Consider the following 133,994-nt stretch of genomic DNA (forward strand, 5'->3'; position numbering starts at 1 on the left):
CTGTCCCTGGGCACGCTGGCTCAGGGACACACGCTGGGCAAAGTCATGAGGCCATCCAGCCCCATCCAGCAAGGCAGCTCTGTTCCCTGACCGAGCTTTATCCCCACATCTGCATGAGGTCACAGTGGTTCATCACTCTGCCAGGAAATCTGTACCCCAGCCCATTAGGGACACCCCTGCAGTGCCCAGACCCTCTGGAGAGGTCCAGGGATGGACACAATTTTCAGGGAGCCTGTGGATACGAGGCATAGGTTTGGCACACCTGATTTGCCCCAGGAATTTACCTTGGAATTAGGCAAATATGTTCCCTCTTTCATTGCTTCCATCTTGTGTTACTTCCCAGACTCTCCTCCAAAGCCAAGGAGGTAAGGCCTTTTCCTAGTGAGCCCAAGACAGGAATCTTCCCCTGCAGCTTTGTGTGATGCTGTGCAAGTGATATTTGTCCTATCTGAATGCAAATCCATTTCCGAATCCTGCCGACTTTCACACATATTCAAGGTGCAAAGGCATTACAGTGAAATACATCAATCTGCTTCTAATAGTTTGGGTGTTTGCCTTGCTTTCATGTAGTGATCAGATTCCAAATATCCTCCAGGCTTCCATGTGGGCACCACTCCACAGTTGCTTAAAGGAAATTATTGCCCTGTGATCAAGTCTACTCATCCATGCACTGTCCAGCTCTGGGGGTTTTTTTCCCCTGTATTGTTTCTTTTAAATGCAACAGAAATCTCTGTTTGGAATGTGCAGAGTACAGTTCCAGGTCCAAAACAAAGGAAAAAGAAATGCTATCTGAGGTGACCATTAGTTTTGCCTTCCCAGCTTCCTGATATCCCTAATACAGTGGGAATAAAAAAGTAGAAGCATAGTACTGATGTGTGTATGGTAAATTGTGTAAAATTCAAATTACTACTATTATTAACATTCTCAGACCCTGGACTGGCTCTCCAAGTAGGAGGCAAAGCAAATCTGCTTTTCTGAAGTTGCTTGTTTGTTTACATCTTCCTCCTGTTGCCACATCTCAACAGCAAAGAGCCTTACCAGGATCCAGGGCTTCAAGGCCATAGTGCACCCCCCTGCAAACATTGGATTAACTAAAATATTGTGCAACTATTGTGAGTTTGTGTCCTGCTTTCAAATTTCAGAGTTAATTTTCCTCCCTTGGAGCTGATTTAGAGCTGTATTTTTGATTTAGGATTAGGAAGATGTTGATAACACCCTGATAATTTAGTTCTTACTGAGCAGTTCTTATGCTAAGTCAAGGACTTTTCAGATTCTCATGCTGCCCTGCCAGCCAGGAAGATGGGGGTGCACAGGTACTTGGAAGGAGACAAAGGCAGGACAACTGATCCCAAGTGGCTCAAGGGATTTTCCTTATTCCTTATTATACGGTGTCATGCTAAACATTTAACAAAACTGGGGAGAACTGGCTGCTGGTTTCCAGCTCACTGCTCTGGCACTCATAGGCAACGGTCAGCAGAGGAGGAGCAACTGTATTGTTCATCACTTGATTTATATAATCTCTTACCATTATTTTCCCTTTTCTGCCCTGTTAAACTGCCTTTATCCAAATCTACAAGCTTTACTTTTTTTTACAATTATCTCCCCCATTCCCCTGGGGAGGAAGGAAGGGAACACCTGTGTGGTGTTTACCTGTCTGCTGGGTTAAACCAAAACAGTTTGGAAGAGAAGTACAATCTTAAAGCTCTGTACCTGTGAGCCAAATAACCCAAGTAAAAGCTTTCCCAAAAGCAATTCCTGAAAGAATCACAAGCTTGTTCAAAAAGTGGGAGAAAGGAAATCACCACAGGCTGCCTACACAAGCCCAATCTTGGTTTTGTGTTTAACAGCTGAAAGAGAAGAGAGCTTTGAGCTCTGGTTCCTGTCCTCCCCATTCCCCAGATGATTTCCCACAGAGTGAGTAAAGTGCAATGACAAACTTTCTCATGTTGGAAGTGAACATTTTCAACAGGAACTTGGGCACCATCCTCGGAGCTTGTCACAATACCTTTTAGTCTCCTCCAGGCTGCAAGCTAAGCTGGGCTCAGCATGGCTGAGGAGGGCCTAGCCATGTATTTCTCACAGGTGAAATGACAGAAAGTCCCAGCCCTACAGTTTCGTCTCAAAATCTGCTCTGCATATGGAGGCAAAAAAGAAAGCAGTGTGGCTTAAGACTGAGCTTTTTCCCTATTGGAGCCCTGGGGAAGCCATCCCAGGAAGAGACAGGAGATGGTGCTCTAACATCGGAATAACAGAGGAATAACAATTGCCCACCATACTTAAAACGGGCCGTTCACCATCAAAGTAAAAATAAAAAACACCCGACCGACCAACCAACCAACCTCAGGAAAAAACTAAACAGCCACTCAGCCACGGGGTAAATGTCTTCATCAAAGTTTCCCATTCATACTAATGTTTTAAACTTTGGAGTGTAAAGGCTACACATGCCAGGCAATACTAGCCAGCTGTACGCTGTCAGTTCACAATGCAGCCAGCTACCATAGCCAATGTTTCTCTGGGAATCAAAAAACAATTTTGCACTCAATTCCGTGTGAAAATGGCATCTGGGTGTGCCCACTCTCCAACTCACTGTGGACAGCTAGCTACTACTAGTGAGGCAACCACTCAAAAGAGGCTCATGGGTTGACAGCAGGATCAGGGCTCATGAAAACAAGGATGAATTCTCCAGCTCAGAAGGGATCTCTTGGTCCTGCAGCAGCTGAACTCTGACCTCTTATATGAGGCCTGCGAAAATAAATGAGCAGATCATGCTTGGAATTTGTCATCCATGTTTTAAGGGATAATTCAGCTCTCTACACAGAAGTATTTTCACATTGAGTACTGGAGCAAGTATAGTAGCTTCCTCAAAATATTACATTTGATATCAGTTTGGAATAACGACAGCTTCACCAGGGAGAAGATTGACAAAACTCACGACACTATTAATGCTACCCTTTAGAATTTACTCCCTTTTCAGATAAGAATGTCAGGCTGATAAATCAGCCAGGTTCAAGAAGAACCAGAGTGACAGAAAGATAATTTCTCTGATTCACATAGAAATAGATCAGAGATTCCTATATGTAAGAAACAAAATTTAAATTACTTTTCCCTTATACACACTTTTTCCCAAATCTGAGAAGTCTTGTTACAGCTTCAACATTAAACAAATTCAGATACCACAAAGGTCATGATAAGCCAGATAAACTCAATGCCAAAATTGAAAGAGCTTAATAAACTATCTATCTACTTCCTAAAGCTCTTCAAAGAGGAGAAGCTTTCTCCTTTTTCTTCTTGCCAGTGAATGTGATGATAGAGCATAAAGTGACATACCTGCATGATAAAGTCCTGTTGTTTCCCAGGAAGTTATCTTCTAGCTGCAGTAGAGCACAAACATCGTGTTATCTCTGCAGCAGCAGGACTCAGGACCCCATTGTGTCAGGTCCCCTTTGAAGAAAGGAAGAAAAAAGCAACCCCAGCCCCACATCTCAATGAAATTACCTTGGGTGGAATAAAGGATGTCTGAACCAAGGCTCCCTCCAGGGAAGAGAGCAGCATTTTCCCCTTGGCTTCTCTGTGCTGAGTGGTTAAAGGGGGCAGAGGAAGAACAAAGCCCAAATCATTTCACCCCCACATCTCTTTTGTAAGAGCTCTTCTGCCTGTCTGTAGAGATATGCATCCCTTTCACCTGGGGACAACACTGCAGCAAAAGGAGAGCTGCTGGGGGTGCCCACCTCGATGGGACAATCAAAGTCCTTCCATGGATTTGCCATCTTATCAGTGCTCACTGTTTGTTCCAGTACATACCTAACTGCTCTCACACAAGGAACCTTTGCCTCTGCACCCATACCCTTCCCCTGCATGGGACAGGAACCGTGGGGGCTTCTTTTTATTCTTTGTACAGCAATTACCCCACGAGCCTCTGTCCTCCATCCACACTATAAGAAGGGAAATGGAAACCAAGCAAGATTTGAACATTTTCGTATGTGATCCAGACTGCTTTTACGAAGTGCAAACTCCTGGACAGTGTTTGAAATGCTGATGTAAAGTCTCTTACCCTTATGAGGTAAACTGTTCCAAAATCTATGTTAACCCTCTGTCAGGTTACCCAGGATGCTGCTAACTCATCCACAGAGGTGCTTTCCCACCACCCTCCCAACACAGTGCCCAGAGGGCCTATTTTCAGCCAGGCACAACTGAAAATAGAGCAGATGCAACAAGCCTTGTATTGTGCTTGACCCCCTAATTGTTCCCCAGTGCTGGCAGACCGTTGTGAAGATACTGAGTAATTGTGGAGGGATCCAGCTTGGCCAGAGCCAGCTGAAGCCACAGGCAGCACAGTGGTACAGGGGCCAGACTGTCTCTGCACCCCACCCTGCCTCCTACTGTGTCATTCCAGCCTTCTGCTACTCTGGATGCTGGAATTCATAAAAATTTTCTCTGTAGCATCAGGCCAGAGGAACCCTTTCTCTTGTGGAAAAGACATCTTTCCCAGAAACCTCTACTCAAAATTTCAGTGGAGATATCCATTTATGTGACGCAGCTGTACAACACACCACCAGAAATTTGATGATGAAGGAATAAATGCAGCAGATGCATCATCAGGCAGGAATACAGGAAATGAAGCACTGATGTACGTAAGAAAAATCAGGGGTTTAATGATAAATTAGCAGGTAAGAAAGATAATAAAGAACCAGTAAGTGTTTAAATATTCAGTGTCTGTTTGACATAATCAGAATCTTTCCCACATCAGATTCATAGTCTTCAATTAGAAGGAAGCTATCATGGGAGAAAAGTGTCTTTTAGACACTCTTGTGTCTAAAAAGTGTCTTTTTTAGAACTTAGGCATCCATCAGTAGCATTAACTCTGAAAGCAAAATTTGGATCTTATTCTTAGCACCACTTGTTAGCAAGTTTTTCTGATCAGCTGTGAGGGACTGATAAATGTTAAGACTAAAATGTCTCAACCTTGTTTGAACTTTATTTTGAACTGTTGCTTAGAAATCTGTTTTAATGTTAACCACCTTAGTTGCCATCTCCAATTTTGGCTCAAGAACGGATCTACATTTCCACTTCAGCCTTGATCTTCAGCACTGACTCCACTTCCAGTCCACTCCCAGGATAGTTCAGACAGGTGGATCATGGCTAGTTTGTCACTCCATGTCCTGAAGTTGCTTACAAATTTAGAACTCCGCTTTTAAAAAAAGCAAGCTGCTTTGTCACTTTGGCTGTGAAGGATAAATCCAGTTTACAGCTTTCTTTCACTTTAGAACTCCAACCACTCTGTCATATAAATACAGTTTGATGGAGAAATCTCACCACCTTCGTGACAATCATCAAAAACCTGCAAAAGAAAGCTCTGTGTCAGCAGAGTAATTACTTCCAGCTGGATGTAACATGTGTGTAACATACACTCCCATGTTTTCTGCTTCTTTCCAAGTAGATCAGCATTAGTCTAACAGAGGCCAAAACCTAGGAAGTCTTGTGGCAGCTCTGAGGGAGAATAGAAAACAGATCCCACCACAAAGGGACAATCTGGCAGGTTTTACCTACAAACCAGTTCACAGTCCAGGGGGAAGACCAAAAGCCAGACAGAAATAATTTATCTTGGTAAAAACACAGGCAGCTTTTAAGCACAGTTGGCTTAACCCCGAGGCTGACTCGTGGGCAGAACTTGCCATGAGCCATGTGGCCATTGCAAACCTGTGCTCAAGAGCTGCATGCACCACTAATGATACACAGAATTAGTTACTCACAGGGCACAGTCCACAGGGTGTCCTGACCAATCCAGTGGGCTGGATGAGAGGACTAACAGCTCTGTACAGCCTCATCTGCCCATCCACACTGCCCACTGTCCCCTCCTTGGCAGCAATAATGGTCATCTCCACTTTGCCATCGTAGATCAGAGTATTCAAAATGGTCTCAATGTCTTCCATTGACAACTCTACCTAAGAAAGAGTTTGTGAAATGGATGTTAGAAAAGATGCGTGCCAGTGAGTCCTGCAAGGAGGAAATGAGCAAACACCATGAGTAACAAATCCACAGAGTTCTAACCTAGAAAAATATACCAGTCTCACTGGCAATTTTATGGAGTTGTGCAGATGCAAAAAGAAAAGCAAACAAATACTAATACCTCCTACTTCCTGAGCACTTTTGATTTGCACTAGCCTTGATCTTACCAAAAAGAACTTCCCTATGCACCTGATATGCCTCCATCATGCTAGCACAATACAGTTCCAGTTTTGCAGGAAAATAATTGTGAAAGAAGAAAAAGCTGCTAAAGATATACTTGTTGATGGTGACCAGTAATGGTGGGGTATTTTTCCCCTTCTTTTTTTCCCTCCCCTAAAATTCCTTGAAGTGCATATGCAAATTTAAGAGAAATTATGGAATCTAAACCAGCTGAGACAGTTAACAAGGTTGTGAATACTAATTCTTTTACACATTTTTGAAAACCCACATCCACAAGCTATCCTGGAATGCCAGGCAGTATCAGTGACCCTCCCCAAAAGCAAAAAAGCCACAAAGCTCACTTCCACCACACAAGCTGTAGGGTACTAAGACACTTATGAGACCTTCAGCAAGTTTGCAGTACTCAGCTCCTACAGCTAATCATGCACTGACAATTTGAACAGTAGTGAGATGAATCTGTTCTGACCTTACTGATGCCCAGTTCACAGATGTATTTCCACACCTCGTGGGATGAGGCAAACGAGCTGTTCCTCTGTATCATGGGGTTCTGTTTGCTGTCTCGAGCTGCCTCTGCCTGAGAAAAAGCAAATGTTAGTTACAGTAAGCACTGACTGCCAAGAGCCTCCTTTGTGGCTCAGTTTCAGGCAGGCTCAGAAACAAAACCTGTTTTCCATTTCTGGGACATATTTAGCATTTAAAACCACGTTCTTAAAACTGGTGTATGTGAGACAATCCAATGCACAATCAAATATAATTTTATAATAAATGACATTAAATTTACACTATAAGTCAGATTAATATGAAGAAATTTGCATTTGGCATTTTGTTGACAAAAATAAAGTTTCTGTTGTACCTAGAGCCAGTTAAAAATATATTGTAATGGAATAGACAAATGCTACAACCTGCAGACATATTTAATGAGCCAGGGATAATTTAGACTAGGGGCAATTGTCTTCTAGTCAGAGCTACCTGACTGACTGCTGCCTTACACCCTCTCAGAAATGAGGTGCTCTGCAGAATCCACAGTGACTTTTCCTAGATTTTTTGGTCTTGTGCTCTTTGCTGCCTGGTTTGTGTCTTAGTTTCTGAGACAATTATACAGGTGGAGACTCCAAAATTATTTACCTCTGCTTGAATTTAAACCAATCTCCTTTCACCAATAGAGACAAAATGGGAGAAGATAGAAGGGAGAAAATATCAAATAAAAGGTAACAGCCTCTACAGTTCCAGAACTTCCACAAACAATCAGAGGGGGACAGGGTCAAAACAAAACCTGGACAAACAATTTTTAGCCAAAAGGCTCCAATGCTGCCAAACAAGCTGGAAAAAACTTCCTGGCAAGTTGCAGGTCCACCCCCTCCTCAACAAATTGTGGAGAGGGGGTCTGACTCCTCCTGGGCTGTCCCGAGCAGTAGCAGGAAACAGTATTGCAAAATTCCCTCTGGAGCAGCTCTGGACTGCAAAATGCAGCTTCTCCATTGGAGACCCACCCCAGGCAAACCCCTCGGGCACCCAGGGAGAACAAAAACACTCCCCTCGTGTCTGCTTCCCGTTTTTGAAGAGATCCTGCACCCACCCCCCTTCCAGGATAAAACACACAAGTTCCTCTTTCCCAGGTTGCTGGGTCCTAGGGACAGTAATACTCTGGGGCAGGCTGGCATACAGAAGATAAGGAGTACACAATTTTGTGTCATCTAGGACAGTTTGTCATTGGACTTCAGAGGTAAAAGGCTACCCTCCTTGTCCAGGGTGTAAAAATATCCATCATTTCAATACAACACCATCACACTTACTGTGACAAAAGTAATAGCCCAGTACAGATTTGCCAATCTACTTGCAATAAGGGCCAACACCTATGGAAACCTAAGCCTTGTCTGGCACCTGTTTACAAAACAAACAGCAGGTGATTTTGGCACTCACCTTACTCTGCAGAAACTTAAAACACTGTTGATTTAACACCTCCACAAACTCAGACTCAAAGTCCTGGTCACTGTACCAGGCCCCTCCAGTGACGGAGCGGTCGGGCTGCAGGTTGTACAGCATATAGACCTTCTTCTTGGATGCCTGTTGGAGGGAAATGTACAGCTCTCAACACCTCAGAGCCTTCCTAAGGAAGGAACATTTAAGCAGATAATCTGCAGAAGAGGTTTATTACTCCTACACCTAAGGACTTGAGCTATCCTCAACCTGTCTGACCCTCAGGTACCACAGAGATAAAGAGAAGATCAACCCATTTCGATTCCTAATCATTTTATAACAATAGTGTTGTAAGACTAGATGAAGCTAGCATCTTTCACATGAACATAAAAAAAGCTACTGCTTTTCTATGTCCAACTTCTCTGGCTCCACTTGCTTTACCAGACCCAGTGTGAACCAGATAACTGAAGACAGACAGCAGAGAAGCTGACCCAATCTCTGCTGCACCTCAAACCTGCACACTAAAGGCAGAGAGTCAAACACTGGTGCACAGTCAAAGAGAAAGCTTGAGGCAAAATGAGATTTCTCTGCCCCCAGGCCCCTGCTAAAAGCATACAGAGCATGCAGCAGATGCTTGAAATTGCTTAAAAATAAAGTCACAAAATACTCACTGCCACAGATTTAACTGCTTTAATTAGTTTCTTGCTTTCCAAGTTTTTCAGTATCTTGTTGATCTCTGTTAAAGGCAGATTACTTTTGTACCTAATGTCCCTGCTCCAAATGCCTGTCAAAAAACAGAGAAGTGAACAGAAATAAATAGAAGAAAACATTTGTTTCTGTAGATACCAACCAAAAGTCACATCAGAACACTGCTTGGGTTGCTTGCCTGCCACTCCCAGCAAAAGGGAAGGAATGGACAGAAGGGATTGGAGAAAAACAAGAAGGTATGGGGGTATTAGACTTTATATTTGTGTTGTCTGGGCAAGCATTTATGACTTTGGACAGGAATGGTCCCACGAGTTAACACAGTTAGTACCACTCACAATTATAATTTAAAGTACCTTTGTTGCCTGCATCCTCTATGATCTGGTAAACCAGCTTCTCTTGATTGTCAGAGCCTTTCATTTTACTGTAAAACAAGACAGACATCAGGATTTTTTGAAAGGTCCAAAATTTGAAAGAAGTTGGATTTGTTTTAAACTACAAACAAGAATTGTGTTCCAAATATATTTGCCCAGCAAACACAGGCTTACCTCGCATTTTGGGAATCTTTGATTCTGTACAGGAGACCTGCACTGCTCCTCAGAAGGTCCAGCTGCCCCTAGGAGAGATGGGCACAATGCATTTACTTTCCTTCAAACAGCTTGTTCCAGAAGGTGTTTTAGAAGACTATTCTGAAATTCTAAAATGAAAACCTTATTTAACGTCAACTAAATAAAGAAAAATGAAAACTAACGTTTCTAACCACTGGAAACAGTAACAGCCTTTTCCCCTGACAAGTTTCCACTTATCATCAGCTATCAGAAACAACAAACAGTTCCTGACCCTTCCCACAATATCTACACAATTCCTGTTGTTTCTCCTGACTTCCACATGCTACAAGGGACATCAAGTTCTTGTATACTTTGCTCTGTTTCCATCAAAGCACTCATTTGCACAGCAACCCAGAAACCACAGTAGAGCTCTGGAACAATTCCAAGTTCCAGTAGCAAAGTTCTACATTTTATTTAGTGGCCATCACTGGAAAGCTGCCAACTTTGATGGGCAGTGACTCTTAGATGTGAATTACTGGCATTTCTCACACACACAAAAAAATTGTTCTGCTCTGCATGCTCGTGGCCAGGGAAAGTCCTTACTTCTCATTTCAAAGAGGAAAGAAATTAGACAAGCCTAAGAGTGTGTGTATGCCAGCATTAATTAATGTTCACTCTTTCACTGCCAGCTGACCCTTTCCTACAGTTACAGCCTTGGTTCTTATCAAGAATTGGCAGATTTCACCTGTGTGCCATCAGAGCCATCCACAAGCTTGGGATTTTGTGAAGGGTTCAGAGAACACCTTCACATATGAGAGCATAGCCTAACGTCCATTCTTTTCTCTACAGCTAATTAATTCCCCATCACTAATGGGCCTCATGGTTATGTATGTGCTGAGGAAGGTGAGGAAGGCAGGCTGTCCCTACCATGGAGAGCAGCCTGTTGATGGCCACAGCTCTCTGCTGGGCTTCCATGTGAGGCATGTCATTCTGGATCACCTGGTCTGTGATGCCATGGGGGAACTGGTGGCATAGCTCGAGGATCCTGCAGGAGGAGAGAAGCAACTTTAAAAGTCATGTTCTGCTGCATCCAAAATCAAGTCCAAACAGTACTGAAGTCAGGACGGAAGAGAGCAACAAGAGCAACTCAGGGGAAAAGTATCCATCAATTGCTTCTTGAGGGAGCCCGGCACCAAATCCCTGTGCGCCATTTCTCTTTCCAAGACCAGAAATACTCCGGAACAGCCGAAAGTGACCTGAGCCAACCCCCACTGCCCCCTAAACACCTCCCAGCACGAAACTCTCGGTGCCCCCAACAACCCTCTCCTTCAGCACCTATTTCCTGATTAACACTCGGGCGTCGAAACACCCCCCTCAGGCCTTGAACGACACGGCCCCGCCACGCCCCCCGCCCCAAAACACGTCCTTCGTGTCCTCCACACACGCACCCCCCGCCCGGCAGCCTCCATGCCTGCCTGCAGGCACCGCCAGCACCTGCTCTCGATGTCCATGGGATCGGGCGCCTCCGGCTTCACCTTCACCTCCGCCATAGCACGGCGGGCTCCGGCGCGGCTAGATGACGTCAGAGACGCGCGACGGAGGGGGCGGGCGGCGCCGGTTGCTGCGCAACGGCCAATGGGCGGCGGGAGCGGCGGGCGCGAGGCGTCCCTGGAAACGGGAGCGGGAGGGGCGGGATCCGGCGGGATCCAGCGGGATCCAGCGGTGAGCGGGGCCGGGCTCCAGGGATGGAGCGGGGCGAGGTGTGGGGGCCGCGCCGGGGAGGGGCGGGCAGCGGGGCCGCGTGCGTCCCGCCAGGGATGCGATCCCAAAGGGCTGGAGCGGAGCCCCGCTTGCCTTTGGTGCAGCTGTGCCAGGAGCAGGTGGGAGCGTGAGGGAAGGGCCGTCAGCGCCCTCAGGGCAGGTAAAGGTCTGATCCGCCCGTGGTTGGTGGGTGTGTGTCAGAGGATGGATCAGGCTGTGCTCGGTGGTGCCCAAAAATGGGACAAGGGGCAACAGAGAGAATCTGGGACACGGGAGGTTCCACCTGAACGTGAGGAAGAGCAACTTCCCTGCGAGGGTGACTGAGCAATGGGACAGATTGCCCAGAGAGGGTGGGGAGTGTCCCTCACTGCCTGCATTGAAGAGCAGCATAAGAGCTGTTTCTGGAGCACTGGAGGGCTGGTTACAAAACCAAATCCTTGTAGCACAGACGTGTTTCCTGGCCCTGAGCATCAGTTCCCACGATCTGGAGTACATTTCTCTGTTTTGTAAAATGTCATCGTATCCAAATGCAACTTTTCATTCTTGAATTCCGTGACATGATAATGACTATGTACATCAGGATAAGTCAAGTTTGGCACCTGTTTTATGGATATATTCTTGATTCACATGGTAACTGGCATAAACTGAAGAAATAGTTGGGTTTTTTTAGTCCTTTTCAGGGCATCCTGTACTTATTCAGGTGTCAAGTTTCCAGGTGGCAGCATGTCAGGTTTCACATCTGACATGATTATGGTGGAGATTCCTGTCCCTTACTCCTTCCATGTATCACTGACATATGGTGCTAACGCTGTTCTAGCTCAAACACACAGAATCACAGTCACAGGATGGTTTAAAGAGTCCATTGTTCTCTAAGAGAAAAAAATGAAGACAAGGAGTCATGCTAAAAGACTGTATTTCTCAGTGCATTCTTCTTTTTAGGAAAATGATTGTCTGCCTTTTTGCTTTTCTGTTTTAAAGATCACTGCTGGGAAAAAATGACAGCTGGCTCTGTCTCAGTTCCTCAGATCATCCCACTTCGAATCCCACCTCCAGGGAAAACTCAACGGGAAATAGACACAAATACCCTTGTAGAAATAAAATCAGGTATGAACATGAGCTTTAACTCCATCTCAAACCTTTACTTATGTGGCCATTTGAAGTATTTGTCCTTCATACTTTTTTCATATTTAATTATGATTTTTGGAGTGTGCATTTCACTAAGAAACTTATCAAATTAACCAACAGGTTTGATGCACCAGATATACTTGCATGTAATTTTATACATCCAAGCACTATTACTGACATAAAAGTTTTGTGTGTCAGCAGTCTTAATTGCTTCCAAGGCCAAACTTTTAAGCTTTTGCATTTTGATTTGATTGCAAGAGCCGTGCTCAAAAGAATCATGTGCTAGGCTCACTCCCAACATTTACAATTTTTGAGTTGTCACCTTTTGCTATGGCAGAAAATACCCTTTCTGTCATTGGAATGGACAAGCTGCTGCAATGTTTACATGCAAAATCATCTCAGAGATACTTTGCTGTCAGAAATGTTGCTTACAATGAAATTGCTTTTGTTGAATAATTGATGCTTCATGGGAGAAACAGTTTTGATCCCAAACTTTCTGTCACTTATGGAACTGCTTTATTTTCTTTCTGTGAGAAAAATCAAGCATAGTAATGAGTACTTTGTTTTTCCAAGGTTGTCTACAGTCTGAGGAATTACTTTTTCTGTTTCTTTCAGATACACCTGGAGCCTCTATTTATTACACTTTAGATGGAAGTAAACCAGAACTCATTAGGAAACCTGGCTATGGGTCCTGTAACACTTTGGAGTATAAGGGTCCTATCATATTACCAGTGGGGAAAATAATGGTCAAGGCCCTGGCAGTTACAAAGTGAGTATCCTGTTTTGTTTTGTTTTATTTTAGTCCAGCTTTGGCAAGGAGCAGACATCCCTGTCATAGCTTGTGTAGTTTAAAGCACTGCATACCCTGCAGATGAGAGATGAGCCTTTCCCCAGGTAGTTTGCAATCTAAATGATCCTCATGAACAGCACTGACTTGGCTTTCTCAGGATAATTTTTATCCATCAAGTGTTTGTGTGGTTGGGTTCCCTCTTGGATGTTATCTCCTGAACTGTGGGTGTCCAATGATCCTGGGGGCTGTGGGTGGGAAGCTGAGGTACTGTCCTGAGAGCTCATCCTTTGGAGTGTGATCATCAGAAACACCAGAGAAACCAGGGTGGTGTTTCTGGGGATATCCAGTGATTCAGTGGATTTAAAGAAGCTGGTCTTCCCAGGAGTTTGCTTAGTTTTTCCCAAAGGATTACAGAATGCTGAACCTCACAGCTTAAGTGTAGCGTTGGGTGAAGCAGAAATACAATACATTGAAAGAGAACTGGATTTTGCTGCACAGCCACTGACTTTGTCTAAACTAACTTCATGCTTAGAGACAGAGAGAGGACACATAAATTCTCTGTCTGTACTGTGTTGCATTATCTTTTATTTCCAAGGGAGCAGAAACTTCCACTAGGAGATTCGTGTTTGCTGTTCCCAGCCTGCAGCCAGCCTGTGCTTGTGTCTGCACTGGAATATAACAACATTATATAACACACAAAACCTAGGCCTATGTTGATTTTCTTGCTATCACTGTCTAGATTAACACTTGTTTCCAACAAATGAAAACAGTATGTTTTTATTAAGAGATTCACTATAGAGACAATAAATCATGAAAGACTGGTTTGGACATTTACAGCAGTTTCAGTCCACTGTTGCAATTTAATAGGTCTCAGAGAATGACAGTTGTTTTATCAAATAGATACTGCTCAGGATTCTACTGCAATAATGACTGGCAAGCTTGGAAGGGATATTCCACCTAATAAGCCACATCCATCAGTGATTTTCTTCTTGCAGCACCCAGGTCTGTGGCAGGTTCTTAGCTTTGTAAATTTTGATTTTCAGGGACTACAGGGAGAGTTCAGTTGTGACAAAGGTGTTTGTGGTAGAGTACCAGCAACCAAGCATCCTTTTGCCTGTTGAAGATGATGACAAGAATTTCATAAAAGATATGGCCACACAGGTAAGTTCTAGAAATTGCAACCCCTTGTGTAAGTATAAAATGTTGTATATATGATATTATTTAGAGATTAAGCTTTGACTTCCAGTTTTATTCACAAATCCTATTTTCTCTGTTTACCCATCTTGGCTGCTTTGGTCCTTTTTGTAATACTAAAATTACAAGGGGACACTTCCCCCCTGCCCAGTAGTGTTTTATGACTAATTGAGGTCAAATATTTTAAAAATACATTTATAAGTTAAGCTTTTCAAATGCTTGCATTGAAAATAAATACCTTAAGCATGTACTTTTAAAATTTAAACAAATAACTATAGCAAAAGAAGATTAGAGAAAAAGCAAAAAATTGATCTGGAATTCAAATGGAATTACATTTTAGAATAAGGAAGGTGGAACATTTACTACAAAACCGAAGAAGAATAGGCTGAATGTGGTAATCAAGCCTGCCTGGGATGAAACATCCCAAGACTTTCAAGGTACAGTATCACTTCATAAAACTGAGGTAGTCTTCTGTTCTAGCAGAAAATAGTGTAGAGTTTTCCACTTGTAAAATGTGGTTAATTTTAAAACCCTCTCAGAAGACAGAACATCCTCTGGAAATTCCAGTTTTGATTGCTCAACACTGCAAACAGAGAACAAAATTTACCTTCCATACATTTCACACGACTTCTTAAAAACATATTAAAACATCAGTCATTTCTCAGTAACACAACAAGGCCCTGCCTGTATTTCTCTTTGTGCCAAAAAATGCTGTTAAATTGATGGCATTGCAAATCCTTTACAGAGTTTCTTTACTGATGTTTGCTTGCAGTAAGATTCCAAAATAAATACACTAAACAGAAAAGAAAGCTTCACCCAGATTTTCTCTATAGATAAAGCCTTTTATTCCATGGCAACAGTGATGGGACTGTTTTAGAGCAGGGAGTTGTATTAATATTTACTCATTAAGTTACTCTTAGGAGCTGGGGTTTTTTGAGTACGCAAGAAGGAAGAAAACTGTAAATAAATTAAAACAAAGAAGTAAGCTCTGTCAGAGAGGGGTGGGGTTTCTTCTAGTTTAATTCCCTGTAATTCCATGTAGCTTATTTGAACCCAAAATACGGATGCCAAATATGTTTTTAATTATGCCTGGCGAGAATATGTAACATTTATGTTCAGGTATATATTAACTGCATGAAGTGGGTGACAGTGGAATAACAGGACTGTAATTTTAATCTTGGAAACAGGCAGAAAGCCCTCTCACAGGTCGTCTCAAGGACCTCAGCTCCTTGCCAGTCGTTTGGGAGCCACAGAGTACAGAGAGGAACCCACCTCAGCACAACCAATGGAGTCATTGCAGGTGGGCAAAGGGGTAGGCTGAAGAAAACTGTACAAGGCTGTCATCAGGACAGAGGTTTAAAAAAAGGAGGAGGTGAAGATTTGTGATCTCTCTCAGCTATTAATGCCTTTGCCTGCATTCTACTAGTCACGATTTAAATGTAATGGTAATGATGCACTAGAATAGGAATGCCCAAAGCAGGACACAGTTGTCAGTATGGACAAAACCAGGCAAAGGAAATCAACACTGAGTGCATTCCTACTAATTCTCTTCTAATACATTCTTGAATCTGCAGTTAGCAAATACTTACTGCTGTTTGTTGGCAAGTTAATATTTAAAACTCAATATTCAGTAATGCTGTGGTAGAAGTATATAGCAAGGCATTGATTTATTTTTATTGGAAGAACCTGTGAGTCCTTAATGCAGCTAATGGGGGAATCAAGGATAGTAAATACTCCTCAAAGCAGTGCATTTCAGTGCAGTTTACTTCAAATTACATCTGCAGTGGTTTTTTCTATCTTTATATCCATTTTGCAAATATTTCCTTATTAAAGGTTAAATAATTACCTCTATTTCAGTTTACAAGTTCTTCTGCAGTGACTAGCCAGAAAAGCTTAGCAAGCACACAGGTGTCAAGGATCCAGAGCGAAACAAATTTCCTTAAGTAAGTGACTTCTCCTTTTAACATATTTGTCCTTTGGAAAGTATCTGAGCCTTTTGCAACCAAGCTGATAATACAGTGGGCCTCTATAAAAATTAGGAAGGCAAAAACAGACACTGGCTCATAACTGAAGAGTATAATCTAGGTAGGACTTTGAAAATTCTGTTTCTTAAATTTAGTTTTCAACTGTCAATTATCAGTTGTCTTATTATCCCTTAAAAAAACTACTAATGCCCATAGGATCAGGGGATAAACTGTCTTTTCAAAATTTTGTATACCCTCAGTGCTGTAGGTGAACACTGCTCACTGGAGTAGTCTCACAAAACATTAGTGCTTACCAGTATTGAAAAGGTTCTGTGATCCACATCAGTGGCTCCCCGTGGTGCAGCACTGAGGCCTGACACAGACTGCCTGCCAGGAGACCTGTTAACCTCCCATGACGAGGAGGAAAGTATGAAACTCCATAGATGCCAGAGAGCTTTCTACCTTGCAAAGCTGTTTAGAGAGTTCAGAATTCTGTATCATGGATGTTGGGGCATGGTCTGGTGTCCCACCACAGCTTGGGAACCACAACTGAGAAATCAATGGCCTAAGTCCTGTCGCAACAAGTTCCAGATTATTCATTATTATGCAGCAGTGTAATACTAGACCAAGCTCAGCCAGTTTGCTCTTATTTTCAGATGTGCACATTGTTCTGCCCCTCGCCTGTCTGAGCCCTTGGCTCACTTCTGCCAGAAATGTGGATCTCCTATGCCCCCTGTGCCAGTCCGGCGCTTCCCATTCCCTGAAGGATCACAGGTCAGCAAAACATCATAGCAATCCACACATCACCCTTGGAGTGAATAACAGCCTCTGCAAGTTACACAGTCAGTGCTGACAAACCTTTTACCTACTCCCACTTTCATTTGAAAGTTCTGCTCTTATTGTTAGCACTGGACCCAAAGAAATTCTCCAACAATGGGTAAAACTCACCACAGATTTCTTCAAGTGCAATGTATTCTAGTAAGGAAAACAATGAAAAAGTAAATTATTTGCCTATGTCAGGAAACAGTACCAGTCCTTAAACTTTAAATGGTGGCATGTGTGGGTATATGAACCAGGTTTTTGCAGGGGTGTGTTTAACTGTCTTCCCTAAGTTCTTCCCAAGAGATAATAACCTGATCTAGCAAGTCAGTGGTGTGTTTCCCTTCCTGTATCGTCAGAAATTTGTCTGGTCTGGTCAATGCTGTAGTTTTAAGTAATGACTGAGATTCACCACCTCTTTAGACTAGGCTCACAATTAGGAGAGTTTCAATTTCCTGTATGAAGTGGGTGACAATGGAATAACAGGATTGTAATTTTAGTCTTGGAAACAGAAAGAAAGCCTTCTCACAGGTCCCCTCAAGGACCACAGCACCTTGCCAGTCCTACTATATTTTATAGTAGCATTTTAATTTTATTGAAAATTACCTTAATACCTTTCTGGCATTCTCTTTCCAGATGTTTTCATATTTTTTCCATAAAATCCTTTGATCTTTAAGGATCAATACCAGCATCAGTTGCTATCACTTGCTATGTTTCCAGTGACCTTGCTGCTGATGTAGACTCCAGCTAGGAAAATACTGAAATCTCATGATAACTTTAATGATCTCATTGTGGTCCTTAACTTAACTGTGATGTGGCTTTTCCTTCAGATGGCACCGTGCCTTGAATGCAGACATCTTGTGCCAATGAATACACCCACTTGCATTATCTGTGAGTCACCAATAGCTCCACAGCTGCAGCCCCAAAACAGCAACTGCATAAAGGTAACAGAAAAAGTAAACCAAAACAGTGATTTAACTCCTGGCATGCATTTTTCTAACAGATTACTTCATTGCAAATATTTTGATCCAACCTGGCTTTGTATAATTATATTAGGGACAGCTTTAAGAGTTAGTGGGATTAAAAACACCTTGAATGGAAAAAAGGGACTAAAGGTTCTCCAGTACAAGAAAGACATGGACATGCTTCCCTTGAGAAGGAAGGAGCAGCAGAGGCAATGTGTGATGAGCTGACCTTAACCCCCATTTCCCTGTGCTGCTGAGGAGGGCAGGAGACAGAGAATCAGGAGGAAAGTTAAGTCCAGGAAGGAGGGAGGGGTGAGGGGAAGGTGTTTTTTGAGATTTGGTTTGATTCCTCGTTTTCCTACTCTGATTTGATTTGCTATAAGTTCAGTGACTTTGCCCAGGATGAGTCTATTTTTCCCCTGACAGTAGTCAGTGAGTGATCTCTCCCTGCCCTTAAACTCATGAGCCTTTCATTATATTTTGTCTGCTCTGTCTAGCTGAGGAGACGAGTAATAGAACAGCTTTGGTGGACACCTGGTCTTCAGCCAGGGTCAACTCGCACCTCATAGTATTATGGTATTATTATTAATAACTGTCTATGCAGATACTGGGTTTTGTGGCTATAGTGGCTAAGCAAACTGAAACCAGAGTATACAAAGACCTGGAGATATTGATACTGAATCTCCAGAGGAAACTATACCATAGTTTTAAAAGAAATAGTCCCTATGTGATGAGCAGGCAACATGGCCTAACTAAAGCGTGGAACAGCCCAGACTTGAAGGATATCCTCCATCTGCAGTGCTGAATAACCACAGCACTTTATAAGATAAAGTCTTCTCCTTTGTTTTTTTGTTGACAGTTTTCAAACACTATGTGAAATGTATTTTCTCTCTGATTAAAAGGGCAAAGTCATTTGTCAGGTGTGTGGCACAGGAAATCCTCTTCACCACAAACACTGTGCGACTTGTGAAAGCAAGCTGCCTGAAGTACAGATGGTAAGACTTCAATCACACTGGCTGAATCAAACTACAGCAGAACATCCTTTATCTTTGGAAAACTGAAGTCATGTCCCCATGTCCCTGTGTTACCAAAGCAGAGATTCTCTCCCCAGTGTCATATTTAAGCCCAGTCCTCCCACAGAAGCTCCACCACAAATGTCCAGCTAAACAGAAGTGTCTCATATACCTTCAAGTTTCTGACTTGGAAGTCAGGATTGAGAATGTCATTAAGAAAGCTCAGAAGGCTCTTAGAAAATGGGTAGTCTTGACTCCAAGGGAGTCTTGTTTGTGTCCAGATATCTTTCAATTGCAGTAGAAAAGTTGAGTGTATACATCAGGAACACCTTTCACGCTGATTTCAGTTATTTTCTGAAAAGAGAATACGTCTTTATATTATTTTACTACCTCCACTTTTACATTATCTTTCTTATCTCCACTTGCTGCTTCTCCTATATGCATACAGCTAGCATGCTTGTATTTGGCTGTGACTCTGCACAGAGGTGAGAAAAGCACTGAAATATTACCCCTAAAATTGCTGTTTGCACTCCCTGTTTAGCTTGGTTCCTTAGAAGAAGTTTATTTTCAGTTCTAAAAAGTCTTGTATGAAGAATGTCTGGTACATTTCACTTCTCGGGGTTTGGTAGATACAAAAATGATAGAAAATAGTGGTTTGCAAGTTAAAATCTTCTGATTATAGTGATTAACATAAACAGTCTGTAGCTAGAGGCAAAAGTCTCTTGTATAGCCACATAAGTGTCATTTCAAAGTGAATTTCAGTAAGATTCTGTACTTACATAAAATAAATGTATGTTTGGCTGCTTCACTGAATGCAGATATGTGTGTAGATAATATGTAGCTGTACATGTAGTTAGGCATGTGACTTGAATGTGAGACCTGTGTTAGCTGAGAAAGTTAAATGCTTACTAAGAATTATTAATAGTAATCAGAAAATGTACTAATAATAGTGATTAATTAGTGATAACAACAGTATTTTAATAATAGTAATAAGGCTGATATTATTAATGGCTATTAAATAATTTATATTTAGAACATATTTAGAGTTGTGCTTTTATAAATTTTATTTTCCAACTGAACCCCCAAATCACATTGTTCAAATTGCAGTGCAGGCCACAGATTAAAACAGGGCTATTTTATGTCTGCTTACTTGCTGTTATGGTGTAATCAAAATAATTTTTCTTGGGTTTTGTCCCTTATCCATATTCCTGACTTGTAGAGAAAATAAACTGCATAAGCCTTAAGGCAAAACCTGACAAAACACTTTTAAGTCCTATTTTTCCTAACTTTGGACCTATGCTTAAGCTCTAGAAGTTTCAGATGAAAAACCTGTTTTCTTTTGCTTACTCATATAAGCTAATTGTAGAAAAGTTGGGTAATATATAATTTGCACAAGGCAAAAGAGTGCAAAAAAATATTTATGCAGCAGATTCCAAACTGTGAGGAAACTCCTTGCCTGAACACATTCTCCCTGCCATATTCCTAAAAAGAAAGGTACAAAGAAAATTGTGTGTTGGATTTGAAAATGCAAGTTTGTCAGCAGAGAAGCCATCATCTTAATTTCATCTGTACTTATATGTAGGACCCTATTAATAAATACTCAGTTTAAAAGCACAGCATTGATAAGGTTTTTATTTTTTGTTGCTAGTTCTGCTAAAAATATTTTCAAATTTATTAAAGCTACATTTTACCATGGTTTTGTAATGAAAAACAAAATTATAGGTTAGAATCCAAGTCACTCTGTTGCTCATTCTAAACTGCAATAATTCTTTTAGAATAAATATTACTTTATGTTGTCAGAGCAGCTTGCTTTCCTCTTTCCTCTTATTAGGCTTGTAGACTCTCCTTCATGAGGGGCATTTTCTCCCTAATGCTTGATTTGTTTTATCAGCCTGTGTTTGGAGGAGACTCCTGCCCACCTCTCCAGGGCCAGCAAAGGAAGATGGCTCAGTGCTCAAAATGCAACGGTGTGAACCAGAGCGACGCCCGCTTCTGTGCCTGGTGTGGGGCCAAGGCAGGTGCTTCTGCTGTCTGTGGGGACAATCCTGCTGCTGCTTCTCTGCAGCAATGCCACACTTCTCTGTGCAAAACTCCTGCCAGCCAGTAAACACTGTCATTATCAAGATACTTACTTAGAGCATAGAGGATTGTGTATGGAAAAATGAGCAGCTTAGAAGACATCCTGACCCCACATCAGTCAGTGACCCAAGGGTTTGGAGTTGCAAACAAATTATCACAGGTCAACAAGCACCAGATCATTGCATCAGCTGAGATGCAACAGCCCTGTCCTCGGGCAAAGTAATTTAACCATCAAAGGTTTAAGTATAGGCTGACCCAATGCAAGTTTTCCTATATCAACTCCATAATCACCTGTACAGGCAATTACCAGATATGAGATGGTGCATGCAATTGTTTTGACTGAAGGCCTCCTTAACTTCAGTAAGGACAAGTACTTGAGTTCTGCTCAGGAGAGTGGCAATCAATGTAAACAATTTCCCCTTGTACAGTGCTTCTACCTAAGATCACACTCAAGGAGAATTTATTCTCTGTGAGCTGACTGCACGTAAAATTTGAAACACTCGCCTACATGCATAAATAACCATTAGTCCTGTACTGTACTAGGGCACTTAGGGTGGTACTTTACTTCCTTTCAATTCATTCCTCGGCTCTTATCATTCCTGAGTCATTCATCCTTTGCTTCTCTAGTGACAAATGTTGTGTTGAACTTTCCAGCCTGGACCTCCTCCATCCTACTTTACTTGTTCCAAGTGCGGTACCAGCAACCAGCCCTATGCTCGCTTCTGCGTGTCCTGTGGTGTCTACATAGAGCCCCCATCCAGGCAGAGCTCTCCTGGCAGTCCCATGAATAGTGAGGACTCGCTGGGATCGTCTCAGGTAGGACACAGTGTCACAAAGCCAGGTTTGAACTCAGCTGAGAGGCTGTTCCACTGGGGATATGGATCAGCACAGCTTCATTCATTTCCCTGGGACAATGCTGTGGGCTGGGAGCACAAGGAGAGCAAAAATGTTTGTTTTGCTTTCTGCTGAAAAGCAGCCTCACCCCAAGGCCTTGATCCTGTTGCTAAATGGCAAAGTGAGAAACAATCAGCCTTTCAAAAGTCTTAGCTCATTAAGTACTTATATCTTATTGGATGTGAAATATTTGCAGTCTGCTGATACAAGGTATTCTTTCACACAAATGTAGTAGTTTTTTTAAATGGCTTCAAGAAAGAGCCAAATACTGAGCAAGGCCAGTTCTTGCCCTACAAAAGCACACACGTCCCCTTCACACATTGTGAAGAATTTGGATTTTGCTTGAATATTTGTGATAAGTTGCATTGTTGTTACAGACTGGTAATTAAAATAAAAAATTGTTAATTATTCTTCCTGCTAGCTTTTCCATTCCCTTACAATTTGGTATGCTGTTCTGGTTAGTTATACTGGTAAGCCATTGAATTATATCTATATTACTTACATTTTCCCTTCTCCTCCACCCCCCACAGGCAAAACGATTACAGGCTCAAGTTGCCTGGCAACCTTGTCCTGTTTCTTTGCCCAAATCAAGGGCTGAACTAACAGAAAGAGAAGATAAAGGAACCCAAACTATTGGACTTTTTTACCCATCCAGCAAACTACTGGAAAAGAAGGAGCTTGAACTGATTTCACAAAAAGAAAAGGTGGAAAAGATGAGTGATCATAAGCCTCTCCTGACAGCCATTAGTCCTGGAAAAGGTTAGAAGTTCTGATCTTATGATTTCTAAAAAAATTATGACCTTGCTTTTTTTCTTGAAAATATTATAGTTTATGGAATATGGCATCAGGAGGACACTGATGTACATCTTTACAAGTCTGTGTTTCCACTAGTCACTTGCAAATGCACTGCCTTAGAATTCAGCCACTGATCTCCACCCACAGCTAAAATATCAAAATTGTGGCTACTCACCTCTGTGCAGCCTTACTAATTTGGTAGCAGTTTGATTTCCTCACATCCCACAAGACTGGAGGCAGGTGTCCTGTATTTGAATTGGAAACCACCAAACAGCTCCCAGTTCCCAGTACCCTCCCCAGCCCTTGCAATGTGAACTTGAGGTAGAGCTGTGGTGGCACCTGCAGGGATATTGATAAACAAAACTCTGAGACACAGGGGATCAGAGCTTTTGAAAATATGATGAAGCTTGTCTACACAAGGAACTTATTTGGGGTGCTGTTGTGGAATAAATTATAGAAGCTTCAGAAGCAAAGAAAACTAAGCTAGAAGAAGGGATTCTTAATAAGATTATGAAAACATCACTCATTGAAGAGTTCTCATAAACTCCTCTCACAGACTACAGTAGGAGCAGTATCAGTACTGCAGACAGCTTAGTTTCACAGTGAGTTTTGTGGTCACTTTGTGGAATCACTTGACAATTTGCTGTCATTAAATGCTTGCCATTTCTAGAGGTTTTAGTTTTACGATCCTGAGAAATCTTCCATTTTCTGGATCTCAAACCCTCAAAGACTGTCCATCAGTATTAATTAGGGATCTAATAAATGCCTCAATGGGCAAAATTGTCTTTAATCTCACAGGGCAGTCGAGCTGGGCAATCCATAGAAGGAGTTAATTTTAAATCATTACAGCACCAAACCATGGTTTGGAGGAGCAGTTACTCTTTTAGATCCACTTTTCCATCTAGCTCTCTTCAGCAATCAGATGGTCAAACCCTCAGACTGTTTTCAGAATTAATTTCCTATTGGGTAGTAAAAGTTGCTAATGAATGTTAGAAATTCCTCTTTTGACTCTGTGTATCTGTATTCAGATGGACTCTGATTTTTAAAATAATCACTGGGGAAATCTGTTTTCCTCCTCCCTTCCTCTGAACTGTGATATGTTCTCTTAGGCATCACAGTAGGAAATACAACACTTGATTCAACATGTCAGGGAGCTTAATTTAGTCAGAGATAAGGAAGGGTTGGCCTCTAATAGTGCCAAGAAAAAAGCAAAGTAACACTGAATATTTGTATACCTCTGTCAGAAGTACAGCTCTTGACTTGTGAGAACTGCTGTCACTGGGAAAGGTTGGGAAGAAATTCTGAACTGTTTTTGAATTCTTTTCATTTTTATCCACTTAGCAGTGGTAACTTTGTTGAAGTTGCACTGTGTAATGTATTCTCCTTTATATCCTGCCAAGGACTGAGGAACTTACTTCATTCCATAAATCAATAAATGTCTCTTACAGTCAGTTCAGGCTGAGTTGTATACATGTCTTGAAACTATCTGTGTCAACAAGACCATGCACTATCACCCAGGAAAATCTTGTTTATACATGCCAAATATGACTATTAGTTCTTCAATCAAAATAGGATCCGACATTTGATATTAAAGTTTTTAAATACAAGTGATTAAATAAAATGGGGGAGGTTATTATTTCTTGATCATATCAACTATTAACTAACTTTCTTTTAATTTGTGAAGATTAAAAAAAAGAAATACTAAACAGTTAGGGGCAAACAACAGCAGTACCAAAACACTAATCCTCTGGTGTGTACTGTATTTCTTTGTTTTTGCTGTTCTTTCATTCTGTTTTGAACAGGAGCCAAGATATTTACTAGGTAAACTTTACAAAGAAAAACATCCCTTTTCTACTGTAACAAAGGTTAAATAAGTGTAATATAGGTGTAATCTGCTATTGGCAGAATGAATTAAAGTATTCTATCAATGCTGCCAAAAATCCTGTGAGATCTAATAAAACATCAACCATGCAAGAGTATGTTCCTGACCATCTGGATTTTTTCAAATAAAATCTGGGGATCTGGGTACTTATGAACCACTTTATTCCAAATAATACTGACTTCTATGGAGAGATCACTCACCAAGTAGTCTATTTTAGATGTTTTAAATACTACTTTCAACTTGTATTAGTTTTTGCATATGAGACCACAGCAGGGAACAATTTATGTTGTTCTGTGGATCCTTCTTTTTTCTATTCATTTAAAGCTGCTTAACGAGTAAGATTTGTTGGTTTAGTTTGTCATACCAGTTCAACCTTGAGTCTTCCAAGCACAAAACTCCTTGTGCCCTTGCTTTGTCTTGTAAAAGCCAGAGCAGCACTTTCCTTCTGGCTTGGTCTCTTTTCACTGTTTTAAGCTTCACTTGACATGAAGGAAAGGATAAGGTCAGAGCAGCTGCATTGTGTCAGTTAAATGAGGTTACCAAGCCCACAGTTTATTTACAACAAAATGAATCATGCCTTGTACTTACCATGAGGATGCTAAAAAAAGAAAATAAGCCAGATCCTGAAAACAATCAGTTAAAAATGAGAACAAGTCCTTTTGTTTTATTCTCAGATTAAAACAAAATGTAGCTCTGGAATTTCCTGGACAAGATGTGCAAAAGCTCTAAATAGCTTAAGATGAGTGTTTAATCCAGGCACATTCAGCCCCTCATGTTTTGTGCCCTCTATCAGCATAAAGGAATGCTGACTCTCTCCCAGAGATCCTGACAGGCAAAAGAGCAGGAATGCTTAAGCTTTTAATATGCTCTCACATAAATAATTGAAAGGAATTTATTTGGAGGATAGTTTACACAGACCAAAATGTTGTGTAGCCTGAGTTTCTGTGTTTGCAGTTTTCAGATTTGGCTTATTGTTCCCTGTCAGTTATCCCAAAGCAAGTAAAAATCAGTTCAATAACACAATTGCTTGATTGTAATATTTTACTTTTTTCTTTTCTTATGATGTGGAATAGCGTGAGATTTTCCCTTCACAAAGGACCAGTTTTGACTCCCAAGGATCATTCCAAGACATGGCTTTGTTGTGAATAGATGACACTGAGGATTAATTTTAACATTTAACATAAAACAGTGTTTCACCTGGCTTTTTAGAGTATAACTTCCTTCTCATTTTCTTGATTAGATGAATTTTCTACAGATTTTTTTTTTATCTCAATGAAGCTATCTTTTAAATCTTCCATCACTTGACTAGAAGGAATGTTAATCACATTTTAAGGATTTTTCTCTTGCTTAACTCCCTGTGAACAGGTTACTGGAGAAAACAGATGGATCATGTTTGTGCTCATGTTAGAAGCTATGCCCAGAACAACCTTGAATTCAGAACACTGATTGGAGAGCCTCAAATGGGAAAGGTAGGAAGGAGCTTGTGAATAATGTCTCCCTATGGAGGGTCATGAAAAGATTATTGTGGCTGCAACATAAACACTGGTAAAATAAATGTCTCCCTTTTCTTTAGATGCTGACCTGTTTGTGTGTGTGTGTCATTTGTCTCATTTGGTTGTTCCATTTTTTTGTCAGCCTTTTCCTGAAGACTTTTTTTTTCTTTTTTTTTCCCAATGGTAATTCTTATTCTCTCACCTTTCTTACTCCTGTAAGGGGAGTGAGAAAGCCTTTACTCAGCTGCTTTCGTATAGTAAGAAGGTGGAAACCTTCTAGAACTCCTTCCTAAGGAGTAGATATCCCATTAGATACTTTGCACCTGATTTCTATATTCACTGAAACCTGTTGTCCACCAGATCTTCAGAAGCTGCAGTGCAATTATAAGAGAATATCTGCTTAAAAGAGTTGCGGTACAGTCCATTACAACTTGTTTCCTCTGCTGGAGGATTCAAAAAGATAGGCCTGAAGAATATAAAATTGCCTAGGGAAGGCTGTTCCTGCTGCTTCTTGGCCTTTTGTCAGTTTATTGTCTTAAAAGCAGTGCCCATAAAAGTAACAGAAATGGTTCAAAGCAGATGCCAACTATCTGGGTTTAATGCTGCTTTTTCAGTTTTTCATGTGGATTAGAAATATAATCAACCTTACCTCAAAATTCTCAACCAGCTGCAATATAATCTTCATTCCACTTCTTTATAATCCCCTGTGCACTCATTTTTGTATGGCTTCCATAGACTTGTTGCCAGCAGTACTGTCTCAAGGAATTGATACACAGAGGTACCAAAGTTTTAACACAGACTGTGCTTCCCCCAGGCTGGTGTCACTAAAGGAGCCACCAGCTCTTCTGGATCTGGGATTCCCAAGAACAACACAGCCTTTTTTGCAGCTACAAAATCTCAGTGGAGAATGACTGAACTTCCATGAAATGCAGCCTCATTAGAGTTTAGGATTCATTTGGCATTTCAGTTGTTGTGAAATTTCCAGCTACTCAAAAAGCACCTGCCCCTTTCTCATTGACATGGGAAGTCTTGGTGCAATATCACAAGTAGGCAAAGGCCACATGTGTGATTTTGTACAGTGGCTGCACAAGAAATACCATCAGCAAGACTTACTCCTAAAAGTACTTGAGGGTTTTTTTTTTGTAAGACATACTAACAGCTGCTCTTTCCCTCTAGATTAATTATGCCACCATCTCTGAAGATGACTATGAAGTCACTATAACATTGAAATTTGCTGCTATTAACAAGGTCAGTTCATGGGATGGGGCCTGTTGAGAGGCAGCTAGTCTAAAGCTGTCAATAGAGCAGTGTAATGCTGATATATTTTAAATTCAGATCTAAACAAGAAATGCATTTGTTCAGAGGGTGTTAACTTACCACTTCAGAGAAAAGAATCTTTTTTCTGTCTCTGTTGGAGCTGGATGAACAGGTATCTTTATCTGATTAAGCCAGACTTCATGGTTATGTTGCTATCATCTCACATTTTGTTATTTTGCTATTAGTATTAACTTTCTTCTTTCATGGTGTTTGATGGTGTTTGATGATTCTAGCACCCCCATAGCTTTTGATCTCAGATTCTGCTTTTCTTCAGCCTGCGAAGTGTGCTCCTAAAAACTAAGCTTAATGATTTTCAATAGTTTGGAGATAACTTCTGTCAGAGCTCCTGTTAACTCTATTCAAAATTTGGAATCTCTATCTCAAGAATTACCATGTTCCAAAAACCACAACATACACAGTTCCAGCTTTTCAAAGATAAAAATCTACCATTTCAAAAATCAGACTGTCTCTCGTGTGGAATCTTGGAAAGCTTACCTTGCCATGTGAGGCCTGAAAAGCTGTATCACGTCATTTCAGAAGTGAAATTTCTCAAGTGGTAGAAACACTTCCATTTGGATGAGAATCTTCATTTCATTAAGTGGGGTTATATCACTTTTTTTTCCTAATCAAAATACCTAACATAAGCTTCAGAAAAAATTGCTACATAATTTTGCCTCAAAACAGAGGTTCAATTACATATGATAATGTCTTGTGGTAATTTGACCCTGATATTCAAAGCCTACGTATTTTCTCATATGCAACAGTGTTGTGCCGCTAAGATTATAGCAACGTTACACGATAATCTTAATAACTGCCTGCATTTGATGATTCTACAGGATTTTCATCCTAACAGAGCAGTGAAGTTCAGCAATGATTACCTGAGTGCTGGAACAGAACTCACAGATGGACAGGACTGCAGTCAGACTAATTTTGGTGAGATTTTCTCCCCCGTCTTTACAGTGGACCATTAATACAGAAGTCAAGAATACAGAAGTAGTGCTTGGAAGCTTAGACACCAAGGCAGGCAAACATTCTGTGCCTATTTAAGTTGATCTTTTAAGTCTCAAAATGTGTCCAAGTTGAGCTTTAAGCAATGTGCAGACTCTCTCAAAAAGTCCTGGGAATACTTCATCCCTGGAGAGCTGAGGAGACCAGTGAACTGCAGCCACAGGTCACAGCAATGTTTTTATTATAGCACTAAAACTTCAGATGTTTCACATATTCTTTTACAGTAGGAACTATAAATATCAATATTATCTCTACTTCTGAGCTCTGCCAGGGATTGCCAGCTCTGGCATATTTGGCAAAGATGAGAAATTATGAAATACATTCATGCAGAGATGTTGTTTAACTGCAGTCTCCCATTGGTGTCAATAACAGCTCAGCATTCTGAGCATCTCATACTGGACTTAGGTTTTCATTAAATCAAACAGTTGTAAAGCCAGCATTACAATTCAGAAATTCCTATAGCATGATTTGACATACTTAATTCACTTGTAAGTTTCATCCACTTTGTGCTCCCAGTCTGAGGCTTGGCAAGAGGCAGTCACTGCACTGGGAGCTGTGCAAACCTTTTGTTAAAACCAGTACGAACCGCAACAAGTATTTCATCACTTTCTCATGTGGAAAATTGATAAATACTGCTTTGATTGTGGATAAATTATTTCCAGATCCCTCCTCCAAGTTCTAGTTAGGATACTGACTTTGGTTTGAATTAACACTTGTTTTCCTTTCTGGTAGGCAGAGATGATCACAATCTTTTCTATTCAAGCGGCAAAATAAAGAGAACCAAGTCAAGAACACTCATGGGACAGGAATACAAGCTTTCTGTAAGTATCTTCTGCAAATACAGGAAAAAAGACTTGGAGAGCAGCACTAACATGAAAGAGGGCATCCAGGCATTAAAATAGAAAGGTTTTAACCCTGACTGGGGGCAGGGGATAAAAGTCCAACTTAATATAAAACCAGAACACTGGTAACTGACATTTAGTTCAGACCTGAAAATAACTAATTGGTTTTTCTAAGAGTTGACTTAGATTTTTTTCTCTCATTTTGAACAGATTAAATTTTGACACTGCATTAGGCCTAAGGACTGTTGCAGTGATTCTCTTACAGATTTTTTACAGAAGCAAGATCATATGGTGGTATTCTCATCTTCTCTTGACTTTACAACATGTGACTCCATAGAGGCCTAGTTTAATTCAAGAAGCAAGGATTTACATCCACTGGAGACCAAATTTCCTGAAAGAACTGTCTACTAAAGGGATTGTCAGTAATGGCATGGAAAATTTCAAAAGGGAAATGTATAGTAATCTAAATTTGGATCAGTCAGACAACTCAAGAGGTGGGAGAAGATACAGAGTTCTGTGATATGAGTCCAGAGATAAAAATGCTTGGTCAAGTGACTGAGCTTACAAAATGAGAAAAAGTTGAAAGGTGTGAAGAAATAAAAGGAAAAGGTTTTAGGTTTTGTTGTTTGTTAAGGTTTAGTAAACTAATTTCACTGAGGCAAAACATAGACATTTTTAAAACAAAATACTTCCACAAGTTCTGGGAGCTCCAAACTTTACTCCTAAACATGTACCCCTGTTTAATTGTGCTGAGCAGATCCTTGTACAGCCCTGGAGAGCTGCATTGACATAAAGTGAATCATTTGCAGACACACATTCTGAATTAAGACCTCAGTAATGAGGGATTAGCCAGGGTTACCCAACACTTGCTCGGGTTCAGAAAGACATTCCCAAAAAAGTCAGAGATTAGTAACAATGAGGCTCAGATACATTGAATTCATGCCATAGTGTGCATTTTGCACTTTCGTTCCAAGGCAGAATCTGGCCCACCTACTTGTATATTCACTGTGTGAAATGTTCCTGGCTGTTGTGTGTCTCCACAGCCAGAGTCCCAACTGCTGCTGGATGAACTGGGTCAAACTGGGAAAGGAAGAATCACCTTCATAGAACAATTGCTCAGAGATGTAAGTTACACTTGCTGGTTTCCTTTTCCAACTCTTTGGCTGTTTACTGCATGAATATTAGCCTGGAATGCTTGGTGATTAGGAGGCAACAGCCTTGCAATACCAGTCTTCAGATTGAAAGAGCATTTTGGAGAAGATAGGGTCTGTTTTACATTTATAAATGTTCTCCCCAAATTTCTATTTGGTCAGTGCATAAGGGAGTCTTCTCTGGGTTTGTCATAGCCAAACGAAAAAGAAAATTTTAGTTTTATAATTTAGGATCAAGTCCTCTGTATAGCAGAAGCAAACATAATCTGTATTTCTGCTCTGGGATCTCATTTGGCTACTGCTACACACATTTTCTCTGGCTTTGAGCTAGATGAAAAACATTTTCAGAAGAAAGCAAAACAACACACTGAACCTCTGTCCTGAGCATGAAGCCTATTTGCCAACTTGAATTGGCACAACACAAAAGCAAGGTGGAAGCTGAAGAATCTGTGTGGTTTTACCAGCCCGCTTTGCCTCTGCTGTGTTCCAGGGAGCTGACCCCAATTCCCTGAGCGAGGAGGAGCGCCCTGCCCTCACAGTTGCTGTGCTGAACAAGCACACAGGAGCCATCTCCCCTCTGGTGCAGAAAGGGGCTGACATCGACCAGCAGTCAGGGCCGTAAGTGAGCTCTGATCCTCTGCCTTAGCTTTTTCCACGTTTCACCAAGAAAAATCACACTTGCACTGGTTTTGGAGAACTAAACCCATCTCTCCTCCACAAATCTTCTCCTTTCCATGGCAATATCCATACTCCTTCCAGTTGCTAGCTTTGAAGATTTCTCATAACTTCTTTTATAAAAGCTGCTGTTCTATTTAGTTCCTTCTTCCATCCACTTCAACTTAATATGATAAACGCCACTGAAGCCTACCACACTTCTAGGGTGTTCTGTATCCTCCTGTTCATTTTCCTAAGTTTTATTTGCTAAGTTTCTTTAAGTAAAAAAGGGCATTGCTCATTCCTCCTGTGCAGGCACAACAACACAGCTCTCCACGAGGCAGTTCTGCTGGGACTGGAGGGAGAGGAGTGCATCCGAGCCCTGTTATGGTAGGTACTGTGGCTGGGCCTCCACATCAGCTCCCCCCAGCCTGCCAGCACAGACCTGCTTGGCACCACTGGAGAGCCAAAGCCTGCCCCATGTCCCTGTGGGAAGGAGCATCCAGGAATTCCAAAGTTATTCCACATCAACACATTCACCTACAAGCCATTCCATCACTAAGTGCACTCACTTGGCAATTAATTTAAGCAGTTAAAACCAATCTGTTTTGTATTTACAGCTGCAATGCAAGCGTGCAAAAGAAGAATGCAGCAGGGCACTCAGCGCTGGATTTGGCTGTTGCAGCTGGAGATAATAAGGTTATTTCACTGTTCCAAGTAAGTTTGGATAGAGAACACTGAACAAACTTGTGAGACACAGGAACACTGTTCTCAGTGTGTTATTACAACAAACTTTTTCCCCAAATAAAGCTGAAGTTTCTTTGACTTTGGGAGCACCTCATCATGTGTGCCCAGTTCTGTCTGCAGAATTCACAATCCTGTGTTATGAGCTTGGGCCCTGTAAGAGACAAGTTTTTTCTCCAAGATTGCCCCATTCCTTTCTGGCAGTTGAGAGCACAATTCCTCTCTGACTGCACTCTCTTTTGCAAATTTTCTTTTCCTTTCCAAACAAAGGGACAAACCGAACCTTCCCAGGCACAAATTAATTTCAATGTCTCCAAAATGTCTATAATCCCTAATGAACTCTGCTCATGAGTTTGACACTTGAGCAACAGCACTGCAAGCAGTAACTGATGAGCTTATTTTCCTTTTTGATGTTAAAAATGCATTTAGTACAGCCCATTGCAGTAAAGGTCAGATTCTTGTCCTCCAGGAAATCAAGTAAAACTTTGTTGTTCTGCCTTCAACTTTTATTTATAAATGCATCAACATGAGGCAGCAGCCAACTACAAACAGAAGTTTACAAGAATACCAGGCACACTAAGGTGTGGTACAACTCATTGTTACTAGCCACAATCCTAAATCCCTGAAGTATTTTTAAAACTCCTTCCTCTTTCTATGTTCCAAAGTATCTAAAAGGATTGGTATATTCTGTACAAAAATGGAAATGCATGTCAACTCCTACCAGAGATACAAGTTTTAGCACCAGAGCTACCACTATCTCTATGAGACTGCAATATCTCTAAACAGCTGGATTTACAAAATATAAAAAAAAAAAAAAAAAAAAAAAAGTAAACCCACAAATAATAATCCTTTAAAAAACAGCAGGAACATTACGAGAACCCTATAGAAAAAGATTATGTATACAATGCATCAAACTCCAGGTACTTCCCAGACAGACTCAGAGGAGTGAAGCAGAATTCCCTCTGCTTCTCAGGAACAGGAACAGCCAGTCTGGAAGCAGCCTCAGGAAACACCATTCAGTCACAGGGGCAGTGCCACAGCATGTGGACAAGACAGACGTCACTGGCAACTCTGAAGCTGCAGCAGTCTAGGCCAGATTCTTTATACTACATCGCTGGATCTTGGCTTTATCTTCAACCTTGGTCATCTTCTGAGAAACCTCTTTTTTCTGCAAAGAGTAAAAATAATATATTACTCTCTACCACTAAGTGGAGTATCGTTCAGCTTCGAGGGGAAAGCTGAACACATCCCGCATAAAGCATGGCTGAGAACCAGGAAAGGGCACAGCCCGAGCCTGGATGCAACAAAGCACTCTGCACAAAGCCTTGTGCAGCCCAACAATCCAAGGACTAGAAGCCCGTGTACGTACAAGTGCCTTTCTCATTCGCAGTTTGTCCAGCTTCAGGAACTCCTGCACCGTCAGGTTATCAGGCTCTTTCCGAAGAGAAAGAAAACCACAGTCCGCAGAGTGCTTTTTGTGTTCCTCCCTGAATTGAGGCGAAAAGAAAGAGGAAATAAAAGAGAAGGCAGCAGCTCCCAAGGAGCCGCACGCAACCGCTCTCCCCTGCCGAGCCCCTCGGTTGCCACCAGCGGTTCCCCCGGGCCGGGGCGCCACCGATCGGGGCGGAGGCCGAGGGATCCCCCCGGTACTCACAGGGGATCGTCCTCGGGCTCCCAGCCCTCCAGCTCCTTGAGGCAGAAGAAGCACTGCGCTACGTCGGGGCTGTTCTCGCTGGGGCAGTGCACGAAGCCCGCCGCCGCCATCTGCGGGCACAGGGGAGGCCGTCAGCGCCCGCCCGGACCCGCTCCCACCGTCCCGGCCCCGCCGCCCCGGCCCCGCGCTCACCCGCTCGGGCGTGCAGGCGCAGCCCTCGGTGAAGGGCCAGTTGCGGAAGGTGGCGGCGCGGACAGAGGCGAAGTAGAGCCGCCACACCTCGGGCAGCACCGCCAGCTCCTCCATGGCCCCGTTCAAACGGCGGCGCGCGCGCAGGGCAGGGCGGGAGCGGGGCGGGGCCGCCGCCCTCACGGCGCCCGCCGAGCCCGAGCCCCCGCGCCAGAGGACGCCTTTTTCTCGGCGCCAACGAGTCAGAGCTCAGGGAAACACCTGGGCTTTGCTGCCCTATCAGGAAAGGGTGAGGTTCCACGTTTATTCTCCGGGAAAGCTTTGCTTCGTTAAGCTGTGTTTGGCTCCTCCTCTCAGCGCTGCGGTCGCTGCCCAGCTCCGCGAAGGTGGCGGAGCCGTGCCGCGGAGCGGGGCGGTGCTGGCTCCTCCAGCACAGCTCGGGTGACCCGGCAGCCGGGCTCCCGAGGCACCAGAGGGAAGCAGAGGGCTGAGAGCACCGTTTGTCTGCTTGCTTCACTACGTGCCTTAGAAGAACCTCACCCCTTGCAAAGCCATGGCTCCCGCCCCGAGGATCACTTCACGGCCTTTGAGGAGCCGCGGTTAAATGAAGGACCGGGATAAAACAAGCTGTCTGCAGCACAGCAGGTGCCACAGGGCTGTTACAACACCGTCGTCACTTGGCAGTCCCTGAGGGACAAGGACACAGAGCAAGATGGTTCTCAAAATCTTTATGGTCACCTTGAGAACACAATGCAGAACTGGTCGTCTTCTTCAGGCTACTTTTCTAACTCCTAATTCTGTCTGGAAAGGAAGAGCCTGCTAAGGCCTGCATGTGTGTGCCTGCTGTGGGGGTGTCTGTAGGGAAATGAGGAACTTCTGGCCTTGGTCAGCTGCCCACACACATCCTCTGAGGCGCCATACCGGAGTTTGCTAGATTCCAATGAAATAAGATGATGGAGAGACACGTTAACAAACAGTATGACTACAGACAGGCTTTTCCAAGGGAACGGCTTTAATTCCATTCATAAAGACATATATTTCCTTTCTTTTGAAGTCCAGCTACCCCATAACATTAAGAACAGTGAAAATTTTCACATAGTCATGAAACAGGCAGAAATGTGCACAGACATTCGGGCACACAACCCTTGACTGGGCTGGTTTTCCTTAACAGTACCACTGGTTTTGTGTTGGTGGTGATGAACATTGGCTAACACAAGAACGTATTTTGTGTCCCTTTCTCTTCTGTTACCAAAATTAAGACTCCACTGTGGCAACTACTGCTATAATCAGGTAGCCAACAGGTACACATAGTAGATGAAGGACAAAGAAGTCATATTTGGTGTGTAGCTCTCTGTGGGCTTGATGTGAAAAGGACCATCCCAGTGGATGTGATCCATAGTTAAAATGCACAGCCTGACCTTTGGTGAGTGCAGCTGTCTGTTCATCTGCACTGAAAGTCAGGGAGGGAGAGAAGCCTGCTACACTGTGGAGAAGGACATGAGCCCCTACCAGAGAAACTGTTTGGGTTGTGGTTTTAAATTCTTGGGTATTTCTGTTTATTCTTTGCTATCCTCTCTACTTAGAGCCTAGCTGCTTCCAAGAACTGGATCTGGGCCATCTCTGCTCCCTCCTCCCTCCAAACTGTGAAGCAAAATGCTTCTACAAATCAGAGCCTGCATTTCAAATATCCCCACTACTTCTGTTCTGGGTGTCTTCCAGCCAGAGCGCCTATAGCAGGAGGAGGTGGGTGCTGGAGTCTGTGAGGCTGCTCTGTGGTTAGAGGTGTGCCCAAAGGGCTGATCTGCAGACCAACAACCAGCAGAGAGGTGGAAAGATTCCAAAGAGCTGAATTTGGCAGCTGTGGTGCCCCACCTTGCCTAGACACAAACCCACCTGACATTGTTCCTGAACACAAAACACTGCGCACTACGAGAACTTCACACTGAGCAAGGAGGGGAAGGGAAGGCAGCAGGGAAGGAGCAAAACAAAGGTGTCTCCTCTGAGCCTTGTGCTTGGGATCCACAAGCTCTTCAGTATTCCTGAAATATGGTTCCACGACTACTCATCTGGCGTGTGTAGAACTTTCCTAAAGTTAACATCCAGCTACAGGTACCAATACCTTATTTCCCTTCACAGACTCAAGACAGTTCCTAACAAAGCAATCAAACCACAGAAACACTGAATGGTTTAAGTTCAGGTGTTCATTTTTGCTTAAAAACAATAACAGAGACAAAAAACCTGCAACATTTTTTTTTACAGGTTTCAAAACTTGAAATCCATGGGGCCCCTCTGAAGTGAGAAACTTTTTAGTTTGGTATTTTTGTTTGTTTGCTAATGAGGCTCTCCAAAGTAACAGTGGTAGGAAAATTCCCCATAAGGAATTTCAATTTTCCAGTGGTTTCAGTGTATCCTAGTTGGCATTTCCAGGTCTCTCCCTTTGGAGCACAGGAACCAATCCTTTTGGATTGTGTTTTCCACGTACAGCATCTCACTGTTGACATCCAAAGTCCTAGGGATAAACACACCAGCATGTTCCAGCTTTCCTGTGGCAGCCAACATCCTCCACTGAAAGCTGGGGGAGTTTTTTGGATGGAATGGGCTTTTCCCAGCTCCCCAGACCCCTCCAGCAGCTCAGCGCCGCAGCCTGAGGAAGAAGGCGTGCTTGCACTCCTTGCTGTCCAAGGGGTAATACTTGTCATAAAAATCCAAAATGTACTCCTCGGTCTTAAATCCAAACTTCTGGTAGAGCAGCATAGCAGGGTTGCTTGCAGAGACGTGAAGGGTGACGTCCTTGCCCATGCAGGTCTGCCAAGGGAGGGGGAGAGGGAAAAAAAGGGAGATATCACTGCAAGAGAACGAGACAGCCTCTGGGGGAATGCGGAGGTGAGGAGATTCAGCTCAGGGATCCAAGGTACTGAGGAAATGTGAGAAAAGTCACAGGCCCCGGCACAGGAGTTACCACACATAGCAACAGCAAAGGGAGCGCTGCTGCTGCTGCTCCTCCAAGCCTTTGTTCCTGAGAAATGTGGATTCTCTGACAATGAAAGCAGGTTTGGGATTATAATTTGTCATCTTTCCATTGTTGATTACTAAAGTAATTGTTAATTAAAAATAACCTTGGTGTACAGCCCTGATCTCAAATACAATGGCCTGAAGAAAAGACAAAACATGCCAGAGGATCAGGCTCTGCACTCCTCCCTGTCAGCAAACAGAGCTGAGCTCTCTGGGACTGCCTGAGCACCTCTGTGCTGTCACGCTGGAATTCCTGCCTATCCCACCCAGCTCCTCTCCCATCCTTCAGGGCACAGCACTCGCCTCCTAAGAAGGCAGGAAATTCAGTTCAGACAGCAAATAATAGTATAGCTGAAGTTACCTTGAAGATCCTAAATTATTCTAGCCAGCAACACTCAGATTAAGATGCTGAAATAATTTATTTACTGCTTTCGTCAAGTGTTTTAATAGCATTCCATGTATATTGAGTGTATTGTAACTCCTAAGTGGGAACAGTAATACCCTCTAGGAAATCTTCAAGATAAAACATTCAAGGGGAAAACTCTCAGGAATTTAAGAAGGGAAAGAAAAAAAAGAAATAATATGAAGCTGTTTTGGGGAAAAGAAAATTTGCATGAGATCATTAAGAAAATGCAGTTTAGTCCTCTGGGACAGATGCATGAGAGGATAAGTTTTGACAGCAAACCAGCCACTGCTATTTGCATCAAAACACTTTCCTGTTAAGTTATGGCTGTTCCCAGGAATTCAGCCCCAAACTCAGCACACTGATCCCAAAGTCAGCCACCTACTCTTGATCCAAACAGAGCATCAAAGTGTCTCAAGCTACAGAGAACAGACCCCCAGTCCAAGCAGGCTGCAAAGCAGCACCTGCAACCTGGAGACTGAGGAACAGGTCACAACCACCATTTATTTTACAGGACTAAACCCCTTCTACCACTGTCAGAAAGACAGCAGCAGCAAAATAAACCTAATGTGAGCCAAGCATACAGTGCTGATCTCTCACTGCTAGTGTGCCTAATCAGACTCAGATCTCTCAGATCTGCTTGGCTTTCCTCAACAGGGAATTTCATGAAAGCAGGATTAGGTTAATTGATCTGATGCATCCTACAAAAAGGTGTGAGGATTTTCTGTGGCTGACTTGCCAACTCCAGCATCCCAGCTCTGCTGGAGAGGGAAGTCTCTGAGAGTCCACCTGCTGGAACTGTGCAAACCTTGGCGCCTGTTCCCACTGGTGTTGACATCTCACATCAGCAGACTGAGCTGAGGGCAATTTCCTTCAACACTTCACACAGAGCTGCCTGGGAAATGCAAGGGGTGAGTTTAAAGAATATTGATTACAGGCCTGTGTCAGCACTGCAGAGAGCTGTGCAGGTAGCAGAGTTACCCTCAGGCGGCCCAGGAGCGGAAAGTGCTTTTCCAAAGCAAGGATCACTTTACCCAGGGCTCTGCCAGCACTCCCTACCTTGCTTCAGCCAAATAAGAAAGAGGATAAAACAGTTTCAATTGTGAGTTTTTGTTAGTGAAGCTCACCTTGACTACAACAAACTAAGAAATATTTCCCATCGCAGCTCTGCCAAGAGAGTTCAGGGAGTGGTAGAACTATGGAGTTAGGCTCTGTAAAGGACATGCATCTGCATCCTTACTCACAATTAAGCTGCCTTTCCTGCAATTTAATTCAAGAAAGTAAATGGAATTAAGGCTACTTGAATAACAAGTATTCATTCAGAGAATTAATGAGGTTTAACTCTTTTAATATCACCCTTTCAGTTAGCTGACATTAATTTTCCCAAGTATTCCTGTGGAACAAGGCCCAGGACAAGCCAGTTTAAACAAACAATGAGACTGCAAACACTTTATCATTAACTCAGCTGTATTTGAACCAAAGTATAAAAATGAAAGTGAGTGATTGAGATCAGTAAGTGGAATGCATGGAATAAACCTCCAGGTGCAATCAAGAGAGCTGCAATAATTCTGACTGACCCTGCCTAAAAAAGAGTTTACCTCATATTCTCCTTTAAACCTCCCATTTACAGTATCCCTTTTACACAAACTACTGACCACTGAAGAACACAGTTAATCCCAAAGCAGCTGAAGTGTGCAGCATTCCTCTAATTCCAAGGACATGACCAGGATGGTTGTTTTCCTGGGCACATTTTAACTTCCAAAGCAGGAGCTACTTCCTCCCATAAACATTCACAAAAAGGGTTTTTACTCTCTAATATCTGCACGTGTGCACACAAGGAAGAAGTGAGAGCTGGTGCTTTGGCAGATTCACGGGATGATTTCATTCCATTACCTGGATAAGATGGTAAATCATGAAGGTTGCAATCCCAGCTCTTCTCCACTCAGGGTGCACCAAGAGAAAAGAGATGTAAGCTTCGTTGTACTTCACATCTGGCACCATAAAGCCAAAGGCAATGATAACTTTCTTGTAAAGGACAACAACACTGAAGTCTGGATACTGCAGGCACTCTGACAAATCAATTCCTAGGGAGAAAGAAACAGCAATTGGAAGCACTGCAAACCAAAAGAAAAGTGTAGTTGAAATCCAGGGGTTTAAGGCTTTTTAGAAACACCTTCTCTTTATTTCAAATTTATGACAGCAGGAGATCACAGCATCATAGAATAGTCCAAGGCCCCTGCTAGAGCAGTCCTCTGTTACTACAAATTATGCAGCCAAATGTCCCACATTTTGGGAAATCCCAGGGGTCAGGACACCTAGAGTGCAGGGGGTGAACCCTGCCTTGGGAAAACCAGCTGCCTGATCCTGGTGTCTCCCCTGCCAGGTAAGTATCCAAGGGAAAAGGTGATACAACAAAACAAGACGTGCTTAGCAGGGAAGCTTGAGTGGAAAAAACAAAGCTGATTTCCTTTCAAATGACTCAAGGATGAAACTGAGACTTAACTCTCTTCAGAAGCAGCACACATGAAACTGGTTTCAGCTTTGGTAGCATTGCCTGCTATGGTTCCTGTCTTTTTCCTCCACCTTGCCTGGAGCTCTTAGTGCTGTCTCCTGTGCACACTCGGCTGGTTGTGGAACTACACTGTGAGCCTAACCACAGCTTCCAGTGCTATCAAAACACTTGCTTTTACCATGCAAATTCTCTAATCTCAGGGACAGAGTAGCCTCTTAGGCAGTGTGTGCTTCTGTGAGTCAGAGGCTGGACACAGAAAGAGGCTGGGAGTTTGTTACCTTGCCTAACCACCCTGCTGCTGCAATCCTAGAGCATCCACACAGCCTATCAGCATCAAACAGTTCAGCTCGAAGCACTGAAGACTGACTGCTTGGTAATTTGCATGGACAGACCCTAAATGAGATGCAAGCCACAGAGGAGATGTGCAAGAAACGTTTGCTTCAGCCTCAAGTTGGCAATTGCAATGTATTCAGAACACGGGGTAACAAAATAGTAGAGTATGTTTTCCAGAAATCACTCCTGATGAGAGGCAAGACTTCATAAGGCACCAGGCCCCAAGAAGTGGGCGAGTTATTTTCTTGCTCGAGAGTAAATTGGGTGGAGCAAGACGTGGGAGGGATCGATTGGCAATCGGGGGTTGTGTTAATTAAGCCAAAGCTGCCGCTGCCTATGGAGTGCTTTGCAGCATGTCTGGACAGGAACACTCATTGCCCCGGGCGCTGGCGGCTCCGCAGTGGTGCAGTTTTTCCTGTAGGAAGATGCTTAGCTTACGATGGTTCACCCCTGGAGACGCTTCCCGCTAGGGAGAGGTTTCCCGTTAGGGCACCAAGGCACTGTGAGAAACAACACCCGGGAATCTCTCCTCCACCAGCTCGTTTGCAGTCAATACCTCGAAACCTAGTTCTGCCTTGGGAGAAGCAGGAACAGCTCTGAAAGGAAGGATTTGGAGGGATAGAAGAACTAAGCGCTGGTACAATGATGCTCACACCCAGGTGCTTATCCCTGCCTCCTAACCCCAAGCTGTGCCAGCTAAACCCTTTGCATCCAGGCTTTACCTCCCAAGCATCACTAAAAACAGAATCAGGATGCAATGATCATATCCCAGCCTCAGAACTGTTTTGCCATGGCAAAGATTGGGATTCTTGTTTGGAGATTGATGGGAGTGTCAGCTTTCTGATTTAATGATGAACAGTTCACAGCTGGGTGGAACACACCCATGCTCCTTATGTTAAATAAAAGAGGGTGAGTCCTGAAGAACTTAATGAATGTGCAACCCAACTTGGCCAGAACTTCAAATACATTATCAGGAGAGGAGAGACAGTGACAAAGCGGTTCAGCCTCTGCTGGGATTGCAAGTGTCTCTCGCAAGCTCTGAAACAGCTTGGTTCAGCCTCTGCTGGGATTGCAAGTGTCTCTCACAAGCTCTGAAACAGCTTGTGAAAGGAAAGGTGTGCCAGGTAATTTTCCCCACACTGTACAATTTGCATATAATGAGCAGCAAAAAGAGCTCCTGTCCTGACTGCGGCATATGGGCACTGCTGAGCTACAGCCCTGCTGAATCACTATCTGCAAATCAAAACACAAAGCAAACAGTCACCTGCAATAAAGGTGTGTACTGTTTGTCCTGGGCTTTTCTAAAATAGTCTGCTGCGTTGTTTGCTGATCAGCAGCTGATGCATGCAGCAGATGAACATCCCTATTATTATTTCAGAAGAACTAAAGACTGCAGCCTCGTAACCGCCCCCAGAAAGGGCAGCCACTGTCCCCAAAGAACCTGCAGTTCCAGAAATTACTCAGAAAAACACAAACCTAATCTTGTCCATACCTTGTAAATACTGAGGCTTGAAGAAATAAAGGACATCACGGCAGAGCAATTAATTGAATCACAGAATATGCTGAGTTGGAAGGGACCCTCAAGGATCATCAAATCCAACTCCTGGCCCTGCACAGGACAACCGCAAGAATCACACCCTGTGCCTGAGAGCATTGTCCAAACTCCTCTTGGGCAGGCTTGGTGCTGTGACCACTGCCCTGGGGAGCCTGTTCCAGTGCTCAACCACCCTCTGGGTGGAAAACCCATTCCTATAATCCAACCTAAACCTCCCCTAATACAGCTTCAGAGCAGTTCTATTGGGTCCTGTCATCACAGAGAAGAGATCAGTGCCTGCCCCTCTGCTTCCCCTCCTGAGGAAGCTGCAGACCATGATGAGGTCTCTTAGTCTCCTCCTCTCCAGGCTGAACAGACCAAGGGACCTCAGGCAGTCCTCATACAGCTTCCCAACTTTGACATATCCAACTTACTGCTAGGAAGAAACCTTCTTGCAAAGGTAATGAACAGTAATCTCTGGTATACAACTGTTAATTTCAACCCCCGATTCTGCAAAACATTTCACTGGATGCTTAAATTCAGTTAACTACTAAACTACCCGACTACTCCTATTAGCACCTATTTTTGTTAGTGCTGTGCTAATTAGGGCCTAATTGCCAGTTCTACACCATCTCCAGAGACAAAGACACCAAACCCATGCCTCCACCTCAAATGCATTCCTGTGACATCAGATAATGGGTTTCTAAGAATCAGCCAGACATCAACTGAAGAAAAATTTGGTCCAAGAACATTTTTTTTCTGAACAATACTACTCCTTTCTTGGAAACACAAGCACTGGAGGAATCTCACCAGGCCAGAAGAATTCGTGGCACATGGAGTTTATAGTAGGGATGTGATTAGGGCGAACGTAGCAGTAATCAATGGGTGCTTCTGGCTCAGCCTTCCAGTTGAGATCATTCCTGTGTGGATTTGCCCGGATTTCTGCCAGCAGCCTGAGTTTTGGGGGCTTTGTCTCATAATCACGTCTGCCAGGAACATGAAAAGGAAACACAAAAAGCAAGTGAGTAACAGGAACTGCCACTGCAGCTAAATGAGTACTGTCCATGAAATATCTTCTGACATGCTCAACTTAGGAAATAAAAGAACAGTCTTCCATTCACACAGGAAAACAGCCCCCAGCTCAGCAAAAGTACCCTTGTGCCAGACACCAGGACACTTTCCAGACCTGCAGCATGTCCAGATGGTCTTTCCTTACAGCATGAGCAAGGAAATCACAGTTCTGACCCAAAAGCAGGTGCAACTTGCATTGAATTGCTACAGCAATGCCTTCTCTGCCCTCGCCCCCTCTTGGAGATTCCCCTTCCCAATGCAATCCGTTTCACTACTCAGCTAAATCAAACACTATCCCTTCAGGGTTACCATGGTGCACTGGGTTGTACTTTGAGGAGGAGTGAGGAGCACTGCCCAAGAAAGGTGTCCTCTCCGTGGGCTGGCGGTGCACAAGCCAAGAGCAAGCTCAGACCCTCTGTACCTGATGTAAGGTTTAAGGACACGGGAGGTGTAAGGGCTGACAATACTGTGGTCTGTCAGCAGGTCTTCTGAGCCTACCAGGCGGTACAGAAACTTGGTTGTCTGCTGGCGATATCCCTTTGTGGCAGGCAGCATTGTCTGGATGCACAAAAAAATGCACAACAATTGCAGGAAGGTCAGTCAGAGATTCAACAAGGGGATCATATGGAGGGAGAGTAAGGGCCTTTCAAGTGAGACAGGGTGGACTGGACCACAGTGGTCCCACCTCTGGACTCTGCTGGGCGCTTCCAAATTTGATGCCCAAATCTAAAAGTGCTGCAAGTCATCTCCCTCATACACACCCGCCTGTTTGGGTACTCCCAGGCCTCCACCACCAGCATTTGGGCAGGGCTGGAGTACAAATACATCGACATTTGTGGTGCTGACAGTGACAGACAGCAGTGCTGAACCAGCATGTCCCAAGAAGAAAGGGACTTAGGAGAGCATTGGTGGGGACACAGCCCCAGGCCAAAATGAGTCTTGTTCACATAATCCTTTTTACTTTAGGAGTCAGATAACCTCAGTGTGACACTGCTGGCGGCAGCAAAAGTGCCAAAAGCTAACTTAGATTTGGGAACACCCACCTGGTATCTGTCCAAGATTCTGAAGTCCTGGCTAGTAGTTCTGTATGTTGCTTGCCCTACTGGGGACCTGGAGACACCGCCTTCTTTGGCTCCATAAATCCCATCAACCAGGAGCAGCGCAGCATTCACAACCTGGTCCAAGTCAAAGAGTGGGAGTCCTCTTTCCCTCTTGGCCTGCCTGACCAGCAGCTTGCGCCTCAGCCTCCGGGCCTCTGGGGTCATGCTCAGAGCATTGGGACAGGCTTCCAGTCTCTTCAGCAGCAGCTTTTCCTCATAGATGCTAACTGAGGTGTGCTTGGGAATTCTGGGTTTAGCATCCTTCTCCAGCTGTAACTTTCCCTTGTCTCGTCCTCTCACCTGCAAGGGTGTGTTTGATTCTTCAGGATCTTCACTGTCACCTTCCATCCGTTCTGTTTTTTCTTCTTCACTCTCCACCTCTTGCTTGATTTGCTCAGCTGTCTTCACTTTTTTTCTGCTTGCTATCATGGTGCCAGCACCAGCTACCCCACTGGGAGGGGGCACATACTCTATTCCTGGGTCTATGACTCCATCTCCTTCCATCTCCTCATCATCTGTGGCACAGATCAAAATAATCCAGAGGGAAAGAAAAAATAGTTTAAACATCAAAGTTACATTTCAAAAATGCTTGTCACAGCATTTTTCTGCTAAGGAACCACTAATGTGGGTTTACCCAACACACTTCATTTTCTATGTACTCCCAGATTTCCTGATTTTGCATGGGAGATGCTGAAAAGAGTCCAATTTCAGGACACAGAATCAATCCTGCTCCTAAAGTGCCTTGTAGTTTGGCATCGGGAAACAGTGCCCCTCCTGAGCTGCAAGCACATGTTCTTTGAGGAACATTAAGCTGCTGAAAATTCCCAAAGACTGGGGATCAAAAGGTCAGATCAAGCTGGTGAGCTGTATCTTCAGCTAGAATACCCTGGAGAGGTTCTGTCCTCTACAGAACCTCACTATTCTTCCTGTCACCCAGAAGACTGGCTCCTTAAGGAGCTAAGAGAATTCAGCCTGCAACGCTGCTTTGCAATCTCACTGAAATTTAGCATCCATTAATCAGCACAATCATACTTATAAAATACTGGGACATTACCATGGGAATAAAATTTCTCCCACAAAAAACATCTGACAAAAACTAGACCTGCCATGTAACAATGTCATCTGTGTCATAAATGCTTATGCTGAGTGGTCCAGCAGTTGCTGTGTGAAGTCTACCCACTGTTTATTCAGGATCTCTCAGAAAACAATAATGGGGGTTTCTTCTGGCCTCAGAAGATGATGATAAAACTATGGAAAACCAGTCAATTCTCACACTCAACTAAGACAACAGAATACTGCCAGTTACTTTCCATCTTATCCTGAAAGGATCCTGCAGCTCATAGGGAGCTTCTTTTTTAAGAAATATTCTCAGAAAACTGCACACGGTTCATCACTAAACAAAACCCATGGTGGCTCTTACCATGGAACAGTGCCTGTGGTGGCATGACATCTGGGATGAGATCTGCTTCCGAGAGCAGGCTGGGAGTGGCCGAGTGCGAGGCGGGAGTGCCGGGAGCAGAGAAGTCCAGGGACGGGGACGGAGAGGGGCTGGTCAGAGGCGTGCGGTCGGATGAGCTCAGGGAGGAGAAGTCGATGACCTCTCCTTTCTCCAGGACGATGTCAGGCCGGCGGCAGCGGCTGCTGAACTTGACAGGAGTGGAGGAAGTGCTGCGGTCCAGGAACCCGGCTGCCTCCTTCTGGGCTCTCCGAATGTCCTTGGCTTCCTGAGTGCGGGACCTCTTCTCCTTCAGCTCCATGGCTGACTCGACTGGGTTGCGGCTCACCCGCTTCCGAAGGCCTTCCACAGTAATGATGGGATCCAGCGGGGGCTTGGAAGCTGCTGAAGAAGGAGTTTGCTTATTCTGAGCTCCTCCAGTCACTGGATTCACACTATGCAGTCAAAAAACACACTGACTACAAAGCTCAAAAGATAGGGCTTTCATTGTGTATGAGAAATTCACTCTGGGACATGTAGCATTAAGCCAGTGTACGACTAAAGCCTCATTAAAGCCCAAATTTTGTTCCTCCACACAGAGGAAAATTTGAATCTAATGACAAAAGATAAAAGACATTCCCCAGGGTAAAGAGAAGTGGGAAGATTGTGGATTTCAGCTAAAAAAAACAAACAACCAAAACCACTCTGCACAGGCCTCAAAACTCTATAAATCAGCACAATGGAAAAAGATAATAAAATATAACAGGCTTCTCACACTACAGTATATGCATCATAGTTCTCTTCAGCCAACCATTATACAGTGGATCAAAACTAAGGGACTGTACATGCACACAAACTGGCTTTAGCTGAACTTTTCTCATGCTTTTCTCCCAGCTCTGGGCCAGTGCAGTTACCTTTTGCCTTCAGTGCAGATGATGACAGTTTCTCTCCTTCAGGTTTCATTGTTGGGGGTTTGTTATGAACCAGCTTCCACCATCCCGGTTCTCCAAATTCCTGTGCCCCTGAGCGGAAAAACAAGGGGCTCCCCACAGAGAGACAGCCAGCAACTGTGCTCCACCATGTTGAGGTCTTTTTCCTGTGGTGGGAGAAAGAAAAACAAGAGTTAGGTCTCCACTCACCAGCTGTGCTTCCATCCTGAACAGATGTTCAGGATGTTTCTGCCAGTGGCACTGGCACACACACACTGAACTACTCCTGAAGCACTTTTCTGGCCCCTTGGAGGTAGGGAGCTGCATTTAAGCCTTTCCCTCTGCTGGGCAGTGCACTCTTACTGGGCATCTGAGCATTTTTTGTTCCTTTAGCAACTGGTCACAGGGCTAACTAAGATGTCACTTAGGAAAGAGGTGAGAAGAAATACTGAAGAATTGTCCTTGTAGCCAATAACTGAGGTACTCCCTCAGACTCTGGGACAGTCAGGTTCATGGTGCAGAGTCTAACCTCAGTTGCTCAGAATCTCAGGATTTCTTCTTGTCTTTGCACACCCCCACGGGCAGGAACATCTGTACTTGCTAAGGCTTGGCTGAGTTGGTGCTCACTGCTGCCCTTACACACCTTGGGGTACTGAATCTCAAAGGTGGGGGACCAAACCCAGCTGCCGCAGCTCAAAGTCTGGAGTATTAAGAGTAAATCTGGATAAGCTGCACTTCAATATGACAAGGAAGAAGATCATTGCACGGCTTGTACTGCTACACACATGATTCAGCTGTCTCTGTTCCATCAGTGGCTTGTCCAGGCAAGTGGGAAGGCTGTGTCTGAGGCCAGGAATCACTCTCTGAATTTCAGTCAGAGCAAGGAGTTCCCAGGGCAAGTCTCAAAAGGCAGCAGCAAACCCTGGGAGGCATCGGCTCCCTGAATGAGGGACAATGGGCCACCAGCTGCCCTCCTGTCAGGGTCCCTGTGGCTTCCAGAGATGACAAATGCTAACATTTCTGAGAACAGAGCAAGGAGGCACAGACAAGCACTGAAAGCAAAGCCAAAGACCAAATCTGGTTAGAAAGAAAGGCCAGATCTTACAACAGAGAAATCCCTGGGGAGGAATAGAAGCTGTGAAGTCAATCAAATCTACAACTTCCAAGGATTGCTCAGTTCCTTTCCTGCCTCCACAGCACACGCATTAACACTGAGGATTTGGTTTGACAGCTTCAGCATGCCCAAAAAGAAGTGCTGTTCACCTGGAAAATGAAGGCTGCCCTTAATGAGAGGGGCTCCTACTGTAACAGTGTCTTTACACATACTGAAAAATGTTTCAATTGTTTAAACACCTACTATGTAAAAAACATTCCATTAATACACAGAACAATCGAAAAGGTGAGGCTCAGCTCTTCTTGAAGAACTTGGTCCTTGCAAGCTTAATAGCCAAAGAACTTTGCTGGATCACATTTTTGTCCCTAAAGTTTGGCAATACCAGGATTAGCCCATCCATTGTGACTGTTTACAAAAACTCAGTCTTTGCAGGTTCACATGTTGCCTAAAGGAAGATAAGAAATAATCCAAAATACATGCATTTGTATTGCTTTTGTGTGACTCTCCTGGGGTTGTTTTTCCCCAGTAAGAAATTCTGATTCTTTCTCAAGTGTACCCCTCATGCCTGCATTCTGATTCTCAGTATTAAATCTTCCTTTTTTATCACTTATAAGGCTCAACAGAGGTGTCACCAAATTAACCAGGATTCTTGTCCATTTGTATAACAAGTTTTAATTCCTTTGGCTCACCAACCAGACCCTCAGGGAAATATCTTTTCTTTACCTGTTCCCTAATAAGAAAGTCCAGTGTTTCTCAATAAAAGCACAAATGTCCTCTTTCCATCTGAAGTACCCCTGACGGCCCGTTCCTTCCAGAGACAAGTTGTACATTGCCAACATGACAACCTGGAAAAGAAAGTGTTGGACACAAGTGAATCCCTTGTGCTTTTTCTGCTGAACAGACCCCCACAGCTGCTGCACACACACACACAAATCTTTGCTCCCTCATAAATATCTTATTTTTGCAACATCTCATAGGCAACTTCTGCAATCCATCTTCTTCCTGGTTTTGTGCTGCCCATTCTTGTCTTTCTATTGTTAGATGCACATTCTTCCAGAGATTTCTCCATCCCAGGAGAATAACAAGCTGCCTAGTTATGCAGGTTTGTGCTGAGACACAAGAATTGTGCAGCTGTTGTATAAATGAATGACAGTACAGCTGGGGTCTGAATGTAATGTGGAGGTACAGAAACAGTCTTTCAAATATAAAAAAGGTCACAAGTAATCCCGCTATCCAATACATCAGAAACATTGTGACAACGATCTTTCACACACTTCATAACCAAATTCTGTACTGTAACATACCCAAACTAAAGGGCAGGTTTGAAAAATCTCTCCCCTCCTTCAAGTAAATCCTAGTTGACCAACTGTTAATTACATTTACTTAATTAATTTTAATTAATTTATTAGAACAAAACTAAAGTCAGCTAGGCTGGGATCACCTTTCAACAATCACACAGCTCTACTTCCAGTAACAACTTTCATTTCACCCTCAAAGAAGTCTGAAATCTGCTTTTCTTGGGGAGATGGATCTCCTCACAGTGGATCTTGGCTTTCTGAGATGCATTGTCACTGATATCAAAATGAGGAAATATGGACAGCTTTAATGTCCCCATCCCCCTATTTCTACCTCACAACCCCTCTCAGTTTGATAACTAGGATTTTGTGGGTTTTAGTCATGTGGGACAGTGTCTAAGGATGTCAAAAATAATTCTCTCTCCAACTGGCTAAAGATACAGATGTGTTGAGGCCACATACTCTGAAAAAAATCCAGAAATCACTGTCCCCATTCTTCCTGCTCCAGGTTAGTTTGACCACTTCTATCAATTCCACTTACCAAGAAGCAGAAGCAGCTCTGGCTGCTGGAAGCCCAGGAAGGTGGTCACAGTTTTCTTCTTCACCCATTTTCTTTTTGTCTGCCCATTCCCCATGGCACTCTGAAGAGACCTTTGCTTTCCCCATCTGGAACTTGGTGAAACTCTGCCAGTCTGTCAGCATAGACCCCTACCTGCACTGGCCACCAGTAGAAAGCAGTGCAGGATTTACAACTGGTGTTTCAAATTATCTTACATGACAATAAGGCTGAGTGCCTATGGGCAAGAATCAAGGAAAAGCCAGTAAGGCTGATATTTTCAACAATCTGACAGCTTGTCCTCAGGACAAGTGGCCTCCTCAGCTGGTAGATGGGGAAAGGGAGCACAACAGCCCAGTTATTCAGGAGGAAGCAGCTGGTGACCTGATGAGCCTCTCAGATGCTCACAAGTCTACGGGACCAAATGGGATCCATCCTTGGGTACCGAGGGAGCTGGCAGAAGAGCTCACCAAGCTGCTGTCCATCATTTACCATCAGTCCTGGCTCACCAGGGAGGTACCTGATGGCTGAAGGTTGGCCAGTGTGACACTCGTCTGTAAGAAGGGCTGGAAGGAGGATCCAGGGAGCTCCAGGCCTGTCAGCCTGACCTCAGTGCCTGGCAAGGTTATGGAACAGATCATCTTGAGTGTCATCACCTGGCACCTACTGCATGGATTTAGGGGGAGCAGGTCCTGCCTGACCAGCCTGATCTCCTTTTATGACCAGGTGACCTGCCTGGGGATCCAGGGAAGGCCGTGGATTTTGTCAGCCTGGACTTCAGCAAAGCCTTTGACACCACCTAGAGGTGCCTGGACAGGCTGGAACCATGGGCCAAACCCAACAACAGGATGTTTACCAAGACCAGGTGCTGAGTCTTGGTAAACATCCTCTTTGGCCACAACAACCCCCTGCAGCACTACAGGCTGGGGGCAGAGCAGCTGGGAGGAGACCATGCAGAAAGGGACCTGGGGGTACTGACTGATGGCAGACTGAACATGAGCCAGCAGTATGCCCAGGTGGCCAAGAAGGCCAACAGCATCCTGCCTTGGATCAGGAATAGTGGACAGCAGAAGCAGGGCAGTGCTTCTTCCCTTGTACTTGGCACTGGTGAGGCTGCACCACAAGCCTTGTGTCCAGTTCTGGGCCCTTCAATTTAGGAAGGATGTTGAGGTGCTGGGGCACATCCAGAGAAAGGCAACAAGGAGAACAGATCGTATGAGGAGCGGCTGAGGGAGCTGGGGGTGTTTAGGCTGGAGAGGAGGAGGCTCAGAGGAGACCATATCACTCTCTACAGCTCCCTGACAGGAGGGTGCAGACAGGTGTGGGTTCAGCCTTTTCTTCCAGGGAACAAGTGACAGCAGAAGAGGACACATTTTTAGTTGCACCAGGGTAGGTTTAGGCAGGGCATTAGGAAGAATTTCTTCACAGAAGGAGCAACTGGGCATTGAAATGGGCTGTCCAGGGAGATGGTGGAGTCACCATCCCTGGAGGTGTTTAAGGAAAGCCTGGATGTGGCACTCAGTACCATGGTCTGTTTGACCATGTGGTGTTAGGTCATGGGTTGGACTTGATGATCTCAAAGGTCTTTTCCATCCTAGCTGATCCTGTGATTCTGTAATATTCTATGAGCCCAAAGGATACAAACAGATGTCATTTTGATTGCTCAGGTGTGCAAATGACTGGAACAGTGAATACCAGCAAGGACTGATGCCAGTGCATAAGCAGCCAGGTTGGAGCTTTGTACCCAGGGAGCTGGAAAGCTTTCTGTTTTTATGTTGCCACCTCACCAGTTTTACATTTTCTTAGATACAAAAAAATGTTCATGCCTAGAAGCCAAATTCCGTTTATTTTGCTTTTCCAAACCTGCTTGAAGCCATGAATTCATGAGCAACATAAGGGGAAGGAAAAAAAAAGAAAAGGGATGTGGTTTGTATTATTATCTTTCAATTTCCATGCCAAATGTTGAAGTTCTCATGTGCAGACAATCCTCAGCTAATTAATTTCTGAAGTTCATAAAAATACTTCTTTGTTACCAATACCTGATCTTCCTTTTCCAGGTAGCATACACACAACAACCAACAATTTCTGAAAGTCCCACAGTTGTTCTGCTGGCACCAACATCTCACTTACTTGTTGCCATGTTAATCTCAGACGTTCAAATTGCTCCTTCCCATCTTCTGAGCAATCAGAGCAAGTAAATCTGAAGAAGTTATCTCCTTTGAGGTAGCTGAGCTGTTCTCTCAGTTGACCTAAAATGAAAAGGTAAAAATCGATCTTTTTGTCCTTCTATAGGAAAAAGTGCTGCAAATAAAATTTGGATTTCTTCCAAGATCAAGTTTATCTGAACAAAAATGACAGAACCACCTGGAAACCCCCATGCACCCAAAGTTACAGGCTCTAATTCTGTGTTTCTACAGCAGAGGAAAAAAGATCATATGAATCAGGGCTTCTAAACTCACCAGGAGTTAATCTACACAAACATGAACAAGTGAAAAATTACACTGGAGGACAGGGAAACTGTTAAGACTAGAGTGTTTCTGGAAAGTCACACTCAAAAGGTATTTTGCTACTAGGATGTCATCTCTTTTACTGTATAACGACACCAGATCAAGCATTTTTAACATAGGGATACCCTGCTTCCATACTGAATTGCAGAATTCAAGTTGCAACTGTGTCTGATGAAGGGAAAGAAACCCCACCATTTGTAGATCAAGAGGATTTCTAAATGCCAATTCAAGTAAAAAAGTAATTTGCCTGAGCACGGTGGCCATTTTCACAAGTGACAACGGAACTCCCTAGAAGTGAATGATTAGGAAAAAGTAAAGTATCTCCCTTTGACAGCTCGTTTACTCTGCACATTTGTATGTGGCTACTGTTGCTTTGCAACTGGCCCTTTCCACTCTTTGCATTGTTCCAGCAACGGTGGAGAGGAACATATTTGTAAAATAAAACAAGTTGAGTGTAAAACCAAGTGCTCCAGCATGAGATAGCTCATGCTACCTTTAATTCTGCTTCATTTTTTTATTAATTTATTTCAAGTTAATATTTCCCTTTACTCTGTAGTAATTTAATAGTCTGGAGCTGGTTTCATTATATTAACAACTAAACATTCACTAACACGCCTCGAGAGGAGATTTTTATACTGTAAATTTAGGCAAATTCTAAGAAGGCAAAAAGGGCAGCTCTGACATATCTGCAAGGCAGGTGCTACCTAAACAGTTCATAATTTCTAACCACAAACAAACAAACAAAAAAACATAAAACCCCCAAATCAAACCAAGCAAAAAACCCACCACCAAAACCAAAGCCAACCGGTGTTTAGCAATATCTGGCTTTTGAATATAGAAACAGATCAGATAATCCAGAATTTAGAAAGTTGTCTATTACACTCCTAACAGCTTATATCTTATGGAGAGGCATCAAATTCTGCAGCTTGCTCCAAACATGCCCCAGAGGTGGCTGCTGAAGGCCGGGCACGTTTCTAAGCCAACTTAAATTCACATTATTCGGAAAACATAAAGGTTGAGATTTAGCCATATGCTCCACAGATGTGACAAATCAACAGGGAGGGGAAAAAAATAACACACAAAGTCCTTTTCCTCCCCAAAGCTTTACAGCAAGTGTCATTATCTGAGTGAGCAGAGAGGTCAGGGCGCTTGGCCCAAGCCCTTAAACAGCTGCAAGAATTGTGAGGGTGGGCACGTTTCTGAACTTTACTTTTCTCTACCAATTGAAGGAGACAGTTGGATTTTATTAGAGAGAGCACCAGCTCTGGACACACGGAGCTCCTGGGCTGAAGTGTCTAACACAGCCCCTGCCAGCAGGCATCACCCACCAAGACAGGACAGGGTACAGCCTAACAAGCTGTGAAACAGGAACACAGGACAGCACAAACACCTTGCAAACACCCACCACGGCCAGGCACAACACAACTGGCAGTCTTACTTGCTGGGATCCACTTCTGACACTTCTCACAGTAATAGGACATCTCCTCCATCCAGGACGCTTCACCCTCATCGCTGTTCAGGGAGTCCCCGCTCTGGTCGTGCGATAAATCCACGGAAGCCTGGTCCTCAGACTCCACAATCAGGAGAGTCTCCCCTTCCACCTCACCCTCCTCCAGGCCCTCAGAGGTGGAGGTCCTGGTGGCTTCATCGTCGTGGCGGCTGAGCAGCCCACTCATGTGAACGTTGTTGGCCATCTTAGAGGGATCCTGCACAACAGTGAGCTGTTACCTCCCCACCTTCAGTCCATCCACACGGGGTGTGCCGCAGCCAAGTCTCCACAGTCCAAGTACCAATCACAGAGGAAATGGGTTTTGGTCTGCCCTAAAGCTTTAGAGGCTGGATTAAATTTATACAAAATAACCAGTCTTTCACAGATTACCTCTGTTTATTAAAACACCTGCAAGAAGTGAGATGCAAATGACCTTCAAACGTCTTTAATCAAACCTCTAAGGAGCCAGGCCAGTGCCTAGGACTGCTGCGAACGTTTTTCCATTAGCGCCTTGTCTCTCTCTTCCATGAGCTGCTTTGTCAGAGCAATCTGCTCTTCTAACAGGCGAATGTTCTCCTTTTTCTGATTCTGACGCTCAAGATCTCTGACAACGCCACTCCGCAGCCTCTGAAAACACAAGGGACAGGGTTTATCACAGCCCGGGGGATGCTGATAGGGATCAACCCCGCCCAGGCTCCACCGCTCCTACAAGGCTGTTCCCTCTGCTGCTGTTGCAGGGTCTTTGCCACAGCAACTTAACGTAGCTGGAATCTTGAGGAGCCAATATCCAGTATCACTACACCAAAAAGTGTTTTATTTGCACTCACTTCAGATGGTTTGGTTTACTAAGTGACAAAGCTATTGAGCAAATAAATGCAGGGAGCCTGTAATTCCCATGCCATGCAGCACAGATGTGATCTAAAAAATCCAGTTATCTCTGACCTAAATCTTTACCAAATCAGAATAAGCTCCTCAAAACTTCTCTGCTTGAAGGCAATTGTGTGACAAATTGGAAACTGTTTTAAAACTGGCATGTGTCTTCATTTGCTTCTTTATGCTCATGTCTCAATCTTAAAAAAATACCCACAGCCTGCTTATGCCAAACTCTTGAAAAAGCAAGGCACTTGCTTCAAAAACATCCCCTTTGCCTAAAAGGTTCGTTAAAAATCATGTAAATATATAACATATATATATAAATCAATACATAATGTGCAACACAACACCAGCAGCTTTTGCAACCCCTCAATGGGTGTAAAAAGCACAAAGAAAATCCCAGCTGCTCTTTGCTTCCTCCATATGCTTCTCTGTTTTATCTAGACATTTTTACTCATATTGGTACTTTGACAATTAGGTGAAAGATGAATAATTTATTTGACCCTCTTGAATGATGCCAAAATGCACCTGCAAATAATTTATTTGAAAGCTGACCCTGAAGTCACTTGAGAGGATGTTTGCGACTATTATTCAATAACCCAGTTATCACAGGGTTATTCCTCACCTAGCATGCCAACAACTGCACACTTCAAATGTAATCAATTCTCCTGTCACGATCGAAACAGAAAGGTTTTAAGAAATAATTTTATCTTGTTAAGAAAATGCACAGACACATATGTCAGCCAATAATCAAAACTCTCTACAGAAATTAATCCAATAAAACCCGTTCCAATAAATCCCACCAGCTCCCATCAACTGAACTCAGGCTACAAATCGGTAATTTGAAACTGAACACAAAGCTCATAAACTTACTATTATGTTGCTATTAGTTAATAACAATAAAGATGTGGGGAGATACAAGGATCAATTGCACCAAGAATCTAATCCTTTTTCCTTCACAGAACACTGCAATCTTTCAGATGGTGGATGTATTTACTTTGAAAATGCACACTTTGCACAAGACACCTTTATAATTTGAGTGTCACAAGTGACAAAAACCTATGAAAAAGTGAATCTTCTCATCTTCCTCTCTTCTTGGAAGTTAGCCCTACTAGTCTTCTGCAGGAATGAAAAGCATGTGCAAGCTCAAATCACTCTGGGCCTGGCACATCAATTTATAAAAGTCAAAAGTTTATTAATCTGCATAAACTTGAAATACTCTCTACACCAGGACTGTAAAATATGCATGTTACTTATTTCCATTATGTTATCTAAATAACTGGATCTGTTGAACATGAAGCCACTACTGCTTAACTTGACCACAAAGAATTATGGAAAGAAAATCTCGGATTTAATTTATAAAACATAAGCTTTGAGCCTTGGCCCTTCTGAATAGGTATTAGCCAAGGCTTTTGGTCAAAAAGATCCACAAAGTTTAGGTGTCTCACTGTAACACCCAAGGGTGATGTTTATTCTGCAGCACACGTTCAAAGTTCAACTGCCATTAACTGCAGCTGAGGTTTAGTTCAGGAGCATTTAGCAGATATTCCTGCCAGATCCTCAGTGCTCAAGGTAGGCACACTGAATTAGAGAGCAGCCAGCTACAAAAACATGGTATGATCTACCTAGAATGTGTTAGGTGATCTACACAGTACATCCATCAGCTCTGGCAAGTGCAGAGCCATTGCTGGTTGCCACTCCAGGATCCCAGCTTTCCTCTCCTTGCAACTGCCAGTGCCATTCAGTGTTCTCCAACTCCTGCTCACAGAAACCTGCCTCTTATCTTAACCTTACCCAGACCCATCTCATCCTCCAAATTCCATCACTCTCAAGCACTGACAATCTCTTGAGGGGGAAAAAAATATAATCTTCTAATTACAGAATGTATCATAAAGCCCAAGCAACAGCTAGCTGAGCTGGGCTATGGATTGGGAATTTGAACTCTGTTGTTCTGTAATTTCTGACTGCTTCAGTGTCATTTAACACAGGCTTTTTCTGTGTGCATTTCCTAGATTTTTTTGTATGTAAGTGGAGAAGGATCAGATGTGTGCCCTCATATAACCCTTGCCTCATCAGCAGGATGCAAACCAGCACACTACCCACACACAGCACACCTTTACACAACCACACAGCTTTTATAGTCCCAGGCAGGATTGCTCTGTGGTAGGACTCACCATGGTCAGACCTGACACCTTTTGGCTGTGGGCTCTCTGGCGCACAGGCTGCCTGCCACGAATTCCTTGATTTTTGTACATGCAGCACAGAGAACTGGGGTGTTTCTGCCAGCTTGCACTATGCCTGCCCTGGCAGAACAAGAAGGGAGCAGGGGCATAGCACAGTAGAGTACAGCCCAGCACAGCGCTGTCTTTCAGCGGGGTGCATTTGTGGGGCTGAAGAAAAACAGGGCACACCAGTGGGACAGCACAGCCAGACAGGGGAGAGCCCTGGGAACACTGCCAGGGAGGTGGCCTTGGCCTAGAGGCTGCAGGATCACATGCTCCCCGCAAGCTGGCTGCCGGCAAGGGAGGGAAGCACCTCCATCGAGCCTCACCTGGAGATCCTCACTGCTATTTGCCCCTGAAGGGAAACGCATAGACAGCATTAGGGAGCTGGTGCAGCTAAAAGAGCACGGAAAGCAGAGGTGCCAAGGCAGGAAAACGCGGGGAAGGGGTAGCTTGTGGAGAGAGCAACATCGGGAGTAGTGCAACCGAGGCAGGACCAGTGGGGCAGCGCTGGGCAGGGGCAGCGCTGGCCTCTGGGAGCCGGGCTGGGCACACGGAGCACCCGCAGCCCCGGTGCTGGCGCACCGGCTTAGGTGCGGGCAGGGACGGACAGACGGACATGTGGGCTCAGGCGCGGGTCCGCAGCGCACTCGGGGCGGGGCTCGGCGGTGGGCGGGGCTCCGCGCTGAGCCGGCAGGTGGGGGCGGGGCCAGTCAGGCCGCCAGGTGAGGGGGCGGGGCCTGCCCGGCCGGTGGGCGTGGCCGCAGTGAGGGCCGGGGCAGGGCCCAGCTCGCCGCCTCCCCCCCGCGGCCCGCAGCGCGCACTCACCTCCAGCTCCCGGCGCTGCTGGACGTGCACGGCCGCCACGATGGCGGCGGAGAGCAGCGCGGAGACGGCCAGCGCCAGGCGGGAGCCCCGCGACATGGCCGGCGGGGCGGCGCGGGGCCGCGGCGGGGGAAGCGCCGGGCCGGCGGGGGTGAGGGAGAGCGTGAGGCGGCGCACCCCGCCTCCGGCCGAGCGCCGAGCGCAGCGAGCCAGGCCCGAGCAGCCGAGCGCCGATGCGGGGCGGGGCGCAGCGCCGGGAGGCGGGGCCGGGAAGCCGCTCCCTGGAGCAGCCGCGGGCGCTCGCACCCTCCTGGCCACAAACTCTGACATGGGATGCTGAAAACGCGCCTTTGTTCCATCAGCGCCACCGGGGATTGGGTGCCCAGCTGTGCCGGGGTCTCCCGGGGCTGTTCGCCGGAGCTTCCTGCCGGCGAACACAAACAAAAGGAGGTTTCTCCTGCGTGTGAGAAACATTTCTGGTTTTGTCGAGTGAAGACCACCAGTTCTGCGCTCTCCTCGCCCAGAAGTCCCGAATTGCATGGGAGAAGCAGCTGGAGAAAGCTGCTCTTCAATTGTTTGGTTTCTTCTCATTGTTCAGTGTGTGGCCTTAAGGCCTCGTGTTTGCCAGTTTTTCGTGCTCTGAAGACAGAATTATTCCATCCCCATCCCTTGTGCAGTGGAAGAGGGAAACCAAACACGTCAGGCTGATCCTTCCTCATTATAATCTTTTTCATCTCTCTGCTGAATGAACGTGATTAAAATGAAAGGTGAAATTAGTGGGAATGATAATATTTCAATTGAGCCTAATGGCTGTGCTCACCTTGGTGTGTTTACTGTTATTAGGGTTTGTGCATAAGTGCCTGTAACGTGTCCAAGGCCACTGGAGTGCCAAGAATGGGGTCGAGCCAGAAGCCTGGTGAATGGGAGCCAACACTACACCCTTGGCATCGGGGAAAGGTGCAGCTTCCCCCCGAGTGCCTCTACCCGACCTTGTCATTAAACACTGGAGGGGCTAAAATCCCCAAGCAGGGAGCATTCAGGCTGTGCTTTCACAGTCTCAGTTCCTGCCATGCTGGTTCAGGTGTTCCTGTGCTCCTCCCTTTCTCCCAAGGGCTGGGCCTCACCGAAGGGCTCAGCTCCCCTGCCGTGACCCTGCTCTTCTGCTTTGTCCCCTTTCCATGCTCTGGGGTGAGAGGGGACCTTTTCCAAGCCCAGATTAGCAGCTGGTCTGGTTTAAAACCTTGCAGCAGCCACGATGTGGAAAAGCCCATTTTCCTCTCTGTGAGCAGGGGCAGGGAAGTGGTGTGATGGAGGTGGGAGGGTAGGAGTGCCCAGAAGGGATGCTGCTGGGGAAAACCTTTCCAGCTGGTGGTGGGCAGAAGGACACGAGAGAAGATTTCAGCCCAAGGAACACAAGCCTGGTGGCTGTGTCCATGAGACTCCCAAACAGAGAGGTAGAGGATGGGTTTAAGCTGAGGGAGAGATGGATCGGGGGGCTTCTCTGCTGGTGAAACCTGTGCTATGCCACAGCTTTGGTGCCCTCTTTCCTGTGCCTAGTTCCTCCTTTTCTGGCCTGGAATAGCGGCGCAGCCGCCCATGGAGGTGGGGCAAGCGCAGGTGGGAGGGGGGGGGGGGGGGGGAGGGGGGGGGGGGGGGGGGGGGGGGGGGGGGGGGGGGGGGGGGGGGGGGGGGGGGGGGGGGGGGGGGGGGGGGGGGGGGGGGGGGGGGGGGGGGGGGGGGGGGGGGGGGGGGGGGGGGGGGGGGGGGGGGGGGGGGGGGGGGGGGGGGGGGGGGGGGGGGGGGGGGGGGGGGGGGGGGGGGGGGGGGGGGGGGGGGGGGGGGGGGGGTCGGGGAGGGGGAAGGATTGGGTCACGCCTGAAGGAGACTGGAGAGTTTAAGGCTATTTTTTCCCCTGGGCAAACAGCTCAGACCTGGATAATGCTCTTGGATAACATCTGCAGTCCATCCTTAGAGGGTATTTTTATCCTGGATTTCAAAGAAAATTCAGCTTGTGCAACCCCTGTGCCTCTTCCACCCTCCACGCTCTTTTACAGGCATTTGGCACCCTCTTTGATAAGGGTGCATTGCAGGCCCTGTCTCAGTAAGACTTCTGTGTTTCTTTCCCTGTTCCAACAGTTCTGATGGATGAGGAGGAGTTCTGGCTGGGTTTTGTGTCATGGTGGTTACTCTGGGTAGCATCCTGTGAAGAGAAGGGGGTGGCAGTGTCAGCTCAATCCTGTATTTGCCACCAGAGAATCCAGAAAACAAGCTGCTCAGTTGTGGCTTGCCTTAGTGGCAAAAGAAAAAGCACTGAAGCCTCAGGAAACCCCTGCAAGATATGGAAGGAGAGGGTGAAAAGTTTGAACATATCCCATTTCCAGGTTCACATCCTGAACCACAGCCCCCTCCTGCTCCGTTTGTCCTGTGTAATGTGAGGAACCAACCTCCCTTATCAAACTGCAAGCTAACAAATAATAATTTTAAAAATCATCCTAAATCATCCTAAAGCTTTATTGGTTTCCCCTCAGGGTTCTGGTGAGCTGCTAGCTGTCCTTCCCTCTTTGCAGAGGCAGCTCTCTCTCCCTTCCTCCCTCCCTCCCTCCCTCCCTCCCAGCACATACGTGTGTGTGTGCTGACACGGGGGACTTTGCACACACCCAGAGCTCTCCACTGGGACACAGGGGCTCAGCCACCTCAGTGGCAAAGACAAAAACCCAAAACCTGAATTCAGCCCAACCCAGGCTTCCATTTGCCGTGTGAAGCTGAATGTGGGTGTGAGTGCCTGCATGGCTTTGCCAAGGTCTCGGTGTAGAGGCAGAGCTGAGGAGGGGAGCAGGCTGTGCCTGCTGCTGTTAGCATTGATTTTCTCCTTATGGCAGTGCTAATTATAGCAGCAAAAATAACTAATTGCTATGTTGTAGGTACTTTTAGCTCACTGTGATACCTTTTTCCCTTTGAGAATGGAATTACTCCTATCCCTCTGCAACAGGGACAGACCTGGCTGTGGTGGTGTAGGCATTGATGATCCAGGTGCAGCCACCCTGGCCTTGCAGGAAATGTTTCTGTAGGATTTGCTAGCAGGATCATGTTGCTGGTATTCAAAAGGGCGTTATGCAGAGGAAAAAATTGTAATGTGTAACTTTGTGTGTCCCTCCTATGTAATTCAGAGGGATGACTGAGGGCTTCTCTGTGCACAGACACGCCAAAAAGTTTTAATTAATGAAATGTATGTATTAATAATGCTTTATTTTGACCAGGTCAGCCTCCTTTCCAGCCAGGTGGAGGTGTGCTTGGCCTGGGTGAGTTTCATTTTTTGATGGGCATGAATTAAGTGAAAGCCCTTGGAACTCATCCCCCCCATCACTTGCACAGAAAGAAGCTCCGTGAACTTGTTCTCAGCAGCAATTTGGATGAATTTTGTTGCTCCTCCCATTCAGACAAGCCCCAGGGCCCTCTGATAGTTCTTCCCAGGGAGCTGGAGGGAAGCAAATCTGATTGTCCTGAGATTTGAATGATGGAGTAAAGATAAACTTGGGAAGGGGGAAGATGACCAGAATTCTTTACAAGCAAGGGGCACTGAAACTTTCCTTCCATTTGAAGGGCAGCCTGTGAAACAGTTTCTTTGGGTTTTAAATTCCCTGTGCACTTCCTCCTTCCAGCAGTGAGGGTAAGAGCTCTGGGCAGCCGCTGCTGGAGCCTTGCTGATTTTATAGCCGGGCTTGTGTGATTACAGCAGCCCTGGGGACGTCGGCAGGTCACCTCCAGCTAAATCAACTAAGGTGTGGAGCTGCCACCAGGCGCCAACACCTCCTATTGCCCTGGCCAGAGGGCGAAAAGGGCCCCCCGTGACCTCAGACACACCACGATCGATCCTTCCCTGACATCACCAGCATCAGGGAGTGAGGAGGGTCTGGATGCCATCTCCCCACCATATCTATCCCCACTTTCCCCATGGCATGGTTGGTCCCTGGCTCTCGTTTTGGGGTGCTGCAGAGGGTACCTGACCCAGGGAGTGCAGCCTGGCTCCCTCCTGCAAGCGCTTCCCTTGAGAGGGGGATGAAATGCAGGCAGAGGCCAAAGTCTACCTGCTCTGTGGCAGGGAGAGGATGTAATCCCAGCATGCAATAATTATATTGGTGGCAATTGTACAGACCCTTGCCCGTGGCCATCGGGAGGCAGGAACTGCGGCAGCGCTGCTGAGAACTGGGGGCTGGGGTGCTTACTGGCTTAGGGTTGGGTTTTTTCTCTCCTGGAATTCATTGTGAAAGGCACTGGGAGTTCAAAACCATTGTGCATGGAACCCCAAAGTGTTGGCAGGGTAATTGTGCAGTCACCCTGCAGCTCGCAGGGCTGCCTCAAGACAGGAAGGTGTGGGGGGTCCTGGGCCCCAAAGCAGGGTGAGCTGCACCCCCCAGCCCACAACCTCCCAGGGCTCTCCCATGAGGAGGAGGGATCCTTGGGCTGCAGCCATGAAGGCAGCAGGGAGAGGAGAGCTCATCTGTGTGTGTGTGGAGGGGCCAGAGGCACCCATGGGTGCTGCAGCCAGCACTGAGTCCCCTCAGCAGTCAAACCAGAGCTGTAAGGAAAGGGGCCCTGCTGGAAGCAGCAGCACTGAGCTCCCTAGGCAATTCCACAGGCAGCGGGTGTGTATCCCGGTGTTTCGCTCATCCTGGGCGTGTTGGAGCACATGCTCTGCTGTAGCACAGGCGGGACAGGCAGGGACTCTCCAGCAGCAGCACTGGATCCCCATTGGGAAGCAGCCCTCCCCCTACACGTGCGGCACCAGGAAGAGGAGCAGGAAAAGTGCATCTCTAACACGGCAGTGTCTGAGCAGGAGTTGGGACATCCTGTCCCGTCCCCTGGCCCTCCTGGAGCCGTTTTGTGCTCGGGCTGGCATCACCACTGCCAGTGGCCAAGGCTGTCCTGGTGGTCTTCCTTGTCGGGGAGGAGCTGAGAGGAGTGAAGCAGAACCATCTTCTCTTTCTCCTGCTGCCAAACATCCCAGGAAGCTGCACTGCCAGAGTGTTTGGCCAGTGGTGGTAGCAATGGGACTGTCCCGGAGCACCCAGCTGGGAACAGTTATTCCTTCCTCCACCTGACCCCCTCTGCCCTTATCACTCCTTTCTCACTCTAATAATTCTGCAAAAGGAGAGGGATGGCAGGGACAGCACCTAGCCCCTCCTGGAGATTTTTGAAATGGTAAAGAAATGCTTGAACTCCATATGCATACAATGGGATTTATAGCAGCCGTCATCCAGCAGGAATGAGGAAGCCTTGGGGGGCCCCAGAGGTGCCATGAGGAGAGGACAGCGGATTTTCTACCACCGAGGTCTGAGCTCGGAGGGGGATGGCTGAGATGGCAGGGCTTGTGGGAGGGGGGAAGCACAGCTTATCATGCCTTGCCAGCTGTGGGAAGCACGGGTTTCAAAGGCATGCTCATTATTTTTAGGAACCTGGAAAGAGACTGAGTCAGCCCCGAGTTGTGGCTCATCCAGCTTTTTTTCCACCAGCTTTTCATGAAGAGCTTTCCCCTTGTTTCCCCAAACCCCTGACAAATACTTGTCATCCCAGTCAGCTAATGGGCCTCGCATTCCTTTCTTGAGCTCTCATCCCGACCATGAGCAGTGCAGTGCAGTGCCTCCCAGAAACAGTGCATCCCGATGTGCTGTGTGTCCCAGTGTCAGGGAGAACTTGTCTTTTCCAGGGCAATACCTCCCAGCTGCATGGGAAGCAGACTCCGGCTGGGCAGAAAACTGGGAACAGCGAGATGTGGTGATGACGAGTTGAGCATAATGCAAGGAGAGAAAATGCCTTTCACAAGGATAAAACCAGGGAGTGGGGTGTCAGCACACCACCTGTGGCATCCTTTCCACTGCCTTCCAGCAGCCCCCTCCAGAGACTGGGTTTGGAAGCTGCTCATGTGGCCAAGCCCATCTGGCTGAAGCTTCCTGTCACCTGCCAGAGAATTCAAAACCGAAACTAGTGGGCAAGAAGTGTTGAGGGGCTGCTGCCCCATCTCTTCACTGTTCACACAGCTGTTGGATTTGAGATGTCTCTTGTGAAAACACCAGAGGAACGCAGGGCAGTGAGGGGAACCACCAGCAGTGAGTGGTTACTGGAAGAGGCTGGAGGGGCTCTGACTTGCATGGAAGTTTTTGGAAGTTAGAGCCCATGTGGATTTGCTGGTGTCTAATAAAGGTGATGTATTTTGAAGCACAGCAGAAACATTCAGAGGGAGTAGCTTTCTGTCTACTATTTAGCTACTGACCTGCAGGATACTCCTGGGATTTCACTACCTTTGGAACCTTTGCTGCTGAATCAGGCTGATAGGAACACACTGAAATTCCCAGTGAGGAAACACTGGGCAGTAGGATTACAGGAAACCAAGCAACAAAAACCCCCCAAGCTTGACAGTGCAGTCAAAGCTGGCAAGGGGCTTCAGAGATCTCCAGAGACAGATGCTCATCACCTTTCCACATCAGTCTGAGAGCTCAGGGCTCTGCTGACCACCTTGTGAGAGTGGACATCTCTCCAAGAGGGTCACTGTCCTCCCGGAGTGGTGCTGGACTATGTGTAGGGGATGTGGGGCACAGAAGATCCTCCAGCAGCCTCTTCCCCCAAGCACAGGGTCATGGATACCACTGGGGAGAATGCTCAGGGGATGCTGCTGGGGTCAACACCTGCCACAGACCTCACAGGGGGCCATTTCCACAGGGAGTGGGACCTGTAGGCTCGATGGGAACCTGTGGTGATGACAAGCGCCCTGAGGAAGCAGAGCCAGTGAATGGGCGGCCAGAGAGACACTGCTGAGCCGGCTGGGGAGAGTGGGAAGGAAGTGGAGCTATAGGTCGAGAAAGACAGGGAGACGCCGGGAGTGGCAGGGGCCGTGGGAGGCAGGGAGACAGGAGCCCGGTGAGTCAGCTCGGTGGGTTGCTTTGAAACGCGGCAGGGAAGCACAGGCAGGGCAGGTTCTGCCGCAGCCTGGGGAGCCATCTCCCCTCAGCTGGCACCTTCTCCATCCCTCCCTGCTCAGTCAAGGGAAGCAGATCGCCCTCCAAACTGGGGCAGCCTGCAGAGCCACTGCTCCCTCCTTCCAAGATAATGCTGGCACGGAGCCACTCTGGCTCCTGCCGCTGCGGTGAAGTGTTTCCTCATCTAAGCAGGAGAGCTGCCAAAACCTGGCTTGGAAGCAGGGCTTTCCAGTGGCCAGGCTTGGCCCCAGAGCTGGCAGCAGAGGGTGACCAGGGCAGCTCTTTGCTCTGCCAGCCCGTGCCCCCCCAGCAGCGCTCACATCTCCCTGACCTCCGCAGCACCGCGGGCCAGCATTCCCGCAAACGCCGTGCTTTGGGGGGGAAGCTGCCCGCAGAGACAAGAGCAGCCCCCCGGGCAAGGCACGGTGTGTGCGTGCAGGCGGCTGCCGCCGAAACCCGGCTGAGTCACCCCCGCTGCCGCGGGCGTGCGGTGGAGCGCGGGCAGGACCGGAGCATCTCCGGGAGCACCTCGGCTGCTCGCAGACATGCTGAGCTGCAGCACAGAGACAGCCAGGGGGAAGGAAAGCCGGGGCTGGGAGCAGCATGTGCCCAAGGAGAGGGTTTCTTCCAGATCAGGGGAACATTGTGATTTTCTGTGGGATTTTAAGATGCAGTCCCCACAATCCTGAAAGATCCTATAGCATGTTTGACCTGCACTGGGTAATCCAAGGAGGTTGGAAAAGGCTGCACAGGAGATACTCCCCCTTGCTCTAATCTTGCCTGAGGTTGCAATCAGAGCATCTTCCTTCTGTGGACCTCCCTCTGTGAGGTGGCTGGCATGTGACCCCAGGGCTTCTGGTGGCCTGGCAGTGCCCGCTCCTGGGCTTTGTGCTCACCATCCCACCTCGGATAGGGCACATTGAGAGTTTCAGGGAAGGGATGTCACACCAGGGTGTGTCTTGCAGAGTAAGCAGTGTTTTGACACTCAGACTCCTCCCCACCTCTCCCGAAATGCCTCTTGAGAGAAGCGTGGAGGCCCACAGCCAAGGGGGTGTCAGCTAGGTTTTTGGGTGACCTGCAGCAACCCAGGTGTCCTAGCCATGGTGTGTCAAGAACACTATAGACCCTGAAGGTGAAGGTTCATCTTCTCAAGGGTATGAAGCTGTGGCCTCTCCTGTGTGGTCAGTAAACTTGTATAAATCCCCCCACCTAAGTTCTGCTGGGAGTTGGAAACGAAAGGTTGCATGGCCAAGCTACTGTACCAGCCAGGTTCTCATCTCTGTCTGGCCTGGTTGGGCTCAAAATCATGAGAAGTGGCCAGAAAAGGGGTCCTGGGTGACTGCTCTCAGCCTTGTGGGCAGAGCACCCCCAGGCCTTGCAGGTAGACCTGCTGGACCCCCTCCATTCCCATGCCAGAGGAGTGATGGCTGGGGAGAAGATGCCACTGGGAGTTGAGCAGGAAGGTGCCTTTGCTAGAGGCATTGCCCTGGCACTGCTGAGGAACTGTGCCTTTCAATATCATTCAGTTCTGACAGGCTGTGCAATCAAACCCTCATCCCTGCCCTGGCCATCCTGCTGATTGTGGTGAAAAGTAGCCCAGGCAAAAAAAACAGACAGGGCAGCCTGGGATCACAGCTGAAATATTCCCTGTGCACAGATCAAACTGAGTTATTGTTCCCTGAGCAGTGCCTTCCTTACACCTCCTTTCCTGAGTATCTCTCCCCCTGCTCTCCTCAAGCCCAGCTCCTTCCCTTGCTCCCTAAACCTGGTCCTTTCCCCTAAGCACACTGTCCCCACTCCCTCCTGGCTGCCACAACAAGGGGGTGATGCTGGCATGGGGTCCTCTAGAATGAGTGGGATGAGTCCACCTGCCCCTCTTCCATGGCAATCCAAACCCACACAGGGTTCATTTGGGAAGGGACGGAGTGTGATTGAGACAGCAATGCATGGCTGGTTCTTTCTTTGATCCCATCTCTTCTCCTTGCTCCCAAATTATCTGAGTGAAATGAAACACATTTTAGTAGTCAAATCCGTAAGGGTGGGGTCCCACTATGCTTTGACCCTACGGGGAATTTTGTACATTTGATTTGATTTACACCCAAAATATTAATTTAACATACTAGATTTTCTCCCACACCCAAGCAATGCTGAAAATTAAACAAGATCCTGCAGAAATGTTTGTGCCATTACTTCGTTAGCATCATTATTTATCGAGTTTAATTACAGTGCTGAAGCTGTGCATGAAACATTGCTCCAGTGGGAGTATGGAGAAGGATATGGCCATCCAGTGTCTGTGGGCTGCCTTGCTGAAGACGAAGATCCCCAAAGATCCCACTTCATGGTGCTGCATGTGCCTGCCTGCAGTGGTGTTGGTGGGGTCATGCCATGAGCATGCTCCACAGGCTCCTCCAGGTTAGAAAACACCAAGGAATGGTATTTGCAGGAAAGGCAGTATGGTTTTCCTATGGGCTCCAGCCAAACAACACTGACAGTCAACAGTCTGCATTTCCACCTTGCAGCTCAGCAGGTAGGCAGCCCACTACCACTGGAATGCTCTCCTTCATGGGGCTGCTGCCTGCCTATCCAGCTCCTCCTGCCCTGCCAGAGGCTCCAGGACTTTCCACTCTGTGTCTCCAGTGGTGCTGGGCACACCTCAGCCCTGACCACTCATGTCAAGGCTCCGGAACTGATGATATTATTATTATTATTATTATTATTATTATTGTTATTGTTATTATTCCTGATTCAGCCATGCTTGTAACTGCACGTCTGACTTGGAGCACCCGATGGAAGTGAAGTGTGTGCTCCAGGACTTCATTAAATTAGGACCTCAAAGCAGGATTTGAGAAAGCCCAGATGACAGTGAAGTCGTCTCAGCAAGCTTTTGGCTTGGGAGCGCTACGATTAATGTCATTTGCTACCTCTTTCGCTTAAAAGACAAGGAGTCGTTAAAATAAAAGAAACCTCAAGTTGAAAGCACTGAAAAAAAAAAAAAATCAATTAAGCCCCACATAGCTGTATTTTGTCCTGGAGCAAAATCTCAGACATAACAGAGAAATTACATAGCCTGAAAGAGAAAGAGAGAAAGGGAAGGTTTTTATGTGCGGTCTTGCTGAGGTATTGCCCGAAGCCATGCTGAGGTGGCTTCTCACCTGGTACCTGTGGAAACTGTAAGCTCCCCACAGGAGTATGGGGAGCAAGTAGGTGCTGGGATACCCTGACGGAAATACAGATTGCTGGAGGAGCTCTCTGACAGTGCATCACCTGATGTGGGGCTGGAGCTTTACCCCTGGGGCTCCAGGCTGTCCCACACCCCCAGGCTCAGACCCTCTTGAGATCTCACGCCCAGGAGGATAAAGGGGACATGCATCCAGCAGAGCTCTTTCATTTGGCCATATTTGAAGGTGTGTTCCTTTCAGAGGCTGCAGATCCAGCCCCTGAAGTTAAGTCTTGGTCTTAATGAAACCGACAGTGAAACTCCCATCAATTCCCCCTGTCCTGTGGGAGGAAAGCGGCACCTCAGAAAGGAGTGACTCCATTTGAAAGGCCTATTCCTTCATGTGGGAAAACAGTTCCTGGTGCTCATTCCCGCAACTGCTCCAGCCCAGTGCCGTCTCTGCTGCAGGGATGAGCTTGGGGAGGGAGGCACCAAGTGCGTTTCCACTGCTTTTAATAAGAAAGCAGATTGAAGAGGAGGCGGGAATCCCTGAATGTTGTTAAAACACCCAAGGCCACGTTAGGCGCAGGCTCTGCTCTGCTCGCAGACTTCTTGTGGGTTTTCTTCTGTTTCTTTTGCTTCCTTCCCCAATACCCTAACCTCTTGTCTTTGTTTCATTTCCACTTTGGGAAGAGGGGAAAGACAACAAGGGACAAATATAATTAAAAAAAAAAAAAAAAAAAAAAGTAGCGGGGGAGCAAAAAATCTGTGACACGTTTTTAATTCTAAATCAATGACTGAAAAAGAATAAAAATATTTTTTTCTCTTTTTTTCTGAACAGAAGAAAAGCGAGTCATTAAGAAAAAATAATAACAACTTTCTCTTCCTGCTGCTGCCCCGAGGACAGCTCGGCCTCTTTCCCGGCACCTCGGCAAGTCTTCCCCTCGACGGGCTGTCGAGACTGTCTCTGCTCAGCCCCCCGTGGGCGGCGGGACCCGCAGTGGCGAGCGGGGAGCACTCCCGGCCCCCGTTCCCGGCAGGGTATCCCGGTGCGGCGGCGGAGAGAGGGGCAGCGGGTCCGACCCGGCGGGGGCTCCACCGGCGGGGCGCGGGCAGGCGGCAGCGGCAGGGCTCCCTCCTCCTTTGGGTTTTTGGATTGGTTTTGGGTGGGGGTTTTTTTTTGTTGTTTTTTGGGGTTTTTTTTCTTAATTTTCAGACGTTAAATTCTTTCGCAAACATTCATGCCTTAGGAAGGGCTGGAACAAAGCTCAGCTGCTCCAACCGGTCGGACAGGTAAGCAGACTTGTTGACACCGTTATGTTTGCAGCACGCATGCTCCTTCCCAAGTTTCCTGGTGCATTTTTCTATTCCACCTTATGAAACTTTCCTTCCCTCCCCCCCCCCCCCACCTTCTCCCCTCTCCTCCCCTCCCCTTCCCCTCCCCGCGCCTCAGCGGCTCTGCCCGGTGCGTGCGGTCCCGCTCCCCCGGACGGCAGCGCAGCGCCCGCGCCCCGTCGGGCTGCGGCCGGCCGGCGGGGCTGAAGCGGCCGCTCCGCTCCGTGCCCAGCCGTGCCCCCTGCCCTCGCCATGCCCAGAGCCTTCCTGGTGAAGCGCCGGAGCCCGCAGCCGGCGGTGCGCAGCTGGGATGGGCTGCCCGACGAGGAGAGAGCCGACACCTACATCCCAGGTACGGCGCCGGCGGCCGCCGCCCCGCGGGACGGGGGGAGCGGGGTCCCCGCGGTCGGCGGAGGGGGCGACTTGGGGAGGGAGCTTTGCCGGGCCGGGGTAGCCCCGAGGGGGCGGGCGGCGACTTCGAGAGAGCTGTGCGAAACGCGGCGGAGGGGACACGGACAACACTCGGAGGAAAAGTCCCCGGGCAGCGGCAGAGGTGCCGGCCCCGCCGGGCCGCGCTGCCCCCATGCCGGGCAGCGTCTCCCATCCCGGGGAGCCCCCGGGGATGGCGGGGTGCGGAGCTGAGGGGGGGCGGGGGGGTAATGTATGTGTGCGCGTGTGTCCAGGAAGGTGGGAAACCTCGTTTGCATGAGAAAGGTGGCTGGGGGAGGAGAAGGAAAGACCCAGGGCGGGGGTGCGGGGGGAGGGTGATGTACTCCTGGCCTCCCCCTCTCCTCCTCCTCCCGCTCCTTCTGCCCTTGCCCGGGGTATAACGGGAAGGCGGCGGAGTGGCTTGTTTGAACTTTGGGACCGTTCGTGTTTGAGTTTCCGATTGCAGCGGGAGCCGGGGATCCTCCCCCGCCGCCAGCGGCCCGCCCGCAGGTTAAACACCGGGGCCCGCCGGCTCCCGCCCGCCGGCTCCCGCCCGCCGCCTCCCCGCCCTGCCCGCGGCTCCGGGGTCCCCCCGCTTTATCGCATCCCCACCCCGTTGCAGGCGGGATCGGCTGCGTGCTGCTGGGCTATGAAGACAGCTGCAGCCTGGAGAGCAGCGGCAGCAGCGGGACCCGGGACGCCGAGCCCAGCGACCCCCCGACGCCCCAACCCACCCCCGGCGAGCTGGGCACGGGCGGGGGGATGCTGCTGGACCTGGCCATCAAGCGCCCCATGGTCAGGTCAAAAATCAAGGTAACCGCTCGCATCCCAACCATCTCTTCTCTGGCAGTGGGGTGACCCCAGTTCAAGGTCATGGCCTGGCCGCTGACCGGGGACACCAGGTGACAACAGTCCCTCGGGCTCTCTTTGTTAGTGGTGACAGCACCTGTCCTGTGCACCGAGGTGGAGGCCTGCGACAGCAGCCGGCCGTAGGATGGCAGCAGCAGGGAAAGCTTCGTAAGCGATGTGCCATAATCTTCCAGTGCCCTTTGCCTTCTCTTATCCTTGCCTGGGACGTGCTGCCCCTGACCTGCTTGGCTCGGGTCCCGCAGGAGCTCTGAACCCAGCCAGGAAGGACCAGCCCTGGCAGCTAGAAGTCATGCCCCATGGTGCGTGGGTGGATCTTGTTCCTTAGCGTGGGGCCTCCTTAAAAGCTGCCTTCTAGGTTGTACTCAAGCCTTCACCGAGAAGGCTGGGGTGTCTCTTCACGCTTTCCCCCTCCCACCTTGGGCTATCAAGAAGCACCTAAAGGTTCCCCTCCATAGCTGTGAAAGACCATTGCCACCTTGAGGCAGACCCTGGGTGAAATGAAGCAGTCATCTGTCCGCTGACTTTGCTGAAGAGCGTCCCTGCCGCATGGTCAGGAGCTCTGGCTGTCTGGGCGTTTCCTGGGCACAACCTGCAGAGCAGCGCAGTGATTTCCCTCCCAAGGCTGAGAAGGCAAATTGATCACGGTGCCTCAGGTCGTCGTGGTACCTGAGAACTCAACACCGAGCTTGCAAACAGCGCAGAGTCTCTCTCTGAGCATCCAGGATCCCCTCAGCAGAGGTGGAGCCAGGCCACCCCAATGCTAGGCAGAAGGAGATGTGTTTACCACTGGTAGTTAACACCTCGTTAAACCCTGGCTGCTGCTTTGCTGGATGGAGCTGTAAAAATTACCATTGTCTGTGCCGGGCTGACAGCTTTTCAGTCACCGTGTTCTTAAGTCTCATGATTAGATTTCACCTCGGCTATATGCAGATGATTGAGGTGGAGTCATAGCCCTGTTGCCCAACAGATTCTTCCCAGATGGCTCCCCCTCCAGTTTCACACCTCGTGGTTTCACAGCTGCCGTTTTATTTAATCTTTCTTTACAATTTCGAGTAGCGTTGCTTCAGTAGTAAGCAGAGGAGGAGGAGCGGTAAAAATAACTGGCTCTTCAGGAAAAAGAACGGACGTATGCCTGTCTTTCTAAAAGCCCGCCCTGCTGCTGTTTGACTTTAACCTACTTTGTATAATTTAACCTGGGTTATTCCTGACTGTCACAGTAAAACTTCGTTCCAGCAGAGGTGGTTTTTTTTCAGCCGATGGATGTGTGCACATGGTCCTGTCTGCTCTGCTGGTTTTCCCTCATCCCGGGCGTCTAACAGGGGGCATGTCCGTGTTTATTCCACCAAGAATAATTAAACCAGCAGCGCAGTATTTACATTTTCCAGACATTAAGCCTTCCCTCTGAGGAATGATCTTCCCAGGAGCTGAACCATCAGTGTCCTCTTTAGTCAAGTTATGCCATGGTGTTGGCGCAATGCTTTCGGTGCTAGGAGTGGGAATGAGATTACCCCCTAATGTCGCTTTGCTGTTAATTAACGAGCCGGGGACACCAACGGGGGAAGATTAGAGCCATTGTTTCAGTCTCTGCTGAGTCAGCACAACGTGCCTTGGGTTTATCTCTCCAAAACCACCTTTTTTATCACTGCTGGCTGTTTTTTGAGGGACCTGGAGCAGTTGGCGGCGTGACTAACGAAGGCAGCACTTAAAACAACTCTCTTGCACCAGAGAGGACTTCCCTTCTCCATCCAGGATATCAGCTGAGTGCAGGGGCAAACACAAGGGTGGTCCTACAGAGACGGACTTGCAGCCTAAGCCCTAGTGTTCATGGATGTAGCTGGATAAGGGTTGCTACCTCTGGAAGGAAACTGCTACACAGAATTTGTTTTAACCCCTGAATCCAAGCTGGCCAGAGATGCCTCAGTCCCAAACGGTGCACATTAAGTCCCCTGCTTGATTGCCAGGAAAGCGTGAAGGTTTCACCCAGCAGGAAAATCTTGAATGCTTTCACTTTTTATTTTTAATATATACCCCCCCCCGCCTTTTTTTTTTCCCTAATGCCACAATAAGCCCTACTTGTTTTGCTTTATTTCTTCTGTTGGTCCCCTGTTGCTCATCCCAATGCTCACACAGTCCTCTCCCACTCCTCAGTTCACCACTGGGACCTGCAGTGATGCCACCCTGCATAGCTGCGAGCTGTGTGGCAAAGGCTTTCGCCTGCAGAGGATGCTCAACCGTCACATCAAGTGCCACAGCCAGGTGAAGAGACACTTGTGCACCTTCTGTGGAAAGGGCTTCAACGACACCTTTGATCTGAAAAGGCATGTCCGGACCCATACTGGTGAGAATGCGTTCCCTGTTCCCTGGGGAGCCGCGGGAGGCTCCGGGGAGAGCGGGTGGGATGGAGCAAGGGCAGGGAGAGGGTGGGGGTAACCTGGCAAGATCGTAACACGAAGTCCCAGGTAACGACATTTGCAGAAAATAGTGGGGACACAGTGGAGAAAAGGAGAAGACTTGAGCGTGGACAGAGAAAAGTCCTGGGAATTATGGAATTTGAGGAGAGCTATTGCAATCCGTGTGAAGCAGTGAGGGTCCAGGACCTGCCATGCACACCTGGTGCAGACACAGCCCCGTGCTGCCATGCCTGGGGCAGCGAGGCTGGGGTAACTCCCCAGGATAACCTGCCTGGGATAAGCATCTCGGGACTGCGAGCCACAGGCACAGTTATCCCTGCGCAGGGATCAGGGGAGGCAGGAGCTCGGTGAAAACGCATGGCCCTCTAGAGGCCACGAGCAGCAGTTTCCTGGGGATTTTTGCTGTTGAGAGCCTTTGCAGCTGATTGCAGGATGGGATTCTGGCTTGATTTGGAAATGTCTGTGGAGGAACCAGAGTGCGGTTCATGCTGTGCCTCCCCCAGGCTGGAGGATGTGCTGTCTGTGGCCACTCTGCAGTGGGGTCAGTTCCTAAGTCCATCCCAAATAGCAGTGGTTGTGTTTCTGTTGCCTCAAATCCAGCTCACTTTTCCCAGAAGTCCTTAACCCAGCCTGGAGCAGGGAGAATGCTGCCAGTTTCATTGCCTTTTTTTTTTTCCTTGATGGAAGCAATGGCTTAAATAAACATCAACCCCATCCTCACCAAAGGCAATGCTTTCTGGTGGCCCAGGCTGGCTGTGCTCAGAAGGCTTTGACTTTGCACTGTTGGGCACCCCAAAGGTGCATCCACCACATCTTTCCAGATCCCATCTTTCCAGATGTGTGGTCACCTAATGGGAGCTGGAGATTATTTGAGCTTGCTCTGCAGGGCCCCATTAACCAGGTGAACTGCTAGAAGTGCCACAAGGATGTTGGTAGGCAGGAGCTGTTTCTTAGTGGTAGAGCCCCTCAAAACAATGACAGCTGTTTGGATGGGAAGGCATTGGCTGGAGGCAATGTTTTGGGCTGTTTGGGTTTGTTTGCAAAGCTTTCATGTGGGGAGGAGAGCTGCCACTGGGGTATGGCTGGAGTGTGGAATCAGTGCCTTCAAAATAAGTGATTTTTCAAGCTGTCCCCTCATCTGAGTCAGAAAATAAATCCAAGAGGGTCTCTGGTCAAAATAATTTAAAATTATTCCTAAATGATTTAAAATGATTCCTAAGTGATTAAGAGGTTCCCACAGCTCTGATGGGCTGTGCCATCCTGGCACTACCCTTTCTGTGCTTGTGTTCCTGCCTGTGGAGCTCTGGAGCAGGCACCAAGGATGGGGGAGGTTTAAATTGCCTTCAAATGAGCATGAAACTGCTTTTTATGTGTGAATTCTAATGAAGGTTTGGGCTTTCTCTCCAACTGCAGTTTAATGGAAATGAAGCAATTTCACAGCAGCAGGCATTAGGAAACTTTTGTCTCGATAGTTTAATCTGGTGCACTGGGATAACCTCTTTCAACTGAACAATAACTCCTATTGGAACATTTAATTAGGTTGGATTTCTGGTAGAAAGATCAGCTCCTGTCTGGTAACTTAATGCAATCACAAAGTCACAAGTATCTGAACGGATGAGTCTGGTTTACCCATTTCTGCCTGACTCACCATAGATCTGATCTTCACTGGGGAAAAGAGGGGGTTAGGTGTGACTCCTTATATCAGTTTTTAAGGGTGGTCTTTGCTTGGAAACTTATTGATCTAGTCTAGTAAGTAGAATTCATGCTGGTTTATGCTCTTTCAAGTGTTGCTAAATCCTCAGCTCTTTAAGCACTGGGGGAGTTGTTGTTAAATCAGTGTTGATTGGTGGTAAAATTGATTTCTGTCATGTTGGTTGTCTGGGCTTTCAAATCACAAGTCAGTTTCTTCTCCCTCCTCTGGAAACACACAGAGTTATTTCTTTCATCTTCCTGCACTTCTCTTCTAGAAATTTGTAATCCCAGTCATCAAATCTGTATTGTATGAAAGCACTTGGGATTGCTGTACATTCACTGCTGTTCACTGAAGCCTCATTAAACCAAAAGAGAGAAAATAAAATCTTACCAAGACAGAAGTTTTCATTCATTAGAAAAGCCATTATAAAAGCTGAAACTGATAGTTTTACCTAATCACAGGATTTCTAATAGTCAAGGGTCTGAAATAAGTTTTGCAGTTGATAATGGCTGCCCCAGGACCAAACCACTGATGGGCATTTGTTATCCTCAGCACCTGCCTGCGCCTTCTGAAAACATTTCTAGGTTTTCTATGCTTAAATAGATCAATCCATTCCTGGAAACCTTAGCCTGAAAGGAGCATGTTTTGTTTAGAGAGGCAGCTCCTTGGGTTGCTGGGTGCATTCTCAGCAGCTGATGTGCCAGAGCCTCTGTAGGAAACAAGACTCGGGCTACAGGTGACATAACAGGTAACCCCTGTCTTCTCCCGCTGCAGGCATTCGTCCTTACAAGTGTGAGGTTTGCAACAAGGCCTTCACGCAGCGCTGCTCGCTGGAGTCGCACCTGAAGAAGATCCACGGCGTGCAGCAGCAGTACGCCTACAAGCAGAGGAGGGACAAGCTGTACGTGTGTGAGGACTGCGGCTACACGGGCCCCACGCAGGAGGACCTGTACCTGCACGTCAGCGGCGTCCACCCCAGCAGCGCCTTCCTGAAGAAAACCTCCAAAAAACTCGCAGCTGTTCTGCAAACCAAACTGAGCCCCGTCCTGCAGAGGAACTCCAAAGAGGATGGCAAGGATGAGTGACACGGGGGGCTCATGGCGCTCGGCAGGAATGAAGTTTACATGTAGGACTATATATATTATTTTTCTAAGAACCATTTTGAAAGAAACACCTGAAATTAAAGGGATAGTTTTGCTAACGGGACTCTCTTGATGTTGGTAAAACCTCAGCTTGACAGAAATATTCCCATTTGTGATGGAAACATCAGACTTTTTTTTTTTATCTGGCCAATAAAAATGGAATGCTTGCAAAGGCTGTCACCTCTCGGATGGAGTATTTACTGAGCTGATACTTGGGCAACATGTTTTCTGTTTCAGCTCTACCACAAGTCTGAACACCCCTGACAAATGAGTTCACCTTTCCCCAGTGTATTTTGTAAACTTAATAAGTGTTACATCCCATGTGAATTACTTATGAAAGGTTTGGGTGAGAAGTGTTGGCTAAGAGCACTACTGGTACATGGTTCTATGCAGCATTAATTAAAGTGCCTGAAGAACAGGAGTGCACTGTATCAGCAAATGAGTTAAAACGTGCAAACACCCTTAGCTCTGCCCCCTGTGCAGTCTGCTAACAATTTATGGAAGTGTGATCCAAGGTGAGCTGGAACTCTTCCCAAGGGATGCAGAATGTTTTCTTCCCAGTTTCTCTGCTAGCAAATGATGTTATTCTAGGGCAGACCTTTGGTTGTGTCTTAAGTACTTGAAACCATGAACTTACTTTTATCATGTTGATATACAAGTGAAATCTTAGCTCTGATGTTCCTGGACTTGCCATGCTCACTTTGAAGATTATTACCACATCCTTTTAACATACACCAGTAGCAATCCAGAAACCCAAAGAAAGCACTGTAATGACTTTAAAATAAGTATTTTCTGTCATGGTGAAATGCAATTTTGTGAATATTTTATGGTGTGTGTGTGTGTGTGTTTGGGGATTTTTTTTCTCTTTTATATTCAAGTGCCTGTTTATTAATACAACAATGCAGTGGAAAGGGGGACTGAGCCTGTGTTTGCTTCAGGAGATCAGTGCAAAACTGCAGGCACCAATCTGGCTGCTCCTCTGTGACCACTGTCAGTGTAGAAGGTTCCTCCCACCTAAAATACAAAGTCAGGCTTAGCCAGTCATTGCTACTAAAATGAGACATTTTGAGCAACTTTTCAAGAATTGTAAAAAAATCTTTTCCAACTTGCTTCAGTTTTGTACAGGCACCTGCTTGGGTTTTTGTGGGGAAAAGATTCTAGGGGTCTTAAAGCATTCCTAAGGATATTAATACTTTATTCAACACAACTGGTGGTGCTAAAGACCTTGAAAACAAGGATAATAAAGTGATGCCACTGTGTTAAGAACAAACTTATCCTACATAGCAGGAAAGTTTGTAGAATACTTTAATAAATGGGAAGTTGCCGGGATAAAAAAAGCATCTGAGGTAAATTAGAAGATCTTGACTCTGCACAAAGAGCTAAAGCTTGTGCACATAAGACTCCCAGGTCTTATAACCAAGCAGTGTAAAGGGAAGGTTGCTCACTCTGCCATGGGATTAATGTTCACCTGACTGCATGGGATTTGTGTGCTCAGCTCTGCTGAAACCTCAGCCCTTCCCCTGGCACAGCAGAGCTGTGGCTGAAACCTTTCCTCTCCAGCCAGAGATATGTTTTGTGTGTGTACCTGCGTGCACGGGTTGGTTTTTTATCCTTCCTGCACCACGTGTTGCTTTTGCTCTCCCTCCAGTGCCACAGCACATCCCTGGTGACAGCACACAGGCACAGCAAGGTGGGCACAGAAAGGATTCACAACAAAAGAGAAAGGGAGTGCTAGCAGGGCACAGGGAAAAGCCCATCCTGGATGGAGAGCAAAGCTCAGGGAAGCTGAGTGTCAGAGCTGAAGTAACTGCCCTGGCTGCCCAGCAGGTTTTTCTGCAGAGGACAGACAGTGCCCGTAGCAGTGCCCTGGGCCCATCACTTTAACAGTCTGGCAACTTAATTGAAACTGGTCACAAAGTGTGTTGGGGTTTGTGTGACACTGGTGACAGCCACCTGCCCAGTGCTGTTACAGGACAGACCAGCTTGTGCTGCTCCAGAAATGCTCCACAGCTCAGACAGGGATGCCTAAGGCAGCAGCCAGGCTTTCAGAAGTGCCAGACACTAGTGACTCCCACCGCTGCTGTCTTTTGAAGGCTCTCTGCCTCCCCCTGGCTCTCTGAGGTACAGACTCAGCTAGGATTTGGGTTTACAAACTGGCTTTGCTGGCAGCCTTCCTCAGGCACAGGGTTCTGGCTGATTTTCTTGAAGCTTAGGGGTTGGTCATAATTTTATTTGTAATCTGCAGTGTTATTGTGAAAACTCATACATACAACTCTTAGAATACAAAGAGAATGAGGAAAAAAAGCTTTCCAGAGCAATGCTGCCTGACATGATCAAGGCTTATTCTCTGCTTTACAGACTTGATTTTATGTGCTTCAAAAGTAAAAGTTCTGTTTCAAAACATTTATTCACAAACTTGTTTGAAAAAAACCAAACCAAACCAAAGAGAAACCCATAAAAACACAGCCACCCCAAAGCTAACCAGCAGCTCTTCACCCCTCAGAAGGCCCAGCCTCACAGCCACAGGCCTGCTTTGATACAGAAACTTATGACACTGGGGGTTGTTCCACAGGGTGGGCTCCTTGTTGACTCAGACCCACAGCAGAGTCAGGAGAGCTCAAGGCAGTGCCAGCCAAGGCACACAGCCCCTCACAGTGCTTTTCTGTGGGCTGGGTGTTAAAAAACCTGCAGGAGGAGCCACTAGCAGCAGTCAACATTCCCACCTCTCAGAACACTCGCTGGAAATTCCTGTGAGTGTTGGTTCCAATTCTGCTCCTCTCTTGTGGAGCCACTTCTGCTAAGTGGCCACTTTGCTGTAGTATTCTAAACAAGAACTAATGAGGACTTTCATTGTAACTGTCAGCACAGGTTTTCCAGTTGTAGCTGCAAGAAAAACCACAAATAATAACAAGCCTGATGATGGCATGAGCAAGAACTGACTGAAACCCAGTCTACTATATCCCTTTCTTTATCACTTGCATTTCTCTCAGCTCATACATCGCAGATGTTGTTTTGTTTTAGTTCACCAACTCCATTTTCAAAGACTCAGTTCTGCAACATATTTTTTTTCCCTCAAAAATCACGGAAGAAAAATAATTTGATCAAGAGGTTTTACTTGACAGTAGAAACTTTTCTACCAACCTTAGGCTGTATTAACTGTGTGGGATAAAAAAGAGAGGCTAAATAAGTTGGCATTGCTCTGCCTGGACTGCTGGGGTCACCTACAATATAAGCAAACAGATATTTCCCATTTTAAAGTTATTCACCTTTTTGGGAGGGGAGAGGGGGGAACCCTGCTAGAAAGAAATTAGCCAAAGTTACTCAAAAAAGAACACGAAAGTGGTACATTTAAACAAAGGGTTCTTCCTTTGTCTCTGTGCTCAGATCACTTGGTTGTGCTTAGTCTGGGTCAGTTTTTGTCCATGTACTCCTCCAGGCGCAAGAGCCACTTGTTCCAGTACTGAGAGCACAGGTCAGGATCCATGAAATGCGGATGTGCCGGAGAGCCGTTCTTGTAGGCAACCACAATGAGCCCACAGCGAACCTGCAGCACAAACAGGGGGCTGTCACAAATCCAACATCTGTGTGCAACCCTAAGAGCTAAACCTCAGTGCAAAACATCTTCCTAACATACACATCTCACATAAGCAATGGGGAATAAAATGGGGCAACAGATTACCATAAAATACTTGGAGACTTAACATTCAAATGCTTCAAAAACCCTGAGCCCAGAGCTCTGAGCAACTCCAGTGAAAACCAGGGGACATGAACTCTGAGGATGAGTAATATTTAAACCTTGTAGATGCCAGGAAAATTGCCAGAGACTGAGGAGTTTTTGCCTGGGGCCATACAACCAGACTGATGCCACCCTCCAGCTTCAGTCTGGATAGAAATGGTTACTTAGGTATGATCTGACATCTTTCATACCTGACAAATCCCAAATCCCTACTAGCAGGAAGCTACTAGCAGAATTCCAGCCCGTATTTCACACTGTAATGATCATGTCTGTGTTGTGCTTGTGTTCACTGACCTCTGCAGTATTCTAGAAAGTCCTTTGCACAGCATACAAATTAACCTGCTCTCTTCTGCTTGCTTTTTCCCCCTTCAATATCTGTATTGAGGTAAAAATCCTTCAGGCTAAGCAGGCAGGCTAGAATTGCTTTTGGAGTCTCTAAAAACATTATTCCACAGTCTTCTGATGAAGTGATTCACAACACACTGCTTTTCCCTGAGGAAGCACAGTACAGCTTCCAGACACCAAGTGCATCACTTAGTCCCTCATTTGCTAGTGGGACACAGCAAGACAGGATGCAGGCAAGGACCTCCCATACCATTTTCTTGTTTGCAGGTTCTTTTGCTTTATTTCCTCTCCTGCCCTTTCCTACTCTTGACACAAGCAAAAATCACATACGACAGAAGAGAAGGGATTGCCCAGATGCCAAGGCCCTGGGAGTTCATCAGAGCATCCCTTGGTCCCACTGACCACTTCCTTAAAACCACTGAAAATTCCCTACTGGCAGCCAAGGGCAGCAGGACTAGCAGGAGTAGTGGAATTATTTCACAGTATGATATCTTAACCTGATCTCAGGCTGGGCTCCTTTGTTACAAATCCTACCAACACTTCCATGACGGGCAGCAGGTTCTAAAAGGCAGGAAGAAATGAAGATAACACAGGCATTGCTGCTTGTCCTGGCATGCAGCAGGCCTACTGACCTGGAAGTCATAATTGGCATCATGATTTATGGCTCCAATATATGCTGCAACCTGTAATGGGTTGTCATAAGTATTGTGCAGAAATGGCTTTGGCTTCTCTGATGTTTTCCAGTCGATCACACACAGTTGGCCCCTGGCACAGGAGAACAAGACAGGACAATGGTTTAAACTTAAGTTTAGTCACAAGTAAGAAATAAGGGCTGAGACAGCACATTCAGACTTTTCACTCTCAGCCTGTGCCCCCTGATGTCATGTTGCTCATTATTATGTCTAAACAAATCTATTTCACACTGGCAGTTTGGATCCCAAAAACCAAAGCTTACTAAAATCTGCCACAGTTCCTTGAAAATGCTGATGATTGCTTAAACCTGTCCCTTCTCCAGTAAGGAACTCCCCATCAGGAAAAACAGCACTTCTGCCATGAGGATCATCCAGGGGAGTTCCTCCAGTCTGCCAGTCCTAGAGATCCGTCCAGCTTCCCCCAACCACTCAGTCACACCCTGGCCACCACAGCATCACAACAGGAGTTTTAGGGAAGGGCACCTCACCGATACTTGGCCACGCAGTCGACCAGGCCCAGGTACTGCAGGGTCTCATGGTGAACTCCACTTTCCAGAGCCTTCACCTCACTGATGTCTTCCAAGACATGTTCCACACTGGACAAGTAGCCAGCCACGATATCATCTTCACCCTGGTCCCTAACTGCCGTCTCTTCAGACAGGAATATTGATTCCAAAGCGGAATGGAAGAGCTCTCCTCGGAGAAAAACATCTAAGAAAAATGAGAAAACCCCCTCACATTTTAGACACTACTTTAGATTTGTATCTTACATATTCCACAATGTAGCTCTTAAGCCAGTCCTGTTTTTTGTACTGAAAGTTTGAGGGAGTGGGGAGAAGGGAAAGAAACAGAAAATAAATTGTCAGTAGTGAAACTGGTATCCCTTATGTTAATGCTTACACTACGTTTTTTAGTCTCACTGATTACTCATACATACACTGGATAAATCGGTTACTGAAAAACCTCACCATAAACACCAGAACACATTGGTTTTTAAACACTCAGTATTATATGAGTTCAAAATGCCTATTTTTATCTTGTTACAAAGTAGCTTTGTAACATGAGAAACAAAGAGACTCAATAACATCATCTGGAAAATACCTATTTCTGAATAGATACTGGCAAATAGAGAACTAAAGGAAAGTCAGATAGGATTAAGCAGAGTATGTCTACAGTCTAACTCTCATTTTCCACAGATTTCTAAATCCATTTTAGTGGTCTCAGCGCAAAGACCAGAGCTGAGGCTCGTTGGTAACACGTACACTCACAACATGCTCTCATGAAATGGAAACAACCTCATGGAAACAAACCACTTGGCCTAACGTACCTGCCAGCAATGCAGACTACTGCTTCTACTCTGCAATCACACTGTGGCTAGACTTACTTTTGGTATACTCTTCAAATCCCTCTTTTCCAAGCTCCTCTATCATTTTCTGCTTCCATCTTTCCAGATAAAAGACTTGCTGTGGAGAGAGGGTTTGTTGAAGGATGTGGGTAACACTGGGCATTTTCGTTCTTTGTAACCCGATTTTCATGGGGACGTTTGAATCACTGCTGACAGGAAGAATTCTCTTGCTGGGGTTTATTAAAGGAACCCAGTTCTTGGGAGTTTTTGTCCCAGCTTTAATTGGAGGGCTGTGTTTAGCTGGTGGCCCATATAACCAATTGTCTTCCTCAAGTATTGTCTCTGGTGTTTGGGCGCTGGTTTTGTAAGACGTAACAGAGTGGACCAAGTTCTTGTATTTTTCTTGGTCAACTTGTTCATAACTGCTTCCTTTTTTCTTTTTGCTATAAACACATGCAGAGGTAGACAGACATGTGTATGGGAATTGCTTTTGGCAAAATGGTATTTGAAAAAAAAGCATTTCCAGGCTCCCCGGTTTCCTGGACAGGATCTGTAGGAATTGCATCCTGACAAGAAGTGTTTGTGAGCAGGTAGAGTTTTCTTCCTTCTGTCAGCACAGTCTGTGGGTTACCATATTTTTTCCTCCTCTGGAAAAAGAAATTTGCAATTTAGAGAGTCATAAAACACTGCCACTATCCTATTTTTGCCCTTTGCCAAACAAAGAATTTGCTGTGGTCAAAATGTCTTCATTCACCTTGTACCACCTTTATTCTTCAGATAAATAAGAGAAAAACCAACGAGCAAGAAGAAGAGGAAATGCTCCTGAAAACAACAGCTGCTGGCCCGCCAAATCTGAAATCTGAAACACTTGAAGATTTGTTGCAAGTAGCAAAAGTTGCACCACAGGACATCCCTACAGCAACAGTATCAGAACTTCCAGGGAAGTAGGCACACGGATCCGTGTAGGCACACAAAAACAGATCTGCCATGAACAACCTGCCAAAAGGGGGTAGGGAAAATAAAAACTACACAGAGGACATGGAAGCAAACCCATTGGTGTGAGGTATTATTAAGTTTATAGTGAATGACCAACTTAAGGGGACTGTGGGGACAAGGTACCTTATGGGGTATAAACTCAAGTTTTTCTTTTGTATCCCTAGGAGAAAACAGACAGCAGCAGTATATACAATTGTGAGACTTGAAGCTAGGAAAGGCAAAGAGAAACCAGCTGCACTAAAAATATTTTCAGATTCAAATAATTTTTTTTCAAGTTCAGAATAAAACATAAATATGTTTTTCCAAATCAAGTTTCAAACTTAGATGTACTTGAAGATACTTTGAAAATTTAAGAGCAAGAACAGCATATAAGCTGTACCATTCTCAGCACACCTTCCAGAGCAGCCTTGGAAGCCCTAGGAAGTTTTTTGCACGTGGATAAAATGTAACACTTCCATAGTGGAATTTCCCATGCAGAACTGGGGCCCCAATCTCCTTCTGGAGTAACCTGTTTACTATTCCAAAGCTCCCTCCATCCACTGCAAAGACAGAACCCGTGCTCTCTGCCAGCCAACAGCAGCATTCTGCTCCTGACAATCCTTCCACACTGCTCTCCTCCTTCCCCACGCTGCCCGAGCCCTGGCTGCCACGGGAAACAAAACCACGGGGAGTTACTTTGTGTGGACAGATCCCACAGCTGCAGTGGCCCCAGCGTGGGAGGGAGCATCTGTCACACACAACATTTTCCAAAAATGGGGCAGCTGATTAGAACAAGGCACCTCGCAGCAGCAGGCTGAGACCTTGGACTAGGGATCCATAAATATTGTCCTTCATCAGTGCAGAAAAATGAATCCCTTCTCTCTTGGTGCTTACCTCTATTTAGAGGTGCCAGAGCTGGGATTTAAAATAAAAGAGGAAAAATAATTATTATTATTGGTGTAAAAGTAACCAAGCTTGTGGATTCTCAGGCTGCTGTTTGATGATCATTAACAGGCTCATTAAGGGTCATTGTGGAGATGCACTAATCAGAACAGGGCAAATGTTGGGCCAGTGGCTGTGGCTTTGTTACATAAAGCCACAGCACAAAAGAAAAAGTTTATTCTGGCTTTGTGTCACTGCAGGAAGCAAGAGGATGCCTGATTCAGCATAAATTCTCTTGTAGTAAGCTGCTTCCTCAACACTTTCCAAGGAATACATTTATACCAGATTAGTGTTTTGAGTCATGGAGCTATTGAAATATGGAATATTATGAGCTCCAGAGTTAATTTAGTACAACACAGTGCTTCACCATGAATTTTGATTTAACAGCCTACATTGTGCTAGAGAATATACCTGTGGAATTTCCAATACCTGTGGAAATGTTTGTGCACTGTATGAATTGAACCACCAGGAAAGGGAGAGTTTGCCAGCTGCTGCATAGGATTGCCAAGAAGTAAGGAATCCTTGTGCTCAACTGAATAAAGAATCATGTGTTTTTCAATAAATCACTAGAGTGGCATGTCTGTGCAGATAACTTACAAGAAAGAAATGAAGTGGTTGGGATCTACTCTTGTACACAAAGAACAGAATTTAATTGAGATTTCCCTCTGGGGAATTGTCTCCCTTCTCTCTGAAAATGTTTGTGGTTGAAGACTGGCAGAATTGTTTTGAGTGTTGCACGATGAGCCACACTGGAGAACTAAAAAAAAAATTAAAATAACTTGGAGGTAAAAAAAAACAAACTAAGAGGACTTAACTTTCCCAAGCAAGTTGACTTTGCAGCTCCAATAACTGTTAACAACAACAAAAAAACAGTAACAAAAAAATTAACAATAACTGAGCTAACACAACTGAGGAAGTTTTTCTTATGGTATAGGAATGAGTGGCTTAACTGAAGCAAATTGAAAGGATTACTTAAGGAAAAGTTCACATCTATAAAGAACTACCTCCAACTGCAGTTTCAGATAATAACCAGTACGGCTTTTTCTCCACAGCCACTTATCCAGCTAATAAAAAACAAACAAAAAAAGCACTGGCTTATTTCAGAGATAACAAAGAAGAGCACTCCTAAACACACCTACAGACCTGTTGCCCCTTGTCCCTAATTTGAAGAGAACAAATCCACTGATTAAGGTATAACTATGAATTCCCTGCAATTTGCTAAATACATTATTGAACCTATCAGGTTAAAAATACACCTTCTTTTGGGATGTTTGGAGCACAGAGCGAGACAATTTAGCAATCCCGTTTAAAGCACAAGCCCACAGAGTACCCTGAAGCAAAGGGTAGTTTCAACAGGCTTCAGTTCCCAGTTCAAACTTCATTTCCAGATCAGCACCGGGAATAGAATTATGGGGAATAGGGCTGTAACACGAAGTCAGCGTTTTTTGCGAACCGTGAAAGAGTTGGGCCAACAGCAGTGACCACCAAGTGCCCTCAGGGAAACAAACTTTCTGCATGGGCACCAGGTGCCTGAAAATCCCAGTGCCGGACAGCCCACCCTTGTTCAGAGGGGGATAAACCACTCTGGACAAGAAGCCCCGCCGGACGCGGGCATGCCCAGCCACGGCAGCCCGGCCACTTGGCCCGCTCGCTGACGGACCTGGGGACAGTGTGGGCCAGGGGACCGCCAGCATCAGCCCGCTTCCCTCTTGCCCCTTCCCTTGGCCCTCCCTTGCCCTCAGGCCCGCCCGGCCCCGCGGCCCACACGACCCGCGGCCCCGCGTTACCTCAGCCGCGCTTCCCGCCACCGCCGCGGGCGCCAGCGCGCAGGCGCGCCCCGCCCACCGCTTCTACCGCCCTCATCGCGCATGCGCTGCCCGCTGCCTCATGGGACTTGTAGTTTTCCCGCACTGGCAGTCCCTAGCACTTTCCCTTTCTCTGGGGCGCCCCGAAGGGTGGCGAGATGGGCATGTCTACTCTAGGTCGCGCTCTTTTGGTGTTTTTTGAAAGGCTGTAAGGAAAACAACCCAAACTTTTAAATGCAAGTCGAAATATAAAGGGTTGTGGTGCCATCTTGGATGAAGGCAAGCAGCGCCCTGCCCTCACCAAAGATGGCGAGTGCCCCTCCAGGGGGTGTGGCGGCGGCGGCTCCGCCCGGGTTATATGAGGAGGTGGTGGCGGGGAGGAGGAGAAAGAGAAAGGTGCGGGGTGGTTGTCTGCGCCCGGAGGTATGGCTCTGCTCCGTGGGGACGCGCAGGACAAGGTGAGGGCGGCGGCCCGGGTTCGGCTGGGAAGGGTGGTGAGGGCTCAGCCGAGCTGGCCCCGCGGCATGAGAGGGAGCTCCCTGCTCCCTCTGCCCCCGGCAATACTGGGACAGTGACAGGCTTTTGGTTCATTGCTCCGTTTAATTTTTTTTTTTTTTTTTTTTTAAATATGAGTCGCCTTAGTCCTCGTGCCTTTGGCGCACCGAGGTCCCCTGAGGGCAGGGGGTCAGAGTGCCCGGGGTGATCGCGGGGAGCAGCCCCTGAGGGGAGAGGTGCCCAGGGAAAGATAAGGGGGTGGGGAGGGTTAAAGCCGGAGTGGGAAGAAGGAGGAGAAGGGAAGGGCAGGGCTGTGCAGCTGCCGTCAGCCAGTGCGGGCTGCACTCTGTGCCGAGGGGGAGCAGGGTGATAACCAGAGCCCTGGAGCTGCGGGAGCTGGGCCTGGCAGGTGATGCAGGAGCAGGACCTGATGGGCAGGACCCGTCCCCGGGCACTGCGGGCGAAGTGCTGGAGGCGATTGTGCCGCGGGGGGTTCAACTTGCTCGTCCCCAGGGGGTCAGCTGCCCTGCTGTGTCTGCGACCGGCCTTCCTGGCTGTCTGCTCTGCGTTAATTAGGCTGTCAGCTGCCACTTCACCTGCGGTGCCCCTTTCCCTTGGTTGTCACATCAGCAGCTCGCTTGGTTTTCTTTTCTCTGCAGAAGTGTTAAAGCTGTAAATTCCAAGAAGCTTCGTGTCTTTCCTTTAAAGCAGCACAGGGTGTTTCCTAGTGTTAAGACTCTCAACTTCTCAGAGGAAATGCAAGTGAAATGCTAAAACAGGAACTTTGTGAATTAATGTTCATGTAGTGTAGGTAGTGATTGGAATTATCTTTGCTACTAGACGAGCTGCTTGGGTTAACCTACCTAAACTCCCTGGTTTAATAACTACCCTCAACACACCTTGAAAAGAAGGCAAGGCAGCCCTGTAAGAGTCAGCAAGTTGCCTATTTGCCTTTCATATTGTCACATCTGCATGTGGTTTTGCATTGTGACTAAGCTTCACTGGCAGGAAGATGACTTTGCTTTAAGCTGTTAGGCGTGCTGAAAGTCTCTTCAGTCTGTGTTTTCTCCAAGTTTTTTGGAGCATGTCTATTAACTGACTTGAGGGCTAGAAATACAACAGCCTTTATTGATTTCTGGATAATTTCCTTTTCTCTGCTTCTTTTCCATATGTATCTTGTCTTGAAACAATCCTGAGTCAGTAAGGCAGGCAAGAGCTTGTAGAAGAAGCATTTTCTAGTAGCTTGCTTTGAGCTGTGAGCTGGCCAGTGCTTTAACTCTTTTCTGCTGCATGTGAAACCCATTGTATTAAAGTGTCTGCCCTTGGAGAGTGCTGGAGGGGAAGGTCAAATATCAACTCTCTTGCAGCAATTGCTAACTTTTGAGTGTTTATGTGCCTTTTAAACTCAGGAATATTGGGGGGAGGGGAAAATGTTTTTGTGGTGGGGGCTGGAGTAGTTTTAAACTCTGATGCTCAGTGGACAAAAATTAGCTTGTTTTAGGTTGTCTGGCTGTCTTGGGGTTCCAGCAGCAGCATGGGGGAGGATAGAAATGCTCCTATCTTGTCTGTTCCTGTTTAGGCAGAGAAACAGCAACATGGAACTGTTGTGTGACCAGCAGATAAAACTCGTTCCTGTAAAAGAAACTTCATTAGGTATTAACTTAAATAGGAGCCACTGTTAAGTATAAACTAAAAACTGACCCTGAGGTGGCAAAGCAGGAGAGGATCAGGATATGTAGGAAGAGGAAGGGAGGGTAGGATAAGGGTGATTGGAAGTACAGTGGAAAATAAGGTGTAATCTGTCATGGGGGAGGAAAAGGCACTTCAGAATTTGAAGTGAATGGTGGGACTTCCAAGCAAAGCTTGAGTAAATACCTTGGTGCTTATTAATGTTAGTGGCTTCATAGTATTTTAAGGCTTTAGTCTGCAGTTAAAATGTTCTAGATCAAAATATTGAGAGCATGTATTGTAGTCCTTCTTTCTCAAAACAATCAGTGGAAGACAAAATGTTGTGTCATGGCCTGGGACTTGCTGTTATCAGTCACAAATGGTGACTCTGCTGGATAAATTCTGCTGCATGTTCTGGAAGGAATGAGACCATACTGGATCTTGCCTGTGCTTAGCCAAAAACCTGCTTCTGCATGCTGCTGAGCCTGAAATCAAGTGTGGAGGTGAGCTGCTAGCAAGGTGACAGCTCCTGGATAGGGATAATGCACTCTCAAGGACATGCAGCCTCCACAAAGCTGGCCCAGCAGCTTGGGCTAGTGGAACGTGAAGCCAGCACGGTGAAGCTGTATTCCTGAGACTCCCTGCCACAAGCTCTGGCCTCACTGTAGGAGGTCAGCAAAGCATTCTTGGGAATGCTGTCTGTAGCTTGGGGTTTGCTGCTGTTGCACAATTTCCATTTGAGCTGGGACAAGAGTGCTCAGCCCCAGGCCATGCTCTGCAGGCTCGTGGGGAGCTTGCCCTGCATGGGCAAAGCTGTGCTTGACCCCTCCAACTGAGGAAGCCTTTGCTTGGGTGGAGGTGTCCTGTGTGCTGCTGGTGGAACAGGGTGAGCCAGCAAGGCTTTTGCTTGGAATGTGGCATCCTTGAATGTTTATAGAGTCCTTCCCTCTGTCAGGAGGCGTGTGACCTGCTCATTTCTGCAGAGTGATGCAGAGATCCCTCTGGCAGGAGAGGGCCAGTTTATTGCACAGCCAGAGGCAACAGGTGCCCTGGGCCTTCTGCTTCCTTGGCAAGCACTGCACTTGCTGAGGAGTGACATTTCAGTGTGACTACATTGAGCTGCTAGTCCCTCATTATCAATGTTTTAAGCAAAATAATGAAACCTTTCCATTGCTGGAGTTCTCCAGATTGAAGTCACAAATTTGGAGGGAAGCATTTTCCATAGTGTAAGTAAGCACTGGTTCAATTTTCCTGGTTGTGTGTAACCAGACCACTTCAGGACTGTTCAACTCAATGTCAGAGTGGTGGCAGCAAACCTGCCACACAAAGGTTGCAAAATCCATGCTTCACATGTGTTCTGTAGTGCTGCATGCCTGCAGTGCACTTTAAGATGTCCTTTTAGTATCTTGATTAAAAGGAAACTCAAGCTGCTTGTGTTGAATATGACTGAAATGTAGTTCCAGAAGCTAATGCTGCTGATATCTTCTGGCCAGATCCTCTGGTGGTTAACTCCTGGGTGTCAAAACAAGGCCCTCTGGAACTGAGGGCTCTGTACAAGCTGCTAGAAAACATAATGGTGTTTTAGTGCTCTCTAGAGAGCACCTAAACAGCTTTAATTATAAAACCTGCTCTGTAAAATGTAATGGATTTTAGGTAGTGCCAGATGTAATTACTACTCAAGTCTTGTTTGTGGGCTGTTGCTTAAATGACAGCAGAGAGGTGATCAGTAAGGGGAGAGAAGGTTTTTAAAAGGTAGCTGACAATAAGCAGAAAACTTTGACATGTGAGCCCTTATGGAAGGGCTCCTTGCTTCTTCCAAGAGCCTGGCTATGTGGAAAACCCCTGGGTTAATCTGTCTTTGAGAACAAATACATATTTCACTAGCAGTCAGAAGTTGTACACAGTTGCTTGCACTGGCAGATTCTTTTTAGAATGCAGAAGTGACACCGAGTCATCCGGAGCTAATGGTAAAACTGCAAAGGGTGGAACTGTAAAAGCAGCAGCTCAGGCCTCTCACCAGAGCTAAGAGACTTCAGTGGCTGAGGGCATTTCCTCCCTCTGGGTGTCTGCAAGCATCAAGATGTGTTTGCATTTGGGTGAGGCCTCATCAGAAATGTAATGTCTGTCAGGTAAAAGTCTGGGTAGCTGATGTTCATCACTGCCTTGTATTCAAGTGATCCAACTTTCTTTTTTCTTAGCGTCTCTAACAAATAGAATAAAAGGCAAATGTTCCAAAATTCTACCTGGATTTGCCACAGTAATGATCTCTGTTGTTTCCTGGACTTCTGAATCAGGTGTTTATCATGGTGTCCTAATTAGTACCATAATATCTATTTTTAGTCTTCTGGTCCTGAAACCTAGAAATGTTAACCAGTATGATTTCTGTGTTATTGTGAAGGGCTCTGCTTTGGTCTGATTTATCAGTTGGACAGTATCCCTACCGAATAGAGAGTATTTTTTTCTTGAATCCTCAAGAAACCTGAGGAATCCTGACACAAGTATCTGATGAGTCCTGAGTCTAGAAGTGGGAGGTGTCAGAGAAGCTGTAACAGTTTGTGGAGTCTTTGCAAGCCAGAAGCTGCTTCTGGGAAAGAGAAATGAGAATTGAGAGTACTGTGCTGGCTTTGGGTAAGTGTTTCAGTTTGCAGCCCAACCCAGCTGTTTCCATTCAGTGTCCTCTGTACCTATCTGCTATAAGTGAGGAATAATGCCTTCCCAGCTGCTGAGCTTGGATTATAGCCCTTGAGAGTATGGAGTGACAGACTGGTTTCTGGTAACTGAATGGGGAACCTTCAGTTCTCTTGCTCACTGCTCGGAGTCCAGGGAGGAAGCAGTGACGTCCTAGGAGTGAAATGCCTCTGGATATGAAGGAGTTGCCAGAGAGTTAAGATGGAGTGGTGATCTGGGAAAGCCTTGGGCTAGATGCTTGCTGTGGTAATAGGAGAAGCCTGTGGCCTGGAGATGGATGTTTAATTCCTTTGCTCTGCACAGCCTTCATGTGACTGTGAGGAGGTTGGTCCCCATTCCTGCTTGTTGGATGGGTGTAGGAGAGATGGTGGCATGAAAAGTCCTGCATGTGGAGCTGTCGGTGCTGCAGAGCAGGTGCTTGTGTGGGTCAGGGGCTGGTGTGAGACATCTGCCATGGGTGCTCACTGAGTCAGTGCTTTACAGAGCTGTACTGACAGGAGTGAGGCTTCCTGCTTCCCCCCATTCAGGGGACAAATGCTACTCTAGCACTTTTTGTCGGGAAAGAAAGCACTCCCTCCTCCTGAAGTCATTCAGCGTGAATGCTCCCTTTGTAGTCTGAGCCATGATTCTGTAATCCTAAAGGTCTTTGGCCTGGAGTTAGGAGCCCACAGTGACCTTCATAGGACTAGAGCAGACCAGGGGTCTTACAGTCCTTGGTTTCATATAGCCCCAGGTCCTATTTGCAGTTTATGCAGGGTGCCAGGAGGCACATGCTTGTGACATGTTAACGTTTTAATATGACCGAGCAGGACCACCATGCTTGTCTGTCTCCTGTGTAGGCAGCTACTAGGCATGGAGGAGCCTAGACAGCATGTAATCATGGGTTACTTTCTCCACAAGACTTAGTAAGAAAGCTCACAAATTCAGGACTGTCTGATTTGTGTAATCCTTTCCTTAGTTTAGCTGAGAGGAAATGGTTTCCTTTGGCTTATCATACTTTCCAGACTCAGCAGTTCATATTGTTAGTACTGCTGATCCTGTTTGGACAGCAAATAGAAGTAGGCAGGATGTAAAACACTGGGGTCTGCATCTTGCTGCTTTGGCTGGTGGTGTTATCTGGCTGGGAAATGGGAAACACCAACCAACTTGCCTTTCATTTGGCAACCGACAGTGAGCTGTGCTCGCAGTGAAACTATTGCCTTCTACTGTCCTTCCTGCAGTGCCTGAGTGGGGCAGGTTCTGCCCAAGCCTGTGTCAGTGACCTCTGAACTGTGCACCTCTATTTGGCCTGTGCCTTCCTAGTAAGGACCAGAATTGCCTGCCTGTATGGGAACATAATAGTCTGTCCTAAGATGTGACTGAAGGGAAGTGATTACTGTTGGAGTCCCTGTAGTTTGGAGTCCCACCATGTCCTGTGGAATGTGAACAGAGCCTGGGACTGCTAGGAACTGTACTCCAGGGCATGCTCTGTAAGTATCCTTGCTGCCAAGGCAATGCCCAGGATGGGCTAAAAGTCTTCTGTCCTTCCCATCTTCTGGGAAGCTTAATGTGCTTCATGCAAGGTCATTCCATAGTTGTAAGGCTTAAAAAGTTTTATCTGTTTCTTATCTCCTTTAATTCTAGCTAACAGCAAGGATGCAGCAGATGGAAGTGTTTTTAACACTGTTTTAGGTTGGAGGGTGCAGTGGCTGGGGTATCCCTCACTTATCCACAGCAGTCTGATCACAGGGGAGAACAGTGGTGGGGTGAATGCTCCCTGTCCTGGCAGCTGTGTCCTCTGCAGGCAGCCAGAGAGCCTTGTCACATACCAGATGGCCAGCCTAGGGGGAGGCAGCTTCCAGAGCCTTTTGGAAGCAAAGCTTCACCTTATAACAGGCAGCCTATCAACAGTTCTTAGGCAGCTTTACAGAGGCTTGAGGCAGCATTTAGCCATCTGTGATATGATAGGATTGCTCAGATTCTGGCACCATTTGCCTGTGGGCTTGGGTGCTAAAACTTAGTGTACACAGCAGTGGTGGGAGCAGGCTCCTGGCTGGTGTTGTCTGTTCTGCAGTGGTGAGATAGCAGTCCTGGTGCAGCTCTCTAGCCTGCTTTTCTAAGGCCTTCAGAATTATCTCCAAAGGATAACCTCAGCATTCCTCCTGGCTCTGATGGTCGCTCTTCAGCAAACTTCCTGTGTTGTGGCCTTGATCTCTGGTGGTTTCTCCCTTATGCAAAAAATAGCAATGATTTGTTAAGCTGCAGAAAGGGAGGGCCTCTTAGAAGACAGTCCTCATATGTAAGCTGGAGGATCTATTGAGAAAGCTCCTGGACTGTTCTTTAAGTTTGAGGATGCTTGAAATGATGTTCTGGGTCTAGGCTGTTGGAATGAAGAAATAAGCCCCCAAAGGAAGATGCTGGCTCAGTTTAAGGCTCTTTGGAGCACTGGGAATGGAATTCTGCTCATATGTGTGTACCTGAAGGTAGGGGTGTAGTGCAGCGTGGTTCTTGTTCTCAGCTGATGATCAGTCAGCTTTGCTAAACCTACTTCATGCTTGATCAAGGATTATTCTGTGAACTCTCTTGCAGGTGAGGTCTGTATCTGTAGACCTGAATGTTGATCCGTCTCTCCAAATTGATATTCCCGATGCCCTAAGTGAAAAGGACAGAGTGAAGTTCACTGTGCACACTAAGGTAAGGTCATGGGCAAAAAGAGGCTGTGCAAGTAACAGATGTATTTGCCGTACACATACCTGCAAAGATGGGCTTGGCAATGAAGAAAATCTAATTAGAGGGGAAATTTTCCACTTAAAGGTAGCCTGAGGATGTGTATATATATGCAGAAACTTCAAATTTCCTAGGATTTAGACTCTAAACAGAGGCAAGTAGCTGATGGTTAGGTTGGTTTTGCTAAGGAATCCTAGCTAGACACCAGAAGGCTGGGGGATAGGAAGTGAGCTACTGTGAAATGTCACAAAACAAACTGCATTAATGCTGTTCTACAACAGTACTTTTTTTTCTAACAGTCTCCTTAGTGGTGCTGTTGAATAAGTGCCAGCTCAGCTAAAAGGGAGTGGGCAAGGCTCTTAGTAAGCAGAATAGCTTCCTTTGGAAATGGACAGAACTGTTTCTAAAAGCACTGATTTACAAAACAGTAGGGCTTCTATATATTCTCTTCCAGACTACACTGCCAGCTTTTCAAAGTCCTGAGTTTTCAGTTACAAGGCAGCACGAAGACTTTGTGTGGTTACATGATACACTCACTGAAACTGAAGAGTATGCAGGACTCATTGTAAGTACTTCCTAAAGATGTGATTCTAAGTGAAAAACTGTAGCAATCTAAAGTGCCTACTAATAAGGGCATGGAGTATGTTTTACCAGTGTTACTGGTGTTTTGTGACTTGGGTGTCCCCTGTGCTTCGTATTGCCTTAATTCCTAAACAACCTGAATGGTATGGCATTTGTGTTAATTTTCCATATAGCTTGGAGCAGCAAGAGATGCTGTGAGAGTCCTTGACTCTGTGGTGGTATTAATATCTGCCTCAAGATGGCACACTGAAATAATCTATCAAATGTGGGCTTTCCTTCCTATCATGATTCTTTAGGAGATGGCTGGAAATGGGGTGGATTACAGAAGCTGTTTCTCTGGGCTAGTTTCCCTCTTGGGTCAGGGATAACATGAACCAGGGACCTAGATGTCGACATGCCCCTAGAATTCCTGGATCATGCGCTCTTTACCACACTTCCCTATGATCAGGCAAAAGTGCCTTCTTCTAGAGAAGGCTAGAAGTAATCTGGGAAATCATTATTTGCTAATATCCATGACTAACCAATTCCCTGCCTAGATACCTCCAGCACCTTCAAAGCCTGACTTTGATGGTCCCAGAGAGAAAATGCAAAAGCTGGGGGAAGGAGAAGTGTCCATGACAAAAGAAGAATTTGCCAAAATGAAGCAAGAGCTGGAAGCGTAAGTTAAATGAGTCTACTGCCAAAAGCTGCATTTAGAGAAGCCTCCTGGGAGAGCAACTCAGTTGGTGATAACTGATCTTGAGTGTCACTGTTTTGAAGGGTATCTTGAAAATCCTGGAGCTGAGGAGTTGCCCAACTTTTCCAGCTTTCAAGTTGGAAAACTTCCTAGCTAGAGAGATTGAAAGTAGCTTCACTATCACGAGCTGGCTATTTCAGAAGTCTGCAGTTGAATATTTTCATGGGATAAACTTAAAGCAATTCTTTGTATATTGAAGAAGGTAGTACAAAGAGGATCTCAGTCTGTTGTTTCCTTGCAGTGAATACCTCGCTGTCTTCAAGAAGACTGTCTCATCACATGAGATCTTCCTGCAGCGGATTGCTTCTCATCCTGTGCTCAGCAAAGACCGCAATTTCCATGTTTTCCTGGAGTATGACCAGGACGTGAGACTTTTTTCCTTATTTCTCTTTCCAAGCAAGGCAAACTGTTAGGAGTGCTGTGTTCTGCTGGGCACAGTCAGAATGTTCTGTGGATCTATGTGCAGCATCAGCAAGTAGATATTGCAACTATTTCTGTGAGATGACTGAAGGATGAAAGCCTGACCTTTAAACCTTTCTCTGTTATAAATCTCACAGTGTTCCTAAATCCTTGTCAAGTTGGTTAGGAAGCCACCTTTGCATGTCTTTGTCTTGGGAACATGTATGGGTCAGGTGTACCTGTGCTGTGTTGCATGGTCCTAAAATGGAGGTGTATTAAAGTCACACCTCCATCTCTTTCTTCGCACCTAATTATGAGTGATAGATGCTGATCCAAGATATGCAAAGACAGACCAAGCTGTTTGTGGGAATTGGAAAAATCTGTGGCACAGAATAGTTGAATTCCTTGTAGCCAAGCCACGTGCTACATTTTTATATGGGTATTATGGTGGGCTTGGATATCAGCCTGCTCTGACATACCCTAGGTGTAAAGGACATTACTATATTGCAAGTATCAACACAATCACTCTTTTTACCCCCCACCCTGGGTATAACTTTAAAACTGTTTTGGCCTCTCTATTACAGCTGAGTGTTCGGAGGAAAAACACTAAAGAGATGTTTGGTGGCTTTTTAAAAAGTGTAGTAAAGAGTGCTGATGAGGTCCTCTTCTCTGGAGTCAAGGTAAAGTTGTTGCTTTGTCTCTTACCCTAATCTTGATTATTTGTTGCTTCCTGCACCAGGGAAGTTACTCCTGTCTGCTTCAGGCTTGCTGTGCTATGAGGCTCAGCTACTGAAATTAACCTGCCTTGTTACTGCTCTCCCAGTTGAGGGGAGTAGCCTGTACTGATTCTGATTTCTATAGAAATAAGACATTGCAGCTTTAGGCTGATCAATTTCAGTGTATAATTAAAGTTTCTGGATGCAGAAAACCTGCCTTAATACCTGATACTGGTGAAGAGGAAAGAATTATACCTTCAGAAAATGTGCTTGTGGCTTTTGTCTAGTTTGGAGCTCTGTACAGACATGATTTATGGGTTCCTGCTTATACCAGACAAGATCAAACACCAAAGACTCCTGTTACTGGTCTTGCTCCAGCTTTTGTGTTGCGTTGCCATGGCAGCACTTCCTAGTAAGTTTGTTGTCCTATGCACAGTGTCATGAAACATTACAATATGTATCATGTTTGGTGTGGATGAGAAACAAGATTGTAAACTGCTTAGTTCTCAGCTACAGTGTTGCTGCAGCCCTAGGAAATAAAAATCCAGCAGCTGGGAGTCCTGAGGACTGTCCTGTACCAGTTTACTGGCTGCTTCAGACAGCCTGCATCAGTACTTGAGTGTCAGCTTCATCTTCACTTCATTGTGAGGAAAAAGTTTGCCAAGTGACTTGGGATGTCAAACCCTTGGCTTGCATCTTGTCTTGAACAGCTTTTCCATAGGGATTGATGGGCCTCAAGCTCAAGGCCAGGCTGTGGTTGTTTCTTGGGCTCATCCTAAAATAGGGAAGAGCTTGTATTCTGCAGTTATTGACTTAACGGGTCATATTCTTTTTCAGGAAGTAGAAGATTTTTTTGAGCAAGAGAAGACTTTCCTTGTGAACTACTACAACAGAATCAAGGATGCATGTGCAAAAGCAGATAAGATGACAAGATCTCATAAAAGTGAATCTTTTCAAAGCCCTTTCAAGAGATCATGCAGTTTTGCTGATTTCAGCCTGAAAACCTTGTCTTGTTCTTGCAGATGTTGCAGATGACTATATTTATACTTCAGCTTGTTTGAATAGCCTGGCATTAGAAGAGCCTACAGTTATCAAAAAGTAAGCAATTCTAACTGTTCATAACCATATCCTGAGTTCTGAGAATACCCAATTTCTTCTGTAAAAAACAGAGGATTGAGTCATAGGTGGTTTTAGTTTCTTGAATTGCAAGCAAGTGGCATTAAAACTTTTCTTCTGTTGGCACTCCTGCTGTGGCAGACCTAATGTTATCAATTGCACCTAGTTGATCACTTGCCAGTTGTGACCTAGAGGTTACTTGTGCTGGTCATCAAACTCCTTCTAAACAGAAATATCCTTGATTCCCTTCAGGTCACAAACTGCTAGAGAACCTGAAGAAAGGGTTTATGTGTGTGTTCTAACATGCATTGCACTAGGTCAGCTTACATTAGGTCTGTACTATCTTCTAGACCTTTGCACTTCAAGAATAGTAGGGGATTTTTAAGCTGGGGGAACCCAGTTACTTTTTTTGAGGTGACTTCTTTCACCTTTTGACTTTGCTATCAGTTTACCAATACCTTGTTTAAACAGTGTGTATAGCTGAATAAGCAAGTCAGCTCATCCCTCTTGGATAGCAGCAGGGAAATTCTCCACAAGACCTTTATGCTCTGGAGATCAGCATTGATGTTGAGCTGCTCAGCTGTACTACTCTGGTAGGCTGGAATCCAGCACATTGAACCTTTTGTCCAGATCTTTGCCTAAATGAGTTTTTTTTTGAGCCCTTGTTTGGATCTGTATATAGGAGTAAACTCCAGCCTTCAGCTTTCTGGTTTCCTGCCAATTGTTCCTGGCATTCATCAGACTAAGAGGTATCTCAAACTTACTTATGCTTTTTTTTTTTTTTTTTTCTCCCTCACTAGGTACTTGTTGAAAGTTGCAGAGCTCTTTGAGAAACTCAGGGTAAGAGAAGCTTTGCTGAGGGCAGGTGTGGGGGAGAAGAATCTCTGGCTCTGGATCTGAATCTCTGCTGTTCTCTGTTACACACCAACTGATTTTTTTTTTTTTTCTCTTCTGCAGAAGGTAGAGAGTAGAGTTTCGTCTGATGAAGACTTAAAGCTCTCTGAACTGTTGAGATACTACATGCTTAATATAGAAGCTGCTAAGGTGAGAAGAGTTTTCTTTTTGAAGCTTAGTTTTGTTATGGGCAGCATGACTCACTTATGGTAATCTTTGTGCTTTAAGAAGACAGGTAAATGGACCCTCGTTTTGCCTAGGAAACCTGACACTCTTAAACAACAGCAGAATATAGAAGCTATATATTAGCTAGCTGGAGCCCAGCCACTTACAGAAGATCTTGGACCAATTTTTCTTTGGCATGTAAAGTGGAAGAACTCTTTTTTTAAAATTTCTGTAAGTTAGAGAAAACTGAATATAACTCTGCAGCAGTTTCTTTCCTGTCCTCTGCCTGAGTACTCATGGACTTGCCAATAAAATCAATGATGACTAATTAGTAGTTGGGATTGACTTCAGGATTTTTAGACTACCTTAGTGGTAGCAAGTGGTAACTTGTGAAAGCTATTGGTGTCTGGATGTCCAAGAGGGCTTTGGTAGATTGATGTGACTGCAAAAGCCTTTCTGGCAACTCTTTTCTAATCAACACTTGATTTGACAGGGGATGACTATGCTGCAAAAAGGTATCTACGTACAGCCTACTGGGTATCTTCATCTCGTGTCTTACCTGTAATGTCAGGTACCCCAGAACATCCACTACAGCCTCCTTCAGTGGGGTGCACTGTTATTTAGACATCACAACTGTACTCCTGCTGCATTAGGAAGGGATTGACTCAGAGACCTGTACTACTTCTCCTGTCTAGGTTAGTGCAGTGCTTCAGTCAAACTGTCAGATCTCCAACAAATTAGATGTATGCTGGAAGGCTGAGAGAATTCAGAAAGTACTTTTCATTCTGTAAGGTGGAGAGATGTCGTCCTAAAAACTCAGCTTCTGAGTTTGCTAACATAATTTTCTAAGGACTTTCCCAGGACAGTAACTGTAAACATAGATATGTGTACATTCTTTCTGTTACACGTCTTGTGATGGGCATCTCTCATGGCCAGTGCAGTAAGAAAGTAGTATCCTGACCATCCAATCCCTGGCTGTAGTAAGAAACCTATAAATCCTGAGAAGAAAAAGAAACTTTCTCTTTCTTTCGCCACACCTCAACCTGTGTCCGCGTGATCTGTTCATCTTCAGCGGTAACAGAGGGATCCACCTTACAGCAGGGTAAACTACTTGAAGGGAAGAAATTATGCCTAGGGAAGCCCTTAGACTTCCTTCACTAAGGCATAACTGGCTGTCCTGAAAATGTTGTGCTGCACTGTGAAAGGCTGCCCAAGAGCAGGCTGTAATAGCTTGTTGGAAAAAGCAGAATCTGATGCTGAAAGAAGTGAAACCGCCTGCTGCTAAGGTAGTTGTAACCTCAGTTGGGAAGTAGTCCTGCTAAGGCTCTGGTGTGCTATTTCTGTCTATTCAGGATCTTCTGTACAGACGAACCAGGGCTCTTGTTGACTATGAGAACTCAAACAAAGCTCTAGACAAAGCTAGACTAAAGAGCAAGGACGTCAGGCTGGCTGAGGCACATCAACAGGATTGCTGTCAGAAGTTTGAAAAGATTTCAGAATCTGCTAAACAAGGTAAAACATGCTTTGCTGTACTTAGACTTAAAGGAGAGCTTAATGCAGTCGAGGTTTCCATCTGACCTTCAGCTACTGAAGGCTCCTGAACAAATAGTCTGGACATTCCAAGGACAGTAGAGATAGATGTTGTATAACTGATGCGGCTAAACATTTCTAAAAACAATTCTCTGTAGCAGAGCAGTATCACTACTATATCAACCTTATTTATAAGCCCCTATTATTTGCTTTCTGGACTAAACTCAGCCTCCGTGTGAATGTGACTACTAGAAGGTAACTAATTATCTCAGTCAGAACTGTGCAAACAGGCTTTTGCTTCTGTCTCAGTACAGCTGAGTGCCTTATACAGAGTTTCAAACACTGGTTCTTAGTAGAAGAGTATATGTGTGTATATACATTTATTTATATATATATATTTATATATTTGGACAATATAAAGCAGAGGAAATATGCTTTCATGGTATACATGCTGCTCCTCTAGTGTATCTGGCTTTTATATGTTCTGGCTTGACACACAGAGCTTGTGTGGCTTATTTCTGGCTTATTCCAGCTGTCTTCCTACAAGGCTTTTCTGTCTTAAGCTGTCTGTGTGTCATGTGATGACTGCATCTGTGTCTAAAGCCAGCACTACTAACTCTTGAACCTTTTTTTGATCAAATACAGTAATCTGAGCTGCACAACAAAACTCCTGAAACATAAGGGGCATTACTGAAACTTGTCACATTTTGTATATCTCTCTTACCTTTTGTTTTTTTCCTTCTCTACAGAACTGATGAGCTTCAAACAGAAGAGAATAGCAGCATTCCGCAAAAACTTAATTGAAATGGCAGAACTGGAAATAAAACATGCAAAGGTGTGTTCTCTTTGGAATTTAACATGCATGGGTTGAGAAAAGTGAATATTGTGTAATTGGGAGGATTTGCTGGGTCATCTGGCTTCCCATCAGGCAGTCTCATCTCTGGGGTTTGACCCCTCCTGTGTCTAGGGGCAGCTGCTGTTTCCAGTCTTCCTGAGTGCTGCGACAGGAACACATCCTGCAGCTTGTGATCAGGCTGTCAATCCTTGTCACTTGGCTTGTCAGTGGAGAGGACACTGGCTTTATAGCAGCTTCTGCCAAGTTTTGCTAGGCAGGCTTGAAGGTTCTGTTAACTAAGTGTAGAGAACAAAGCAGTAACTGTGCATCCTCAGCTTCCTTTGAAGAAGGAAAGTCTAATGTCCCACTCCCTGAGAGTACTGGACTTTACCACAGACAGCTATTTCAGTGCTGAACTGAAATGGAATGTGACACAAAGGCCTTGACAACACTGCTCAGCTTGGCCCACTTTAAAAGCTTCCTGTTGGCTCTTGCCCCTCTCCTTACCACAAACTGAGTCACGGTTGCAGGCCTGCAGGAAGAGGCAGAATGTGCGATCTGGTTTTGGTTCTTTACTGCTTGAATGCTTGTTTTTGCACTAGGAGATCTTTAGCATTGGCACAGGCTACAAAATCCTGTGACAGACCCACTGTTTGGGAAGCTACTTCATTGTGAAAGGCAGGATTTGAATTATCAGTTAACCTCACTTGAAACTAATTCTCTTCCTTTGCAGAACAATGTGTCTCTCCTGCAGAGCTGTATTGACTTGTTCAAGAACTGAGGAGTCTTACTCTGAAAATGTGACAAAAGCATCAATTGCACTCAATAGCCAGGGGCAACTTACTGGTTTGACTTCATTAGCTTAAAATAAATATTATCACTGAGATTGTTTCACTAATACTTAGGTATGTTGATAGTGATACATTGACTTTATTGGTATAAATGGGAGCTGAATTATGTATGAATTGTCTGGATGTAGCTAACATCCTGTTGGCTGATAACTCAAAATGAGTCAAATGTAAGAAATTAATTTGCTGTTGACTGACTTCATATAGCAGAAAAAGTTTACGGAGAACTCCTTTTTTGCAGGATCATAATCTGTCTCTTCATGGCCCTGATATATTTAAAATTTACTGAGTGAGAGTGACTTAAGAGTAATAATTTTTTAAAGTGAATATCTTCGCATTCCACGTCCCAGACAGATTTCTACTACAATATATTTTGAATTTCTATAACTACATTCACTATTTGTACACTTGGGCAACACAGCAAATAAAGATGTCTGACACAACAAGCTGTTGTATGGCAAGAATTTGTGTGGGATGTAAAGTGACAGAGAGGCTTCAGACAGAACTATCACAAATTGCTCATCACCTGGAGCTCTTTAGAGCATTGGAGAGAAATATTTGACTCAAGAGGATTGTTCTTGGAATGGGTGTTGAAATTAAATGTCGCTTTGGACTTCAAGTCACATTGCTGTTTAGAGTGGCTGTCTGCAACTTTTACTTCCACTATGCTGCATGTACAGCACTGTAAAGTAATTTTACACCTCCTACTAGCAGCAAGAGGCTGTTTAAATCTTCAGGGCTTCTGGAAGCATAGGCCTGGACAGTCTTCTGTAAGGTATAAACTTCTTGAAACAGCTGGACTTACACTGCCATAGCTGAGGTGGCTCAGTCCATAAACTCCAGGGCCATCGTTGGACAGTTTACTATCAGTTGGCATATATGGATATAGGTCAGTGAGTCAGACCCTCCTAAAGGCAGCATTTGGATGAGATGAGTGTCTTGGCCTTCCTTCATTTCATGTGACTAAATTTCTAATCATGCTTAAATGGGCTCTGTGGCTGTGCTCTGGGCAGACTGCCTGAAGCAGCTTCAACCAGAGAAGCTCTGAGAATGGGCACCTCAGTGGCAGTTTCTAAGGGCTTACTTTCCTGTGACCTACTGCTTTTTCTTCTTGATACTCCCTGAAAACTGAGCAGCTTGTGCCAGCCACACCATCGTGCGGCAGAGTAGCTAAAGAACATGTGATCTTTTTTCCTTTGGTAAGCATAGTTTGGTAAGAATAGTTTCAACCTGGGGTTGTCTGCCATGAGCATGTTGTTTGTGCATATGTGGCCTCTATATGGCTGATAGGTGACAGTGATGCTTCCTATGACAGATGTCAGATAAGCACCTAGCACTTGTTCTGGGGCCATTAGTGGTCCAAAACTGAATGGTTCATGTTGGCAAAGCTTTGGTTTTTCCTAAAAAAAGCATACTGTTTATCCTAAACTAGTTCAACCTGGCTCAAAGGCTCTTCTTATTTTCTCCGGAGAAGGGTGCAGTTGTTTTTGGACCCTGTTACTCTTTCAAATACCCTTTTGGAGCTTTTCCACGAGATGTTTGTTCTTGTGTGGTTGGTGCTCTAAATTCTTGACATACCTTCATCCAAGTCAAGATATTTATGTGAACAGACTAAAAGTATGTTAAACACTTCAAATGGCTGTAATCATGGCTTTATACTGATGTTGCAGTTATTGTAGTTACAGCTAATTTGCAATCACTTCAAGAAAGCTGTAATGCAGTCTCTGCCAATGCCACTGTCGCTCTGGAGAAAGCTGCTGTGTGTCAGCTGCTGCCAGCAGAGTGCATCACAGTCAGCTTCAGCGTGCTGACTTGGAAAATAAGCCCCAGCGCAGCTCACACCTCTGGAGGCCAGTGGGTGGCAGGCTGCAACAGCTACCGGTTACCTGCTCCCACGTTTCCCCTCGGCCCGAGTTGAGATGAAGTCCTGAATAGGCTGCTGCATCCCCCAGTTTCTTACCTGGTAGCTGGACAGATGTTGATACATAAGAGAAATTAGCTGTGTATGTAGGCAGCCTGCTCATAAGGAAGAACAGAAATATTCCTTTAAGGCATGTAATGACACTGGACCTGACTTTTCTTATAGCAGAGCCTTGAATAAAGGCTTATTAGTAATAAATCATAGCAGTTTGCGGATCTTAGCCGAATGAAGATCAGCTTGGGCCGATCAGTGTGATAAGGCAGGTCATCATTAATATGAAAATAAGTTTTTTAAGAATATTTCTGAGACTTAATTTAAGGGACTGGTTGGGGTAGATGAGAGCAGAGTCTCATAGATGTCCCAGACAAGGATTGAATAATGTACATTTACTGATCCCATCTGTAAAGCAGGTTAACTTCAACTTTACAAGCTTGTTCCTCTAGTTTATGAGTTAAAAATTGGCTTTTGAGAGCAGGCACAGGCCTTATCACTGTGATGGTAACTGCTGTGAAAAGCCACATGCTGCAGATGTCAGTTCTCCCCCTGTTTGAATGAGGGCAGAGGAAAATCTACTGTTTGGTCAAGTTTACTAAGGTGTGTTAAACATCCAGCTGTAGAAAAACTCCAAATGGGAACCAACCTGCTCCCATAAGAGAGGCTCAAAAACGTGACCTCTTGTACAAGGCTGTCATTCCAGGTGCTGCAATAAGGTGGGTTTGTAGCCATAGAAAAGGAATGATTAAGGATCAGATGTACTTCAGGAAGGAACTGGTTTGCCCTGACGTATGCAAGTAGTCATGGTTCTAGGAAGACGCACTGATGCTGAGGCTGGTAAGCAAAACAGAGAACATTTTGTATGCCTTTGGGCTACATAAAGCCTGGAAAAGCCGTGGGCATGTACTCTTCATGCTCTTTATCCCAATTTATTCTGTTTTTCTCCATTCCATCCTCTTTCTTCTGGATTGCACACTCTGCAGGGGAGCTCTGATCTGAGGCCCTGCCTTGTGCTACACTTCTGATACCAAATGTGAATTTCTCAAAACATGGACTTGGGAAAGTTTTCTCAGCAGGTATTAAGTTTCTGACTTGCCATCTCTTTCAACAGATTGGGAGAAGCTGCTTGGTTGTGCTGTGAAGCAGAAAGCTCTGTAGAGTTTCTGTTCTTAGATGGAGTTTTCAGTTCTCTCCTGCTCTCCCAGCACTTGCTGCTATTGTTGAGAGCACAGTTAGGAGTGATTTCAGTTTGTCCTCCTAAACACCTGCGTCATTGCTTGGTGACAGTGGAATATCTGAAATGAGTTTGAAGTCGGTTCATTGGTGGATCACTGCTCACCTGAGTGCAGGCACTGGTGATCCATGTAATCCCTCAGATTGTTGGCTGGCTGCAGCTTTAGATCTGCAGCTCACTGTTTACCAAAAATTGTGTTTCATCTGCTATCAAAATGCTGCCCGATGTCTGAGCTCTGGTGTGGGCTCAGCTTTGCTTTTTGTTTACTTTTAATATTACAAAGCCAATGAGAAGGTCCAGCTGAGATCAGAGTCCAGCTCAGCTGGGTTTTCATGCTTGCATGCTAAAAATAATCCCTGCTAGGAGTGCTTCTAATTTAAACAGACCAGCAGGAACGGTGCCTGTTTTACAGGACAGGGAATTCAGGTGGTGTGCAGAAAAAGGGACTTGCCTGTGGTTCCATGGGGAGTTTTTGTCAGATCCAGGAAATTAACTTGAATCTGAAATTCCACTCCAGGGCTCCTGCTGTCTTGATCAGCTGCTCTTGGAAGCAGTCAAATGAGTGCTGTTGGTTTTAAGTTTGGCTGTCCCTTGGCTGTGGTTTGCTGCTCTTCTGTGCAGATGTGGTAACTGCCAATGTCACTGTTCTGCCTCCACTCCAATGCAGTGAGACATTTCAGTCAGTTTAAGTGACTTTTAGTGCTCTCTTCTGTGGGTCTGTTTTACTTGGCAGTAGAATTGCAAGGTTACTTTCTGCAAGAGATGCTGCTATGGTCCTGGTTAGGTAGAAATGCATTGTGAGAGCTCCTGGTGCTTTGGCTTCTTGTCTTTGGTGCTCCTTTTGCTGGTGCTTTGGCTTCTTGTCAGCACTCAAAGCTAGTGAGCAGTGGATTGTGTGCACTTACTGCTTGCAGTACCTTAACTTCTTTTAGGTAAGACTGTAGAAGTCTTCCCTATCAGTTAAGGGATTCTCATTCCCTTCTTGTTCCTTGTTTTGATGTTGCTTTGCTGTTACTCAAAAACTTTCCTGTTCCACGTGACGAAAAGGCCCCTGAGAGTCTGACTCACTGAAATAAAACAGGAATAAAAATGAACTTTAAGGTTCCTGTTTAATGCTAGTCTACTGCCTGCTTTGAAAACAATGTCCTGCTTTATTATGTCTGGTTTAGTTAGGATCAAGTTTGTTCTGCTCCCTTGCCAAAGGATTTTAAAAGAAAAAGGTAGAAAGAAGAAAGCCCAACTCTGAAACAGCACAGATTAGATTGCACCTGTGGCTCAGCCCAAAAATGCACTTAGTTTAGTATAACTTAGTCAGGAGCTTCCAGCTCGTTCTTGAACTTCTCCTCCTTAAAGGCCTTGCTAAACAAAACCTCTTTAAGCATATGAGGTTAATAAGAGATGTTCTAATGCAGTAAGACTGGACACAGCAATGGATGTAATTTCATCATGAGCTCACTGTCACTGAAAGGGGATGGCCTCACTTCCCCTCCTATTTTGTTCTTATTGCATGCCTTGGGTTGGTCCTGATGTTCATGTGGCCTCAGACCAAGCTGATGTAACTCTCTAAAATGGCATGAGATGGGCCAAAACAAAACAGAGGCTTTCTGCCAAGTCGATATACTGAATCCGTGTCCCTGGAGCTGAGAAGAACACAGTTCTGTGCAAGGGCAGCTCAGAGGGAATGGAGAAGGACACCTCGCTGGGGAGGCTTTGTTTGGCTCTGTTGTGTTTCGTAACTGTTGGACCAGCACTGGTCCAGTGAGTGCTTCCCTTCCAGGAGAGAGAGTGGCAAGATTATTCCTATACTGGTAACAGGAAGACCTGGGCCATCAAAGTCTAGGGCTGTCTTCATGACAGGGACTGTCTTCAGACTGAGAGTTGTGCCTTGTTGGAAAAAGCAAAAACCTTGTCCTTTGGAAGGTGCACAGTCAGCTCTTCCTGGGGGGTGCTGGTGGTTGGTGACTTCTTCAGAAAGACTTGTGTCACCAGTGCTTGAGAAACTCCCTCTGCATGGACAGCACAGCACTGGAGATTTGCCCCCAGTGGCAACACTTTTAAGGAGGGTAGAAGAATGGACTGGAACCATGGGTACAGACAACATCAGCAAGTTAAAGCCAGGAGCTAACAGGCAGTGCCACTTTAAAATTTTTCATTCTGCTCTGGAGATTATTGGCACAGCCTCCTTCAGTAAATGCAAAGTGGTTGCCATGGAGGACAGGAAATCCCTCGTCTGCACAGAGAAAGAAAACATTGGAAACTGTCCTACTGTAAAGCACAGCTGCCTCTGTGCTGGGAGAGGGGTGCTTGCTTCTACGGAGTGTTTTCCAAAGGTCTCTGTTTTTGTCTGCGAATCTTTGCACATATTTGCTCTGTTTCTTGGTGGGCTGCTTGTGCGTTTAAGGAAGAGCTGGACAAAGGAAGTGGGAACAGCTGGTTAGGACTAGTTTTAAGTGCCCTGATTAATGTGAGAAGCAGGAGGGATTTTCACTTGGAAGTGAGATACTTAGCAAACTTTCAGTGTATGCCTTTCCATTTAACTCTGCAGCTCCTCTCATTCCTGTTTCCCTCTACCTTCCCTCTGCCCTTTCTTGCCTTAGACCTCTTGGAGCTGCTGCCTCTGTATTGTTCTGGCTCTGTGTTCTCTGCCTGGAATCTTTAACATATCCTGGCTGCTGCTGCTGCTGCTGGAGGTGGGAACACCAGTTTGGGCCACGTGTGCAGATCAAGCAGCTGGCCATCTGTTCCTGCAAATACCCAGATGTTTAAAGCTGCCCTGTCCTTATGGGTAAGAGGTGAGGCTCGAGGCAGATCTTTCAGGATATGTTGATGCCACCTTTCCACTGCAGGCTCTGCAGGAGGATCCAGTTCCCTCAGGAGCTGAGACCGAAGAAGCCTGTGGTGGGTTAACTAACTTTGTCAAGCCATCACTGTTAATTAACATTATCAAGCTGCATAAAGGCTGAGCTGCCTGGATGCTGCCAACCCGCGAATACCTCACCTATCACCAGGGTTGTCATTCTTCAGAGGCCAGATAAGCAGGTTTCCACTGATGTACCAGTGATTATTGATCACCTGTAGATACTGATCACCAGTGCATCAGGAACTTCCCTTCTTCCAGAGATAGGTTTCTCAATTTTGGTTTAGGTCTGGTTCTGTCCCACTGCTGTCCACACCATTGCAACCCCAGGTTGTGTTTGGAGCAGAAAAAGAGAAGGCCATGTCTGACTTGGTGAGCTTTATCCTTTGCTTGGCAGTGTTTTCTGGGTCAAGTTTTTGAGCTGATGCTCATGAAACTGGACTTGTTTCAAGGCTCCAGAGGATATTCCTGCAAGTAGACTGTGGTGTTCTGGGAAGTGTTCTGGCTGGAGAGGAAAGGGAGCTGTGCTCGTCAGCTTCTCGTTGTACACCAGTCACTGCTTTCAACATGATGTGTTAAATCAGCAGCGAGGTCTCTGGGGATCCCTCTTGAAATTGCTCATAGGGATGTTGTGGGTGAATTTAAGGTACCTTTGGCACCCAGTGTGATGGGAATGGTGTCAAAATCCCAGAACTCCTGTATCCTTCCTGAAGCTGCTCCAGGATTTCCCTTGCAGATGTTCCCAGCCTTGCCACAGCCCAGCTTTGATGCAGAGCAGAATGTTCAAACGACCCTCTTGCTCTGCTTCTTCTCACGTTGGGAGAGAGTCTTTTGACGTCACCTGGCATGGCTGTGTTGACTCGAGTCAACGCAAGACTGATTTACACCAGCAGGGCTCCCTGGCTGTGTTTGCCCAGCCCTGAATAAGGCAGGTTGTGACGCCTGTCTGGAGTCAACATGAGGCCACCTGATCCATGTCTTCCTTTTATGACTGACCACAAAATGCCATCTCCTCCTTTCCATCACCAGCCCTCCCTAGGTATATTTGCACAAGTCAAGTCCCACCCTCTGTGCCGCTTTCCCATCAATAGCTGGGAATCCTGTGTGTTTTAGGTGTCTTCACCTTGATGGGATGGGGTTCCTCTTCCCTGATGTGAGGCTGGGCTTTTTAAGCTTCACATCCACCTGTTGCAGAATTCCTGCTTAACCCTGGGCACAGCATTCTGGGGCTGGATTGGCACAGTTTGGCCCACTGGTGTAGGGCCTGGCTGGGTTTCTTTAGGGATACCTGATTCTCAGAGTGTTTCCAGTTCTTTGGCCTGTAAAATGCAGAAGGTGACATGAAAACCACTTACTGATGTCAACAAGACTATGTGAAAAAGAAACCCCCTGCCCGTCCCTTAGGTGTGTGCAAAAGGAGGAATAAAAGGCAATAAATCAAAACAGAGATGGTCTTGCTCATCTTCAATTTGGTTGTCAATGACAACCATTCTGGAAACTGTGTCTTGCATGGAGCCTGTTCTTTTAATTTTCTAGAGGACCAGGACATCCTTTTGTTAAATGCAGGGGCTAAAGAACTTGCTCAGGGGTAAACGAATCTCTTGCATTAGACCTTGTGACAAAATCTTCTTCCTTTTTGGCACAGACTGGCAAAAAGGACATCAAGAGGGTCGGTGTTCTGCAGGAGAAAGGCAGGAGGCAATGCTAATGGAACCAGTCCTGGGTGGTTGTGTGTCTGCCAATCTTTTGCATATTAGATATGCACACCATCACTTTATATCAGACATTTCAAGGGGCTCTGGAGAGGATGACTTAGAAAATCCTTTGGGCTGCAAAAAACCAAGTACAAAATGTAATGTGGCACGTGGATGTTGTGCATGGCTCAGCCTTCACTTGAGTAGATGAGGGGAAAATGAAAGATTTATTTGCTGTCCTTGGGACTGTGCATGTAGTATTTGTGTGCTTGAGTGAAATGGCAAGCTGGAGGATGTGCTCTGGAGGGAGAAACACGACATTTGGCTGAAAAGCTTTCCTCAGGCACACTAATTTGGTCAACAGACACTGGTTAATCATAAAAGCCATGTGGTGTGTGAGGACACAAGGCTTAAACTGCCAGAGCTTCCTTGGTGCTTGCAACAAGCAGGGGGAGGTACAATGCAAACAGGGAGTTCTCTGTGGGAGACAGGCATCCCTGTGTCTTAGTGGAGAGATCTTTGCAAATAAACCACCTGGCTCTGCTTGGTTATTGAGCAGCTAAAAAAGGAGCAAGGACACCGGGAGGACACTGCTGGCTGATGGCTGGTGAGAGATGGATAGCTTTGGGGAAAGATGGAGGTGGTGACAGCTTCCTGCCCTCTTTCCTCCCCAGACTTCAGCCACAGCAGGAAGGATGTAGGAATCGTGTTATCGCACGTTGGCATTGTGCTGTTGACTATTTCTGCTTGGTGTTCAGTAACCCACTCCAGAGTGGGTGGTGCAGATAAGAAGGGGCCTGCAAGTATGGCTTGGGGAGCGGGCTCAGCAGATAGCCCCACATCCATTCCTTGCTTCTGCAACAATGGATCTGGGATCTTCTGTGGGCTGGACAGGTAGAGCACTTCTGGGGACACCACTGGAGGTATAAAAAGGGACCATTTATTTTAAAGCACAACAGAGAGAAAGAAATAGGAGCTCTGAGTGCACCTTCTGTCCTCTGCCTGCCCCTTTATGCCAGTGTGTGCATATCCTGTGCTTACCAAAGCCACAAGATAAGGCAGCTCTGGAAGGGGACTTGTTTTCTGGGTGAGTGACCGAGCTCTGGGCTGAAATTACACAATCCTTGCTTAAGTGGCTGTCTGGAGCTCTGCAAAGGCCTGACAATGCAGGCAGGGGAGAGGTGGGGAGGTGTCTGTCCCCCAGGGGTTGCAAAGGGAGTGGCAGCATGGTGGGGTGCTGATTTCTCACTAATTTGGCCAGAGATGTGGCAGTACTCCCCAGCTCCAGCACTCTCCAGCAGCACAAGGTTCTGTGACTTTTCAGTGCTCAGAAATGGTTTCCCTTGCTCCCCAAGAAGGTGAGGAAGATGCTCTGTTGGATGGACATGTGTTTGAGGTGCTTTACCCATGGTGTGCCATGAGGTCAGTGAGTCAATCAGTGCCCTGGGCTGCACAGTGGGTTTGGGAGCAGGTCAGACCCTGCTCAGATCTATGCAAGAGGCATTTTCTGTCCCTGTAATGTCAGCCTGGATGCACTGAAGAGCACTGGATACATCATGGGTACATGGGCTTTATAGAAAGCTGTTTCTCAGTGTTCTTAGCTGCAAAGCTGCTCAAGACAGGACCTTTGGTAGTGTTTGTGTAACACCTCCTGTACAGGAGTCCCAATCCCAGCTCTAAGTGATCATCCCAGGAGCAGGTGCTTCCTGAGCCTTCTGAACCTTTGGGGCTCTTTGCTCTGCAGAGTTGGACCTGAGAAAATGGATCCATCCCCTTGGCCTGGAATTGTAGGAATGCTTGAAGGGAAGAGTTGTAATGTTGCAGTGAACAAGTACAGATTGAAGGGGGGAAATAGAAGGGAGAGACGGTGTCAGCCAAAATGCTGGAATAAATCAAGGATCCCCTGGCTGCGGGAATAATGTGTTGTCAGTGTTCTCATCCAGGCACAGAGAGATCCCTCCACATCCGTGTTTGCTGATGAGGAGTGTCCATGAGCCAGCTGCTCGGTTCCCAGATGGAGGACAAGCTGTTTGCCTGGTGGAAGGAGAGGGTAAAGAAGACCTTTGCTCTGCACTGAACCTCTCCATGGGCTCCACCATTCCTTGTATCCCTGCCTGGCCACTCCATTATGCCTCCTGTGCCTCCTGGCTGGCCTGTGCAGGATGTGTTCCTGCCGCATGGGTGTTTTTGCTGTGAATGATGGAGCCCAGAAATCTGATACATGAAAGCAATATCATGGCTGATTTCCTGGAGCCAGTAAGGACAGGGATTGGAAGAATAACTTGGCATGTTTCAGTGAGGTGCTTCTTGTAGTGTAGCACTAGGCTGGGGAATGAACAGCAGAAAGTGGAGGGTGGTGAGCTGTGACAAGGACACCACAGCAGGTAGGAGAGGAGGGGGGTTTCTTAATGTGTGTGTTTCCATACTACAGGGTCCTGCTGTGAATTTGGGAGGAATGTGCTCTTCCACTGAGGCAAGCCTGAGTGAAATTCTCTCTGTTAAGCATCAAAGGCAGGCTGTGCTTCCCTGGCAAGTGCAACTTGGTTTGCAGCCTCAGGAAAAGGAGAAACCCCAGGAAAATGGCCTTGGATGGCTGCGAAGGTCAGATAAAATAGAAATCCATAAATGTCCCTGAAAAGAATGGAATAAGAGAGCTTCTACCCACCTCAGGGTGTTTGTACTTATGTCTCCAAACGGGGAAGGGAGCATGCAGGAACTGCTGTAAAGAAGTTAAAGGTGTGTAAGGGTGTTTTGTAGTCAGGTCTGGCCAAGTCTGTGTGTTATTACATTACCTCCAGCCGTGTCCCTGCTGCTGCTGGAAGTGCCGTGTGACCCATGCTGTCTCCCAAATCTTGGATACTCACAGAATGAAGCTCCTTGGCATGGGCTGAAGCCACACCAGGGACCATCCTAACAGTCATGGTTCCAACTCCCAGCCAATCCAGAATCTGCCTCCTCCTCACTTTGATCCAGTAGGAGGCTGGTTTGTCCCAGCTGATCTGTGTGAGCACAGGGGAATATTCGAATTCCAGGACTACCTGGACAAGAAAAAGACTGAGGGTCTTTTGGGGCATTTGTTGGGAGGTGGTGGTGGGATTCCTGTGGCTGCTCATCTTTCTTGCAGTGGTGCCAGCCTTTCCTGCTGGGCAGCAGGCTCCTTGTGGTCCCAATGCCTGATGTGGGGTGTTGTGGTGAGGTTCTTGTGCTGGAGAACCTTGTGTATCACTAGGGCTTGTCACTGTTTGGCATATTATTGGGATTGTTTTCCCACTTCAGCTGTACTCAGATCAGCATCCCAGCTTTAAACCAAATGCCCTGAAATCAGTCCAAGAAAAGAATATTTGTTGCTGAATTTAGGGTTTGCCAGGTCCGTCTGCAGCAGGCAAAGGCCACAGGTACCCTGGCAGCTCTGTTTGCTGCCCAGCTGCAGCTACAAGCACAATGTGTGGCAGAGCTCCCACTCTCACCTTGTCTGTAAATATTTGTATCCTTCCCTGGTCAATCAACAGCCTGGTATTTGCACATGGAGAAGGCAACAGATATTTGAAGAATTAATTTTCTGTGCAGCCCGTTCACAGGAGTTGTGCAGGAAGGATTCTTGGTGGAACTGTGGGATAACAAAGCAGAGGGAGCAGCAATGATTCCTTCTGCTGTATAGTGATGCCAAGGGCCACGGTCTCAGCAATGTTCCTTTGGGGATTTATGGAGCACTGAGCTTATCACCTGCCTGCAAAACAGGAGGTGCTTTAGGTTTGAAGTACCAGGGTTTGTAGGCAGCTGCAAAGAGCAGGGCTCTTGTTAATGACGTGTCTAATCTCTCATCTCCTGGTGCTTTCCTGAGTCAGCCAGTCCCAGTGGTTACAGATTTACAGTTTATTTTTCTAAGCCTCTCCACGGGTCTGTGGTAGCTCGCTGCCCAGGGGCAGGATAAGGTGGGCAGGCAGCATTCCTGCAGAGCCATGGCCCCTCTGGGATCAGCAACATTCCCAGTGCTAAGGACAACTTTCTGCTGCCATGTGGAGCGAAGGAAGATGGTGGGGCTCTGATTTGAGGCTCAACAGCCTTAACTTTGTGGGGGCCTTGCTTGGCAATTTCTGCCTGGATACCACCCTTCCTTTCATGTGTGTGGATAGATCAGCATTACTTTGGATCCACAGCATCAGGGTTGTCACCCATGTCATTTTCTGCCCAGCCTTACCCCATCAGTGTCTGTAGTGTGGATTGGATCAGGGATCTGCTCCAATTGAAAACCTTTTTCCCTCCTGATGTATCCTTCATTGTCCTTACAAAGCCCAGACGTACCTTGTTCCATCATACCAAAAAGGTGTCTTACAGTTTTTAAACTCTCATGGTGTCTTGATCCCACTCAGAGATGAAAGAAGGGGCAGGGATGAAGAGACAAGCCAGGCACAATGAAAATCATTACCCTAATTTCTTCATCTCTAAATGTAACACGCACCTTTAGGGCACAATCTCCATTGAAGCCTTTGGTCTGTGGATTGGTGTGTGGACTGGTAATGCCACCCTTGCAGCAGCCTGGAGCATGTCAGGCATCCCAAGCAGGATGGTTACTCCCATGATGAAGCAAAGGGAAGCATCTCTGGGTGTTAATGCACTGCTCACCTCTGCTGGGTGATTTTATTTCCAGCCTTTTTCCTGGTGCTGTTCAGGAATACCCACCCACTCCCTGCTCAAACAAAAGAAGCTTTTTAGGAAAGATTTGCCAAATGTTTCTCTTTGCAGCAACACAATCTTAACTCCTTCTTCTTGCCTCACTTTTTATCCACAACACCAGTTTTTGAGGCCAGGAGTAAAACAGTACAGGGAAATGATCCAGGCTAAAAGTAACCTGGTGAAATGGATGGTTTAGGTGTCACTCCTCTTGAGAGATTGTGGCCATGGTCAGAGACATTAGGTGGACTTCCTAAGAACTGCTGTAGGGCTCTGTGTACAGGCATATTTTGCCTGAAAAGCCACAAACCTGGTCTCAGAGAAGGGTTTGGAGAAATATGCAGCTGTCTCTATTTGCAAGTCAGCTTTTGAAGGCAGTGACAGCATATCTTGGGGCAAAAATGCCCCAAACCCTTAATTACACCCAGAACTGGCCGAAAGGAGTGTGAATGATGTCGGATGAACTGGATGGAGTTTGACATTGTTCCATTTTCTGATTGTCTTGTTGGGCAGATGTTTGCCCTGGTTAGAGGGTATAGCACTGTCACAGGGTCAAAAACTCTATTTTGACCTAGTGAAGGGGAAGGCAGCAGCAGAAGTGGTTGGCCCACAAGGAGGCAGGCGGTGTTTCTACTGGTAAGTCTGCCTCCTCCACTTGCATGTTTTCACACTGTGTATTCCCACTTCCTCAGGAAGTGCACATTCTTTTGAGTGTAGTAGAATTTTTATGAAATGGCTTTTCTGGGTTGAAAGGAGGGACGCTGTTCTTTGAGGAATGGCTTCTCACCTTTTTTTGCTCAGTGAAGAACAGCTGATGGTCCCATCTTGGCAAGTCCAGCCACGCTCTGCCCAGTGCCATCTCAGGGCACAGGGAGGGAGACTTCTTAGGGATTTTTTTTCCTTTTAGTTCTCCCCATTTGTCACCTTCCTTGTGGGTTCACCTTGGGATGACCCAGGTGAGGAACTGGCTTTCTTTGCCTGAGTGTGAGCAGAGACAGCCTGGCCTGTGGGAGAAAGGTCAGGTCTGCATGTCCTGCTAAATGAGACAAGGCCAGCCCTTCCACAGCCTGGCAGCCCATGTGGATTGGTTTGGAGCCCCGTGAAGCCCAGCAGTGCTCTCCCAGTCACAGCTGGGGTGTGGCTGGAGGTGGTGGCATGCAGCATGCTGCTCAGGGGAGTGGCACATGTGTGACAGCCACAGGGTCACGACCACCCCACAGCAGGGCAATCAAACCCGCCTGCAAGAAGGGCTGCAGCCTTCAGATGATTTGAGGAGTGGGTAATGAGGCCACAGCAGCACAGTGGGGGGCACAGGGCAATTCCTGCCTGCTGGAAAATGGTGCAGCTACAGCCACATCTCTGCCTCTGCCAGAGCTTGGTCTCCAGCCTCTCTTTATTTAGAACCTAAGGGAGTGTGGAAACCCCTGAGAAGAGCTGAAAGTGCTGTTGCTGTTCTTTAGCAGATTTTCCTCTTCCAGAGGAGATTCCAGAGTATGCTGGAGGTAATATTTCCTCCTCTTGTTCTCATTGGTTGTTGGGTGCCCATCCTTGAAAAATCATGGGGAGGGGGGAGGTACAAATCTGTTTGATACTTGCATCTCACTTCACTGGTTCAGTGTTTATAGGGCACCTGTTTTATTCCTGAAAGAGAAAGTGCTGGGAAAGCCCCTTCCCTCAGCACACCACCCTTCAGTGTCCCTTCAGAGGGGTGGTCTGGCCTTGGGCTGATGAAGCTGTTAAGGGAAACAGCTATCTATTCTTGTCCTTTTGGCCACCTGCAGAAACCATCACAACTGCAGAAGTTTGGTCAGCTTAGAAGCGTTTTGCACAGGTGCTCTCCTGCCATCTTGGGTATCTCTAACCGTGTAGGTATTTTTTTCCTGCTGTGTTTTTTTACTGTTTTAAGTTTGTTAGGCTCTTCTGTAAGCACACTGGAGGAGCTGAAATTTCATTGTTCATCTGTGTGGTCCTCTTGGAACTGTGTTCCATGGCTCTGCCCTCCAGAATGAAGTGAGGTCACATGGTGAATCCTGTGCCACCTCCTGTCCTTTGCCATGCTCCTTCCCTGGGCTGCAGGCTGTGGTTTCAAGGCTCCTGGGAAACACATCAGAAAATATCCCAGCCCCGTGATGCAAGGCACTAATGACCCATGCAAACTCACTTTTCTGGTTCAGATTTGTTAAATATTTTTGTCTGACTGGAAGGCCCTGCGCCACATGAGGAACTGTCCCTGTGTCCCACTGACTGCACACTGGACCATGGACTGCATGTTTTCCTGCACAGAAACAACATAAACTCTATCAACCATGGATAATTGGGTAGAAATTAGATGTTCTGCTTATGCAAAACTGAGATGAAATGTATGCTGTTGAGTGGGCTGGTGCACAGATGCTGTGTTCCTGATGGTGGACATTCAGCCCTGGCACATGGATGCCTCTCCCTGAGTCTTAGCACAGCCTGCTGCCATGGGAGACTGGATGTGACCGTGCCTCACAGCAGGCAGTGCTGCTCCATCCCTGGGTCTTTCCCACTGCTGGGAGCGCAGGTGCAGATGCTGATGTGGCGCAGCTGAGAATTCTTTAAGTCCCTACAGCTTGCAGCATCTGAAGTCAATTGTTTCTTGCACTGTAAAATTGTTGCTACACAATTTCGCTTCGCAGCCTTTCAAACAGGCACATCTGTCAGATTTTCATGTTGTCAGTGCTTTGTCATGTGGGATTTTCTATTTATTAAGAGCAGAGCTTTTACCAAACAAGCATCTCAATCACCATCTCAGCTAAAAAAGTACATCTCAGGGTCAGCTTACCTGAAGTCATCTTGAGGAATGCTTTAACTTAAGGATGGTGTATAACCCCCAAGAATCTATGGTTATAGAATGTGGGCAGCTTTTGTCACTCTTCAGGCCCTGGCAGAGAGATGTGATCTGCTTCATTTTCATCCTTAATTTTGCTTGTATGGATAATTTAACGTCTACTGAAACACTAGGAAAAAAATTATATAGGACATCACCTGTGTATACATAAAATCGAAGCCCCACAGCCAGTGTTCTGCCCTTCCCTGTGCTCTCCAGCCCAGAGATTTGGCATGGCACACCAACCCATGGGAGTGTGAGGAGGAGAAGAGGGTGAGGGAATCTCTTAGTAATGCTATGGTCATCAGAAAGTCGGTCCCTGCAGCCAAACTTACACTTAGGAGCTCGTTGCCAGCCATGTGGGCAGGCTTAAAGCCTGGGTCATGTGGCGTGGATGCAAATTTAGTGCTCTTGAAAACCGAGCTAAGCCTGAGGGCTCTACAGTAAGCCCGTGGAGAGCAGCTGTCGTAGCAGCGCATAAACGAGTGGGAAAGGAAAAACACTCTTTCCTTGTTTCAGAGAGAGAAGAATCTCTCTTGCCTGGGGCCCTGCTGTGCAAGGAACTGCGGGGCTGCGTGTCAGGCTGTGCTTTGTATGGCAGGATCAAGATGGGGACAACTGTCTTGGCTACAGACCTGAAAGGATGGAAAACCCCACACCTTTGTTTCCCTGGGTACCTCAGATGTGTGCCAGCTTTCAGACCAGGAGGCAAAGGGATAGCCAGGGGCTCCAGAGCAGCAGCTGAGGACTGCTAGGATATGGGAAGAGTTAAGCAGTCTGGACACAAGGAATGAGCTGTGGTGTTCCTTCTGTGATTTAAAGAGGGAAAAATGCACCCTCCCTTTCAGATGCTTCCTTCTGTCCAAAAAAGGCTAAATAGGCTCAGTGAAAAACCAGCAGAGGCATTCCTCATATTCTCTGGAGTAACTGGATGTAAAAGCCTGGATTTAAAGGGGTAGTTTGCAGCAGATTAAATGCAACTCTGAAAGGTATTCACCTCCTGCAGGAAAGCTGGCTGTGGTTTCCATAGGGAAGGAGGAGCTGGGTGCTAGCGAGAGAAAGATGAGTTTGTGTACGAGATGGGTCTTAACAAACACAGATGATTCATAAATCACCACGGATTATTAAACACAGGTGGCCAGTTTGTCTTCTTTATTTTATTAGGGACAGCTTACATGCACAGTAATAACCCCAGGTCTCAGCTGGGCTCAGCAGCTACCAAACACCCGGGTGAATGGAATTAACCCTGATCCAAACCCTGTTCATGTCAGTTGGGGACTCTCTCCTGACTTTCAACATGCTTTGGAGCATGACCAAAGTGAGTTTAATGAGCTCTTTCTGTCATCTTTTTGCAGCCAAACAGGCTGTGCTGTCCTCTCTGGACCAGGACTGCAGGCACTTACTGCACTCTTTGCTGGTGGCTGCTGGCCACTCGCAAAACATGTGTGAGGGCTGGTTTGCAAAATTACCTCCACACAGAAAAAAACCATCTCTTGCACCCATCAACAAGTCACAGAGGCAATCTGGGGCCTGAAGGAGGGGCAGGAGGAGGCGAGGAAAATCTTTAAAAGTGAAAGGAAAGTTAAGGTAAGTAATAGGAAGGAGAGCTGAAGATGGTTGCCAATGATGATGGTGATGGGGAAGGGAAGGATCTCTAGCAGACAGACACTGTGGTCCTTCCTTCCCATTTCCGGCCAGTAAGAGATGAGAGCAGCATGGGGCACATGTTCATGGTGGGTGGATCACTGCCTCACCCTCCCAACTGGATCAGAGCTGCTCTGCTCACTGCCCAAGGAATTCCAAGGAGTCCAAGGAGGATTTCCTTGTCCTAGGGGATGAGAAGGAAGGTCTCTGTAGGTCAAGGAACCTCATCAGGCAGCACGTACCAGCTACTCTGAAAAACGTTGAACTCTTGCCCCCTGTGGGGGGCTTGTGGCTTCTTTTCAGATCCCAGTCCTGTCTGAGCTGGAGTTTCCCACTCCCATGGGAGTGGTTAGCCAGAGCATCCCTAGTGGGCATGGTTGAGACTATGTGAAAAATGAAGGTTGGGGGATAAAGGGTGGGAAGAAGGAAAACAATTGATATGGGGGGTGGAGGAGGGGATCTGGAAGAATGTTTCAGCCACTTTGGGTGGCAGTTTCTTATCTCCCTTGGGCAGAATTTCTGGGACTTTCTGCGACTTTCTCAGTGAGTGAAATGCAGAAGACCAAGTTTCTTCATCCCTGAAGTCAGGGCTGCCTCTGCTTGGACCTTTATATCAGGGAAAGAGTTCCAGGAAAGTATTCTGAAGAGAAACTGGGGAGGCAGGGGGGTGGAGCAGTGTCACTCCTTAGCTGATAGCTGCCTTAAGAGGGTAAGGGTTAAGCTCTTCACCTCAGAGCCTTCCACAATACCAAGCCTGGGCAGCTCATTCTCTTGCAGTGCCTGGACAGAATTTTTGCAGTTTCTCCAAATCAGACTTGTGCCTGTTGGTGGCTCTTACCCTGCAAAACTCAGCCACATGTGGGAAGCCAAGCTGCAGGTCCTTGCCCACTGCCTGCTGGCAAAGCACAGCTTTTAGGGGGCTGTGACAGGTCAGGGTCTTCTTGCTGAAGGGTCCTACTGGAGCCCTCCCAAGGGTCACAGTCCCTTGGTCCCTTTGCAGATGCCTTGGGAGCAGACTGCATCCCCCCACGTGGGGAGTGCTCTCTGCCCTGGTGCTGCATGCTCACTAATTGCTCCTGACACCCTGGGGAGGACTTTGTGCAGGGCTGTCAGGAGCAGTTACTGATGCTTGGCAGTGCTTCCATGCAGGTGCTGGATGAAGGCTGTGGGTCAGGCCCCCACAGAGGGGCTCAGCCAGGAGAGGACTTTCTGCACATCAGTGCCTGGAGGTTCCCTGAGCAGGTTCCCATCTGATTTGTGCGTTTATTGTGTGCCTGGAATGGAATACATATTCAAGCTCTTTTCTGAGGAAAGGTGTTAAAAGTTACTGCCATGAGCAGCAGGGTTGGCTTCACTTTTTATGACTGAGGAAAGGATTGCCACCAAAATCAAGTAGCTTTTAATGTAAATTTGATGGCCAAGCGCTGACCTGCAGCAAGCTGGAACCAGCTGAGAAACCACCCTCTGTCCCTCTCTCTCTCTCTGTCTTCCTACCAAGTGTTTGTCTCTAAGTAGCACAGACCACCCCACAAAATCTCACACATCTGTTGGGTGAAGCATTGCCCTGAGGTGGGAATACCCACATGGATTTTCTGTGGAGCACAGCCAGCCCCAACAAGGTTATGAAGTTAAACAGAGTGTGTTTAAAGGAAGGGAGAGGATATGGTTTGCCTGGGCTTCTCCTTGAAAGGAAATGCCCTTTGAGAGGAGGCCTGGAAGAGGTGGATGCCAGGGCTCAGGGAGCAGGATGCAGTGACTTCCAGAAGCTGCAGAGGGGGAAGGGCTACAGTGAGATTAATTTGGACCTCTGGCAAACTGAGGGTGGCAGGGAGTGACTCAGCTGGTTATTCTGCTCTTAAGTGTCTGCAACACTTTGAATTTGCTGAATGGCAAATCCAGCTTTGGTCCACCTGAAATGATACAGCTTGGATTTGCCAGATGTGTTTTGGGGAGACCATTCCTGGCAGGGCTAAGGGATCTTCAGGAAGACTTGTTGGCATGGCTGCAGCTTGAGACTCCCAGCCAGGGCCAGCATCCCCAGGGCTCTGAGCAGAGAGTGGAGCTGGGGCTGGGGCTGGGAAGGGGTGGCTGAGCCAAGAGCTGCTGGGAGCCCCAGAGCCCTCCCTCCACACTGCGCCTCAGTGTTCCAGGGCTGCGTGGGCAGAGCATCCTCCTGGGAGGGGGGAATTGCTGACCATTGGGAAGCAGAGGAAAGCCTGGTTTAAAATAGCTTTGTTGGTTAGTCCTATTCCAGCCTGTGTCCCTGCAAAATCGGTTAAAAATCCATTAATTCAGTTAAGAATACAAGAAGAGGGGGGGGTGTGTGTGTGAGAAGGCTGATCTACCTCTTGTGACCAGAGAGGCCAACACTAAAATCTGTGATCCCTGTAAGAAGAACAGGAGCTATGCTTGGGTCCAGACAGGATCATAGCATCAGATGAACCCCCACTTCTTTGTCAGAGAACACCCATGATATCTGTGAACCCAGAAATGGTGTGGATTTGGATGCAGCACAGGGCAGAGTGTGGGAAGCCTTCACTAACTCGTGCAGCACTGATGCCAATTTATAAATTGGTCCTTGGTGCTTGCCTTGCCTTTAGATTTTCAGAAGGACATTAGGGTCATGCTGGCAGAGGATCTCCTGTCTTAAATAACTTGGAAGAGAAAGAGCAGGGAAAAGCAGAATCAGGAAGACAAAACATAAATGGAGAGGATGAATCTCTTGCCTGGCATTGAATCTCTCTTTTTTGCTGTGCTGAAGTTACTTTCTCTCAACTTGCAGACTTCTAAGCTGCTTGGTTTGTCTCCCCCCTCACCTCCTGCTTTCAGTTCTTTGATCTGAAAAGGCAATTACTCAGTGAAACCAGGCAGTTGGGACTTCCTTAGGAGTGTGACTTAGCCGCTGCAACAGTGAGTGCCCAAGGCTCCCAGCTGCTGAGCCTGCACAGCTGGGCACAGGTGAGGTGCTCAAGTTTATTTTTTTCTCTCCAAGTGTTTTATTTCCCTCAATTTAAATTGGCTGCTGCACTTTCCTGCTGTTTCTAACTGGCCTTTAAGGGGTGTGTAGCTGGATTGCAGGCATGGGAGGGTAAAGGAATCAGGAGTGCATTTCTCCAACACACCTCAAATTCTTGACCTGGAGCAGGATCCTTTTCCCGGCTTTATCAAGCCTTTTATTTATATTTCATATTTCTATGACTTAACAGCAGATGGAAATCAGAGTGTGTAGCTCTAGCTCTGCTTCCTGTCTGCTCATGATAAGCATTATACCTCTACAGAGGTCTCCATCTACCCTTCAGGAACCAGACTTTACTTTTTGAGAGAGCTAAAGAACCAGCACCTCAGTTCCTTGGGCACCAATAAAATCCCTGACCTGTGAGATTTCCTGCCAGCTCAGAGTGTCATAAAAATGGCAGAGTCAAGAAAGTGCTTTAAATACTTGAAAGAGTGCTGAGATCTACCTTTTAATATTTTTTTCTCTGTGGGCAAAAGATTGTGTGTCTCTTGTGCTGCTTTAGAAAATATCACAGATTTTTTGCAATCCTGGCTCTGGTCATTGAGGAAGAAGCCCACACCACAAGAGCCATAAGTCTTGCAAGCTGGAAAATATCTCCAATTTTCCCTCTCTTACCTTATAAAAGGCAGGTGGAAACCTTTGTGTCCTTCCTTGTGTCAAAAAGAGCGTTGAGAGCATTTTGTCGTGGAAAACAGAAACCCCAGGATGATTTCACATGACCTCTTCCCCACGGATGATCCCCTTTCCATGTCGCTGCCCCTTTCCCTAGGTCTTTTCCATAATATTTCCTATTTGCACCTCTGGAAGAAGCAGTATTTTGAGGCACAGGTTTTGGCTGTCGCAGCAGTGAGCGGGGCAGGTTTGCTGCTCCAGGCCACCAGCCCTGGCCCTCTCTCCAGTGCTGGGCTGGCAGCACCATGGCAGGGCAATGACTCAGTGCCTGGCAGAGGCAGGGAGGGGAGGCAGCAGCCCCCAACCTGTGGCTGAACAGGCTCAGCTTTGTGCTGGACATCTTAAAAGGAGCTTTATGACTCCTCTCAGCACAGCATGAGCCCCAGCTCCTGCACAGGCCCTTCTTTGTGGGTGGTGACGCGGGCCCGGCATGCAGGCGAAGCCAAGCAGGAGGTGGGGAATGGCACTGCTGGCAGGGTCCCTGGAAAGGATTGGGACTGGGAGAGGGTAAGAGCCAGGACAGGGAAGCAAGACCCCAGGATGCCTAATTCTGATCAGGCCAGAGGGGAGGTGGGTGCCCTAAGGGTGTGCATGGGATCTGACTCAGCCCTGAGTTGATGGTGGTCCCCAGATGTCACTTAGAGTCACCAAAAGCATAGCTGGCTGCTGAAGACTGCAACTCTTGCAAGCTGGTGTCAGAGGTCCCAGGAAAGATGGGGGAATGCTTAGAGAGGCTCACCTTGTGTATTGCAATTCCGTGTGAGTACGCAAAATCTCGACTCTGCGAGGTTTTGATTCACACTTCCTCCGCTTGGTTTCCCGTTAAAAAAACCCCACCAAACCCTCTGCAGCTGCCTCCCCTCTCGGTCACAGGGATAACGGTACGAGCCATTGCTTTTACAGTTTGTCTCTCAAAATATCAATTTTCTTTTTGCTTGAGCTAAATGGTTTCTCACCCTTTTCTCACACGTTTACCTCAGTGGGTAACGAGAGCAGGGGATGTTCTTGGCTCTCTGCTGCTGCCTCTGCCCGGGTGACAGGGTGCACATGTTCATGCAAGGCGTGTTGCTGGGAAACCCAGTGGCCAGAGTCCCCCTTGCTGCCTTCCCCTGGCCCTGAGCACGTTAATCTCTGCCTCAGCCTCAGCAGACAGACATCTGCTGCTGTTTTTCCAGGCGGTGCCTTGCCGGGGTGATAAAACACAGAGACAGCTTCTGCAGCTAAGCTGCCTCTTTAGACCACCTAAGACCTAAGCACACCACCAGAGTGGGGCTACAGAGGCAAAGGCTGAGACACACCTTGCACAGTGCCAGAGGGTCTCCAGGAGGGGAATTACTCCACATTTCTGCTGCACCATGTCATGATGATTCCCACCTGTTGGTGGGGTTTATTGCAGAGTAGGGGTGGAGAATGTTCCTTCTGCAGCTGTTGTCTAACTTTGCTTGAATTCCACTAAGCTACACAAGAACTCCCAGGCAAGGAGCTAAAATACAAGAATGTTAAAACACTGTTTGCAGCCAGGCCAGTGCCCTCGATGCACGACTCCAATTTTAGTGCTCCATCACTTCTGTGGTGTCACGTCAGTAACAGCAGAGCATTCCCATGGTACAAATCCTGGAGCAATGCAGGATGAACTTGGCCTAAATGTTGGCCTAAAACAGCTGAGACTGGATAGTTTGTCTTCTAGGTATGTCAGTGGCCCTGAAGACAGGGCTGCCGAGTGCTGTGACAAGACTTGTGTGACAATAGCAATGCTTACAGCAGCCATGCAGAGGCTGCTGGTGCTGAGCTGGTGCCCAGGTGTGTGTGGGAGGTGCTGGTGACCTTCAGGCTGGGATACTCCTGCTCACAAATCCAGCCCTCAAGCCAGGTTTCACATCCTCCTTGTGCCCTGCAGCTGGGTGCATCAAGCTTTGGCCGGACTACTCAGTATGGGCACGTTGTTACATGGAGGGAAACCTGGGAATTCCGTCTCTCTCAGGTTAGGCAGCCCTGATGTTTTTTGACTGGACAGAGTCCATAAGTCCATAAGTGAAAGGTTTGCCCCAAACCCAGATGGGAGGCACCAGCCCCAGAGTGCTTGACCCATCTGTCAGCCTGGAAATCCTGGTGCTGGGCTGCCCACTGGCATTTTTTGAGAAGCTTTCAGGAAAAAATAGTTATTATACATAGGCCTCTGCCCAAAAACCCATGCAGCTGTATGGCTTGGAGAAGCTGGATCACCTGAATCTGCTGCAGAAGGGTAGGATGCTTTTTTAAATGGCCCCTCCATCACAGATTACAAACTAATACCAAAAGTGAAAAAAAGATACAAGAGAACACACCTCTTCAGAATGGGAAATAGCTCCTTGCAGACATATGGGGATGCTAAAGCCAGGCAACACATGAATTAACACAATTACTTGCCACTTTTTAAATTTCTTTAAAGTGTCAAGGTATATTTTTAGCACCAGAATTTTTGGTGGTTTAGGTCTGAAACCACCTCAAAGGCTGAAAGGCTTTACTGAGCCCCACAGCTGTGCTTGGGCAGCCAGGAATTAAAAAAGAAAAAGCCTCGTCACTGGAGAATTCAAACACAATCTGTTGCAAACAGATTTGCTGGGAAGATGAGGCAGGGCCAGGGGAAAAAATGGTCCAAGGGGCATTTTCTTGCTCTTGCTCCTCTGTGCTGAGGAGGGTTTGGGGGGATTTAGTGAGAATAAATCGCTAGGTCCTGCAGCAAGGGGTATTGCAGCTCACCAGGGCACTGGGGCTTCTTGCTATCTGAGGTACAGATACCAGTTAAACTAATCCTCTGAAAATGCTGTAACATCCTCTTAATTCCTTTTAAACAGGGCTTTCCTCAGGATAGCTGCAGCAGAACCTGAGTTTGTGCTGTGGTTGGACAAGCTGTGCTGACGTGATGAGTGGGGAGCTGGAGGAAGCTGGTGGGTCTCATTCTCTCCACACTGTGAGGGGGCAGTAAATTTGTCTGGAGGGCCTGTGGGATGGCCAGGTTTATTTTTCTCTATGAAAATTTACAAGGAACAGGGAGTAAAGCAACTCTAAAACTTCCCTCTCCTAGCTTTCCACAAAACATCTCTTGAGGCACATCCACACTTGGGTTCACACAAGTTTTCAGAGTCAGGAAACAAGATATAAACTCCATCCCACCAAGTCTCTTCTTTCAGAAAAATGCTTTCTTCTGCTTCTTCATGTCATGAAGGAGGTTTCCCTCATGTGAGAACACTGTGACATACAATTTGTAGGCCTCCCACAACAAAATTTAGAGAGGAGGAAAATTTCCCCATTTTGAAGTCCTGAGGGAGCAAAAGGCTTACACCCAAAGTGATGGTATTCCTGCATCAGGGTCCAAGGCTGCTGGTTGCTGCTGGCTGAAAGAAATCCCACTGAAATGGGAAGGAGAAAAGGGAAGGAAGAGGCAAAGCAAAGACAGAGAGACAGAGAGCTGGGTACAAGGAGAGGCTGAGCTTACAGGTTACTGAGCATGTTAAAATCGTGTTTCCTGGCATCTTGTACAAACCTCCATGACTTTACAGTAACAAAATCCATGTTTTTCAGCAAGAGTAGTTCAAGTACAAACCTGAGACTGCTCTGGACCCTCCTGCATCTGTGATCAGTCTCATGCATCCTGAGGGCAAAGTCACACATGCACCAGTATCACAGATTCATCAAAGCAGGGCTGATGTGTTTTTCCCCTCAATGCCCTTCAGATACTTTCAGGAGCTGGGCTGTGGCTGGTCAGGCTTGGAAGGAGGGTGGAAGGAAAGTGGCCAGGTGGGTTTCTGGTGACCAGAGTGGTTGAAACATGGGTCAGATGATCCCAGGAGAAGGTGAGCTGAGAAGGGAAAGGTCACCCAGACAACCCCAGGAGGGACGAGGCTCCTCCACCTACAGACAAGGGAGATAACAGCAGTATTTGGGGACACTTTGTCTCCTGTAATTAATGTTGCTGATTCCTGCTCACTGAGCCCAGACAGGCCTTCTGAGGGGAAGTCTAAACATTAACAAAGCAAGTGGTGTGCACACAGCAGGGCAGCTCAAACACAGTGTGGGTGATTTGCCAGAGGGCATTCACACTCAGCCGTGGCACAGGGGGGTCCTCCTGATGCTGGACATGCACTGGTCAAGGCTGCATTTTATCAACTCATCAAATATTTGTTTACATCTGTGACCTTCAGAATTTCCCATCACGGGCATGATTTTGGCTGCAGGTTTGCTGGCAGCCACTTGGACTTCCAGTATGGGCCAAGAGCAGGGCAGGACGGAAGAGCCCCTTGCCCACCCCTCTCCTTGGGGCAAGGCTTTTACCAGCACTCTTTCCTTCCAGAAGATTTGTTTCGAGGAAAGGGGGTGCCAGGGGAACTTCTGTGTGATCCAGGCTTGGATCCCTGTTGGCAGCTGCAGAAATGACTGTCACTCTGAACACCAGTGGGGAGCAGTGGTTTATCCCTGCTGGGGACACCCTCCTTCTGCGAGCAAGCAGAGACTGGAATCTCCTTACTGAAGCCAAAGTCATCTTTGCCATTCCAGTGAAAGAAAAGCACAAATGTCTTGATGCTTTGCGTGAGCACCTCTGTTCCCTTCAGACATCTTCCTTGCCCCTCAGGAAGAATTTGGGGTGAGTGGGGTGGAGCTGTCACAGTAAAGGTCCCTTTTCTTGAAAGGTAGTCTGCCCTTCAGACAGACTTCTGCCCTTTTAGAAGGGGAGCTTGAGGCTTCCACACCTCAGGGATATGGCCCCACTCTGCACAGGTGGTACAGGACAGGCTTTTCTCAGCAGTGGCTTCTCATGGAGGCTGATTCTTAGTGGGAATCTGTTTCCTTTTGAGTTTATCAAGTGTAACCTGCAATTATTATTAATTATGGCAATACTCCCAGCTGCTTATGGCTATTTGGGCAGCACCATTTCTGTGCTTTCCACTGCCTAAATGCTGCACTGCTGACTGGACTATTTCCTGATAATATTTTTTTTCTGTTTCTGAGGAAGCCTCCCCTTATCCCAAATCTCTCTCCTTTCCTAGCTCAGGACTCCATTCCCCAGCCTGATGTGCTCTTGTTCCTGGGCAGGGTGCCACAGTTCTTCTGCAGGGTGGCCTTGCAGATTTGGTAACCTGCTTGCTCACAGGCTTATCTGAACTTGGTCCTGGCTTTCTTGGCCACTCTGGGTTGCATGTTCCTTTGAGGCAGAGAAAGGGAATGAGCTCCGCAGCTGCTGATGGCTGCAGCTACCAGCAGTGATGCGGTTCTCGTGTCAGCTCCTGTTTCATCTTTCCAGAAAGGCAAATTGCAATCACTGAGCTGTCAGTGATATGGACAGAGGCCAGGATTTGGGCTGGCTGTGTGATTATGTGAAGGCTCTTGCTTTGTGTGCCAGTTGGGAATTACCACCAGCAGTGCTACACATTTCTGGTGGTCAAGGCTTTTGGCAGTGCTGACAAGAATTCAGCTGGTATGCTCTGTTGTAGAGGTGCTGTGTTCATACAAACACCCTTCCCAACCCCAGAGGGTGCATCTTTTCCCCAGGATTTATTTTTAATGTAGGAACTTGCTGGAGAAAGGAGCAGCAACGCTCTGCAGTGTTTTCTGGTGTATCTGCATGAACAGCTGGGCTCAGGCTGGACATGGATGAGGAGAATCTGCCACAAGACCTTTGGATGTGATTGGTTTCAGACAACAGCTTAAATAACATAATTTAACACAGCAACATGAAGTCCACAGGCGACTAAGTCCCTGTATTTAAAAATACGGATATTTTTCTCCTATTCCCCATCTTTAGCTCTGTGCTGCAGCTTGACCTCAGTCAGTCCCTTCCTTTTGTATAATTTGGGTGGCCGCATTTTTTTTTTAAACTCTGAACAGTGCCTGCTTGATGGACTGTAAGCTTAGCCTTTCAAAATACATCTGTACCCACCAAAAGTCTCTTTCCATGTGCTGGAAACACAAATAATATGGAGTACCGGAGAGCAGCCATAACTGGTCTTTACTGCCAACTCCTCTTGGCTAGTTGGTGAGGAGGAAAGGATGTTTCTCTCAGACCTTTTTTACATCCCTGATTTTTCCAGTAGGAAACTGTGAGCACATGAGTTCAGCAGAGCCCCGGGGAATGGGAATCTCCATAGGGACATATTAAGGACAATAACGACAATCAGAACAGATACCACATAATGTAACCCACAAGACTCCTGTAAAAGAATTACTCTTAAGTGTTGAGCTGCCCAAGGATGGGGAAAAAGCATTATTTTGTGTGTAGAAATAAACTCCTGATGCTTCAGAATAATATAGGAAAGAGAAAATAACTGTAAGAAAACAGAGCAGCCCAGGCCTTCATCAGTGATCTGGTGGATGAGCAGAAGCACATCAGCTAATACAGAGGCAGAGCTGTAGCTGCAGGTGCTCTGGCCCAAGGATTTTTAGCACCTACTGGTGTGGCTCCCTGAGATGCTGCAAGGAGTCGGGAACCTTTGTGCTCAGGCAGGAACATGCTCAAAAAGCCAGAGTAGTGAGCCTGGGACTCCACCAAGACAGCATCGAAGCTGAACATCTGTAAATGTGAGCTGCATAGAAAATGTGAGCCTGGGAAGCTGGAGGAGATTCCATGCTCAGATCTTCTGGTAAGGAGCTGTAGTAATCTCCTTCAGGGATTAGGGCCTTTGGTCTTGCCCTTCAGAGGAGTTCTGGCAGGCACATACATGGTCTGAGCCTCTGCTGAGGTGGGAGACAAACAGCCTTGCTGATATCCATGTGTGTTGACGGAGAGCTGTCTTTAACCAGGGGATGCTGAAACAGAGCAAGTAAGGTCTGAGCTGCTGCCTCTGATTTGGTATGGGGCGAACTGTGCTGGGGGACAAACTCTAGGAAGGAGGCTGGTGAGCTTGCAGCAGGGCTTGTGCCCTCAGAAGAGCTGTAGCTCACATCCTCTTCATGTGTGCAACCAGGAGTGGCTGCCCCCAGACAGGACAGAGTGTCTGCTGGGCTTTCCCTGCTGCCAGCCAAGGGATGCTTTCCATGCTAATATGAGCAAACAGGCTCTGGTATGAGCTGACAGCATGATGGGTGGGAAGCACGTGGATTGCAAACCACTGCCTGCCTCAATCTCTGGAGACCTGACCTCCAGAGAGTCTGTGGTAGTCATGGAAAACCTGAGGCATCTCTACCTTGAAGCAGGCTTAACTTTTTCCCTTGATCACACACTGGCCTTCCACTGGGTCTTGTGATAGGCTGTGCCACGATGGATGCCCTTGCAACCCAGCTGTCTCTCTGGCTGGAAGGGAAGGCTTTGTAGGAGCTCTCCTTCAGAGCCCTTTCCCCAGAAAACTCTATCACTCTTTAAAAAATCTGTACGAAAGGCCTCAGTGGGATAAAATGTTAAAAGAGGAGGAATGCTGAGAAGATGCAGCTCCTGCTTTGGTTTTAATGGCCTTAAGAAAACCATACCAAAAAAAAAAAAAGAGTTGTTTGCAGGAAATGTTTTCCAAAGTCTCAACTTGATTTCCTTTCCAGTGTCATGAAAGCTGTTTTTTGATAAAGAGTGTAATTAAAAAACCCAGAAGTCTTATTTTTTCTCTGATTAATTTTAATGCTATAAATCCAGAGGAGAAAGGGGACACTTAAAAAGCTAATGTCTGGTTTTTCTCATATAAATGTATCATTCTCAGGAAGACACTCTCTTCTTTGACAAAAGGGTCTTTCTGTTGGAAAACCATTGCTTAGCTTTGTCCTGACAGCTCAGGGACAGTAAAACTTGTCAGCATGGAGAAACTGAGTGGCCAGGCTGGAGCTGGATAATGTTGGTATTGAGAGGGCAATTGTCTTTCTAACTAGGCTGTGCCAAGAAATCACCTCCCATCTCCTGATCCCCCTTCAGAGCTCTGAGGCAGCTGCTGGCTTGTGGCACATTTCTTTTCCTAGATGTCACCTTGGGGTTTTTTTCCTCCTGCCTCCCTGGATTACTAGGATGCTTGAACTGATTTTTGACTGTAGTATTGCAGATGTGGATGGGCTGGGCTGCATTTTTAGGATCTGATTCAAAGTCCACTGAAGGCAGGAACAATTTGCTGTTGATGTCAGTGGCCTCTGGAGCAGGCACTGTGTAACTGCTAATTTTTATTCCACACAATTGCAGTTAAAAGGAGTGAAGTAAAACCTCCACATTTTATTTTAAAAAGAAAGTGCTCGGCCAGGTCCACTGGCTGCTGAGCAGCCAAAACAAGGATCCTACTTAAGCCAGGGTTTTGCACCCTGCTGCAAGGTGTGTCTCCTTCAACCTGGCAGCTGTGGCTGCTCCTGTGTCCTCTCTGTGCTGTGGGATGCTGGTCCCCACTGTGTGACCCATGGATCGCACGCCCTGGTTTTGAGCACTGTGGGGTTACATGGAATTGTGCTGCTTTTGGGGTTGCTCAGGGGCTTTTTTCCTGCCTTTGGAAATCTTAAAATACCCTTGTAACTACAGGAAGCTCAAGGAGAAACACTAAATGCTCAGTCCTGTGACAAAGTCACAGACACCAGAGAGCTGCCAGGGGAGCAGGACCCAGGAGCAGTTTGTGAGTAAAAAATGCATGTATAGGTATGGGTACAAATTCCCATTGTGGGGGCCAAGCTGCACAGGAGGAGCTGCCAGGGAATGTATGTGAAATTTGGGTGGCTGTTTCATTGGGAAGAATTACAGACTCATTGCAGCCAGACCTCTTGTTTGACTTTCCTTGGGCTTCATCTAAAAGCTAACAGGATTTTCTTTTCCACCAACTTCCGTGGGCTTTGGATCAGGATCTTTGTGCCTGCAGGGTTATCTCAGTTTCCTGGAACTCTTTCACTGTTTGAATTTGCTAAGTATATTTACTGCCAGGCTGCTTTCTTTTTTAACTCCCGCTGGCTTATTGCAAAAACTTTTTGTTCCTGGCAGCTGCTGGTACAGGAGCTCTCTCAAAATTGGCTCTGCACATCCCCGTGTGTCCCCTTCTCCAGCTGGCCCCACATAAATCTTAAAACAAGATCCACTATGGATTTGACCCTTGCAAATTATTTGGTGCAGTTAAAGAAGGCTGCCTGCATCAGGCAGCATTATTAATATTTTTCTTTTCTTTTTGAGCCTCAGACAGCCTTTCACAAAGACAGGGGCTCCCTGGAATAGATGTTTGCTCTGAGTTTATTCCCTGTTTATTTGTTTGGTCACATGAGGAAGGCAGAACATTCAACAGGCTTAATTAACAAATGTAGCCTCATCAATCCACTGAATGAATAAATAAGCATGGGTAAATCAAATATTCTGGTTGGCTATTATTAAATGAGGAAAATTTTCTAGTGAAAGCCCTGGCTGTAGGTGTTCAGCACCTTCTGAAGAACAGAAGAACGGGGCCTGACTTTTAAAAATAGAGGAACCCAAAGTGAGGGTTTGGTTTGGAGAACAGAAGCTGGTGCAGGGATAGGTCTGAGCCACTGTGGAGCCTGTGGATCTTCCTCGTTGGATCCCCATCAGATGATGGAGAGCCATCACTGGAAGCAGCAGCCTTCTACCCAGCAGCACAGGTGCTGGTGGTTGAGCAAGGCTTTGATGATCACAAGAGCCCTCAGCAATACCTGCAGACTTAGGTACTGGAAAAAAGTCTGTGACTTGCTTTTCCACTTGCACTAGGGCAGGTTGACAAGTACCTGTTCCTGCTTTTTTAGGTATTGACAGAAATGTGACACTTTCAGGAGAATGCATCTCATCCAGGAGTCAAGAGAGGTCTTTAATATACAAATAGGAGTGGAGGCAGCAATGCAGACTAGCTTTACATTGTATTTCTCTCCAGTACACAAAGTACAGCTTGCAGTATAAATATAAATGTGTGTATCTAACCAGAAAAGCTGAGAAAAAGTCTGAGAAGTGTAACTCTCTGCCCTCTGTTAAGTCTGAAGCATGTGCTGCTATGTCAGAGAGACCCCAAAATGTGCTATTTGAAAGGATTCACTGCAGGGGCTTTTAAAGATAATCTTGGCACTTACAGAACATCTAAATGTTTGCATTTTACACCATGTTCTTTATAAGCCATTACCAGAGGTTAATTAGGCTGTATGAAGAGATTTACAAGAGTCTCTGCCCCTGGCAGTGGAAATGGGAAGCACTTCTGCTGGCTGGGAGGGATCCATGCTCCGCTCCCGGGAGGAATGAGCACGGCAAAGGCCATTGTCCACAGGACAGCTCTGCTGTGTCAGAGCACTTCAGGCTGACCAGAGTCATGGTGACCTGATTCCCAGCTTTCCCATTCAACCTCCTGTGCTCCAGTTTTACTTTAAAGGCTCTTGTCAAATACCAAATAACACTGCCCCTTGCCAAGGCAACTGCTGGCCAAAAGTCCTCTTTTAATGTGAGCTGAAGGTTTTCCAGTGCTCAGGGCCATGCTGGGAGAGCAGAGCCCAAGTGTGAGTGACTGGGGATGTGCCTTCCCCTCCAGGGCAGGGTTTTTTTCAGCACACCTGAAAAACAAGGAGATAGCAGCGAGGTGTCAGGCCAGGCTGGAGCCACTGGTGTGTGAGGTGGTGCAGGACTATTCAGGGAACTTAAAATGTGAGGAGCAAACGAGCCAAGCACAGGGATGGCACAAGCAACCACCTTGGAGCATCAATGCCACTGTTGTGCCATGGTGGGGGGACAACAGAGGCATCTCTGCCAAGCCTGAAACTGGACTTTGAATTCCTCCTACAACTTCCAGCTCTCCCCTGCACACCCAGAGACCTTCCCCAAGTCCCAAACACCATATTTTGACACTCCAACATGAGCCTATACATTGTGCTGCTGCAGCAAGATTTCGGGCTTGCTTTGACCCATGTTCAGCAACAGGTTCAAGCCCCTCACCTGGCCAAAATGTCAGCCTGGCACTTGGGTGTAATTGTATATGTACTTGGAGAGGAGTTTTTGGGGTTTTTTGTGGGGGTTTTTGTTTGGGTTTTTTTTAAATTTACTAATATAAGAATCCATTTTCTGCTCAGAGACAGGATTCTGAGTACAAAATGTTGTGTGCAGCCAGAGAGCACAGCATGTTCTTGAACAGCAATGTCCAGGTACACGACTCTGCTCTAAGGAGACTAATTCAGAGCTAGGATTTACCTTGGCATTATTCAGTGCTACCTCACACACAGATTTAACCCCAAGCCTGAGGTTTCCAGCTACATTTTTGGGAAGAGAAACTGCTTAAAAATTATAATATAAAAAAAAAATTCTCCTTTTGTTTATTTTCTTTTTTTTTTCCTTGTTTTTCTCCTGCTTCTCTGGATAAATAGGTATGTTTGTTTTAGAGACCTTCTGATACATTTCAATGCTGATGTGGCAGATCCCAGGACATTTAAAGTAGGTTTTTTTTCTGCAGAGACAGAGAGGGGCTGTTGGGCCTTTGCAAAGTCCTCTTTGCAACAGGGAGTGTGTGTTGGATGCCTGTACCCAGCAAGTGAAATTCACTCTAAGATTCATGTGGAGCAGAGGGGGCTTGAAGTGACGTGGAAATAAAGAGGTTTAACAAAATTGGCTGCTTTTTCTGTTGCACAGGACCAGAGGAATGAGCAGTGGGGTGGGAGCTATGCTAAGCTCAGAGTGAAGGTTTCTGTCCTCCCCATCAGACCAGAGGGATGGCTTCCCATCTCCCCTCCACTGCTGTCTTACAGATCAGTGCCACCTTCCATGGGTGGCCCTTTGGTGTCTGTGGGCTGAAAAACACTCAAACAAAAGACAAAGGGAAAAATTTGCAAGTTAATTCTTTTTTTCCCCACATAAAATTTGGAGTGATGAAGGCAGAAGAAAATTCTATATTCTCTGAAGGGGCTCTTCTCCTCCCCAAAAATATGCCACTTATAGAGTGTATTTTTTCATGGAACCAGAGAAAAACCCTTTCAGCTCTTGGCTTTCCCTTCATGGCTCTTATGCCTGTATTTTGCAGTCCCTCCAAGTGCATCTCAGACTCCGGATGTGGCTCACATTTTCCCTCTGTTGGCTCCTGGCTTCAGCCAGGGGAGAAAAGGCATTGCACAGGTTTCACTTGGAGGTGTGGGGGCTGTAGGCAGAGGAGCCTTGGGAGAGGCTCAACCAGGGAAGTCTGTCCTCAGCTGAGGTGTGTTTCTTCTAAGGCACTTTGAGGCTTTTTACTGAATGCTCAAAGTGCCCTTTTGTCCTCTACTCATGCTCTGTAGCACTAGCATCCCCAAAACACCTCAAATTCTCTATCTGGGGCCATGCCCTGGGATTTCTCAAAGCTGGAGCTGTGCTTGTTCCTGGCTTGTTAGGAGAGCCTTCCTGGGCTGTTTTCAGTTGGATTACAGTTTCCAGATGTTGAGTCAGGCAATGAGCATGAATCCTGCTAAGATCATCCATGGGATGTGGGAAGAGTTCCCTTGACAGAGCCAGTGATTGCCCCATCCGCGTCTGCTGGCAGTGCAGCAAGACAGGCTGCACGTCCCTGAACTGCTTCAACCCTTCTCAGCTGATTTTCCAAATTCTGATGAAGTTTCTTGCTAAGCTCCTGAGTCACGTAAGTTTGTGTCCAGCCAAACTTTCAAGAGAAGCATGGATTTTTCTGGACCTAAAGCCAGCTTGGGGATGGGAAGAAGAGGATTCTTCTCCATCCAGTGTGGAGGGAAGAGGTCCCAGGGGTTTTTTCCTTGCCCAGATGGAAATGCTCTTTCTGCCAAGCTCCTTCAGCCTGGGCACAGGGACACCATGCTGCACAGTGAAGGATTAGGTAATTTCCTTCCCTTCTCCTCTGGAAGGTGTTTTGATTAGCATAAGCATTGTGTTCCCAAATTAGCTTGGTTCCCGCTTTGCCCTCAGGCTGGCTTTTCCTGTTACAAGCCTGCCCTGGCACAGGGATAGTTTTCCACTGCAGCATCACAGCTCACATCTGAACAGATCCAGCCACACTCAGTCCATCAGCTGCCCTTTCTGAGTAACCTTAGGCTGATGCTGAGGCTACAAACAGCTGGTCCTACAGCCCTGCAGGTCACCAGTGCATGCAAAACCCCCGATGTTTTTGTGAGCTTTGGGGTGACCGTGTATGTGCTGGATGGAGACCAGCAGCAGACAGGACACGGGTGCATCCTGCTCCCTGTCCTCATGGCAGAGGAAATGTTAACTTCTGGCACAGGCTGAGGTGCACATCCCTGCTACCTCAAGCCATCCTAAATGGGGTCTGAGCCTGCCCAACACATCCCCTGCCAGTCACTCACCTGTTCCTGCTTTCCTCCTGCCAGGAATTGTTCTCAGCTGGAACAATGCAAAGTTCTGGGAAAGAATTAACAGGAGAATCCAAAATATTTTCCAAGTGCCAACAAGACACATACAGAGAAAATA

At 46.4% G+C, this 133,994-nt stretch overlaps 9 protein-coding genes and 1 non-coding gene across 17 annotated transcripts; 4 read left to right on the forward strand and 6 right to left on the reverse strand.

Annotated features, from left to right (window-relative positions):
* Positions 1-4,611: 4,611 nt before the first annotated feature.
* On the reverse strand, positions 4,612-10,945 carry POLR3F (RNA polymerase III subunit F). Its single transcript, XM_058836545.1, has 9 exons — positions 10,851-10,945; positions 10,284-10,401; positions 9,357-9,424; positions 9,165-9,232; positions 8,775-8,887; positions 8,107-8,250; positions 6,653-6,760; positions 5,751-5,942; positions 4,612-5,338 (listed from the first exon to the last, which is right to left on the reverse strand). The coding sequence occupies exons 1-9, from the start codon at positions 10,904-10,906 to the stop codon at positions 5,261-5,263; spliced, it is 945 nt and encodes a 314-aa protein (XP_058692528.1). The 5' UTR covers positions 10,907-10,945; the 3' UTR covers positions 4,612-5,260.
* Positions 10,946-12,112: 1,167 nt separating this feature from the next.
* LOC131577697 (double zinc ribbon and ankyrin repeat-containing protein 1-like) lies at positions 12,113-18,036 on the forward strand. Its single transcript, XM_058835743.1, has 8 exons — positions 12,113-12,221; positions 12,858-13,011; positions 14,076-14,193; positions 14,567-14,663; positions 15,414-15,526; positions 16,084-16,169; positions 16,847-16,964; positions 18,013-18,036. Exons 1-8 carry the CDS (start codon positions 12,113-12,115, stop codon positions 18,034-18,036), a joined length of 819 nt encoding a protein of 272 aa, XP_058691726.1.
* Positions 18,037-20,929: 2,893 nt separating this feature from the next.
* LOC131577699 (double zinc ribbon and ankyrin repeat-containing protein 1-like) lies at positions 20,930-31,906 on the forward strand. The gene is made up of 11 exons (XM_058835744.1): positions 20,930-21,001; positions 21,721-21,882; positions 22,491-22,719; positions 26,003-26,106; positions 27,307-27,378; positions 28,284-28,380; positions 29,188-29,276; positions 30,341-30,421; positions 30,939-31,066; positions 31,418-31,492; positions 31,723-31,906. The coding sequence occupies exons 1-11, from the start codon at positions 20,930-20,932 to the stop codon at positions 31,841-31,843; spliced, it is 1,230 nt and encodes a 409-aa protein (XP_058691727.1). The 3' UTR covers positions 31,844-31,906.
* A 449-nt stretch (positions 31,907-32,355) lies between these two features.
* LOC131577445 (baculoviral IAP repeat-containing protein 5-like) lies at positions 32,356-33,810 on the reverse strand. The gene is made up of 4 exons (XM_058835315.1): positions 33,693-33,810; positions 33,501-33,610; positions 33,216-33,333; positions 32,356-33,014 (listed from the first exon to the last, which is right to left on the reverse strand). The coding sequence occupies exons 1-4, from the start codon at positions 33,804-33,806 to the stop codon at positions 32,934-32,936; spliced, it is 423 nt and encodes a 140-aa protein (XP_058691298.1). The 5' UTR covers positions 33,807-33,810; the 3' UTR covers positions 32,356-32,933.
* Positions 33,811-34,686: 876 nt separating this feature from the next.
* On the reverse strand, positions 34,687-53,448 carry KAT14 (lysine acetyltransferase 14). 3 transcript variants are annotated; one of them, XM_058835131.1, is made up of 10 exons: positions 52,929-53,445; positions 51,114-51,232; positions 47,856-47,977; positions 46,004-46,185; positions 45,075-45,491; positions 43,598-44,169; positions 42,976-43,112; positions 42,294-42,469; positions 38,998-39,188; positions 34,687-36,494 (listed from the first exon to the last, which is right to left on the reverse strand). In XM_058835131.1, the coding sequence occupies exons 1-10, from the start codon at positions 53,182-53,184 to the stop codon at positions 36,321-36,323; spliced, it is 2,346 nt and encodes a 781-aa protein (XP_058691114.1). In that variant the 5' UTR covers positions 53,185-53,445; the 3' UTR covers positions 34,687-36,320. The 3 variants fall into 3 exon arrangements, with proteins under 3 accessions (XP_058691114.1, XP_058691113.1, XP_058691115.1); XM_058835130.1 differs by having other exon boundaries at positions 45,075-45,494; XM_058835132.1 differs by lacking the exons at positions 34,687-36,494; positions 38,998-39,188 and having other exon boundaries at positions 42,327-42,469; positions 42,864-43,112; positions 45,075-45,494; positions 52,929-53,448.
* LOC131578363 (U1 spliceosomal RNA) lies at positions 39,332-39,495 on the reverse strand. The gene has a single exon (XR_009277456.1). It is a non-coding gene; the product is annotated as a U1 spliceosomal RNA (small nuclear RNA).
* An 8-nt stretch (positions 53,449-53,456) lies between the features above and the next one.
* Positions 53,457-57,490, reverse strand: LOC131577352 (uncharacterized). Its single transcript, XM_058835134.1, has 2 exons — positions 56,903-57,490; positions 53,457-53,606 (listed from the first exon to the last, which is right to left on the reverse strand). The coding sequence occupies exons 1-2, from the start codon at positions 57,488-57,490 to the stop codon at positions 53,457-53,459; spliced, it is 738 nt and encodes a 245-aa protein (XP_058691117.1).
* A 10,804-nt stretch (positions 57,491-68,294) lies between these two features.
* Positions 68,295-76,016, forward strand: OVOL2 (ovo like zinc finger 2). The gene is made up of 5 exons (XM_058835282.1): positions 68,295-68,320; positions 68,481-68,714; positions 69,414-69,604; positions 71,810-71,999; positions 74,540-76,016. The coding sequence occupies exons 2-5, from the start codon at positions 68,615-68,617 to the stop codon at positions 74,848-74,850; spliced, it is 792 nt and encodes a 263-aa protein (XP_058691265.1). The 5' UTR covers positions 68,295-68,320; positions 68,481-68,614; the 3' UTR covers positions 74,851-76,016.
* A 1,987-nt stretch (positions 76,017-78,003) lies between these two features.
* Positions 78,004-84,783, reverse strand: MGME1 (mitochondrial genome maintenance exonuclease 1). Of its 3 annotated transcripts, none has more exons than XM_058836692.1 (5): positions 84,730-84,783; positions 81,065-81,672; positions 80,169-80,391; positions 79,621-79,753; positions 78,004-78,451 (listed from the first exon to the last, which is right to left on the reverse strand). In XM_058836692.1, the coding sequence occupies exons 2-5, from the start codon at positions 81,588-81,590 to the stop codon at positions 78,317-78,319; spliced, it is 1,017 nt and encodes a 338-aa protein (XP_058692675.1). In that variant the 5' UTR covers positions 81,591-81,672; positions 84,730-84,783; the 3' UTR covers positions 78,004-78,316. The 3 variants fall into 3 exon arrangements, with proteins under 3 accessions (XP_058692675.1, XP_058692674.1, XP_058692676.1); XM_058836691.1 differs by lacking the exon at positions 84,730-84,783 and adding an exon at positions 83,947-83,981; XM_058836693.1 differs by lacking the exon at positions 84,730-84,783 and adding an exon at positions 83,947-83,967 and having other exon boundaries at positions 80,169-80,376.
* A 281-nt stretch (positions 84,784-85,064) lies between these two features.
* SNX5 (sorting nexin 5) lies at positions 85,065-100,098 on the forward strand. 4 transcript variants are annotated; one of them, XM_058836525.1, is made up of 14 exons: positions 91,046-91,067; positions 91,957-92,060; positions 92,167-92,271; positions 92,759-92,869; positions 93,423-93,544; positions 93,864-93,987; positions 94,606-94,701; positions 95,575-95,680; positions 95,760-95,835; positions 96,654-96,693; positions 96,811-96,897; positions 98,265-98,424; positions 99,192-99,277; positions 100,011-100,098. In XM_058836525.1, exons 1-14 carry the CDS (start codon positions 91,061-91,063, stop codon positions 100,056-100,058), a joined length of 1,272 nt encoding a protein of 423 aa, XP_058692508.1. In that variant the 5' UTR covers positions 91,046-91,060; the 3' UTR covers positions 100,059-100,098. The 4 variants fall into 4 exon arrangements, with proteins under 4 accessions (XP_058692510.1, XP_058692512.1, XP_058692508.1 ...); XM_058836527.1 differs by lacking the exons at positions 91,046-91,067; positions 91,957-92,060 and adding an exon at positions 85,065-85,205; XM_058836529.1 differs by lacking the exon at positions 91,957-92,060 and having other exon boundaries at positions 90,941-91,067.
* Positions 100,099-133,994: the final 33,896 nt, after the last annotated feature.

Source organism: Poecile atricapillus, chromosome 3 (genome assembly GCF_030490865.1).
Source record: "Poecile atricapillus isolate bPoeAtr1 chromosome 3, bPoeAtr1.hap1, whole genome shotgun sequence".
In the NCBI taxonomy this organism is placed as follows: Eukaryota; Metazoa; Chordata; class Aves; order Passeriformes; family Paridae; genus Poecile; species Poecile atricapillus.

Coding starts and splice junctions, on each gene's coding strand:
- KAT14 (XM_058835130.1), bottom strand. CDS start 53,184: ATGGCCAACAACGTTCACATGAGTGGGCTGCTCAGCCGCCACGACGAT. Junction 43,113..43,597: donor GAATCTTGGACAGATACCAG/GTGGGTGTTCCC, acceptor TTGTGCATCCAG/ACAATGCTGCCTGCCACAAA. Junction 39,189..42,293: donor CCACGAATTCTTCTGGCCTG/GTGAGATTCCTC, acceptor CTTTCTCCCTAG/GAATTGATTTGTCAGAGTGC.
- LOC131577699 (XM_058835744.1), top strand. CDS start 20,930: ATGGCTCAGTGCTCAAAATGCAACGGTGTGAACCAGAGCGACGCCCGC. Junction 26,107..27,306: donor GAGAGCCTCAAATGGGAAAG/GTAGGAAGGAGC, acceptor CTTTCCCTCTAG/ATTAATTATGCCACCATCTC. Junction 27,379..28,283: donor AATTTGCTGCTATTAACAAG/GTCAGTTCATGG, acceptor ATGATTCTACAG/GATTTTCATCCTAACAGAGC.
- SNX5 (XM_058836525.1), top strand. Junction 93,545..93,863: donor ATGAAGCAAGAGCTGGAAGC/GTAAGTTAAATG, acceptor GTTTCCTTGCAG/TGAATACCTCGCTGTCTTCA. Junction 99,278..100,010: donor TGGAAATAAAACATGCAAAG/GTGTGTTCTCTT, acceptor CTTCCTTTGCAG/AACAATGTGTCTCTCCTGCA.
- LOC131577697 (XM_058835743.1), top strand. CDS start 12,113: ATGACAGCTGGCTCTGTCTCAGTTCCTCAGATCATCCCACTTCGAATC. Junction 14,194..14,566: donor TAAAAGATATGGCCACACAG/GTAAGTTCTAGA, acceptor ATTACATTTTAG/AATAAGGAAGGTGGAACATT. Junction 16,170..16,846: donor AGCGAAACAAATTTCCTTAA/GTAAGTGACTTC, acceptor TCTTATTTTCAG/ATGTGCACATTGTTCTGCCC.
- MGME1 (XM_058836692.1), bottom strand. CDS start 81,590: ATGCAATTCCTACAGATCCTGTCCAGGAAACCGGGGAGCCTGGAAATG. Junction 80,392..81,064: donor ATTTGAAGAGTATACCAAAA/GTAAGTCTAGCC, acceptor CATTTTTCTTAG/ATGTTTTTCTCCGAGGAGAG. Junction 79,754..80,168: donor GACTGCGTGGCCAAGTATCG/GTGAGGTGCCCT, acceptor CTCCTGTGCCAG/GGGCCAACTGTGTGTGATCG.
- OVOL2 (XM_058835282.1), top strand. CDS start 68,615: ATGCCCAGAGCCTTCCTGGTGAAGCGCCGGAGCCCGCAGCCGGCGGTG. Junction 68,715..69,413: donor AGCCGACACCTACATCCCAG/GTACGGCGCCGG, acceptor ACCCCGTTGCAG/GCGGGATCGGCTGCGTGCTG. Junction 69,605..71,809: donor TGGTCAGGTCAAAAATCAAG/GTAACCGCTCGC, acceptor CCCACTCCTCAG/TTCACCACTGGGACCTGCAG.
- POLR3F (XM_058836545.1), bottom strand. CDS start 10,906: ATGGCGGAGGTGAAGGTGAAGCCGGAGGCGCCCGATCCCATGGACATC. Junction 9,233..9,356: donor AAAGATTCCCAAAATGCGAG/GTAAGCCTGTGT, acceptor CTTGTTTTACAG/TAAAATGAAAGGCTCTGACA. Junction 8,251..8,774: donor AAGCAGTTAAATCTGTGGCA/GTGAGTATTTTG, acceptor TCCCTCCAACAG/GCATCCAAGAAGAAGGTCTA.
- LOC131577352 (XM_058835134.1), bottom strand. CDS start 57,490: ATGAGAAGAAACCAAACAATTGAAGAGCAGCTTTCTCCAGCTGCTTCT. Junction 53,607..56,902: donor AGCAGCGCCGGGAGCTGGAG/GTGAGTGCGCGC, acceptor TTGTGTTTTCAG/AGGCTGCGGAGTGGCGTTGT.
- LOC131577445 (XM_058835315.1), bottom strand. CDS start 33,806: ATGGAGGAGCTGGCGGTGCTGCCCGAGGTGTGGCGGCTCTACTTCGCC. Junction 33,611..33,692: donor GCGCCTGCACGCCCGAGCGG/GTGAGCGCGGGG, acceptor CTGTGCCCGCAG/ATGGCGGCGGCGGGCTTCGT. Junction 33,334..33,500: donor GAGCCCGAGGACGATCCCCT/GTGAGTACCGGG, acceptor GCCTCAATTCAG/GGAGGAACACAAAAAGCACT.